The sequence below is a fragment of the Poecilia reticulata genome, chromosome 2 (genome assembly GCF_904066995.2).
Source record: "Poecilia reticulata chromosome 2, P_reticulata-male-v2, whole genome shotgun sequence".
Taxonomy (NCBI): domain Eukaryota; kingdom Metazoa; phylum Chordata; class Actinopteri; order Cyprinodontiformes; family Poeciliidae; genus Poecilia; species Poecilia reticulata.
Window position 1 is genome coordinate 28627836 of NC_088831.1, and position 102312 is coordinate 28730147.

The window sequence follows — 102312 nt, forward strand, 5'->3', positions numbered from 1 at the left end:
TATGACTGAAAATAACCGGTTTTACTTTATTTTATTTGGGAGCATCAGAATTAAAAGGCCTCAATACAAGAGGGGATACGATACACATCTGGATTCATAAGCTATGATCCGATGCATTTAAGATTCCTCCTCATTAACCAGCAATTCATTTATATAAGATTTATGTCCTCATCATATGAATTTCGAAATTAACTTAGCTGAAAAATATATTGTTTATATTGATTTGTTTATTAACAAAATTAATAAAGCAATTCCAATTTCAATAATTTACAAATTAATTTCTCTTTTTTTGTTCCAAAAAAATATGTCATATAATCTGTGGGAAATGTTTCGAGTGTTTTTTGTGTGAATACATATAGTGACGTTGTTGTCAGTTGCTATGGCAACGAGTCTGCGTGTAGCATAGCCCACACAGAGAGCGAGGAAAAACGAAAAAATAGGAGTGGTTTTGAGGTATTCTTCAGTGGTTTTTCTGCGACTTTTTTCCCCTTTGCTGTGGCGCACTGCACTAAGAATTGCCTACATCTATAGGTTTCAATGGCAGCGCGGCTGTGGATGGTATGTAAAATAAGTATTTTTGCCCACCAGCGTTGTGCGCATGTTTCAGAAAGTAAACTTTCAGAAAGTTTACTTTCTGGAAGTAAACTATAGCGTACAAGGGGCCTACACCATCTGTTATGGCTTAATAGACAATTGCCCGCTGAAAAGGATGAAATGCTAACCTTACCATGCGTGGAGCTGAAGGAAGAAGAACCGCGTGAATCTGCCTCTGAAGACGTTGAACCGATACGGTGGCGTCTCCATGGATTCTGTGTCACAGTTTAAAGAAAGGCATAAGGTTAGTCGGGCTCTCAGTGTATTTGACAGCAGCATGCTACATTTTGAAAGTCGCATTTGCTTTATCAAGCTGTCCGTTTCTCTTGTAAAATTCACAGTGTTGCCAATCCTTAGATTTAATTTACAGTGTGGTGGTGAATGTGTAAGTTCCACTTGCTCCGCCATCTTTGACAGATGTACGCCTACCGCACAGCTTTTTCTTCTTCCAGTCAACCGGAAGTGTTGTTTGTAGTAAAAGTAAAAGTTTCAAGAGGCATGAATACATTTGGAAAGTACTGAACAACAGTATCAGGTCAGTAATAAGCTAAGGCTGGAATGTTTTTTTTTTCTTTTTTACTCTAAGGCTATCTATAAATTCAACCTTTAAAACTAGCAAACAGATAACTAAGACTTCAGACAATTCCATCCATCCATTTTCTTTCACCCTTGTCCCTCAGTGGGGTTGGGAGGGTTGCTTGTGCCCATCTCCAGCTAACGTTCCGGGCGAGAGGCAGGGTACACCCTGGACAGGTCGCCAGTCTGTCGCAGGGCAACACAGAGACACACAGGACACACAACCATGCACACACACACTCACACCTAGGGGCAATTTAGACAGACCAATTAACCTAACAGTCATGTTTTTGGATTGTGGGAGGAAACCGGAGTACCCGGAGAAAACCCACGCATGCACAGGGAGAACATGCAAACTCCATGCAGAAAGACCCCAGGCCGGGAATCGAACCCAGAACCTTCTTGCTGCAAGGCAACAGCTCTACCAACTGCGCCACTGTGCAGCTGACTTCAGGCAATTATTTTATAAAAACAAAAACATTGTTTAACTATTGGCTTACCACAAGATTTGCCTTCTCTTAAAATAGGACTCATCAGCAAATGTTCAAATTCACAATCTATAATTTTGTCAACGCCGCTCCTTTAATTTGCATACTTTTATTCCCCAAAAATCATATGGCATTTTTTTCAATCAAAAATTAATAGCAAACTATATTTTTGTTCAGCTTTTTTGGGCTGGTAAGTCTGGAGTAATTAGGAAAAAGTCCAAGAATCCAAAAGCTTGTAATTGTCACTGAAATTGTGCTACAAAAAAATACAACAAATTTCAAAAGCCGAGCTTTCACATTGATCCAGCTGGACTATATTTCATATACGCACATGCTTTTACTACTGTGAATGTGGCACACATGAAGTGAGGCTCATTTTGCAGCAAAAGTTTCTAAATTCTGAACTTTTCTCTCACTCCCTCAGGACTTCATATCTCCACTCCTCCTGGTCCATATTCTTCAAATGATTTGAGCGTAGGTCTCAGGGAGAGGGAATTACTTTGGCTCCTTTTAAACCAGGCAGTGGCTGTTTGCAAAAGGGTTTTAATTGATTTTGAAGTAGTAACTGTTGGGAATGCCTGTCACCGTTAAAACACACCAGACACACAGAAACCAAAACATCCTATTACCACATCAAAGGGGCAAGCACCCTGCTGCCATCTATGTAAACCGAGGAGCCACTTTTGATAACACACAGCATTTAATATAATGTTAATTTATTACCTCCCGTTCAGTTAATGACATTAAGTATGCGACAACTATTATCCTTTTAGGGGGATGTATTGTTGCTTCGTCGTCATACAGAGATGCTTCCGCTGCAGGACGTGAGACACAGATTGAACCAAATCTCTGCCAACAGAATGTACGATTGAATTCTGTTCTTTTTTTTTTCTTTTTTTTTTATCACGGGAGGTGTTTGTCTGAGTGATAAGTCTCTTGCTGTAAAGGCTCAGTCAGGAATTCTTTGCAGTTCTGATATCAGTCTCCAGCACAGCATGGAGCTCAGCTCTGGCAGGAAGCTGCTTACCAACAGAAATACCAATTACTGCACACTGCATCATGACGTCTAATGGGCCTGCTGTGGCAGAGAGAGATGCACGGGATGAAAGGCTTATTGCGATTTCTCTCACTGTGAAACCTGTATCAGAGCTTCTTCTGCAGCTTGTTTAGACGGTGTGGTTTTACAGGATCTAATGGTGATACAGCCTTTTAAAATGGTTATTTTATATCATGATCTTTTTTCAGCTGAAACACTGCCCTGTAAGCCAACATCTGCCGTTAAGTGATCGTAAACAAGGAATTAAATGAACATCCTGAATTGCTGGTGAGCTTTCTCCCAGACTAAAAAATCTGGGAGCAGAGGTAGGTAGCCAAAGATTTTACTCAATTCAGAGTAGCACTACTTCAATATATTCTTTTATTGAAGTGGGCTAAAAAAAAGTAGTCATCTGAAAATCATAGACAACATATAACATTATGTGCAGATTCTGGTGCTGTTAACAATAAAATATGTAAAAATAAACCATCTCTTAATTCAAAGAACTGTCAAATCCTCAGTATTTTAAAACCTTTGAAGCAAATCTTTAAAGGAGGTAATGCATGCATGTTAGAATAATAAACAATACTTCCAGAGTATGACCATCTTTGGTTAAAGCAAGCATATTCATCATTTAGTGAAGTGAGTAAATGTAACTGAATAAATGCAACCAGTTATTAGCCCTCTGCCTGACTGACAGTTGCAGGTGGTCTTGAAGACTTCCTGGACATTAACCATTTAATGTTGGAAGATCCTTTTCTGATGTTGTCATGTTTATGCTTCGAAAGGACCCTGCAAAACAATGATGAGTTGCTTTGCTGGAAAACTCAAACCAGGAGCTTAAATACTGACGGAAGGGTCGGAAATGACAAAGGAACCAGATTAACTAATCAGAGGCAACGAGGAACAGCTGTGACAGGAGGAAAACCGGAAAACTGGGGGAAAGGGACTAATTAACTAAAAAAAAAAGAACTAAGACTCAAAGAAACTATTATAAATTCAAATTTATTAGGAACAGAAGGCAAGAATAAACAAAGAAATGAAACAAACGGATGGATGAATATGGAAACACATTTCTAACAGAGAGAAATTGGATGAGTTTGGAAAGATTTGTGCAACATAATTAAACAAGGAAATAATCAAAACGCAAATGAAAATTCTAAAACACCCCTGGATCGTGTCACATGTAGACTGATAATCAAAAGTTAAAAGCTCGATGAATAAAACTAATCAGTTGGGAATTTATGAAACTGCTATAATCTTTGCAGCTTCTGAAAAAAATAGACTCAAAAATCTGTTCAAATGTATTTTTCTTTTTTTGTGATGTTTTCTTTAATAACCAATTACCACCGATGTGACAGGGAAAGAGGACCTGGATTCACAATCAGCCGCTGCAGTTTGGAAAGCATGCAGAGTTGCCCGTAGCAGAGACTGTGTGACATTTTAAAGATGCAGGGACATCCTGAGCAGCAGCCATTTGCAGGTAGGAGAGATGAAGCAGAGATGGAAGAATGTGTGGCATGACAGCAGAAGTGAATGTCAAATAATAAGGTTTTCTTCCTCATTTTTTGCCTATTTTGAAGTAGTGTTCTGTTTTTGCCTTTATATTTTAAAGTTTTCTCCTCCAAAAATCAAATCAAGAAAAACTTTAATTAAAATCTTATTATATCCACAGCAAAAAGAGAAAACATAAGACTAAAGAGACACATTTTTTCCACACTAAAACCAAAAACATCAGTGCTTTTGTCTCCTTTTTGTTCTGTATTTTGTTGTATATTTGGGTATTCATCTACCACTGTTGACTTTGTCAGCTTTGGCTGTTTTTAAAAATGATCTTTGGATAAATATTGACTTGACTTCAATAAATTTAATTAGGATTTGATGCGATAGATAATTAATTGCATGGTTTTATTTTGTTTGTAATATAAATACTTATCTGAAATGTGCAATCAAGCATTGTGTATTCGACTAGCCAATATCTGTACCATCTTTTCTTAAAGCTAAAGATGGATTCTTTGGGGCACATTTCTTCGAGCTTTGTACACCCAGTGACTAATATTTCCTGCCTATTATTTTTGTCAGAGCATGTCAAACTCATTCAGATTGTACTGAGAAGGGGACTTATGTGGATATGTTTCAATCTAAGCCATTACATTTCAGCTCTAACCCTGTTTAGGGCAGCTGGAAAGGAAAACCAGTGTCCCACTTTCAAGTGGTTTGCAGATTTTCTTCCAGGATTGTCCAGTGTCTAGCTCCGCCTGTCTCCCCATCAACTTTGATCAGCTTCTCTGTCCCTGCTGAAGAGTAACATTCCCATAATATTATGCTGCTACTACCATGTTTCACCGTTGGGATAGTGTGTAGCATTAGTTTTCCGTCAAACATAACGTTTTGCGTTGCCGCCAAAATGTCAAATTCTGTCTCATCTGTTCAGAGAACCTTCCTCCACATGCTGTCTGTGTCCCCTACATTTCTTGTGATAAACTGCAAAGAAGTCTTCCCATTTCATCAGATATTATACCACTACTTAATTTATTTTGTGGCTGTAACATGAGAAAACGTGATAAAACTTAATTGTTTTGACTAATTTCGCAAAGGCTTGCTTGCTGCAGTACTTTTAAATAGTACTCTCAGCGTCTGCTTCTCTAATTCTTTTAGATGTAGATGAGACACAAGACAGACTTGCAGTCCCTGAAAGTGGAGCGGAAAAAAGGAAATGAACAGGATCAACAGAGAGGAAGCAGGAAAGGAGCAAAGGCATCTGTTGTTGAGTCATGCTCTCAATCATAAGTCTGTGGCTGGACCAAGCTCCTGAGATGTTGAAAGATGGGTGAAAATGTCAAACGTCTGCACCCTTGGTGATAACCCAGTTAGCTTTAATTTCAATTAGCTGCAAAAAAAAAAAAAAATCCCACATGCATTTACAACTCAGAGTGCAGTGTGACTGGAGGCTTGAAACGATTCAAATTTTCAGCGTACCAGCAATTTTCTGCCCAGCTGAAATCTGAGTGGATTTTCCTTTGAATGGAAATTATGACAAATAGAGCAAAAATTGATTTATTGTGTTTGTTACGGCAAATAATTACAGTTTATAGTCTTCCAGTGTAGCCTGCATTCAATTTATTGAACAAAGAAACGCTAAACACTAAATAGCCTAATTTTAGATCCAAATGAAAGAATGCAAATTGTGCTTGTAGCTAAAACAGCTGTCTCTTCAATGCCTAGATCTGTTGTGAATGCAATCAACCAGAAACAGAGTGATGAATAGAAGAGAAAAAAATGCAGTATTGCCCAGATTATTGTTAGCTTCATTATAACTCCTACTTTGCTCTGCTGTAGACCTAAAAAAAGAAACAAAATAATACACCTCCTTGCGGACTTGGACCAGACGCCGGGTCTGCCCTGAAGGCCCTTTCGGTGTCACCCTGCCAAACCTTTGCAAAGTGACAGCACTGCCTGCCACGGCATCCCACAAACCAGCTGCTCACAAAGAGCAGGAAGGTTGCCTGAGTGAGAATGAAAGAGACAGAAACGCTGACATTTCAACATGTGCTGTTTTCACCTGCCTTGATCGGTATCGTGAATGTCAGTCTTATCTGAAGAATTTACATTCTGAAAATGTGTTTTCTCACAAACTTACTTTTAACATTCCCATGGAGTCGGTTACCATGGCAACCTTGGAGGTCGTAGTCAGATTCTCCAGTTAACTGACATAAGCCTGACTGTAAACTAGCTGACTAGTGGGACAATACTAGGGCAGGAGGCTCAATCTATTGCACCCACTTGTAATTTTTTATTTATTTTTTATTACAGCTATCCCAAAACCTTCCAATAATGAAGGTTATAGTTCCTTTCCTTATTGTTGACAGTTGTCATATCACTGATAGCTTGTAGGAAAGTGAAGAAATACTCATAGTCAGATGGACCAAACATTTTAAATGGTAAAATGATCTGCACTTGTATAGCACTTTATCAAGCCCAGAGCACCCCAAAGTGCTTCACACTACATTCAGTCATTCACCCATTCACACCCTGATTATGATCAGTTACTGGATAGTTGGCCACAGCCTCTATGGGGCAGTCTGATCTGGTCCTCTGACCATCACCAGCAGGCGACACAAGTGAAGTGTCTTGCCCAAGGACACACTGACAGAAGCGGACGGAGTGGGGGTCAAACAGGCAACCCAACAATTGCTGGGAAAACTCCAACCATTGTCACCATCATTGTTATAATTGTTTAGTTCATTTTAGGTATTTAAAATAATGCAAATTGAATGTTTATGTCCTTGGAAAACAGTGCTATGCTAGTAGACGTTGACCAGCTAGACTTTCAGTATAACAAAAAAAAAAAAAAATCTTTGTAAGAAATTGTTAAATTGCTAAAAATCACCGAAATTTCTTAATCTACTCTGAGAGCTTCTGACTTTTCAATATTACACTCTTCTACACCAGGAAAGTTAAGTGTTAATGATAATAACTTCACAGAACTTCACTCTGAAAAAGTGATGTTGCTATAGTGATCACAGCTGGTGTCACTATTAAGAATTTCACATTACTACGAAATGTAGTAATGTGTAAAGTAAAAGCCGATAATATAAAAGTCAAAAAGGTTAAAGCCAATCAAAGTGCAGATACTAAAGTAACAATGCACATTTATGAACAAAACAGTCATTTTGGATGTTACAATTTGTTTGTATTTGTTAACTTTCCACATCCAATTTCTGGATTCTGAGGGGCAATTTAGGCAATTGTTTTAGACTTAGATTTTAGAAATCCCAGCAGAGATGCACAGCAGAAAATAGTTGTATCTACTGCTGATCACTTAACCCCGGTTGGCTCAATAAAAAAGTGCTTAAATGCAAGAAACCAAAGTTTGAGCTGCAAAAACAGGGTCTTGCCAGACCTTCAAGCATATGAAAAGTTTTCTGTGAAGTTGTCTTCCAAATTGAGTATGTGTACACTTTAATTGTGTCAACTGTTCTAAATCTAATTGTTTTGGGTTTGTGTCAAAGCAGACTTTGACAGCACTAAGCTGTTATTTTTTAAAAATTTTTCTGAGAATCAGTATATATATATATATATATATATATATATATATATATATATATATATATATATATATATTAGCATAGTACTTGCTGTTTATTTGCTCCTGCAAAGCTTGCATGAATAAAACACATTGAGATGCATTGTTACCATTGTCTTGGCTAATCAGATGTTAACCCCTAAGCACTATCTGCTTAAAAAATATTTTGGCCCCGAAGCAAGTTTTGTTGATGTCTTTTCGATCTTCTCATTAAATCACCTTGAAGTAAAAACAGATCTTATGAAGTGTTTAAGGCACGCTACCTCTTACTGCCGTATGAATGGACAAAAATATAATGTGTTAAATCTGAATGCATATTTGCATATTTGTGAGCGGTTGCCCAAGTATACAAATATTATTGTGGTTAAATTGCCAGCTCCTCAGTGGAACTGTGGAGTATTTGTCAGCTAATTAGCAACATGAGTTAGTGCTTCAGCAGTTGGGATGGCGCCTCACACACAGAGTGAGGCTGATGGGCGCAGCGGAGCGTCGGTGCTGCTGGTGGCTTGGGAGGGAAGAAGAGAGATGCATAATCTAAACCAGTGCTAATGAAGACATCAGCTATCTTATTCGGAGGCTCGCTGCCTGTCAAAACGGGCTTTATGGCGTGAATAAATTGCTCAGACAACAGAGAAACTGAGAGACTCAGCCGGAACAGTGAGGAATAATAATAATTAAAAAAAAACTTTAGAACATTTGAGACTGTAAATACACAATTATCCCACTCCTATTTGGGGTAATGAAGACTGTATGGCATCGCACAGCTATTCAAATGTCCAGATCAGAACTAAAGAAAACTGCAAACACAAACACAGATTGGTTCTGTTTGTTTGATGGATCTGTGTGATTTCAGCTTTGAGTTGATTTGTGTCATCTTAGTCTTTCCCTGCATAATTTGGCTGTGATGTCAAATACAGTAATCCACAGTAGCTGGGAAAAAAATGTGGGAAAAGCAGGCTAGAGTTTGTATTCCTTTTTATTTTTCAGTCTTCTTTCATTGGAATTTCTTTTTTTACTAGGGCAAAATGACAGATGGAGGACCAAAAAAAGAACCTGGGACAGCAAAGGCTGAGATATTGGTCTACAACATCTATTAAAATAATTAAATGCTGCCATGCAAGAGACAAAAACCCATTACAACCTCAAAAAAGTAGGGCACAATCGTGAAGACTTTTTTTTTTTTTTGTCAAAAATCTGAAGAGCGTGGTGTGGATTTGTGTTCAGCACATTTGTGAATTTTCTGTAAACCCTCATTTTGCTACAAGTTTTCTGAAGTGCATCTCTACCAAATTTTTGGCCGTTTGTCTTAGCAAGATATTTCTTGCTCAGCCAGGCAGCAATTTTGAAGTTTTGCAATTTTGAAGTTTTACCACAGATAGTTGAATGGATTTAGCCTAGGACTCTGTGGACTGAAGGGGTACCAGTACTTTTGGAAAATCAGCGTAAGGTTGATTTTTCTTTTACATTTTCCTTTCTTTCTGAGTCCTGCCTCTCTGTTATCACATGTAATCAAAACTAAATTATCTGTAACATTACTCTTTTTTTTTTTAAACATGATGATCCCTTCAGGAACTGGCCAACTAGCCACTTGCACTTGCACCGCAGATGGATTTCCCCTGGTTGCCAACATTTGTTGTCCTGCTGCTGATAACACAAGAGAAAGAATGAATTGTTCGGAAGCTGCTGACATTTTCCTCTGCTCTTGTCCCTTTCGCTAAGAGACCTCCCGTTTGTGGCAGCTCTGCCAGATTCAAAACAAGATAACATCAAACTGTGCACAAACAGTGTTGGATCGGCTTAACTAGCAGTTTTCCCATTTCCCCACACAGGAGAGTTCACATGAGCGGCTTCAGTCAGAAGTCACGGTTCTTTTTTTTTTTTTAAAGTTCTGCTGCAGCTGAAATCTCACACATTCTTTCAGAGCCCGCCGAAGTTCTTCATATATTGTCAAAACAACAAACTTTCCCGCATCTTGTTCAGATTTTATGGAATAGAAGTCCTCTGAAATGTGTGACTGTAATGTAAGACGAGCTAAAAAAGAACCAGGGACTCTTCATAATTTTGGAAGTCTCCATAGTGGTGCTGTATTTAGGTATGGGAAGTAACTCCCACCATGAGTCAGCTGGTATTCACACTTTTCACATGTTGCCGTCAATGTCGTGCCTTCGCTTCTGGTATGTTATTATTCCTGCATGATGCTATTGTGAATTAAAACTGTTAACGATCAGAACAAGCAACACAGGAAGGAGTCGATTTCATGCTAAGAGCTTCAGCGGTTCTATAAAAGAAGCACAGGCAGGTTGTTATCATTTTATCAACTCTGGAGACTTGCTTTAAATCCCCAAATGACTAATCTGTTTCGTGTTTGTCAGCTGGATGGAAATATCTTTCCTGTCTTGTTAAGCTGTGTGGCCTCTGGAGACTAGGCAAGATGGAAGGAGAAATATGCTCAATCAAGACTCAGTTTAGCATCGTTGCTTTTTTTTTTTCTTTTTTCATCCACCCACCGACACAACAAAGACAAAAACAACAAAATGAAAAATCAGAAAAAAAAGGATAACAGCAAAAAAAAAAAAAAATGCAGTGGCACGAATCTGCATGCAGCATGATACTGAGATTTGAACATTTGTTTTCTGTCTGGGAAAACGTGGCAAAAAAATGCCAAATTAATGAAAAATTTGAGTGGCAGCAAGTGCATGTACACAGGTAAATAGAAAAGATGTGTTCACAATTGGGTCATTGTGACAGGAGGAGCACAGACAAAGCAGATTAATTCAGTTTTCAGGCGTGTAGTTGCGTCTGTGAAGACCAAAACTTTTTTTTTACTACTTTATTGAGAGCTCCCATGACAGCGAGGAGAACAGGCTATTACTTCATATTGCGCCATTTAAGGCTGTTTTTATTTTGGACTCTCAAGCTCATTCTTGCCACACAGCAGCATCAGCAGCAGCAGCAGTCCTGGGGGATAACAATCAGGCCTCGACAAGGAAAAGCAGATGGCTCTGAACAGTTTATGGAGGAGTCTGTGAATTCATGAACTTGTGTGTTGTGGTGGAGTTCGACAAATGAAGTAACACTCTGGAGTGTTTGCTTGAACAAACCCGTCAGTCATGCTTAGTCCTCACTCCCAAATGCCATTGTTTGAAATGGCATTTTCTCTTAAAACAGGAAGATGCGGGATTACAAGGCTTTTGTTATAACTTTTGTGTATGATCTCATGTGTCCAAATGTATGCAATTGTAAAAAGTAAAGCATAAAACAACAAAAAGCTTGCTATAAAAAGGACTTATCCAGATTTTCATGAAAGGTTTCTGAGTGTACAGCATGGTGGTGGCCTCATGCTCATGGTGAATATGATGCGTTTTTACTTCTTAGTAAGTTCAAAATACCTGAGTTTGAAGGTACTTTTACCTGTTTTTACCCATGAATATTTGCGCTGAGATACTTGGTTTGCTTCCCGATGTCACTTAGGTCTTCCCAAATCTCCTTGTGTGGAGTTTTTTGTTCTTTCTTGTGTTCTAGTCTGTATTTGATTTAGGATCTTATTAGTTTTAATTCTTTTTTTTTTCTTTGATTAGCAGATTCATTTGTTCTGGTTTAGTCTGCTCTGTTTTCAATAGTCACCTTCCTTCAGATTTCCAGATGTGTTTCTTCTCCAGCTTCACCACATTGCCCTGATTAATCACATCTGCACTGGGTATTTTCTGTTTCCTCACCTTCCCACCAGATTCTTCATTGTCGGTTTCCTCCATGCCAGTTTTCTAATAGCTTTGCTTTATCCGGTCAGTTATTCTTCAGGCCTCTCAGACCAAGTCTAGTAGTTTAGAAACAACTGCAACTAGAGTCCCTTTAGTAATAAGGTAATGTCTGAAGGCAGTTGCACAGGAATTTACTGAGGAGTATCAGAGTGAATAGGCTGAAAACAACTGCACACCACACGTTTTTAGATAATTATATGTTAGTTTTTAAATTAAAAAAACAAATCCTATTTTTTTTTTTTTTTTTTTACTTACTTACAAATAATTATTCACTATTCTTTTAGTGCCAGCATGTGATAACAGTGTTTGTTAAAACAGAAGGAACTGAAAACATTTCATGGTTGGAGAATTTTAAATAAGATGCAAAAAGTCAAGCTGGGAAACACTGGCTGCTTTTCTGTGGTTACAGAGCATCAGTGCTTTTGTTTTGGGAGAACAAGAGCGCCATCTAGTGTTCAAAAAAATGATGGAAGTGAAAAAAGTAAAAAACTGCAGCTTCTCATTCACACTAAGAACGTTAGGGGGTACTTCTAGGCTTTGTCATTTCTTTTAGAGCAAAAGTAGCATCAAAGAGAAAGATAAACCTATGAGGAAGCAGGGAGTGGATCTGAGTTTTAAAAAGAAAAACTGGGTGAAGGTGAGGTAAGAGGAAGCAGCACCTTTGAGAGGCAGACCTTCAGAGTTTAACAGACATGTTATGCAATTCACACAGATGGCAGATTGGGGTTTTCTCCTCTCTGAGTGTTATATCACTATGTCTGCCTTGCATATGTTATGCTGTATTTCAGAAGACTGTTTAGGGCAAACCTTGGTCGCTCATGTTGGCAGTGGTGGTGTTTGTCTAAGATGTGACTTGGACTGGTCATTGTTAAACTAAGCTTGACCACATATATATCCATAACCAAAATGTATTTTGAAAAGTTAAGGTTTTTTTAAACTTGTCTTATCGCCTTTGAATCGCATTACAACCACAAACGTTAATAGAAGTTTTTAGGATTTGCCTTTGGCAGAGGCTGAGGTTCGCCTTCCAGCAGGACAAGAACTACAGGTTTTAATCTGAAGTTTTGCATAATGCGACATTGACTAATACATTTGCATTATCAACACTGATATTTTAATTAAACCTATATGCCAATGCCAAGTTATCTTTCTATAATTCAACATCAGAGGTAAATAATTAAGCTATTACAACTTTAAATATGTGATCTGCAAAGGTATCTTACTAGCGGTTCAATCAGGTCTTTGACAGATGAAACATTTCACCCCATATGGGTCATGAGAGGTCAAGGGAAAACTTATGTCACTAATTTTAATTCTATGTACATCATATATTTTACTAGTATCAGCTTATCTAGGACTTCATGGAGGATGGAGATGTTCTTAGAATCGTTGCCTCAATGCAGGATAAGTTGTCTAATTATTGCTGAGACATTTTAACTGAATCACCACATGATGGCGCTTTGGGAAAAGGTAGTTGATCACTGAAAAGAAAGTAAAATAGCTAATACCATGTTCCTATCAGATAGTTCATCTAAACCAGACGGACAACTTCCAAAAACAAAACCTGCCTAACATGTAAATTAGTTTTGCTTCTTCTGTAGTAGAACCTGTGTGTACGGGCTGACGTTATTGTTTTCTTTGTTGAAGGCTTCATTTGCATCAGTGATGGTAAAGCGTTGGGCGGCTAAACTGTCATTTAAGTTAGACCTTTGCTGCATTTGAATTGAGATTTAACATTAGATTAACATTATTTTTGCTCTCACCACAGAGAGTTGAGAAATTTATTTTTTGTATGTTTTGCATTTGGGCAATCTTTAAAAATTGTATTTCTTCCTACTGCGTTCCTGAGATTTACATGGACATTCAGATAAATAAAAAAAACAAAAATAAGAACATATAGAAATCAAATAAAGGATTTTCTTTTTCTTTTTTTAATGTTGATCTAAACTATATCTGTGGCCTCCTTTCTGAAGAGCATAAAATCAAAGGGTGTGTTCAGGATTTATTTTTCTCAGGATGACATTGACAGGCTTGAAAGCAAAGCCAGTTTATCAGTCCCAGCTTGAAAAACTATTTTATCACAGCTTTAACTGATGTTCAATCAGCACCCATGGGGCAGAGCACCAAGCCGCTTATTTGAAATCATATCCGGAAAGAGATCAGCAGAGATAATAACTAACCCAGTTACTTACCAGAAACATTCATGGGTTTAGTAAAGATGGCTATTACTGATGCAGTACTTTGTAAAATAACTCATTTTATTATATTTTTTTCCATTTTACAACTAGAAACGTCAATGTGTTTTATTTAGACTTATTGTGATAAAGTGTACAATTATTAAGGGGAAGAAAAATGGTTAAATTTTTTTGTGTTTGTTTTTTTTTAAATATGGAAAGTGTGACATAGCTTTGTATTCAGTCACAATCTTTTTTTGGGGGCTTTCAAAGTTTTTTCTTCCGGAACAGCTCTGAATTTAGTTCACACCCTGCTCTGGCAGGCCATAACCAGAGATTGTGGGCCACCAGAAATGGCATTTATCTGATTGTATGCAGTCACAATTCCAGTCATTATGTGCACAGATCTGTATCTACATTCTGTTAATGTCGAAAAAACACAGTTTCACAATTGTGGTATTTCCATTTCCTAATAAATGAAATTGATATCACACGTAAATAAGCTCGTTCATACAATAAATCATAAAAAGTCATGGCAGAGACAGATGCAAAAAGATACATAAAATATAGTCATAATTGAGTCATGGTGGTAGAGCTCATCATCCATCAGCCATTAAAGGAGACACTGACGTCTTAGTTTTTGTTTGGCTACATGTGTGATGTTTTGGGGGACGTTGTAGTCTGCTATTTTACATAAGAGCTATGGATTTAACAGAACTTTTTATGAACTGTGCAATGCTGTGAGAGCTGATGGAGACAGCTGCACATTGTCTGAAAAACAAGCCATCATCCTCTTACTACTTCTTAGTATTGTTTTTGCCTGTAGTAACATCCGGCTATTGATCAAGTGACTCATGTCCATTGCAGTTTTGAAAATTACATCCATTTTGATACGGTCAAAAAACCACCACATCTTAGCGTAAAAACATTTGATCAAAAAACGTGTGTGTGTGTGTGCATGTGTGTGTGTGTGTATGAATGCAAGCAACTAAAAGAGAGAGGAAAACACAATCATTTATCCCTGATGACCAAAGCAGTTTCCCACTTGAACTGTGGATCTCTGCATCTCCTCCAGAGTTACACTATGTAACAGATCTACTGAAGCAGTGTTTTGTTATCTCTAAGGAGATAAAAAAAAAACAACTAAGAAAAACCGCAGAACAAGCTCTTTGTGGAGTTTCTCACATGTTTCATCTTAAAATAGAAAATCTAAATTAGAACTACTGGTATAATTCTCTCTACTTGATATGCAATAGTTATGTGGTGTCCTGCTCCTTAGCAAAAGTAAATGTTTTACTTCCTCACACAAATGATAGAGCTGTTGTCATGAGAAATATGGCAGGGAACTTAATTATTGACTTTAATTTGCTTGCCCCACCTTATTCAGCTCTCCTAGTATGTTGGCAATTATACACAACAAATGGCTACATGTGCAGAAATCCATATCCCAGATCACATGGATTTGTTTTACAGTTACTAAAAAAGGAATTTGACTTGCCACAAATAAGCAAAATTGTGGTGTTACTGGAATTTAATTTACATCTAAATCTAGATCTTTTTAAGTTGCTGCAAATGTAGTTCTTGACCAATGTCTTCCATCTACAGTGGACATTCCTTTATGAGGAAAATAAAACTTAAAACAATGTGGTTGCATGCTTCTGGACATCCTTAAACTCATAGTTTGTTGGAATTGCAATGACTTTTGATTTTATTTAAACTGTCGTCATATCTAGGTAAGTGTGTAGCAGAATGCCACATCTTAACTTGGCAATAGTTTCCAAGCAAAAATTAAACAGATATATCAAGTGTATCTACTGCAGATTTGTAGTTGGACTTAGTTTCTGTGTGAAGCCTGATTTCTTTTTGTTGATTTTAATGCTAGCATTTGAATCTTGTTCTGCAAAAAAGATGATGGCCCTCTTCCTGTTTTAATTAACCACTCAATGTTCTGCCTACATTGAGTGGTGGTTGAAACTGTTCTCCGCCTTGACTATAGCAGTAGTTTCGGTAGAACAAAATCGGCCCCAAAGCACTATGATGCAACCATTATGTATTTTTGCACCAAAAATATCTTTTGAAATAAAATCCAAAAAGGTTACCCTCTATTCCATCAGGTCATAATTTCACCACATGCTTTCCAGGAGACCAAAAAAGTTTTTTTTTTTTTGCACAATTTTGTCATACCAGCTTGATTTTATCACAAGAAACAGATTCCATTTTGTCACCCTAACTACTTTTAAATGTATGAGTATAGACAACTGTCATCACATTTACAGTACAGTTCAGTTTAGGCTTGTAAACTTCCCTGATGAGCATTTTTTTCACCAGTTTTTGATGATTTGATGATTACTGTCTTCACTGGTCTACTTTAGAATTTTTGTTTGTCTTTTTATACCTTTCTCCTGACAACTGATAACTTTTGTCAGGGAAACTCCTCAAATGTTTTGGAAATCTCTGAGGACCACAGCATTTTGCTGTGAGACACAACTGAGCAAAATGTTCAGAGAAATCTTACAAAAAAGAGCTCAACTTTGTTTGGAGTTCATCAGAGGCACTTTTTTTTTTAAATTTAACCAATATTTTACCAGGAATACCCTTGAGATAAAATCTTTTTTTTTTTCAAATAAAGTTTATTTGTATAGCAGATTTCAGCAACAAGGCAGTTCAAAGTTCATTACGTTATAAAAACATTAGACATTGACCAATTATGAAACAAGCAATAAATGCTACATGAAATGCCATCGTCAAAATTATCCAGGAAATATTAATCAAATATGTTGATCAATGTTCCACTTACTTAAAAAAGAGCCCTAAACCAGTGGGGTTTTAGCTTTGATTTAAAGGAACTCAGTGTTTCGTGTGTTTTGCAGTTTTCTGGAAGTTTGTTCCAGTTTTACGGAGCATAAAAACCAAATGTTACTTCTCCATGTTATGTTCTGGTTATGCTGATGGAGAGTAGGCTTCAACCAGAAGACCTGAGTGGTCTAAAGGATGATATGTTGGGGATTGAGAAAGTGGCTAATAACAAACAACACAGCAACCTTCAATTCTCGTTCAGAGCAGGGCGTATTTACACTCAAATCTGTCAATTCATGTGTATGTGCAGTTCTCAACGAGTCCAGTTTGCCCTTTGGTTGACACAGATCTCTTGGCTTGTGTTTTGCTGTAACCCTATGAGTTGTCCAGAACTGTCCAGGTGGAACTTCTCAAGATTTGGCTGTTTACAGCAATTACGCAATTTGTTATTTCCACATCTCTAAATATCTGAATTCTTTCCTGGCTTTCCAGATCAGAGTGGCTCAGTATATTTGACACAGTAAATTTGATTTTGATAAAACATGCTGTAGTGCAAAACAGCAAGACAACATAATTATTAACTATTAACATAATTTTATTCCTCTTCAGATTCAACAACTACAGATCTTTAATGTATTTTGGTGATAAGCCATTCGGTGATTTTATAATCTAGTAAAAGTATGTCAAAGTCTATTCTTGGAGCTACAGGGAGCCAGTGTAAGAACTTTAAACTTTGGTTTGCTCTGTCTTCCTGGTTTTAGTGAGAACATGAATAGATGCCCTCTTGATCAGATGAAGCTGTCCGAGTGACATTTTAGGCAGACTTGTGATAATGCTGTAGCAATAATCAATGCAACAATGTGAAAGTCATTAAAAAATTAAAATAAAAAATCAGATATAATCTCATTTGTTTGGATTTGTTAAAAAAAGAAAACTAGTATTGTAACATAAGCATGCTGGCTTAACATGCATGTAGCCTGCAAATGTTGGAAATGTTGGCTATTTTGACAGAAGCTGCTGTTTGTGGGGTTTTTGTGTTAAACCAACACGGATGTGAAAACTATGCTGTGTCAATTCCAGAAGTGCTTTTATTTGAAAAAATGTAAATATTAAATAAAGTCATTGCCACATGAAACAGGTTACACAAACACCCACTCTGTCTCTCAGCAATACAGTGAGCTGAATGACTTGCATAAGAAATGTTAACATCATCAGATTTCATCATCAGAGTTGCAAAATAAGAGAAGTGATGATGTACACACATGCAGGTTTTAACCCACACTGCCCTGCAAGCCTGCGTCTTCCTCAAAAAAAAAGAAAAGAAAAAGATGTACCGATTGTGAGAACGTCTGTCACAAACACCGCTTGCAGACTGTCTACCGTCATGTGCACAACCGCAGAAAACTTCCGCTTATTCCTTTTTTAAAATTTTTTGCAAGGGTTTCAAATCTTACCACATTTCATAACATGCTGCTGCTCTGGACATGCAAAGCTTCAGATGGTTTCCAATGAAAAAAGAACAAAAATCCATAGTTTTCACACTTTGTAACATAAAATAAGAATGTTTTTGAAGCTGCATAACCACAAACGAAATCTGCTGTCTACCTCAACTTCCAGTTTGAAACTGAAAAAAAATGAGTGTGTAGAGACTTTAGCTCCAATCTGAGAAATGCTTGTTTCATTTCAGAGTAGTAACACATTTTACTTATTCATAAAAGCTAAGATATCCCCACCAGCATAGAAAGTAAAACGTTTTTTTTTGTGCAACAATCATAACAAATTTAATTTAAAAAAAACGTTCAACGTAAAAACAAAAATTTACATTTAAAAAAAACTTTTTCATGTCTTTCTAAGACTTAATAAGAGATTTATTTTTCTGTACATCGCTCTAATTTCACTGATTCAGCTAAGCGTTTAGGTCCAGGGGGACCTGTTCCGTCCATAGAGGATGACCTGAGTTCTTTCCTGCTGGAGTCTTTCTCCTGCACAGCTTGCACGACAGAATTGTTATGATGCATAAACAGATTGAGACAGTTATTGCAAATATTGGTATCCAAGTACTGGCTTGCCATGTCAGATCAGTCGCGGCTTTGGCGTACCCTGGAAGAAAGTGGCAATAAAAGAACAAGTCTCAACATTAGTGATTTTGCAACACCCAGGAAGAACACTAGCTTAGCGGTGAAAAGAGCTTACCCTCTGCATCAACAGTCACGTTCAAATTTCCAGACTTTTCCACGGCATGCTTCTGCCACTCGTCAGCAGGAGCGTGAATCCACTCCTCTACCTCACAGAAATACATGCCGCTGTTTTCCACATTAGACTTTAAAACCGTAAGGTCAAATTGGCGAGGGGAGGGGTGATCATATCTTACAACGACATTCTTGTCGCTGGCTTTTAAGGTAGAATTTCTGTAAGCTGTAAATATGGTTTTAACTTCAGTGCCTTGCTGCCAAAACCATGTGACCTGGAACTGGGATTCCTTGCTGGATTGTTCGGTGATGTGACAGGGAATGGAGAAATCCTCTGCAATGCTTATGTTCATCTCTCCCTCATTTTTTTCAACGAACAATTTTTTTTCTGTGAGAAAAGGCAGAAAAGGATACTTTGAGCAAATGTTAGTTGAATGCATTAATAAGGCTAATCCTAACTTCCTGGAAAAAAAAAGTTAGGGGGATTAAATGGCCTTGCAACAAAGAACATGACAAGAGAAGAAAAACATACATAGGCGCAGTGAGAAGTAGATTGTGCAAAGTGTTATACACAACAGTCATAAAAGAAGTGGTCATCTCACAGATACAGAAATGGAGAAGTCAGGTTTTGCAACACGAGTATGAACAAAATTCATACTGGCGTGATCTACAGATGGCCCTCGTGGGGAACCACCTGTGAATGACCTGTCTTTTTTTTTATTAACCCTCCTCATGTTACATTTCTAGAGAACAAAAGCAATACTGTTTTATTTAGGCACATACATCAATCTACTCCATCTTCAAAATGTAAAGTATGTTGCAAAAACACTCTTGCAACATTAATGTACATACATCTTGGATCATTAGAACTACAAAATACATTTTATTATATTTTGTGTGACTGACAATCAAATAAGAGCATCAATGTGAAGATGGTAAAGAATACATGGGTTTAAAGTTATCATGGTCTTGTATCCAGCCCTATTTATATCAAAACCCCTCAATTAAATCCAGTTCTGCTATTTGCTTGTTTTCTTCAGTAGTGACATGGGAGATGGTTTGTTAATGGGAAGACGAACTGAGGTGAACACAGATTAGACATGGAAGGAATTTTGTTCAGCGGTTGTAAAGCACTTTGATTTGAATTTTCACCTTACAGCTGAATAAGGACCCTTAGTGTATAGTCAGAGATACAATGGAATGGTTTAGGTCAGAGGTCATGGATGCGTCAGAACAGCCCAGACCTATTTTCTATTTAGAATTTGTGGCCAAATATGTTCACATGTGCTCGTCATCTTATTTGATTGAGCTTCAGCTATTTTGCAGAGATGAATGAGATAATTCATCTCTGCAAATGAGAGAGGAATTGAGAGATGGGGATTAAATGGCCATGTTTGTTGACTTTGCAAAGATGTTGACCAGCTTTGCAAAGTCAACATCTTTGCAAAGCTGGTAAGAACATGTCTCAGAATACTTGCAGCTGCATATGCAGTTTATGGTAGTTTCACTTCTGTATGTTTATCACATGAAATACCAATAAAACACATTGAAGTTTGTGTTTGTAATATGATAAAATCTCTCTCTCTCTCTCTCTCTATATATATATATATATATATATATATATATATATATATATATATATATATATATATATATATATATATATATACTTAAACACTTAAGTGCTCACTTAAGTGTTTAAGTGTTCCCTTTATTTTTTTGAGCAGTGTATATATATATATATATATATATATATATATATATATATATATATATATATATATATATATATATATATATATATATGTAGTGTATTTTTAAATTTTAAATGCAGCCAATGGATATAAATAAGAAGAGAAGAATGTAAAATACATTAGAATCAGAAATTATTAAAGAAAATTAAAATTAAGAAAATAGAAACTTACCTGGTTCAGTGACATTAACGTTTGTGGTAGAATTTTTATCTGAGAGTGAAAACCATTCTCCCCAGGGATCTTGTAGGTACTCCGCCACCTTGCACATATAAATGCCTTTGTCTGAAATTCTGACTTGCTGAATAGTTAGTTCAAAAGTAGGCCCGTCAGTGTGCCTCATGCTGATCCGTTTCATGAGACTCTCTTCGATTTGTTTCCCAAATGTAATGATGCCATTATGGTCTGAGGTCAGAATGGTCTTCTTTACAGCATCTTGTTGGAGTTCCCAGGTGACAGCAAATAGAGAAAACTCAGATGTTCTTGAGGTAACTTTGCAATCAATTTGTATGTCAGTATTTATTCTTTGGACAATGATGTGATTGGAAGATATGGCAAGTTTGCTTGCTAGAAAGGTGAGAGACAAATAAGTAGAGGTACAAATGTGAAAAGCTAAAAACAGAGCTACAAAACAAGTCATCAAATTTCTGCATTACCTGGATTTTGCACCTGCACATTCACCAGATTGGATGGAGGAAGCTTTTTGTAAACGTTATGCAGGAAAACTGACACCATACATTGGTATTTCCCTGCTTCCCTGTGGCTGGCACGAAGGACTTTCAGATTGTGCATGATGGTGTTACCCTGGTTGTCCACCTGCACTTGGTAACGGTACTGGTCTCCAGACCAGCTGATGGAACCATTTGAGTATAGTACCACTATGGTATTTAGGTTGGAGTCTTCTGTCTCCTTGCTCCAAGTAAGAGTCATCGGCACACGTGGACTTGTTACTTTGCACATTAATTGTACGTCGTTTCCCACAGTCACCGTAGGCTCTCGATTTCTCAGTGCCATCTTTACCACTGAATCTAAGACAAAAATTGAAATGGTAAGAAAAAATATAACTCAAATTGATAAAGTAAAATATCTTTAAACTTGAAATGATTTATTTATTTATTTTAAATTTTTTTGTATCTAATATAGTTTGACCAGATGTTTCAATAGGATAATCACTAGAGGAGTTATGAATTGACTAAGTTGAGCAACCAGGGAACCTTGATAATTTCTTTTAAGGCAATCTTGCAACAGGTCATCCAGCATCTAAACGTGTCACGATGGGGTCAGGATACCCCCAGCATTACAGCTAACACACCATTCTTAGCTGTGGTGGTTAAGTATGGCACAGGTCCACATTCATATTTGCACACGAGAAAAGTTCAGTCTTGGGCTCATCTGACCAAAGTGTGTGGTATTTCTGGTACAGTTGGTAGACTATGTGACCACTAAATGTCTCTTTTTGTCCAACAGTTTGTCTGATTTGTCACAGACAGAAAGTATATTATTTATTAATCAGCTGTCTTAAAATAAAAATGTGTAGGTTTCAATATTTATCTTGAATAAACTATATAAAACAAACACACACTTCTTACCAATAGACTTCACACTGACGTTGACATTTTGCGTCTGGCTTTGGGTTCTGCCGTTGGGTTGCGTTTCAGAGACGGTGCACTCATAGGTACCCGAATCAAACTCTGCAACATCAGCCAGCTCGAAGACAAATTTGTTCGTCGTCGGACGCGTCACTCTCACCTCACGACTTGTAAAAGCCCCTGCTTTTTCTGTGACACCGTTCTCATTTAGACTGATGATGGTGGCAAACAAAGATGATGTGGAAAGTGTGGGCTTGCGTTTCCAGGTGACAGAGAGCTGACCTTTGACCCCATCAACTTCACAGATAAGCTTTAATTTCTCTCCTGGGGCAAGAGGTTGCTTCATGTTTTCCATTTTGACTGAGAGTCCACTTTCTGTAAGCAGATAAGGCAGCAGATGTGACTGGGTTTGACAGAAAATGATGACAGAAGGCAAATTGTTATCAACATTGTCATCAGCAACCTCTCATCACTGAAAACTAATGAAAACAAAATTATTTTGCAACTCCTTTGCAAAAGAATTTATTAGCTTTGAATACTTTCACTTTTTGTTATCTTAGAACAACAAATTTGGAGTATTTTTAATAAGTTAAACTATCAATCAATTCTACTTTGATAGACACAAGAAGAATAGAAGTGTTAATGAGAAGTAACATGTTTTCCAAAGTTTGATATATATATATATATATATATATATATATATATATATATATATATATATATATATATATATATATATATATATATATATACAATGTATTTTAAAATTCACCTGATTCGAATTCTGTAAAAATAATCTTCTATTAAGCACTTTTTGTTATCCAAGTATTAGTCAGTGTATCCAAACAATAATCAACTCGCCCTGCGCTGTGTTGATGTTAAGTCAAGCAGAAAAGGCTGAGCTTTTAACAAGTTGATGTTGAAAGTACGTTTTTAGCTGCAGACACATCTTTTGCTATGCTATGTTATTCCAATTTAGGCAGTAAAATGTTAATTTTTTAAATTTTAAAATAAGAATTAAATTATGTGTTTATTTTCACATTTTAATTTATTTCTAATATATAATGCATAAAAATGAAAAATCTGCAGAATGTGCAATTTTTTTATCTGATTAACTGATCAATTGTCAGAATAATTGATAGAATAACTAATCATTAGTTGCAGCACTACTTGCCACGTATTTTTTAGATTGTGGTCTGGATTTTGACAGTCATGTTTATGGTCATTATCCTGCAGGAAAATGAACCTCTGCCCCAGTCTCAAGTCTTTCCCCATCTTTTACAAAAGAAATGGTGTGTTAGGATGTCTACTACATACAGCATGGTACACATAGGCCAGAAAGTTCAACATTTGTTTTTTTTAGTTTTTTTTTTTACCAAAGCACGTTTTGTCACGTGACGTTTTTGTCACATTTCTGTTTTATATACTTCAATTATATTCATGTTAAATGGGTTGAAGATAAATGCAGGTCACCCTTTCAGATTTTAATTAGGGAAATGTTTCACACCATACTTCACATTCCAGCATCATCACAGTCGACTATTAAGTGGTATTATCAGTTAAAATTAATAACATTAGAGTACGTACTTGTGCAAAAAACAGCATGTGAAGGGGCATGAATCATTTTACAAAGCACTGTCTAGAAGTTAAGCATAATTTATTACAAAAAAATTAGTTCAGTTTGAGTTCATCTCAACCAACCTGGAGTAAAGATGTTGATGTCCATGGGTTGGGAGTCTTGAGCTGCTCCTTGATTAAAGTTTCCGTCTTCTCCTCTCTCTTCTGGCCATGCCCTGCAGCTGTAACTCCCTTTATCTGTAGTTTTCACTGGCTTTATCCTGAGTTGGTAGTTATTATTCCCAGTCCGCGTGGCTTTTAGCTCCCCATTTCTCTCTCTGTCGATATATTCTTGCCTCACAGTCAGAATGCCTGTAGGGCCGATTTTGGCCAGCTCAATTCCTTTCCAGAGCCACGCTACGGAGAAGAACCGTTTTGCGAGGTTCTGTGCATTTATGCCACAAGACAGCAACAGCTCCTGCCCCTCCTGGAGTGCATTCTGTGCTGAAAGACTCACTTCCACAACCGACATGCTTGTCACCACTACACAGGATAGAAGAATATAAAACGCCATGAACTTCTTATTGAGAAGCCACAAAAATAAGCTAACAAGTGCTGATTCATTTCAAAACATGCCACTTAGTTCAGGGCACTAATTAAAGTAGGTTAAATGGTTGCTTCATCTTACCTTTAGCTTTGACTGTGAGGGGAATTTTCTCTGCATCCTTCTGAGAAATCTTGTACCAGGAACGATCAGGATCTTGGATCCACTCCTGAGCTTGGCAGTAGATCTGACCCTGGTCTGACTGCTCAAGCTCAGCAATATTAAGCGTGTACATGGCCTCATCTAATTTGTCTAATCTAATGGCTGCATCTCTGTAGCGCTGCTCAAAACCCTCACCTGGAGCCAGTGTGAAATCTCTGTCCAAAGAAATGATCGGTTTAGCGTCTTGTGCCCCTTCTTTATGGAGGTACCAAGCGAAAGCCAGGTGGACGTGCTGGATGGTGTTGGTGGAGGCTTGGCATATCAAAGAGAGAGCTTCCCCTTCGTTAAAGCTCAGTGAGGTGGGGGGGTCACTGGATGTAACACTTAGGGAATTGTCAATCACTGTAGCAATGCAAAAAGATAGACATTGTACCATTTACATTTTATAGCCATGCTTACAGGTGTTGCAGCTAAAAGAATAACTGGTTACCTTTAACAACTGTCAATGCAGAGTAGACTCCATTGTATGTATATTCCGGATTGATTACGGTGCATTCATATTCCCCTTCATCCTCCTTCTGTAGGTATTGTATTTCAAATATGATTGAGTTTGAATCAACATGCTTGATAGAAATCTCGTCTTTTCTTATACGAGACGAAAAACGAGCATAGCTGAAGTCTGGGTCTTTGGAGCTCATGACATTGATTTCATGAATTCTTGCAGGACTTTTCATGCGGATCTCAAAATCTTTTTTAGAATTGGGGTTGGAAAATCCACTTGTGTTGCAGGAGATGGAGAGCAAAGACCCAACCACTCGATACAGGGGCCCAGCCTGTACCTCAGTGTTCACTTGGGCCTCTAAGGAACAAAGCAAAGACAAGACAGAGATAATGAAATTAGTAATGGATAATGACTGAGGATTTTTGAAACAATATGAAACACTAAAACTCTAGTGGCTACATTGGCTTGTAAAATATATTTGCTTGATGATATAATGAATGGACAGATGTGAGGCAAACATGTACAGAAGACTTCTGGACTTGGAAAGGCATGGCCCTAAAGTTATTTGCAATTGTGTCCCCTCCAATTACTTCTATTGGGATTTTAAATAATGTTGAACAGGAAGTAATATGATCCATGCTTTTTTTCAACAATATTTTTTAAGTGCTATTTTTATTCACCCCACTTGCTCTGACGTCATATAATTCTTTGTAAATACAGTCTAACTTCGTGCAATTTAATTTCAGTATAAATCCATGAGGTTTGAGAAAGCCTTGAAGGTTTGTTCGAGCAAACAGCATCATGAGGGTCAGGGAACAGGGCAGATTGGTCAAGAGGAAAGTTGTAAAGATGATTAAATGGTGGTTAGGTTATATAAAACAACATCCTTCAAAACTGGAAAGCATAAGACACAAAACATGGCCATCCACCAAAACTAACAGTAAGAATTAACCACAGAAGCAGCAAAGAGGCCTGTCTTAACTCTGGAGGAACTGCTGAGATCAATAATTCAGTTTAAATAATATGTTTACAGAAACTATTAATCATGCTCTTCACATATCTGGCTTTAATGGAACATTGCAAAAAAAAAAAAAAAAAAAAAACATTGTTGAAAGAAAACTGAAAAATAGTTAAACATGGTGGTAGAAACACCGGACTGTTTAACAGCTTTCTCACAGCAGAGACAGGGTAGCCGGTCGAAGTTAATGGGAAGAAGGACGGAGATGTTAGAGGCTCCAAAGCACTTGAGACTGGAGGTGAATGCCCTTATATGTATGTACACAGACTTCCCAGCAAGCATCATGAATAAGACATGATCATGTCTGTATTTCAACAGAAGTCTGAAGCAAGCTTGACTCATACAGACTTTTTTTCAGTTATTGAGGTGGCGAGTATGCACGACATCACCAAACAGGAAGTGCTTGGCTGCTGGAAGTCCAATCTACCAAAAAACAAAGTGACTGACTTCCCTCAGCTGAGGTTATCAGCCACAGCACGTAGTGGAGTACAGTGTCCCGCATATTGAGAGAAGCATCAAACCTATGACCTGGAGGCAGAAGGCTAAGCAGCATCAAATGTAGAACAAAGGGACTTAACTGAAACTTCCTCCCAAAGGCTGCAAAGCTTATGAACTCTCTGATTCACTGAATTATCCTTCTTTGGTATTTTATCTTTTTGCCTGTCCCGTGACCCCAGCTCCCAACATGTTATTTTATTTCTCGATACCTAATATTTTATATTAGTTTTATTGACTTTATTTATAGGTGTATTTTTTGCTACCATCTTGCTTTAAGAGTACATCGCTCGACTTCTGTCGACTAGGTAAAAACTGAACATGAACATGAACATTACAAGAAATATGAGTCTCCACATTTACAGAGAATGTAATGTTACAATACAGTATCAATCACAATACACTACTATCACGACTACTGCTAATTATAATAATAATTATTATGATTCCTATGGAAACAGAAAACATTAATTATATATCATTATTATTAACAATAATAATCATAGTCGTATGTATTGCTGTTCAAAGTTTTTAAATATAAAATTACAATTACAAAGACAGGGCTTAGTAAGATTCAATTTAAACAGTGGTGTTTTGTATTAAGAATATTATCAGATGTAATTCATTAGCTTCAATTTATTAAGAATAACGATCCAAAACGAGACTAAATATTAAGGGAACTCGCTCCCAGACGTCAAAAATGTTTTCAAGGTAATCTCAGAATCACGCGAAGTTTATTAGAAACTTAAAACTGAGTTGTAACTTTTACCTTTTATGTGGCTTATCTAAAATAAGAACTAGTCAATTCAGGTTGAATTCATTAATGATAAATAGTCCCAATAAGTCTCACGTTGCATATTGACTTTAACGTGGCTTTGCGAAAGACAATATAAGTTCAACAACAATAGTTGTCCTACTTACCGCATAGTAGAAATAAACCCAGTAAAATCAATAAAACGGGTCTCCACAGGGAGAACACCGAGAACTTCATTGTGAACGCATGCAAGACGTTGTTCCCAGCACACACTAGTTTGTGTGTCCCTTGTCTAGCTAATTTGACTGAGTTAGTCTTCCCCTTGACATTAGGCAAGAGGAAGAAGCATACATTTCCCGGTATGATGTCAAGAGAAAAAGGTACATGCGCAGCGAGCAGGTAGTAGAGTTAAATGGGTAAAGAGCGACTTGCTGTTGCAGTTCTGAGTAAGCACTTCCTTTGGTTGACGTCTGTGGTCGGAACAAAAGACAAGCCGCAAATGCTAAAGCTACAGATTAGAGGCGTTTATTTTATGCATAGTTGTGAAAAGTTGCTGTACAGTGGATAGTACTGCTGTGGGCAACACCCACAGAACAGACCGTACCTGTTAAGTTAGTAGTAGCCATGATAATAACATTAGCATATTTTAATGTCTTTTTAAAACGGCGCGGGGTTGATATACGTTGCTAAGTAACAAGTAGCATTAAAAATTACCTATTTCTAAGCAGCGTGAATTTGGTCCTAAAACTACTTCAAATGCGTCCTTAAAACATTAACGGGACAACATTGCCGCCTAGTGGTAAGTTGTCAGACCTACAGATTCGTCTCATGATCTAAACTTGTACCCGTGTCTAAAAGAGGTGGCACAGACAGCAGCGTTCTCCATCTTGCTGATTCTGTATTTGTTAGTTTTAATTTTTTTACTTTAAATTGTAAAGACATTAACTTTTATGTACAAATCATTAGCTACATTATAACATATATGAAGAAGTTTTTTTTTTTCTGAAGTTGTGTTAATATCTGCCCTAACAAACCAAACTGCTGAATTAATCGTCGTTAACATTGATTAAATAGTTCCCATGCATCGTGTTTTAGCTGGTTTATCAATATTTTTTATTATCAAGTATGCACAGGTCCTTATCAGCAAATTAAAATATCACCAAAAAAATTGCTTCTGAATTCAAAAGGTAAAGCCAAAAATATAGTCCCTTAGCGAAGTTAAAAATGATCTAAAAACTAAAACATTCTTATGTAGACTATGAATGTTTTGTAATGATCATTGTATGTAACAAGGAGGGTTAAGCTACAAAAGATAATGACAAAAGAAGCTGGCTCTTCACACAGTACTCAATCCAGAGCATATTAATAGGAGGTTGAGTGGAAGAAAATGCATGTCATTAGTAGCTGTAGCCTATAGGAGCACTGCGAAGAGTTGGAAGGGGTTTGCAAGGTGCTGACTCCAGCTGGAGTCAGTAGATCATGAGGAGCCACATTCAGATGAATCAAAACCTTGGTTACAAGTGCTGCCCTTTTCAGATGAATGTAACGTTTTCATTTAATAAAAAATAAAAAAGAACAAGGTCTTTCAATGCTGTAGCTTTGATGTTTTTTTGTTTTTTTTAGAAGAATCAAAGGATACATGACACCACAGTGACAATGTGCCTCTAGACGCTCCCTATCGTCTTTGACATCTAAAGCTGAAGCTGTTCGAGTCAGAGGTCATATAAACCTCCAGAAATTTGCCATAAAATGTTAGGTCTTGGCAATCCTACGTAGTTTTCAGATTGTTTAACATTTGTCACTCATTGCTTTTGATTTTATTTGACTCTTGTAAATTTAATCTCACCCCTTTGTAGTATCCATTCTCTTGGACTCGTTCCTTATTTTTATCAACCCCCATTGACTTCTCTGTTTTACTTCAATTTTAATCATCTTTTCTATTCCAAATTACTACGTTTTGATTATTTTTTCTATTTTGGTATAAGACTATGAAATTTGTTAGTTTATTATATTGATTACACATTACATTCTGACTATTTACAATTGCCAACGCCAAATTTTCATCAAAATATTCTTTCTGAATATTCAAGCCTAACTTCAATTATAATATGTAGAATCTTTACGTAGTGTACAAATTAATACACAGTTAATTTGTACAGCATTACCAATTTATTATAGATGCATATGTTTTTAAGTTTGTTCTCTAAAGCGTTGATTGATTTTATTAATTGTTACATTTTTTGAAACTGATAAATAAAAAAAAAATTCAATTACTGTCAACATTCCAAAAGTAGGATTGTTTATTACATTACTGCATCTTTGACTCATGAGCAAACCTGGTTTTTACCACTTGCAGTTCCTGAAACCTCCACCAGAGGGGAGAAGGTAATTGCTGAATTTGACACAGCAAATTCACTATTGCTTATTTAGGCCAGTTTGCGAATGAAGCACAGTGATACTATTATCGTTAAACCAGCAGAGGGAAACATAAGATAGTCTTAAACTTCCTGCTGTATGGTTGTGCTACCTTAAAGTTTGATGATAGTCAGTGAATCAAAACCATCCGATGACATGGTTCATGTTGTCACTGACAGTTGAAACCTTGCACTATTGCCCAGGCAGCGTGGATTCTGTGTCTCTCAACCTGGGACCTTGGTTTCCAAATAAAATACAAACCTTACTGGAATCTGAGGAGTAAGTAGGGGAGAGTAAGTATCTACAGACCACTGAGCCATCGTAAGATGCTTCTGAAATTGTCTCAAAGCCAAGTGTGACTTAAGAAAGAAATACAACAGTTGTACCTCAAGTCTTTCGTACATCTCTGTGTAATGGCTCTTGAAACGTTTACAATGCTGAATCTCTTAAATGGGCTGTGCTTTTCGATCTCCTCTACTATAGTAATCCATGTTGCTTGTGAACCTTTTTCTACTCACGTTTTCCTCCCACCCAACTTCCTGTGAATATACTTTGATAAATCACTCTGTGGACAGTTTCTTTAGCAATGACCTTTCGAGGCTTACCCTTCTTGTTAAGGGGGTTAGTGACATTGTGTTGAAAGCTGTCAAGACAGCGGTCGTCGCCATGTTTATTTTGGCTATGACAATGTTTTTGTCTTAATTATTCTTTTTTTTATTACTTGTTACTATTTAATATTCAAATTTTCAACTAAACTTTATTTTGGATTTTAATGGCGATAGCTCGTAATTCCTTCAATTAACTGATTTGCTTGAAGTATCCCTCATTGCACAATGAGTATTTTACATATGATACACAAGTTTCACTTTAACTTTTTTCAAAGATATTGTATTTTATTGAGATTCATTTGTGACAGACTATACCAGTGTGAATGTGTCCAAATGTCAAACTCTAACGTTTGTTGCTTTCCAGTTGTATAAAAAAGTATTTTCCATCTTTAAAAAAAATCTTCAAAGAAATTTCATCATCAGACAGTGATAAGCAGAGTAAATGTAAGACTGTGATTGTGATTGACTCAAATTGTGATTTTAGGTTATCTTTACTAGAAAATCATAAAGGAGAGTGTCTGACTACAGTTCCTGGTTCAACCAGGAAATCAACCTGCAAATGATAAAAAAACAAAAACAAAATGAAGGTTTTGTTGTGGCTCAGTCAAAGTAAGAATGAAATTCTAATTGTGATTTTCTGGCATGACACTAAACAGGATATTTAAGTGGAAATAAACTTCATAGGTGACCTAATTTGTGCAATTTTACAAAGAAGATTGGGCAAAACATCCTTCAAATAGATGTAAAAAATCTCAAATCTTTGATAGTTGGTGCCAAGCAGGATTTCCCGATGACACGGTTCATATTATCACTGACTGTTGAAACTTTGCATTAATGCCCATGCAGCATGGATTCTTGGTTGTCATATAAAACCAAGATCCCAGGGGAGCACATTTTTACGCATTGTAGTTCACACACTGATTGCAGCATAAGACTAGTTGTTCACTCTGCCGAAATGATTGGAATCAGAAAGATTAAGACATTTTCTCGGCCATGCCTCAAATTTGGTAAAAGTGGCAGTAAAAGTACAACTTATGTACATCTCTTATTTAAAGTATAAGCAGGTTTTCCCTGTAAATCCGCCAGAGTAGAGGAGAGTAAGTAACTACAGTTGAATAAAAGACATCTACTTCAAGCTGCTGATTGGCTTTGTTTACTATTATCTCTCTTTGTTGAGGTCTACAGCACGAGTCTAGAATTCTTTTTCTGCAGAAAGAGGAATATTAGGTAAGCTAGGGGAAATTTGATCAGCATATTCGAAGAGGAAGTGCTTAGAAACAAGTATTGCTACACACGCATGTTCCCCACAGAACAGGAATAGGAAGTATGAAGAGGACAGAAGAGAAAAAAAAACAACAAATCCTCATCTCAAAGCGTCACAACTGCTCTCACTGTGAACCACAAAGGTTTGCTTTCTTTTTTTTTCTTCTCTCTTAACGAGCCTTGAGGTGCTTCTAAAGCTGCCGACTGGTTTTCTTCAGTGGAAACTTTACCTCAGTGGAAATTGCTGGTGGAAAGAAAGATGAGTGACTCACTGGAAAGGACGACAGACTGTCCAGTGTCGCCACTCGCAAGCGGGTCCAGTCTGACTGACGAGAAAGAGAAACCAGGAGGTGCAAGCGAGCTATGCTGGCAAGATGGAGGCCTACCTGTGGAGCTGCAGAGAGGGATGGAAACCCTGAGGGTGAACAGAGAGCTGACTGATGTGACCCTCTGTGTTCAAGGGCAGGACTTCCTCTGCCACAGGACCATTCTGGCTGCTGCCAGTCAGTACTTCAGGTAAAAATAACCCAGTTATCAGTGAAGGTATTGTGGTGGGATGTCTAGCTTCACTGACCCAATGTGTGTTCGAACAGGGCCATGTTTTGCAGTGGCCTCAAGGAGAGTCATGAGGAGCGTGTGGAGATAAAAGGCTTAGACAGCGGGACCATGCGCTCTCTCTTGGAGTACACCTACACCAGCCGAGCCCTCCTCACGCACTCAAATGTCCAGAGGATACTTGAGGCAGCCAGCCAGTTTCAGGTACACCAGCTTGATATTTTATAAAGATTCTCAAATGTTTATCTCAAACAACTTTCACAAGGGGGCTTAATGATTGACTTTTTCCCAGTACAAAATGGTGCCGTCTACCGCCGAACAACCTGGCGTCAGTTTATACCAGACTGTGGGATATTTGTCGCTGCTTTGACATTCAATAATTTGAAGTAATTTCCTTGACTGCTTATTGTAAGTCAGTTTAGTTATGAACATTACCTACCAGCATGAGGTTGTAGGGTTAATTAGGGGTCATTCTCTGTTAACCAACCTGAACTGGAATGTAATGATATAGGATGTTATGATAATTCATCTTCATAATTCACAAAACTAAACACTGGAATAAAAAAAAAACATTCAGAAATTCTGTAAATACATTAAAGCTGTATTTACAGCTTTAATGTATTAAGAGCTTACATGTTTAGAGCTCTTAAGTGGCTGACTCTGGTTGGATCAAGGGTCTTTCTCTGTCATTATTTACGAGAGTCTTTTGATTCAAATGGAAATTATAGTAGGGACAATGCAGAGTTTGCAATTACGTTTTACTATTTAATTCTGTTATTTGTCAAGTTTGAGTATTTTTATTATAATTTATCCTCAAAATTCACAATAAATTTGAATTACAAAGAGAAAAAGTGCTTAAATTATTTAAAGCACTTTGAAATGCCTTCCTGCTGAAATGTGCTATACAAATAAAATTTGATTGATTGATTGAGAAACCCTGATACATCAAGGTTCAAGGAACTAGGTATTAAAAATGCAATAGGTTCAAAATGCAATAGTGATTAAGTGGGGCTATGAATTGGTGAAGGGACAAAATGAGTGGGACCCATGAATAACACAAAGGCTATTATCATAACCCATATGTCAGTATCAAGATTGCAAGCCAATTAGCGTATTCAAAAACATTTTATTTGACTTTTTGAACCTTTACAACAAAAGGTTATGCTTTGGCATTTAAATGGCTTAACGAACTTGGCTTTTGATGGCTTCATTATGTAAGCTTTCTAACACTCATGTTTTGCGTGGTTAAATAAATTATAGCCACAACATGCAAAGGAGGTAAAATACTGTTTATCTCTGTAAAGCTTCATATTAACAGCTAGCGGTGCTAATAACCACATAATTAATTTAACGGCATGTTAAAACAGACAGTGCCGAATAGTAGAAAACTAACAGCAAAAAAGTACACTCATTAAACTCATTTAAACAATAAATTGTCTTCTCACTGCACAAAACCCCTTTCTACACTTTTATAGGATACACACACTTAATGGGGTAAGATCTCAGTTACTCTAATAGGGAAGTGAAAGTTGGCTGTTGTTTACACTCAGGATCAGTTTTCCATTTAGATTTAAATTAACTGCACAGCTGTGCAGTTTGACACAGGAGGCAGGTGTTTGTGTTTTTGTGTTTCTATTTTTGCAGAAAGCAATTTGTGCATTAGAGTTTGAAAATAAACAACTCAAGAGTTTAGGCTGATTCCTGTTGCCGTTTTAGGGATTCCTGCAGCCCTCAATGTGGTTAAAGTTGGAATCCGGCACAATTTAGATGTGTTGAGAATTATTATAATTGTTAAGATAATTATGTATTTTTCTATACCACATTATGATTAAAAATCAGATCAAAAAATATTTTCAACATATTTGTCAGCCTAACAATTCAGATCAATATTTTTTATTTAAGAGCTAAATTTATTTTTCACTTTTGTTTTGATGTCTGTTCTCAAACAAAAATATACATTTATTAAAGAAAATGCCATTTACCACTAGCAGTGATAAAGATTTCCTATGCATTGGTCCATATTGAAAAATTAATACTAAACAGATATTTTCTTCACTCAGATGGCTAACCTAAAGTAATGTCAGTTCATGATATTATTAGAAATTCAGTAAAGTACCTATAAACCTTATGATGCATACAGACAGAACCATGTACAGGCACAACGGCCGACAAGCAGAAACAATGAAGACAGTCACACGGGTGGGCAAATGGATGGAAATAAAATCAAAAACTTTTTCCATAGTGAAGCTAATCAAACATAACAACAGTTATATGGTGGAAATAAGTGTGAGGACTAGAATATTTCCAAAAAACAATATACACCCATCATAAATACAAGAAAAATGCCTGAAATGCATAAAAAATATTAGCCACAAGTGCTTCTGTTTTTAGGGACTTCGTATATTAAAGATAAATAAATGAAACAGGAAACTTTCTTGTGACGTAAAGAAATATCTCAAGACATGAGTGACTTAGCTTCTATTTAAAGCATGAGTTTAAAGAAGTTATAGTGGAACAAGGAACCATCACGTCTTTTGCTAGCCTCATAATGGAAAGTGATTGTGTGTTTTATTTTCCACATGTTCTACAAAAGTAAATGAGTTGTCATTTACATAAAGCAGTCTGAACATGGACAATTAAGGATAACTGTCAGTTTGGAGCTGGGCTTTGTTTTTACTTCACAAAATGTTTAAGATGTGTAGAGAGGAAGTTTTATAGAACATTTTTAATATGACTAAAGCAGACATCTTTACAGTTATAAAGTTCAAGAGTTGCAGTGTGCAAACTTTTCACAGCCACTGTGTGTTTAACATTGGAACAATTTTGATAATTTATAGAAATTAATAACCCCCCACCCCCAGCCCCCCAAGATAAACTACATGAAAAGTATGTTCATTTTTGAATATCCAAAGACAGTCACCAAAGTATCCAAAAAAAGTATATTTTTGGAAAATCTCTGATAATTTATGGAAAATAATAAACTACTTTTTTTTTCCCATAATAATTGACATGTGTAACAAATTAGGAAACAGCCAACTGATCAGGTCAGGATGCAAATAATGTGTGGCGTTTGTAAACGGAGGCTAGGTAGCAGAACTGTAAGCTGATCTTAGGGCTGAGTATATCATGAACTTTTCCTGGTTATGCTCTTCCGTTGGATAACAGGGTTAGTCAATTACAGCAGCAAGTCTACAAGCAGCATGTACACTTCTGAGAAAGATACTGCTATGTTTTTTTACCATTAGCTACTGAAAATATTAGTCATTCTGACATCTGACTTCCTTTCGCCAAGATGACACAGAATTGAGCTAAAATGCAAAGCTATAAAAGTATTAGTGGGAACCACTGCCACACTGGCCTGTACAGCAGCTGGATACCTTGTAGACTGAATGCAGGCTCTCTAACAACCATTTTCCTGTCTGATGACTGTCAAAAAAGGTCACTAGAGCAGACTAAGCCTCTAAAGAAATTCATATTTTCACATTATGTTATACAGCATAAGAGAACTGCTTTAAAATGACATCAAAAAATGCATCTCCTCAGTTTTAAGACTGATTACTTTTATTGCAATGAGTGACACAAATCAGATACAAATCTGTGTCAGCTAGGAATGATTGTAATAAACAAAAGTGCCCTTTGTTTTTCAGTTCCTCCGTGTGGTAGATGCATGTGCAAGCTTTCTGAGCAACTCTATTCATCTGGAGACCTGCGTAGGGATCCTAAATCTGGCTGACAGCCACGCTCTGCCCACCCTGAGGACCAGGGCTCAGGACTTCATCACCTCTCAGTTTTCTCAGGTGGTGCAGCAACAGGATTTCTTAGAGCTGCCTGCAGACTCTCTGGAGGCCATCCTGCAGAGGGATGACCTCAGTGTGAAGTGTGAGGAGTGTGTCTTTGAAGCTCTGATGCGCTGGGTGAGAGCCCAGCAAGATGAACGCTATCCATTACTGGCCAGCTTGCTTTCACATGTGCGGTTGCCATTGTTGGAGCCGGCGTACTTTGTGGAAAAAGTGGAGTCAGATGAGCTGATTCGTCGCTGCGCTGAGGCTTTCTATTTGCTGCAAGAGGCTCGCATGTATCATCTTTCTGGTAGAGAGGTTTGTATCTATTAAAAAGACAAATTATCTCACTTTTCGGAATTAAAAACAGCTTTGAGAGCTACACAAATACTTACCTTTATCACTGACGTATTTGTAGGTGGTCACAGAGCGAACCAAACCACGAGTGCAACACTTTCTGTCAGAAGTTTTTCTGATCATTGGAGGATGCACTAAGGATGAACGCTTTATTCCCACTGTCACCTGCTTGGATCCTCTAAGACGCAGCCGACTGGAGGTGGCCCGGTTGCCAATGACAGAAATGGAAGATGAGACCCAAATCAGGAAGTGGGTGGAGTTTTCTTGCATCACTTTCCACAATGAAGTTTACATATCAGGTAAGAAATCAATCACAATCTTATGCATAAAGACTGAAATATGATGCCACCATCAACTTTTAATTCATATCTTCCATCATAATTGTTGCTTCCAAAATATACTCTCTTTACTGGAACTCAAATGTGATGGCTGAACTGATAAATTTTGAGTTTACTAGAGAACAAAACAAACAGGAAGGCGTGGTGTCATCTGCAGTAACAGTTACTGTGGTTTTAGGCGTTTCCCAACCCAGGAACTGACATTTAAGCTTTGGGTAAAATGGTGCGTCAACTGCCAAGGTTGATGCACGCTGCAACGGTTAAAACAAGGTCATGGGCCTGTTGGCACTAAACCTAGATATGACCACAATGCTGCAATGCAGGCATCCAGACTAATCTTTAGTCTACATGTTAGGATAAATTAGTGCTTAGAAGGATATAAAGTCTTAGCGAGAGGTGACATTTTCATCATATGATTTGCTTGCTGCAGGTGGTAAAGAGACCCAACACGATGTTTGGAAATATAACGGTGCCCTGGACAAGTGGATCCAAATTGAGTCAATGTCGAACGGACGTTGGAGACACAAGATGGCAGTTCATGGCGGAAAAGTGTACGTTCTGGGTGGATTTGATGGGATTCAGAGGCTTGCTAGTGTGGAAGCCTATGATCCTTTTCACAATCGCTGGACACAGGTAAATACATATTTAGTTCAAAATTGGCTTTGATGTCTCTTGAACATGGGTCATCTTAAAGAGTTCCTCAGGTACATCAGAAACACAGTGGAATCCCTAGAGCACATCCCCAGCCATTTTTCAAAGTTTTAACCTTATTACATTATCCCAATAAGTGGCAATGCCACTAGAAAAATTAACGAAATGCAACAAGCACTTACCCAGCATTGGTATGCAGCGCAAAGGACAAGTGCATACATCTCTGAAATGTGCATGTTGGCTGGCCGCTCATACACTGAGGAATGTTTTGTGCAGTTAAAAGATGCAAGATGTATTGCTGTCAAAAATGAAATTTAAGACATGCAAACAGATATGTACTGTGCTCTGTAAAGCTATCTACTACCTTCCTCTTCCTGCTGATAAACTGATGAAAACAGTGATGGAGTCTACCACAACAAAGCTCAAAATGATGTTGGAGGTACATAAATCTGAGGTTTGGGAGGTTTCAAATATCCAATATGCTTAGAGAAATGTTACAAAATATGGGGTAACATCTTAGATATCATACTTGTGGTCACTGTCATTGTGATAAAACAGGGAAGAGAAAAGCAAAATTAAACCTATGTTCTCACTACTAAGTGTGAGGCAGGATTATACTTGCCTTAGAATTCCCGAAATAAAACTCCCTTCCTTCACATTTTTTAAATGTAACAAATGCTAGAGCTTTTAAAGGATCCTGGTTTAATTACATTATTAGTGCTACAGTTGTAAATGTATCACTTAATTATATTATATTACTAATGTTATATTAAATATGTGTAACTGTTTTTGTAATAAATGTGTTTGTATGATGTGGACCCCAGGAAGTCGCTATTGTCATGGCAATGGCTAATGGGGATCCTAATAAACAAACACACACACACACACACACACACACGCACGCACACACACACGCACACACACACACACACACATATATATATATATATATATATATATATATATATATATATATATATATATATATATATATATATATATATATATATATATATTTATTTTATTTTTTTATTAATTTGCTGCAATCTGGCAATGTTTGAATGACCATGGAAGTCCTGAATATTTGGTGGTCTTGGTCAGGTGTAATATCACCTAATGTTACACTGCGTGCAATAAAAAATGTTACTTAAAAAGAGATTTCTGTGAATCACTATCATATTATCTTCCTTTACTGATATTATCTTGCTTAATGGACTTTTTTATGTATTTACTACAGGTGACACCTCTTGCAGTGGGTGTCAGCTCCTTTGCTGCAGCAAGCTTTGACAGGTGGATTTATGTGATTGGTGGTGGTCCTAATGGAAAACTAGCCACAGATAAAGTTCAGTGCTGGGAACCAGGAACAGACAGCTGGGAACTGCGGGCACCCATCCCCATAGAAACCAAATGCACCAATGCTGTTACATTCAAGAAATGCATCTACGTTGTTGGTAAGTTTGAAGTATTTAAAAATAAATAGTTGGATGTTACTTGAGATGCAAACAAAGATATTATCCGAGGTGTGAAAACTTAGATGAACAGCTTAATGTGGCACAAAGATAATATTCCTATTTTTTTTGTAAAATGTTTGGTCATTATGTATTTGAAACCAGTACAATGTAAAAATGCTTAAACAGGGAATGCAATGTCAAATTCTTCATGTGCAAGGCAAAGTCCCTAAAACAGTAATGTTGCTGCTGAGAACATGAAGATGTGTGAAATTTGCCACTGCATTCAGAACTGTTATTTAGCACTTCAGCATGCAGATTCTGAAGTGCAGTGGCTGTTTTTAGCTCATTTCTGTGAAAGCTGTATCAACATGGCTTGATGTTGGAAATTGCTTGCCATCTTTCCCAAATTGGCATAATATTGACAGTGTAAAAGCCAGTTTAGACTTATTTCAATGCAAACATTTGGCTTAAATTGCAGCAAAGTCACAGACATATTAACAAAGGCTACATTCCTCTCAGAGGAAGTTCTGCTTTTGCATTTGCACTACAGGACAATCAGCATGCACAGGTGCAAAAGTGGAACACAGCCTTCACAGCCTCAGGAAAGGCAAACCATTATCTCACCAGTTCTATGCTAAACCACATTCTCTGCAAAATTTGCAAGAGTCCAGGCACCGAGATATCTTACTTTCAAATGAGAAAAGTAACCCAACCAAATATTTGCGTAATTAACAATGTTCAAACATTCTGCAAAAAACTTGTCCTTCAAAACAGCTCAAAATTTCAAATAACAGAGGAGTTATCCATATCTTTATTGTGTTGGTGGCATCTAAAGATAAGAACACAAAATAAGTTCAAATCTGATTGAACATTTAAGATTTTTATTGTACTATTTTTATTACAGTTTTGTTTCATTTGACTGTAGTACTTCTGCTCAACTTTTGCATTGTGCATAAAAGCAAGAAAATAATATTTAAACACTACATACTGGCCATTTTCTGCAGCTTTATTCATTTTATTCAGCGGGTATATTGCAGAGCAGAGCATGAAATAGGTATCATTGCTGATTAGGCTTTGTAAAATTATGCTACACTGACTGGAGTCACAAACTTTGACATATTGTTGAGACACTTTTAGATCAGTGAATCAGTGGAAAGTAACATATTATTTTCAAGTGTAAGTAAAATAAAACATGCTTTTCTAATTAAAAAATAATAATTATGTGGAAAGTGCAGTGAGCATATTCTCACTTTCACTCGTTCGTCGTAAATAAAATTTAATAGTTTATAAAATATCACAAACTTTGAGAGCATATCATGCGGCAGTGTTGAATACATCCGGTGAAAATGACAAGAGAGCAGAAAAGGTCATTTTATTTATATAGCACATTTTCAGCTACAAGGCAATACAAAGTGCTTTACAGAAATCAAAAGGAAATACAAACTAAATAACAAACCAAAGGAAAGAGCAGAACAAAAAGAAAAAGACTCTAATGTTGATCTAAAGTATGTAAACTAGGTGCTCCTGTTGCTAACTATCCTCTGGACTAATTCCATTTCTGAGTTGGAAGAACAGGAGTCTAAAAAGTAGTCTCGATCCAAAAGTGTCTCTGCATCTAGATAGTGAGTTTCTGAAAAAATAAGCCAAAGAGTGACGAATTTTTTTCTGGGTTAAAAGTGAGTAGTCACAGTTTCTAAATAACTGATAATCTACAGATGAGTAGCTAAATTCTAAGTTTGTTCTAAGACCTTTTCTGGGTTAAAAGTGAGTCGTCACAGTTTCTAACAAGTAGTAGTATAAAAAGTAACTAAGTAGTGATTGTTCCTGTATTTCTGGATTCTAAGTTCATTGTAATTCTAATTCTAATTCCGCTTCTGTAGCAGTATGAGTCTCTGCATAAAAGTTATCTAGGAAGCATAATGTTGATCTAAATCGTGCGTACTCCACAATTTCTGATATTACTAATAAATTAAAATAATCTTTTTCTGGGTTAAATAGTCAGTACTCCACAGTTTCTAACAAAATAAAATAAAAAAGAGGAAAGGACACATTAGGGCAAATGGCAATATTCAGACAAAATAAAAGGCAAAACAAAGACATGAGTGAAGGCGGTGACATCACAGGGCCATGAAACCACGTTGCTCAGTCCCATAGAGGTGTTGTTATCGAGGAACGTCCTTGGAAGAGCTCAGCTCCACAGCTGCATGGATAACAGGAGAGGGTGAGGTGGGAAGAAGCGTTATGTTTACATATCTTCAAGGAGATTAGAGATATGCAGCCCTTCTAAGGCAACATGGGGAAAGCCAATTCAGATACAGAATGTCTTAGGTCGGGTTGATTGTACATTTCAATCTTCCCTAAAGTCTCTCCGATACATCTCAGTTCCCAATCATCCAAATTCGTTTGGTCGTTCCACTGAACCAAAACTAGCAACTTCTCCAAGATCGATTCCATCTTTTTAGTGAGTTTTAGAGTCCTCAGCTGGGCTGTGAATCTCAGCAAGACTCAAATCCAACTTGCGTCTCTGTCCACACCAACAGTCTGAGTGTTTGCTAGTTCGGCCAAGTCGATAAGCCACGAATCCATAAGCTCCAAACAGCAGAAATCCTGTAATTATGAATAAATCCAGGTTGAATCCCGCCGGGTGTGTCCCCGCAGGACAAGAGGGTTCTCCTGTGCCCAGTCTTCTTGTTGAGAAAATTTGATCAATTGCATTAAGAGATCGGTTGACCAGATCCATAATTTGTAGATTTGGAGGATGCACCTCACCTAACTTTCCATATATGCCCATGGTAAATATGGAGGATCTGCAGGGATGCATAACTCAGATGGGAGAATCTGACTTTTTTTATGTATTTACTACAGGTGACACCTCTTGCCTCTCGTGGGTGTCAGCTCCTTTGCTGCAGCAAGCTTTGACAGGTGGATTTATGTGATTGGTGGTGGTCCTAATGGAAAACTAGCCACATATAGTTTTCCATTAGGAAAACTATCATGCTGATAGTCATGCACTCATGACTGATAGTCATGCACTCCATGACTAATTTTAAAAATTTGACTTTTTTTTAATTAGGAAAGATAGTTTAATAGGTGATAGAAAGACAAAACAATTCCCCTCTACATTTTGCCACTGGCCATTTAGAGCAGCCAACAAACATGTGAAAGTAGCTGGTCAGATGAGGCTAAGCTTTCCATGAGCTGCTATGTGTGACCAAGTGTGAGAACAGCTACAAAACTGTTAAATCATGGGGTTACTGTTAGGTTAAGTATAACCTTAACTTGACTGGAGGCCAGCTGCGACAGCTGGCTGGAGGCTGAACTGACATGAAACAAACACAAGAAACACAGAAGCAGTGGTCCAGGAGAGTATGTGTGTCAGCACACACACATACTCCTGTGTGCTTACAAATAAGCTAAGATAAAAAAAAAAAGTAGATACATAATATTCATTAAGATTTGAGTCACCAATTTTAGTAGCTTGTATGCTTTATGACATAACCTTTAGCTCACCTTCAGTTCTTTATTGCTCTTCCAGGTGGTGCCATGCACGCCATGTACTGCTACTCCCCTCTGTCCGACTCCTGGTCCCTGGTGGCTCGTCTGGGGGAGAGGGCAAGTTGTGCCATCGCAGCCTGCAACAACAAACTTTTTATCACAGGGGGGAGGGATAACAAGAACCAAGTGATTTCCACTGTGATGTGCTGGGATGTGGATCGAGGGGTGTTGACAGAGGAGTGCGTCCTTCCGCTGGGCGTATCCCACCATGGCAGTGTGACGCTCATGAAGTCTTACACGCACATTCACAGAGTCACACCTTCGTCAGAGTGCCAATGACACAAGCTTTCATGAACCAGACTTTAGTTTTGCCACAGCAAGTAACATATCAAAACGATGCAGGGAAAGTGTTATCTTTTTCATTCACTTGCCACTTTACCATGAGATATCACTGTGTTTGTATTAATGTAAGCAGCGAAAGTTTAAAAAATAAATATATATTCTCTTGAGCTCTACTCTGGTTAAAAATAGCTGTAATCTTTCCTTGACTTTGTGTTCTCTGGGGCATAAAATATGTATATTAATGTCACTTCAGCAGTAAAGATTTGTCTTAACACAGTGAATATGATTGAATAGAAATTTATTTCAGCAATTAAATTCAAAAGACAATTTTACTTTAATTTTGGTCTTTGAATCATTGAGCAACAATCATCGTCCTTTTTTCAGTGTGTTTTTCTCTTCCCTCACCTTTTACTGTTGACTCTGCCCCTTAATTTACTACAAACTTTCCTTCCATTTAACTTCTTTCCATTAATTTGCTTAGATACATGACTCTGTGAGCAGTCAGCTTCTTTTGCTCTGACCTCATGTTGCTTAGTGTCCGTTTGTATCCTGTTAATGACTGTCTGCTGGACAGACTATTGTGTAAATCATGTGTTAGGTTCCTGTAATATATAAACAGCTATTTTGTTTTTTACCTATTTCTACTAAACAAAGTTTGTCTAGAGTTATGAATAACACTTAATACTTTGAAAAAATATTCCATTTGAAGTGTGAAACTAAAATGACTGAATTGTATTTTGTTTATCATGAAACTGAAAATTAATATTGCTTTTTATTATTATTATTTTACTTTAGAGATTAAAAGCAAAGATTAAAGTCTTGCAACACAAAATTAAATAGTCTGTGTAATCAGGTGATTACACTTATGTTTTGTGAAATATGAAAATTTGGAACTAAATAGCCCACTTAAGAGTAAAACATTTCAGTATTTCTGTTGTTGAAATTATGTGCACATATTATTAGATAAACACAGATAAACAAATTGTTAGTCTGTTTGATTAGCATTGAGCGCATCACTTTACTGTGGCCATAACGTAACATTTATGTATTAGAAACTTATTTTATGGTTTAATGCTATATCTGAAATATCTGAGAAAATGAATTTTGACTTTTGATTACTGTAAACCAAAATAAGTAAAACTGATTGCAATACATGAAATTGGTCCACATTTGGTTAAAATTACTGCAATGTCTTCTCTCCATTATATTTTCATTTACTCAGATGCACATTTATGTTCCAAAAAAAAACAACTGTTGCTTAAAGTAAAACATTACTGATTTTGGACTACACGACATAAATTGATGTACAGGCAAACACCGAATTATCAGTAGATACTGCGTGATAAAAATAAACAAATAAAAAAAAAACGAATTTTTTGCCAGTAAACCAATCAAAGTAGTCCTACGAAAGGAATGTTCGAAGCTTTTCCTGACTGCAAGTCTTATCTTTTCTTATAAACATTCTGCTTTCCAACAAGGACACGTCAAGCTGGAAAAGACACATTTAATTCATTCCGGTTTCTTACGGAAAACTTCAAAGTAAACGTTTTTTTGTTTGTTTGTTCGTGTTTTTTTTATATCTATGTGTCATGTTTTCTCATTTTTAATCATCTAAGGTATTTATATTTCATATAATATAAATGCTTATTTAAGGAACAATTATCTATTTTCCCAAAGCTACTAGTGAAATATTTTAATAGTTGGAAGTAATGTTTACTCATTTCCGGTGCGAAGTACACCAGAAATTCAGGTGTGACACAGGTGAAGCAACCGAAACCCGCACATTGACGGGTTGTTTCGTGTCGTTCCTTGTATTTAATCTTAACTTTGACTTTAAGATTATTTTCAATCCTGTCCACACTGGTTTTAGGTAAAATGCTCGACGTTTTTTCTATTTGTACCTAACCGGCTTCGGTAACCTTTGCTGTCCTTACCTGTTTAGCGAAGTGAAAGTAAATTGTGCCATCGAGTTAAACAACCACCTGCAATTTGGTAGTGTTCCAGAAATGAGTCTTTGGTGTCTCATCGTCTGCTTCTCTCTTACTTGCTGTCTGGGTAAGTTTAACTATAAATTAAAAATACTTTTCAAACTACTTTGAACATTTCTGTAAACATTGTACATAATGACAAAACAACACCGCACTGCTTCCTTAACATTACAATGACAACATTCTGACTGGGATTTGCTCCTTCACCTAATTTGTACACATTCTGACTGCACGTCTAACTTGCTTTAACGTTTACAACTTACAACACTTCATCACCTTTTATTAAGGTATTCAAATAGTCGTAGCTATATGTTTTTTAATGTCTAATAACTTTCTTAAACGTTTTTATCATCTTTTGTTCTTTGTGTAGCAGTCTCTGGGTGAAGATTGCTCTGTTCATACAGAGCTTTGCAATTCCAACCAAAGATTATTATGTTTTGTTCAGATATTTGTTTTTACCATGGAACTTCCCAGACGGGTCAGCTATAGAGTTGTGGAAAAGTGTAGTAAAGGTTTCTGTTGTCAAACAACATTCTAAGGTTCAAACCTCCCACTGAACACTGTCCAACTCATCTGAAAATGAAGGCTGTACCATCACCTTGTGTAGGTCTCTTAATCCTAACAAAAATAATTTCAGAGAAATAAAAACTAAAAACCAATTTTTTTCTGTTTTCAACCTCTTCTGTTAATAATTTGTGTAGTTAGGGCAGCTAGCATTGCTGATATTGACAGCATTGTCTGTATATTCTAACTAAATATTGCTATGTTTACGTGCTATATGGAGTGTTTTACCTGTGACAGGGTTAACAGTTTTAATGATAGAGAATCTTATCCGACCTCTCATAACCAAAATATATTTTAAAAACATCTTCAGAGGTGGGCAATCCAGAAGAATAATATAGCATGTTTTTGTTTGTTAATAAACAAAATTAATAAATTGAAGTTTTCACAATTATGTGAAAAACATATCGTTTAAGAAAAACGGGGCATTTAGGCCCCATAAGCATTAAATCTTGCTGACTTTTTGGATATTGTTGACAATAGGAGGCAGGACATGTTTTGAGTTAGAAATCACTGGTTGAAGAGCTTACACTGCAAAATACGCAATATCTTACCCAGAAGTTCTGCTCTGGTTTCTGAGTACACTTGAAACAAAGGAAAACCATCTTACAAGTAGTTTTTCAACAAGATCTAGAATCTTGTTTTAAGTAAATAATTCATTGATTTTTAAAAAGTACTAGATTCACTGGCAGTTTATTTAATTTCTAGGTCAAAAATCAACTAGATCAAACATTTTGGTAATATCTTGTGTTTTTCCACTGTGTGGGCCATATTTTTTTTGAAAGGATAACAATCTAGGAACTTCATTTTTTTTTCTTCCCAATGATTGAATAAACAAATCCTCAGGGGTGGGCTTGAAATTCTACTTTACTACATTGTTTTGTGTGGTGTACTAATCTTTTTACATTTTAACATGTCTACTCTCACTTAAATTCTCTTTGTAGTTTCTGGGCAAGATACAACATATAAACTGGTTGGCGATACAACATATAAACTGGTTGGCGAGAAAGTCGACTTCCCAGGCTTCAGCAACGAAGAAGCCCCTACTGACATTCTGTGGAAGCGTATAGAAAGACACAATGTACACAAAGTGGTGCATTTTGATGGCAGCGAAGAAAAATCCTTTGGGTCATTTGAAGACCGGGTCACTCTTGACTGGTATTCTGCAGATCTGTCCATCAGCAACCTGAGATATGAAGACAGCGGATTTTATGACCTGGAAATATTAACTAACAACCAACATAAGACCAGAAGACATGAACTGATAGTCATTGGTAAGTTTTTTGGTTTGTTTGTTTTTTTTCTCCCTAAAAAAACCCATTTCTGACAGCAGTTTTAGATTGACATTGAGCACTCTGTTCTTTTAAGTAGCTAGTTAATGAGAAGCCATAAAGAAGGCTTTTAGTGTTTATTTTATGCATAGTTTGCGTTATTGTTATGAATAGGTTCCTGCAGAGTTGAATCGCAGCATGGGTAACACATAGCTCCAGGAATAAACAAAAAGAGAAGTTTAAAGACATTTGGATGTGAAGAGCCTTTTCTCTCAGTCAGTGTTTTTAAACATTTTAGCAATATTCTGCTTATGACTCATGTAGGTGGTGGTCAGAAGTGGTGCTGGTGCATGACAGCCTCATGCCTGCCAGCCTTCCCCAGGGCAGTTGTGGCTACAATATAGTAGCTTTCTGCGATCTGTGTGTGTGTCTGTGTGTGTGTGTGTGTGTGTGTATCTGTGCGTGCGCGTGTGTGTGTGTGTGTGACTGAGTTCAGTGTGAAGCGCTTTAGGGTCTTCCTGACTTCATAAAGCGCTACACACATACCCGCCATAAGTGTGGGATCTCAGTTAATGCTACCTTATTTGCTTTTATTCACAATTAATTAAATAATTACTCTACATAGCACAAATGGTTATAATCTACCAGCCAAATATAATCTAGAAAACAAGCAAAAAGGACTTAAACTGCATTAAATTGAGTAGCTGTGCTATAAACAATGCATATTCCCAAGCCTGGTCAGTCAAGCAAGTGCAGAAGAGCCTTTAACTTGTTGTCTGTCTGATGGACGTGGGAGGTTTGTCCAGTTCCTGTAAAATATAATCCAGATTGTATCAAAGTCTCTGGGCAAATTATCCTACTTTGCACACTGTTACCTCATAATACTTCATTACTAGTTTCAACACAATATTAGTATTAATGAACCATAAGGCACATTTTACTAAACAACTTATTTTTTCTGTAAGTCAGATACCTTATTTGGTTTCGACAGACACTGGTATCCAACTCTCTGATATTGTTGTTTCAGTTTCTCTCTTAAACTTCAAGTTGTGTTACAGTAGATTTTATTGGCTGCCTTGGTTTCATATTTGATTCCTTGGGTTCATTTTAAAAAAAGTTAGATTTCTCTAGTAGTTCACTAATGATTGTTTGGATGCAGTAGTCTGCAACATGTTAATTATATATTAGCTCACTTAGATGGACCTTTGCTCTCTTTTCTATCCCAAAACTGATATAGATCTTTGCGACTGAGATAATAAAACTCAGGGAGATTATTTCACTGTATTAGATGGCTGATGTAACAGGGCAATACACTGTTGAAATCAATTGGTTTTAACATAGATGCTAAAATTAATTCAATTTTTATTAAATAATTCAAACATACCAGTAGTTCCTTTGTAGCAAACTCTTAGTATTTAATATTTTGTCAAATATTCTTGTTTATGTTGATGAATCAGTTAGTATGGATGAAACAATTCATGTATCTTTCTGATGTTGCAGTCACTTGTTTGCTCTTATGCTTTATTTTAGACAAAGTCACCAAGCCTACCATATCCTGTGAAATAAACAATCCAGGCACCTCTGAGTCAGCAGGGAATGCATCTCTGCTCTGCTCTTTACCATCCCATCAATCCTCACTGGAGTTTCAGTGGAGCACAAATGGACAGATTAATCTTGGACACGTGTTGAAGATTTCCCTTGGAGGGGAACTTGATGATCGTCAGTACAGCTGTACTGTAAAGAACCCACTCACTCAAGAATCAGCAGTGTTCACTGCTAAGGACTGCTACCCTGGTAAGATGTTTTACATTTTTATTCTTTTGTAAACAAACATACCTCAGAGGCTATTATTCATATTTCAATGGTCATGTGTTTGATACAGAGATAACTGGTGAACAAAAGCAGATTAAAGCTGTATGATCAATGCTTATGATCAATTTTATTGTAATTTTGGACCAGATTATCCATTTTATTTACTGCAGTTTAGTTATTTTTGTTAACATGTAAAGTTTTTTTGTTTTTTCATTACAGTGCCAAAGGCTCAAGCCGGACTGATTGCTGGTGTTGTTGCTCTTGCTGTTGTTCTACTGCTGATTCTACTGGTGTTGCTCTTCTTTTACCTTAAAAGAGGTACTGTTACAAATAAATTGGTCATGAGTAATAAAGTGGAATAAAATTAAATAATTGAAATCGTGAACAAAATAAGCCATAGAGATTCCCAAGACGTTGACTCAAAACACACAGCCAATGAAACTCAATTGGTTCTGAGGAAAAAATTAAAACAGACCTGCTGGGATGGCTCTGTTAATAAACCCATATGAATCCTATTGAAAAACTATGGAAAGAATAGATTATCAGAGTGCATAATATAAGTCTCCCCGAACTTTAAAATTTTTAGGTCATTCGTTGGATTTAAAAGTCAAAATCCAACCTGCACTAAACATGCAACTAATTTCTCCATGCAGCTGTCATCACCCACCAAGCTACTTTTATTAAGTATTCCATACATTTTAATCAATGATTTAAAGGTACTGTTACAAATAACAGTACCTTATTTTACAATATTTTTATAATACTGTAAAATATTGTAGCATTTTACAATATTACACATGAATTGCTCCTTTTAGATTTCTTCATATTTGTAAATTTCTCAGATTGTTACTAGTATCTATTGTAGATTTCTTGTGAGTAACCTCATTAGAAATATATGTACAGAGAAAAATGTTAATTCTTTCTTCAGTTATTTTTTTTCAATGATTTGAATCAGTAAATTGATAGACAGTTCTCTGAAACTTAATCATGATGCCGTTTTCTTGGTTCTAGTACGCCCAAATCATGAGAAGTCTGATATGGAAAGTCACTCGAAGCCTGGATATCCAAAAGGTATGTCAGTACTTTGTCTGGACCATGAATACAAAAGCCAAACAGAAACATTGTAAGTTTTCGTAATAATGTATTGGTGTAAATGACAGAAATATTTTTTTGCTTGTTGTCACCTAGAAGACTGATATAACAATCATTGAATTGATAATACAATTTACACATTTTACATTTTGAAGCAGCGTTTTCTTAAGCAGCTCATAGTGATTTTTAAATGATGGTCTGCTATGAAACAAAGAAGCAGGTTTACAGTAACAGATGTGATTTTTCTTTATATTAGCTATTTCTTAGTATCATCTTTAAGTAAATTATTTGTTAACAGTGACAGGTCTTAATGTCATTGTAATAATGTATTGATTTCCAGCTACATTTATTATGTCTTTTCAAATTTGTTCAGTAGCAGCATCTGGAAGTGACGAAACCCGGGTTCTTCTGGACAGAGCACCTACATTTCCCTCTAAACATTCTCTTGGACACCTAAACCAAAGAAATAACACCCTGTTGAATCCTCTCCATAAGGGTAAACTCTACCCAATGATTTACTTGATTAAAGAAAATGAAGCATAACTGTTTAATGTAAATTAAAGCGAATAATTTACATGAAAGAACTTGCAGTGGAAGAATAATTTTTTTTCTTCTGTATAAACAATGGCAAAAATGCATAACATGAAAAGGCATCTTAAGTTACAAAGTAAAGTTTAATATGCTGTATCAGAAGTCAGACTTTCTTTTTTACTCTGTTTTGTCTCAGAGCAAAATAGGATCTCAAGAAAAAGTGACCTCAGAAACCATTGTATGTTCTTATAATAAAATACATATTTTCTTTGTGCAGTGATTTTGCTGATAGTAATTTACTTTTTACAGATGAGGCTCATATGAACGAGCTGAGGGAAAGCATTCGCCAACGTTCATCCTCAGGTAATCCGTTTTGCTAAGTTTATAATTAAAATGTTTATTTACATTAGAAGATCTTAATTTCTTTTTTTTTTTTTTTACTAATTTAGCTATTAAAGAAAGCAAATTTTAGATTTTCAATCTAATTTTGCTAACTTTATGAACAGTTATTTCTGGTCTACAAATTATTTGATTATATTTAGTTTTCAAGGTTCTATTTTCAGATTACAAGATTATGTCTTTAATTTTCAACAATTTACAAATTCATTGGGAACTGAAAATGTAAAAAAAAAAAAAAAAAGGGCGTTCCTAAATTTGTATGGAGAAAACTTTTTTATCTTCAAATGTTACTGAATGTATAGTTGTATTTTGTTTCTTATCTCCTACTTATATCCATATGGTTTGCCGGTTAAAGAACGGCGCAAGATGTTTGAGAAGGAGAATGGGAAAGCTAATGAAGCTGAGCCCAGAGACATTGTGGAGGAAGAAGTCTTGGAGAACAACCCTTCAGATTCTGATTCTATGAATCCTGAACTTTCAGCTTCGTCATCTGATAGTGAGTACACATGGATTAAAAATTGCATGTTTCCCCACTGCTACCACCTGCCATGAACATGTTCAAAAGCATTTTTAGACACAAAAAACATTTCACACCGAGCTGATATTTGCTACTTTCTCATTTCACCATAAGAAGTATTGTATTATCGTAGAAGTATTTTCTAAAATGTGTTTTTAAAGTGATTCACACGAAAAGAACAAAAGAGCTGTTACCCCCTCACCAACACCTCCCACCTCTGTCCCAAATGAAGTTGGCATGGACACCCAGGTTGCTGAAAAACAATTAAAGTCTAGCCAAATTTACAGTGGTGTGAAAAAAGCATTTGCTCCTTTCCTAATTTCCTATCTCTTGTATGTTTGTCACATTTCATTGTTCGAAAAATCTCAAGTAATTTCTTGGATGGTTACTCTTTACTTCCACTGGATTAAAAATCTATTGAACCGGTGCTATGCTTACTGAAATACGTTTTTTGGATAGTCTCATCCTGCATGAATGATTGCTTTCTTGATCTTTTTTTTACAAAAAATAAATAAATAAATAAATCGTACCACAGCTGCAGGCACCGTGCCCCTAAGACATTGTGTCAGCCCTTCAGGATCTTTCACCCTTTGGGCCTCCTGGTAAATGACGGCAGACGTGGGCGAGGGCCCCTTTACACAGATTTGCCTTGGGCCCCAAAATGGCTCCCTTCCAAAGTCTGCCATTGGAGGGGAGCAGTCACTTTTTCACACAGGGCCATGAAGGCTTGTTTTTTTCTTCCTTCTGTAAGCACCTTCATTTAAAAACTTCATTTTGTGTTTACTTGTATTTTTCTTGACTAATATTTAAATTGGTTTGATGTTCTGTAACGCCTAAGTGTGACAAACATGCAAAAATATAGGTAATCAGGGAGTGGAAAACAATTCTTCACACTGCTGCTGTAGAGCTATTTTTCCCAAACCAAGCAGTCTCTGGTTTTGCTTTCATATGTGTGACAGCATGTCACGCCCATTTGCGCTAGTGAGTCTCTGACGGGAACATTCTGTCGAGTAAAAAAAAAAAAAAAAAAAAAAAAAAAGCACCTGAAACTTCATGTTTGACCACAACGTTTGATTACAACAATGGAGTTTTGTTTTATCCAAGCGGTTGTACATGTTTTCTTGTATCTAAAGCAAACTATTCTCCTTGTGGCATAGTCACTTTATGCAGTTAGACTAAATGCTCATGTTAAGACAAATCCCAACTTGCCTCTGCAAGTAACAGTAATGTTTACAGCTCACTTTTCCACTCAGTTTTTTTATGTATTGAATATCACACTTGCGTTTACATGCAAACTTGAGTTTGAGAACATCTGAAAAGTAAGAACTGGGGCTTATGTATTTTCCTTTTTGATCCCTTGATGTGGCCAAGGAACAAATATTATGACAATTATGTGGAAATACTGAAGCAGCTTCTAAAGGTATCAGTAACTTGCTTGTCTGGATTTTCAATTGGGCAAAGAAATTAGTTGTACAATGGCTGAAGGAAAGAAGAAGCTTGTGAAAGGAAATGTTTGGCCTTTTTTGGGGGGTTCAGCCCTTTCTAATGCTCTTGAATAACAGTCATTACAACTAATTCTCTTAAAATACTAATTAATTTAATCTCGGTACAAATACCATCATTCCTAGAAGACCTCAGGGGTTTATTAGTGAAAAAGCAGCACAATACTAAAGAACACACCAGACAGGTTAGGGGTAGGATTTTTGGAGAAATATAAAGCAGGGCTAGCAGGACTTTCACCGAGTAATTGGGGTATATAGTCAAAACTATGAGGCGCATAAGGACATCCTCTCCTTATGCACAGATTCTGCAAAGAGAACGAGTATTGTCTTAATCTAGGTGTTAAACCGCTAGATTAATCTACGGGTTATGTCATGTGACTCTTATTCAGTTTTTAATAGAAACTGAATAGCTTCAGTTTCTATAAACTATGCAGCACATTGCAGGATTAAGAGTTCACTCATCAATCTCCTGTAGTAAGTCCTTCATGCATGTTTAGAAGTCCACCAAAGTCATTTTTGCAAATGGCCACAAATGATAAAGAAGTGCATCAAACATTTAAAAGAAGGTGTCTGGTTAGATGAGACCAAAATTAAACTCAATGGCCTAAGTGTAAACATTATTTGTGGGGGAAAACTAACACCCTTGCATCACCCTGAAGACTCACAGTGAAACATGGTGCTGGAGGTATCATTTGGAGGATGCATTTCTTCTGCAGGACAGATATGCTTACCAGAGCTCATGATGGATGGAGATAAATGTGGGACAATTTTGGCAAAAAAAACTTGTAAAAGACTTTTCTAATAAAAGCAAGACATTACAATGTCTGGTAATAAATCAAACCTTGTTCTGAATTTCTCTCCAGTACAAAAAGCGACTGAAAATACAAACCCAGAAGTGATCAAGATGCAAGGTTTAGACGACCCTGCTGATTCTGGGAATCCAAATGAGGAGTCAAATGATCAGAGTGAGTACAAATAAGCTAATTAACCATATTTTAACACAACACTATCAAACTCCTTTTTATAACAGCAATTTGTTGTATTTTTAAAAATATATTGAACATACAAAATAACTCAAATAGTATTTCTTATCCTAAAACTAATTGTTGATTAGTGCACACCATTGATTATGTACATTTTACAAGAAGAGAACATCAGAAGTTAGGCATATTTCAAAGACATGACAGGATTTGATGTCCCACAACATTTCCTTGAAGATCCTTTATTTCATCAAGCTTAGAAGCTTGTAGGTTATTTTTCAAAAAGCAGACATAGCAAGATATGAAACAGTGTCACCTGCTTAATAATGAGCTGATGTTTTTTTATTTTAGCAACCAGTTTACATCCTCTAATCTTACAATTTTGACCATTTTGTCTTTTTCTAGAGTTAATAGTTTGTGGAAGAGTGGCAAGAATAAACCTTTGCTTGCCTTGAAAGAATTAGTTTTTCTTTATAGCATTTCTGTCTCTTTTATAGGTTTAAGTGAAAAACCTGAAGGCAGTGGATTTTCATCTCCTCCTGCGGTGTCACCCAATCCTGATCATCCTTGTTCAGATGATGAAAGAGCAGGGGATGAAGAGAAACTTCCAGACATTTTGGAGAATAATTTTGTAGATGCAGATGAAACTACGGATGCTTTACCTGGTGTGCTGAATGACAATATTGGCTACAATATTGCTACATACATTACACTATGCCTTTCTCTGCTATTTGTATAGTTAAAATTCCTAACTCTATTAACCACTAATCACTTTCTGCATTTTCCTTTTTCTTCATCGGGTTCAGAGAACAGTGAGGATGAGGATAACAAAGCTTCACATCCTCCTGCAGTGCCTCCGAAATCAAACATTGTTCAGAATTTCTTTGCACTAAAAAAAGTGCTTGAAAATACAAATCTGGAAGTTAACAAGAATCAAGTTTTAGATGACCCTGCTGATTCTGGAAATCCAAATGATCAGAGTGAGTACAAATAAGCTAAATAACCATATTTTAATACAACACTATAAAACTCCTTTTTATAATAGCAATTTGTTGTATTTAAAAAAAAAAATTGAACATACAAAATAACTCAAATAGAATTTCTTATCCTAAAACTAAGATATGGCGAATTATATTCTATTTATATTTTGCCATTTTGTTTGTCATTTTGGTTGTTTTGTTCCTGAATTTTTCCAAACCTCAGAGAAAACATTAGATCTGGTTTTGGCTACATTATGTTACTGAAAATGTCTGTCTCATAGCTCTGTTTGCTCATCAACACTCCTTTTAATTTATTATTATATCGGCTTTCTAACAATTGTGACTAAAACACTTTCTGTTTTAAAGGTTGTGTAAGATATAATGCAACAATTAATAACATGCCTCAAATTTTGCAGTAGTGCCTGATAGTAACATCCCTTCATCTCCCACTGCACTATGCAGGTGATTTTAACTCACTTGAGAGCTGCAATATATATTTTAAAACAAAAATGAAACGTAAGCAGTCCCTTTCTGTCTGTTTTATCCAATGATTGCTTGACCACTTGGGGACACTCATGGAGCATTGAAAAAAATCCCTGATGGTTTGTTTAGCTTTTATTATGGAAAGATAAGAGGGTGACATAAGGGAAAAGCGATGTTCATAACTATAATCCAGCAGGACACTTTGAATTTTATACCTTTGATCTACTGTATACATATACATTTTACAAGAGGAGTGCATCAAAGTTGAGGCATGTAAAACTTGATGTTCCACAATATTTTCTTGGAAATCCTTTACTTCCTCAAAGGAGTTGTAGGATATTTTTCAAACAGCAAGATATGAAACAAGGTGTCACGTGTTTAATGATGAGCTGATTTTTATTTACTTAAATGTTTGGTAACAATGTCACGTTAACTACGTTACTTCCTCAGTCACAATTATTTCTGGTCTACAAATTATTTGATTATATTTAGTTTTCAAGGTTCTATTTTCAGATTACAAGATTATGTCTTTAATTTTCAATAATTTACAAATTCAATGGGAAGTGAAAATGTAAAAAAAAAACCCAGTGAGTTCCTAAATTTGTATGGAGAAAACCTTCTTATCTTCAGATGTTATTAAATGTATAGTTGCATTTTGTTTATTATCTCCTACTTATATTTTCAAGACAGAATTTTTTTAGACTAACTGAATGGTTTGAATTCATCTCACTACACATGTGTATTCAGTTTCAGTGTGCTTTATTTTTTATTATTTTGTGGTTTAAATTCAGAGAATCCATATGGTTTGCCGGTTAAAGAACGGCGCTCGTTCTTTGAGAAGGAGGATGGAAAAGCTAATGAAGCTGAGCCCAGAGACATTGTGGAGGAAGAAGTCTTGGAGAACAACCCTTCAGATTCTGATTCTATGAATCCTGAACTAACAGCTATGTCATCAGAAAATAGTGAGTACACATGGATTAAAAATTGCATGTTTCCCCACTGCTACCACCTGCCATGAACATGTTCAAAAGCATTTTTAGACACAAAAAACATTTCACACAGAGCTGATATTTGCTACTTTCTCATTTCACCATAAGAAGTATTGTATTATCGTAGAAGTATTTTCTAAAATGTGTTTTTAAAGTGACTCACACCATTTGTTTGAACAAAAGAGCTGTTACCCCCTCACCAACACCTCCCACCTCTGTCCCAAATAAAGTTTGCATGGACACCCAGGTTGCTGAAAAACAATTAAAGTCTAGACAAATTTACAGTGGTGTGAAAAAAGCATTTGCTCCTTTCCTAATTTCCTATCTCTTGTATGCCTGTCACATTTCATTGTTTGAAAAATCTCAAGTAATTTCTTGGATGGTTACTCTTTACTTCCACTGGATTAAAAATCTATTGAACCGGTGCTATGCTTACTGAAATACGTTTTTTGGATAGTCTCATCCAAAACAAAAATGAAACTTAAGCAGTCCCTTACTGTCTGATTGTTTTAACTTCCAGACATTTTGCATAAAGAGGGTAATCCTGTAGATGCTGAGGGAACTAAGGATGTTTTACATGGTGTGCTGAATGGCAATAATGGCTACAAAAAAGCAACTGAAAATGCAATCCCGGAAGATAAGAGACCAGTTTCAAATGATCCTTCAGATTCTGGGAATCCAGATGAAGTGCCAGAAAATCAGTGTGACATATGTAATTTTGAACACAATACCACAGGTTTTTTTTTGGGGGGGGGGGTGTTTTTTATGAAATGAAATGTTTTATTGTATTTTTTAAAAAAAACATATGATTGAACATACAAAGCAATTGTATGTTCAATTTTTTGTTAAAACTGATATATAGTCTATTCTGTTTATTCTGTCATTGTCATTTTGGTTGTTTCACACCGAATGTTTCCAGACTTCAAAGCAAATATTACATTTTATATTCCTATTTGCTCTCCTAAGCTATTTGTTTTATTTGTTAATATAGCAGTTTTACAACAATTGTTAGTAACACTTTTGTCCTCTTATTTTATACATCCTTATGTTTAATGGTATCGAAATACATGATGAAACAGGAGAATAACACACCCTCTGTTGGCTCAGATATTGAAAGAACAATGTAATATTAACATCCCTTAATTGACAGAACACTGGTCAGATGACTTGCTCACCTCAGACGTTCAATGGTTAAACTTGAGCCATTACTTGCCATCTTATTGTTGTCTAATAATTATTCGACCACTTGGGGGCACTAAAGATTCATCGAAAAAAATCCCAGATGGTTCGTTTAGCTTTTATTATGATAAATAAAACAAGAGGGTGACATAAGGGAAAAGCGATGTTCATAACTATAATCCAGCAAGACACTTTGAATTTTATACCTTTGATCTACTGTATACATGTGCATTTTACAAGAGGAGTGCATTAAAAGTGAGGCATGCAAAACTTGGATGTTCCACAATATTTTCTTGGAAATACTTTACTTCCTCAAAGGAGTTGTAGGATATTTTTCATAAAGCAAGATATGAAATAAGGTGTCACGTGTTGAATGATTAGCTGATTTTTATTTACTTATATTTTTAGTAACCACGTTACTTCCTCTGTCACAATTTTGCCCAGTTAATGTTTTGGTTTTTTTTAGGTTACTTTGCACATATTTTCTTTTTATATTGTTGCTTTGAAGGTTTTTCTCACCTGTTTTTGCATTTCAAAGAACAGCTACAAAACTGTCATTGTATTTCAAGTGGAAAACATAAAGATTATCATAAAGTATAACCCCAAAGCAACATTATTATTTTTATGATGGTCCTCATCTCCAAAGCTTCCAGATTAAATGATGTCTTCTATATTCAGAATATGGGACCCAACACAATAGGTTCAGCATCGGCGGTTTCGTTATTGTTTATTCATGATGTTCTAGTATTTTCTGATTCAGAAAAGAAAAACACTTATTGTGAATGACTTTTTCCATCTATAGGAATGACTAACATTCATCAGTTTTGACAGGTTAAATTGTATTTACACAAGCATGTCACAACCTGGAAGAAGGACTCAATTTGATTACCTTTAATGCACTCCATTGCTTTGTTTGGGAGTGATTTTTTTGGGGGGAGTTACTTACAATGAACTTTTCAATATATTTGCAAATTCTTAGCAGATGGATTCTAGCACAACTGTTGCTGTCTGTTTCAGATTCGGGGTCAAAGAAAGAGGAGATTGAGTTTGAAAAATCAACCCCTGAAAATGATGTTCAGCCACCGCCTGTTGCCAGGGAGAGTTCTCCTTTGAGCGAAAACTCTCCAGAGAGTTCACCAGAGGCTGAACGTAAACAAGACATCAACTCAGATGAGTGCGCAAAGGCAAGTAATGGAGAATCTTCATCATCCTCAGAAGAATCAGAAAACGAGGAGCAAGCTCCACCCGCTTCCACTGCCAAAGAGACTGATTCAGAAACGACAGTGGATGAGCAAAAGCCTCTCTGAAACAGAATCTGAAATGGAGACCCTGCAAAAGTGACCAACACCACCCAAACTAAGACGGCACATATCCGTCTCCCCTTCCTCACAGAACAAACTCAAGACCAAGAAATAGACACTAAGCAGCAATGCAAAGACTTTTGGGAGTAGCCTGATCTAGAAAATACAGTCTCGGAGGAAGAAGAAAAGAGCAAGATCAGACGTAGCGCTATAATCTGCTGAAGGCGAAGATTAACCTACACAGACAAAAATATAAAATAAGAGCTTCAGTGAGAATAAAGATGGGCTGTTGAAACTGTTGAAGCTCCACATTATCTGCTGCCTCTCAGGCAACATGACAAATGGACACAATTCCAAGAGAAACCAACGAATAAAGAAGACAGATGGAAAGGAGTAAAGACCAAGATAAAAAGTAACAAGGAGTTTTGTTCTGAGATAGTCAAGTTGAAATATTATGTGATAAGCTGAAGAAAGATGGGTGCTCTATCTTTTTCTAAACATGGACTCGCATTGACAAGTATCAACCACAAGCTACGCAGTATGTTTTGAGGAATTTTTAGTCATGGATCAAGACAAAGTGCACAATTTCTTAATCAGAAGGAAAACAATACAAAGTCTTTTTTTTTTTTTTTCGAGAATGAAAAATTTAATGTGCAGCGTGCATACAACTTCATCCCCCTGATGATATAGTTTTATAGAATCATCTTTTGCTTTGTGCAGCTGTACACTAAAATGTTTCTCATTCTGGTTTTCAAAAGCACAAGCTAATTCAGTTTCAATGGAGAGTATTTATGAAGATACATATTTAAGTCTTCTTAATAACATTTAGGTTGATTCCACTATAACGTCCTGTTGGCAGATGAACCTGCCCCATTGTCCAGCCCTTCACGTCCTCTACCAGGTTTATTTTCATTTATTTTCCCAATAACTTGAGCAGCATCTTGTCTTGTAAAAAGTTTCCACAAAAGCCTATTCAGGGGGTAGTGTTTTTTGCTTTAAAAATTCAAATTGCAGCATGCAAGTTAACAATAGCTAATGTAAAGTTATTGATTGTACACATGATAATATAAAATTTATGGTTGTAAATGCTATACTTCCTGTAGTTCTACACACACTTCAGGAAATGTATATATTTTTGTACATTTAAAATCTTTTCACTGATGATTACACTTTGTACTGTCTTTACATCTGAATCTTGAATTACAAGGTTTACGCTTGTATCTAGTTTAATTTGTTTTTCAGACATTCAGAAAACTATAAACTTGATAATACCTTATAAAGTGTTGTATTTATAATACAATGCAACAATTAGGCATAACATCTAAAGTCTAGTATGGACATCTGGATACGTCTGCTGATTTGCTGCACTTCAACTTTGTTGATTTGCTGACCAAATATCTCACCTGTAGGCGAGGATGTTGTTCATGTCACTTATCCATGGTCATAATCTTATAATTGTATAATAATCTGATTGATGGATGTCAATTTATATATTTTTATAGCAACAAAACTGAATTTGCACCACCTAGTTTTATCAATTTTCGTATTGTTCATAATACATTATATAATAATTCTAACAAAGGACTTCTGAGGTGTTGTTTTTTTGTTTGTTGTTTTTTTTACCTCTGAATTAGATTATGGAAGTGTTTATTAACTTTACAGGTACTTCTGTTCCTTCAGTTGTCTGTGACTGTATTAGAAAGGTACTTTTGTTGTTAGGGTAAAGTTTAATAAACTAGAGGTAAATCTAATTCTAACTTGTAAAAACACACAACCTTAAATAAGTCTGTGGTATAGTAATAGCAATTTCAGTTATTACTGTTAAATAGAATATGATACATTTTCATATAAATCACTTTTTACTGATAAATACTTGCATTTAGCATTAGTTAATTCTGATCTGCGTAATCATTTTTGTGCTTTGCACCTGCCACAGCAAACCATTTCCATATTTTGCCTTTATGATCACTAGAACTTGATGCTTATGTGAATGCAAAGTGATGTTGTTTCTGCTTCTATTTGCTTCATGTCTCAAGGGCAACTCAAGATTTACTGGAAGGCGGCCATATTTTAACCTTTATAAAGGTGAATCTCAACAAACTCAAATATAATTAAAATGTTAAATGATTTAATTATTCAATTTTACAGGTAGAATTAGTTTATTGTATACATCTATTCCACAGTTTTGATTAATTAGGACGATTATGGCTTTAAAATCCAGATTTAGTTAGACAAGTTACAATTCAAAGCCAATAAAATATAAACATTTTTCAAACATGGCTGAAAGCTATCCATTCACTGTTCAGTTCATTTGCATTATTCCTGCACGGACTGCCATTAATACATCCATGTGTAATGTGAGGTGACTTTTCAGACATGAACTTTTGAAATAATTTTCAAACTGATATTCTGATTTATTATGATGCACATGTACACTTGGATATTCTGTCAAACAAGAATACAGTGGATTTTAAAAATGGGCAACACATATTATGTAAAATAAAATGGCATAAGAAATCACCAAAATAAGAAAAACATTGAAACAATGTGCTTGATGGCTTAAAATTGCAACTCAATAATCTACTGTGCACAAGCATCACCAGGATATTGAAATGTAGTAATATTTGCACGTCAGTAGGGGGCAGTGTTTAACAGTCACTACCTCTTGAAATTGGCTTTTTTTTTCACCCCCGTCAATTTGAACATTAGAAATTAATTCTCTTTTAATTACTCCATCAATGGTTGCAAGAATATAAAAGCATTTTAATTGAAAAACATTTAGAATGCACTGTTGAAATCTCCCATTTGATAAATTTATTATTTCCAAATGGAACCTTCAGATACGAGATACTGCCTTGAGTTAAAGGCTGTGTGTTGATGGACTGTTGTATAACTGCATTATGAAGGCAATGTGTGGAATCCAGGACATCATTTTGAGATTTTCAGACAAATTTCTCCTGTATGCCTTAATTAAAGACTGTGTGTCTTCAAGTCAGACAATTTTATTACATCTTCATAATTAATTATTGTGAATGATCTGCACAATTAAACAAGGGTTCAGGCTGTATAGAAGGGCGCTACCACACGGAAAAACATAACAGGTCAGTTAACCGGACCGCTGTGTGATATCAGTGCATGACAAGCTGGTGTAGATTTTGGGAGGGCAGTAGTTGGGCCGTGTGAGAGAGTCGTGCATGATTAGTTTAGCCTCTGAGTCACTGAGAAGTCTGTGATCTGCTACCACCTGCCCTGTGGGTTCAAGGCACACGAACAGAATGAACAATATCGTATTTCTTTGGCCACAACAAATACCAAGGCTTTATTGGAGTATGGAGTTATTTGTGGGGCTCTGTCTCCTCGGATCCCAGTCTAGGAGCAATGCTGCAGTTCTATTGATCAAAAAACCTTTTTAGTTAGTTTTTAAGTGCAAACAATGATCTGTGATACACAAACCATTACCCAGGAGTGAGCTATTTAAGATCAGGTCAAGATTGCACTTCTTTAGATTGTTTATGCCCTTTCGTCCTTGTTGCAATAGAGAGAGAGAGAAAAAAAAGAGTGCTAAAAGAAGAATGGGCTCCCCTCCAGAAGTGCCTTTTATACGGGGGCTTATTAGCATGCTGGGTTGTTTAAATTGCCTCCTGGAGGGCTGACGTGAAATCGAACAATATCCCCTGGCTTTAGAGACTACAGCCCCATGGCTTCTCATTTATTTTTATGCAGAGTTAGGACAGAGCTTTGGCATGGCTCTGCTGAGGAAGCCGAGCCCAGGGAGGCCAGGTCCGGGTAGGTCAGGACAAATCAATTAATATCCGCTCAGTAAACGTTCTTGGCTATTCCCGGGCCATTCTTCGCTGTGACAATGCAAGCTGGGCACCAGCGTAATGATGTGGTTGTGCTGTTAAATGTTGTTAAGACGTTTTAATGGAAATAATAACCCTTTATTTCCCATCTCTATTAAAAGGCTTGATTTGGATTTGGATTTCACTTCTAAGGACGAGTACGCCACGTTGTTTATTATTAATATTATTACAGTTTATTAAAGGTCTCCCTTTTGGGTGATGATTTTTATGACTGTGTTTTTCCCCTTCCCCTGACTCTATGCATTTATTTTTCTGCAAACATTTGGTCATGATGTAAAATGCAAGCATGCCCAAGGCAGACGGATTATTACAGCCATAGGAGTAGCCAACACAGTGGAAACAATCGCTAATAAGTGCTCCAAATGGGACAGATAAAATGAGTGTAGGCTCGAGAAGTGAGTTATTTGTATGATCTCAGTTGTCAAGAATAATTATAGTCGCCATGAATTTGGGTCAGGACATTAAGTGAATTCCACACAAAGTGAGGACTGCAGTGGACAGCGATTCAAACGCTTCATGTGTGAGTGTTTGTCACACAGTTGCACATAAGCCGCCACTTTGGACATTAATGTGTCACATCGTACAATCCACTTACTGGCCAAACGGTGTGGGCACATGATGGTGACGGTAGCATCGCGCAACAATGGAGGATTGATGTTGTAGGCGTTGATTTAATGTTTGGAGAAAATTGTCAATCATCGTTTGTCCATTAAAAGTGACATCGTGCATCTTTGTGCCTGAAAGCACAATTCCCGATGATACTTCAACATTCGTTGTTTTTTCTGTAGTTTTTGGCCGTGGGAGTGTAATTTACAGCGTTTGTGTTGATTTGAAACAGTGGCACAGCAACTTTACAGTTAAGACTACAACACCCTGTCTTCAGAAAGACATACAGGGAATATTATATAACTTATATCCAGGTGAAATGAAGACGGTGCCACTGACTGTGCCTATTTATATCACTCAGAAAAAGGAGGAGTGACATGTGGGGAATTCTACTTCACAAGGCTCGATGTGCGCCATGTTTTAGCTCTTAAACACACTTGAATCAAATACATGATTACCAGGGTTTAAATGTAGGTTAATTTGGAGGAGGAACACTCCTGAAACATGCAGTACATCAGCCCTCAAGGAAGACGCTGATGGGAGCTCAGGATGCTGTAGATCATAACGGCGCTAAAGACACCTAAGACAAAAGAAAGCAAGATATCAGATGCTGTAGGAAACTCGGAAGCTGTTTTAGTCTAGGAGACTTCTTTCCTTATGTACGATGTCAGATGATTTTAATTATTTTTCTATATGAGTTCAGTTTGTATTTCTCCTTTTTGTTTGCAGTTGACGACATCTATATGTCTTAAAGCATGAAGGTCAAAAGCGAGTTGAACATTTTTCGTTGCTCCACATCGTAGAAATTCCTCAAACATGTGGCCATGTTAGTTTAGCAACAATATTGGATGGTTTTTGCACAGCATATCATAATCATTTCTTTGTAAAAATACATATTTTGTATCTAGAGTGGAAAGTGAACATGCTTTTATCTGTACAAGTTTAAAGTAAGTCATGAAGGAAAACAAGTGAAAACAAAACTTATCAAGACTGTTATAATTCAGGCGTGGAAGGGTTAAGCTGCTCAGATTCCCTGTTGTCATCCAGTGTTATCGTGGTGAGATGCCGTCGTTTTAGGATCTCGTCTGCTGTGCAGTAAGTGACTAAGATGGCGCTTATGAAACACACCACTGTTGCCAGGCTCGTATTGGGTGACCACAAAGTAAACAGGTTGTTGGACCTCCAGGCTAAGTGAAGGTGCGCACGGTGGCAGCCATGTTTGCGTGACTCTCGTAGTGCATTCCTTCACATTGTGACAGCCTAAAGCTAATTAGAGGGAGTCTGCGTGTGGCCTGGCAAGAACTGGGACACATATCTTTCTGTCATCTGTCTTCACAATTGTTTCCTGCTGAAACATCAATGCTGTAGTCAATGAGTAAATATTATTTTCTTTATGGTCAGAAGGAACCTTTGAAATATTTACTTGTTTGCCTTAGTGGTTTGTCTTGAGTATTTGGTTTGGAGACACCTTTCATCTCTGTGGTGAGGGCCAAGAAGCAGACCTGATGACATTTTTTCTCTGAACAGAGTGTTCACACAGTTGAGCATTAAAAGGTCTGGTGTTAAAAATGGGCAAGGCTCCTGGTGAAGAAAACATTAGTTCAACATTATGGTTATTTATAGTGATCAAGAGTAACATTATGACCACTTCTCTAATAGTGTGCAGGCTTTCAAAACAGCTCTGATTCATTGAGGCATCGACTTCATGGCTGTGGTATCCGGCACCAAGATGTTAACAGCAGGTTGAGATCCCAACAATTTGGAGGCCAAATCAACAACTTGGAGTATGGTAATCCTCAAACCAGTGCTTAGCTATTTTTCAGCCACCAGGGAAAGCTTGTAAATGACCTGCAGCATTGCTGAGGTTAGTGAAACGTACCAAATTAACATGGAGGGTCAGCTTTAACACCCTGACTGGTCTGCAGCTATATATGGGGCTCCATATGCAACAAATTGCAATGCGCTGTGATGGCATCTTTCTATCTAAACCAGCATTAGCAGTCTGTTGCATAATAGTGACTTTAAATACTGTATGCTGAAAATACATGTTATATATTTTTATCTCAAAATTGCAAAGTTGGATTCTTAAAATTGACTCCAAAGTCAATTTTAGGACTTTTTGAGTGATAAAATCGACTTTGTGACAGGTGGCACTGAAAGTTTTATTATAGCAAAGCATGGAAGAAACCTAAGTGCGTACATCCATGGAACCCAGGAATTCATAATGTATGACAATATCAGACTATATTGCTAGAATTAAGGTTTTATGATAAACCTCCTGGGCTTATCAACACACGATTTTTGTTTGTCATTTTTTTAATGACATTTTGTGTCATAGTGTAGCTACTTTGTTCTGTTATTGCATTTTTTTGTTTTGACTAAAAGAAGTTTGTAAGTTTTGCAGTTATTATTTTGGCGTATTTCTTATCTGTAATATACTCTTTTTCACAACTAAATATCACTTTCGTTCAATCATCCACAGTCATGTCTGATTTTCTCTAGCGGTGATATGAAGCACTGGAACGTTGTAGTGATGGTTTAAGTTGACTTATTCTATATTTAAACCCAATCTCTACAAATTTCTTGAACCTTGTTCACAAATTTTGACTTTTCTTTCTTCTCACTCTATGAGTTAAAATAAATACTTCTTGGGAGAATATTTTCATTAGCCAGGTAGGTTTAGGTGCCTATATCTCTGTCATACTGCTCCTTGTCTGTTAGGTCTTTTTTTTTGTCACCCATATACGTATGGCTTCACATGAATAATTGTCTGATTACAGGATCACCTTTTTATGTATTTAATTATGTGGAATATATAATGTGATTTTTGAAAATTTTGTTTTTACATAATTGAGGATAGTAACTCTGTAGAGATGCTGTATATGCTGACAGACACAGGAGGCACTGACAGAATTTATGTGAATATTTCTAAAACGTTGTGACTAGGATCTGATAGTAACATTATTATAGTTATTCCCATGCTACCGTATGTTTGTGCTCTGTCTGCACTGATGAAGACAGATCAGACACAAGTAGTCAAATCAATTTTCTGAGAATATTAATTAATATTAATCTGTCTACTTTGAACATTCAGCCCATAATTAGGACTTCATGTTTTTTAATGTGCCTAATTTATTCACTTACAAGGGAATTTCACATTTTCTCTTCATTATTAAATCCTTTTACAGTCTCTTCTATTTTTTTAATTAATGCCAGACTGTACCATTCTTAAATGAAAAGAAATTCAGCAAAATAAATCAAATGTAACATCTTTTTAAAAAATTGTGGTTTCAAATGTTCATACTTCTAGGAATTGCTATCCAAAATCTTTTCCTGTACAGCCAGGAACAGGTCAATAAATTGTGATTTTTATTTATTTATTTTATTTTTTTTTTATGCTGTCAAATTTTGAATGAAGATTTGCAATAGTGATCTGAAATATTTTCCATAAAATGTTTATTTATTAATGTAAACATGGAAAACCATAGAGCATCCTTTTTATTTTAAGCATTTTTAGTTTAATATATTGATCAAATTCTTTCCAAGAATAAACACATAATTTAACATGGAAAAAAAATTTAAAAACCTCACTTTGCACAATAATTTACACACAGTACCCGTGTAATGAGCGCAACTCATCATTATCTGGTCACATACTCTTTTGTCTGGAAACCAGAACCATATGAGTCCATTTGTCAAAGATGAGCCCCACCCAAGATGTTGAACATTCTGACTTCTTGAAGAAAACACATTTTTAAACGGCTCTGTAACTGAGAAGGAATGATAAAGCTCCAGCAGTTAGAAATGCACGCTTTCAGCACCACTGACAGTTTCCACAAGCCAGCGGAGGGAATAACTTTGTTTTTGTTTTCAGTTGTCATGTGTTTCTGTAAAAAGCTATTCTCAGCAGTCGAGTTGCGCAGCCTCGAGCCTTTTTTGTCGGCTCTTTATTCAAACAAGCTGCCTGTCAACGTGCCACGCTGACGTATCTGCGCTTGTGCACTTGCGCAACCTGACACAATTCTCCCGAGGGCCCCAAAATGGAAAACACTCGCAGCACATCGCTCGCTTTGTGTTGTCTGATGGGAAGATTAAAGCCAAACAAAATTCACCGTCTTCGAGTGAGAGCGGGTCGATGGTGGGACCACCGGAGGGGAACAGCTCTCTCAGCAATGTCATCAGATGACATTATCATTGATCTCCCACTCTGGTCCTCTGTCTGTCTTCTTGGGTCTGCCCTGAGCTGTCAGTAACATTTCCCGTGGCTCCCTGCTGCCTATCGTCTGAGAAGCGAGATAAGAAATCCTAATGACTTCACCAGAAAAACAGACTGCTTCCTAGCAGTGATGCACCTCTGCCTCTTCTGAAACAAAGATGAAACAATATATTGACCTCTGGTAATGATGGACAAATCTTATGTTTTATGATGTCCCTGAAACATAGGTTTGGAGACTTAAAAATGAGTGATTTTTCTATATATATATATATATATATATATATATTATTTTTTTATTTTATTTTTTTTTTTTTGCTTTTAGTACATTTCTCCACGTAGGAATGATAGCATCGTATAGTCCCCGTCTCCATCATGAAGCCAGTTCAGGTGTATCCATCACAAACAACCAAATACTTCAAGATAGATAAGAGTCACAAGTATTTTTTTTATCTGTTAACTTGACAGGTGTCATTCAGGTGATTAGTTTCTCTGAACATGACATTTGGAGCCAAAAATATGTATAATTTGCTTTCAACAGACCAGTGGTTTAGTTTCACCTGGTTTGACAACATCTAAGTCACTTTTTGGCGAAATCGGAAGCAGACTGAAGCATTGTACTTAATACATACTTTTCAAACCTTAATAGTTGTCTCTTGAGAGTTTCCTACATGTGGGTCAGATGTTTGCCTCAATTCATGATGTGTAGATTTGTGCAGAAGTTTCTTAACTACGATCTGTAGCAAAAAAAATGCACCAGAGTTCAACTCAAGTGTCACAGCAAAGGATGTGAAAACAGTACATGTTATATTTACACATTAGATTTGAAATAGATTTTACAAGATATCAATATCACTTTGTTGTGACATGCAGTTTTTGGTTGACTTTAAAAAAAAAAAAAAGAAAACTTCTAGAATCACTGTTTAACAAAATGTAGACAAACTGAAGGGGTGAGAATGTTTTCCGCTGGCAGCTTCTTTTAAACTTTCCCCCTAAACTATGATGTAGCTGAGAAGAAATAGTTTGGATTTTGTAAAATGGGGACATGCAAAGAGGTCACGAGTAATGAGTTAAGCTTTCTAAACAATCTCGGTTGAGAGAAATAGGACATATTTGGGCTAATGCCTCACTATGGAGACTATTTTAAAGCACGTTTCACTCTGTGATTATTTACACTGACAAACATGTTCTGTCTGTGGTTCATTATTATTTGTTCCATTTAAAACAGATGCAATATGGAATACGTCAAGCAAATTAGGACAGAGTAAAAACCAGTCAACTCTTATGATTTTATTGTAGTTCAAACAATTTAAAATAAAACAATACAGTTGTGTTTTTAGAGTTGTAGCAATGCTTTCAACTGATGAGATAGGAAGTTCAGAAAAATGAGATTTTGTGACTTTTAGGCCAACTTTAATAAACCCCCTCAGTTTTTCATAAAGATCTTATAAAGCAAATACAATTAAATACAAAAAAAACATTGAAAAAAGTATATATTATATTAATGTCTTTCAAATCTGAATATTTTTTGCAGCCTCAATTATTTAGAGGAAATTTGAGAAAGATTATATGAAAATAGTTCTTCTCAAAACTGTTCAAGGTCAAGTTTAATATTTTTTCATGCTGCTCTAGAAGCAACATGAAAAAATAACAGGAATTGAGTAAAATCTCAATTCCTGTTATATAGCCTTTCTCTGAAGCTGTGAATTGGCACAGTCCTTCAAAAATATTATAAAATGTATTAAATCCTAAACATTGTTTGAAAGAACCTGCGAGTTTTGAACATGAAATGTGCACTTTAGATTGCTCACTATGAATAAGAAATCTTAAAACAGATGCTACCTTTGGATTAAAAAGGAAGACAATTTGCATCAACTGTCTCTCGAATAATTTAAAAGTGGTGGAGGTCTTTCTCAGTGTCAGGCATCAAATAGCGGCTGGTTAGTTACTTTCCAAGGAATATTAAATTGCAAAACTTTGAATCACGAGATCTTGTAAAATCCATATTTTTTTCTTTTTTACTTCTCACTTTTCCTATTTCTGTTCTCCAAAATGCTAAAAATGTTCAGTTTCACCTTGAAATGAAGCATTTTGCAAAAGGGCACAGACCATTGTGTTCTTTAGAGTAAATAACCATAGACTTCTTCGTAAACAGATAATTTAAAAGTGGTGCCTGTGTAAACGGTAATAAAAAAGTGTTAGGGGTAGTTCAAGTAGAAGTCAGAAATCTGCTCTGGATCCACTCCCAGGATCCCATAAACTCTGGTCTCTGCTCCAGACTTTTTTCTTTTTTTCTTTTTTTCTATCAGTTCAAAACTGAGACCATTCAGAGCAGAGTAGGTTCTGCTCCATGTTAAGCAAATCTTTAGAAATACGTAGAATTCTTTCAGATGTCTAGTTTCTGGATTCTAAGAGCCTGTTCGTCTCGCTTCTGTGCTAAAACTTAGAAAGAGACCGTGGCTCTGTTGATCTCCAAGTATTGATCATTCTGATGTTGGTGAATTCTTATCAGTGCAAATAAACGATCTGTGTTACACAGTAGGAGGTAAAATAAAATGACTGTACAGTAGACTCCGGTCTATTTGCAGATCAGTATTCACAGATTCACCTATCAGCAAATTTTCCTGTGAAGCGTAACCCCATATTATTTACAAATAATTTGCCTATTTGCAGATTTTGCTATGGAGCATGCTTAATAATAAAAACACAGTATTGGCTCTCTTTTGCAAAGCAGTCAATCCAGGAGAATCATTCATTTTCCTTGGCGCTGGTTGGCTGTACCACCAAAGGGGAAGATAAGGATCACCTTGGATGTTGGATTCAAGACAATTTCCACTATGTATAATTTTATATTAAGGGTATTTTCAACTTCATCCTTTAAAATACTCAATTATGAACATTTTATTAAGGAGTTTTTAGTATCCAGCTGTTTGTGGGCTTTTGTGGTTTGTGACCTAGTGAATATTGGCAGTCCACTATTTTACTGAGTCATTTAGGCAAAGGAAGAGTTGCATTTGTACAAATTCTGTTGCAGTGATGCATATGTGTGCTATATTCACTCACTATTATCAAGACGCACCAGGCTGGCTGTTTAAATGCTTAATCAAAGTGTTAAATTTAACCTAACCAAATCCAAATGCACTCCAAATAAAAGCTGTGCCTATAAAGCTTTGCAGAGGTTTTTATTCCCCTTGAACTTTTCTTTATTCTGTCATTTTACAAGAAAAAAAATCGTTAGTGTATTTTATTTGGATTTTATGTGATGGAAACGACAGAAAGTAGCACATGACTGTGAGGTGGAAACACTACCCCCTGGGTGTAACACAGGAGTAGCAGTATTAATCTGTTAGTATGCTCTGTAAGCAGGAACAAGGAGGCTTGCCAAACTTGTTGGAAAGATGGAGGGAGATAAATACAAGGAGATCCAGAAAAAAAAAGAAAACTAAAGGCAGCAAAATATCTGGGACTTGATGTTTTACCTTGCACAGGTTTCAGTAGAGTAAACATTCAAGAACAATTGGAAGATCTGCTACAGCAGCAACCTTCAAATTCAGGGCTCCATTTCTGGTGTCCTGCAACATTTGGCGTGTCTCTCCTTCAACACACCTGAGTCAAATAACAAAGACATTATCACGACTCTGGAGAACTCTACTGTGTTACTGAGGAGGCGATTCAGCTATTTGATTCAGATGTGTTGGACCAGGGACACATCCAACAGTTAACAAGGTACTCAAGGCACTTGAAGCGAAGCAAATCCTTAATTCATTTAACCTTTCTTGCCTGCAGAAGACTTCTTTATGCTCTCTATAATGCTGCTTGGATCTATGGGTAAAAAAAAAAGAACCCTCTTAATTTATAGGTTCACTCTGTGAGACGGAATGTTTCTGTATGTGAAAGCAAGCGTTGCAGCCAAACGTTCTAATTGTTTATTTGTGTCTGTTTAGCTCGATGGCAGCATGTCACTTTGGCTTCTCTGATCGGCCAGTGAAGGAATGATTCCTACTGGCGGCACTGCAGATTGTGCTGGAGATTAATCAGTACATGCGTGTCGCATTGTGCAATGTCATTCATGCGTGGATGCCTGAGAGAGGACTACATGTATGTCCCTGCACGCATGTAAATGCTTGCTCCTGTGCTCGTGTGCACATTACCAGTGCGAGTAGAAAGGGGGATCTGGCATGTCTTTCTGCACCCACGGTGGGCCCCTCTCAGCCAGATGGATGGTCTCAGCCAGTGTCAGCGAGGTGACAGCTGGCTGGCCTGGTCTTTCCTGGCTACAGGTCTGGATCCTGTCCTCTGACGGCTCCTGACAGCTTCTGATGGGTCTCCCCCTCACCTCCTTACTCAAAAGGTTGCATCATGGAAAATCCCAGTTTACAAGACAAATCAATGACGTCTCGCGGCGCGCTTTTAATGAAATGTAAATGATATGAGCCACTCCCCGGTGGGATGACGCCTGAACTCTTTATGGCTCAAAAGGAAGTAGCCGACCGACACCGGGTTGAATAATTGGGCAGTAAAACGTTCTTCGCAGAGCGAAGGAGCAATACCTGCAGGAAGATACCGTGTCATGGTTCAGAGTGAGATGCAATGAGGGTGTTCTGTGTCATGTCGAAAACCTCATTAGGCAAGTTGGACCCACTGTCACAGAATCTCTGATGAAGATCATAAATTAGAATTATCCAGGCGACTCCTTTCACTTCTCATATCAACCCAGTTCTACCTCTTGGTTCCGTCGCTCTCTCTGGCCTCGGCTTTTGCAGTCAACTTGTTAGAGAGCCCGACTGTCTGCGCCGCAGTAAGCCGGGGGACTCCGCGTGGGGACTTTGTCACTCCACGCGAGTCATTATTTTTTGGTCTCCGTGCAGCAGGCTGCAGGTTTCAGCAGGACAGAGATGGAGGGGTGTGGGGGGGTATGATAAACCAAACTCGTGCTAATGAGACAGCTCCACAGGGATGAGAAGAACACACACGGAGCAGCTCAGGAGACGTCTGCTGGCCTCCCGAAGGTAATTCTCTTAAATGAAAAGCAGACCGCGTACTAGTCATTGTTGCACCGAGGGGGTTAGGATGAATAGTGATGGGGTTGTGTTTCAACACACCTCCCTGTGCTCTTGTTACAGGGCTGAGATGAGCAGAGGCAGAGGTACAGTGCTCATGCCCTCCCTGCTGATGTCCTTTATTTTATTTTTTTTTTACCCAATTATCCTTGACTAAAATGACTTGTGTTATACTGGCCATGTCACGCAGCTCTGGAAAGGGTACTTTATCCTATCGAGGCTCTTTCATTTTTCAAATTAGGCGCTGCCTTTTGTTCCAACCAAGGACGCCAACAGAACTGAAATTCTCCACATCTGGGAGGCATTAGGGACACATTGAAGAGGCTCATTTGGGGCTCTTGTTAGCTCACCTGGTGCTTTAAGTAGGACCATTAATCCCATGCTACTTAAAGCATGATCCACACTTCACGACTTCACATGTGTACGTTCGATGAGAAAGATGCTGCTTCCCTGCTCCAGTTATCACTATCAAAGTGTCAGAAAAATGTGATGTGGACCTAATACGCTTTCCAGATGTTCTCCCGCTACATTTCGTTTAATCCAATACTTCTGCAGGCCACTGTCCAGCCATAAATCACTGGCTGCATGCGACAGGAGGAGAACAAGGGGATGTGGCCTCGATGCAAGGGCTACATGCTTGATTCATGAGCTCACAGCAAATATCTTCAGAGCACAAGTGAAACAATTAGCTGTTACCTTAACTCCCGAGGCTACACAGTCTCTTAAAGGGCTTTAGGCTCCTAGTTATAAGCTCCAAAGGCCCAAGTCAGAGCCACGAGGACAGCAGGGCTTTATAAGACTGGTTTGGTTTTATATGGTATGTTTGGATGACAGTCTACCACAAGTCGCTGCACAGTGTTGTTAACAGTTCATGGCTTTATTTGGTCTGACGGGTGTCCGAGAGCGATCACGTTGAACAGATGTCCGATAAAATGCGGTGTTCTCATCCATCTAATGTTGATGTGCTGTGAGACAAAGGCTGCTATTAATCTCAGGAAAGCACTGGGAGATATTATCCTTTAGCAATCCAAGCCAGAGTGAGATCCCAGTAAGAACTGTGTCTGCATTGCCTTACACTTCTACAAACCCAACTACATAATATTTTATTAAGACTTTGTGTGATAGACCAATCAAAGTAGCATGTGACGCTGAAGTTGATGGTGTTCTGTCACCTTGTCCTAAATACCTCTCCTTAAAAAAACCCTGCATGACCAAGTAATTTCACAAGTTATTAATAAGTAAAGTCCATCTTTTTGTCCTATGTGTCATGCTGTTGTGTGTTGGAAAATTTAAATTTTCACATAACCCTAAACACATCATCACCTTGATGAAACATAGTGGTGGTAGAGGCATGCTCTGAAGATGATTTTGAAACCTTTTAGGAGCCACAGAATATATAAGACTGTGGCAGCAGGATAAAGACCTTGAAAGGAAAGATAGAGCTACAATAGACTGGTTTAGATCAAACCTTGTTCATGTATGACCAGTCATGGTCTAAACCTAAATCCAAGCTTTTATACAAGACTTTAAAACTGATGCTCCCCGATGAAATCCTTCCATGCTGACTTGTGTTGAATCTTTTTTGAACATAGAGCTGTTCTGTTCTTCGTCAAGAAAGCATCTCCAAAGCACGAAACCACCGTCATGTTTAGTCATGATGTTGTGTTAAAGCTGGAGTAGATAACGCTTCAATTTGTTTTGCCTCTTCCCTGTGGTCCTACTGGAAGAGGCAGTAGGACCACAGAAATGCACTTCTCCCATTCAAAACCAACTAATCAGATGGCATGTCTTAACGCTGTCAATCATGCCTGTGTACTTGCTGCTTTATGTAATGGCAAAGAAACAACTTACCTCTGTTTATCCGCCATATTAGGTGGTCAGGTCACGCTAACTAGCCTGTGCATTTACAACAGGCTCCACTGTGGGAAGGGAGCTGTAGCAAAGCAGAGACTAAGGGGGAGGGGTGTGAGCAGCATGTACACAATGCTGATTGACAGTGGTAAGACCCTTCTCCAGCTTCTGTTTGTTTCTGAACAAGTATATATATATATATGTATGTATATATATATATATATATATATTTTTTTTTTTTTTTAATTAAAGTTGCCTATCCACTCCAAAAAGTTTAAAACATATTAAAACTTTATTAATTGTAATAAAGTTTTTATGAATCAATGGCATTGATTCATAAAAACACAAGCATTTGTTCGCATGCAACCTAATAACCTGACATAGTTTGCTGATCCTCTTCAGCCATGCTGTGAGAACTCTAACCTGGGTTTACTTTGTGTTCCAATTTTACGGAACCTCAACTCAGATCCAGAACAAATCAGACAAAGTCGAGGTGGATATATTTGACTAAGTTTCCTCTCCAGCTGCGCTTCAGTTACAGAGGCCATAGGGAAATCATGTCATTCTAAATCTCTCTCCTTCCTGAAAGAATGTCACCTACATCCTACCTTTTTTTTTTTCCAGTTCTTATAAACGGCCACTGGCAGGCCTGAGGTCTTTTAATGCGCAATCCATCTGTTCCCCGCCTTGTGCACAAGAAATGAGCCGATCCATAATCTGTAGCTTCTCTGGGAAAGGTGTTCTGACTTGGTTTTGAGAATGACAGAGCTGATGTTGAGGTTTTATTTTTCTGGAACGGCTCTGTCTGGTTTTGAAATCTCACTAATGGAGTGGGCGGGGTAAAAAGGGGGCATAAAAGCAGTTTGTTTTCCAGTGATCCATTACTTTCACGTTATGAGATGTTTCCTAACTAGCTCCCCGCCCTTTACATGTAATGATGTGTGAATTGGAAGTTTAACTGTGTGAGTATTTTCACACCCGGCTCTTAACCCTCTTGTACAGCAAAGGAGCTCTGAATCATATTTTTCTGCCATTCGGGTCAATACATATGACTTGGGAGGTGGTTGTTGAGCTTCAGCCTACGCTTAGCAGGTCAGAATATTAATAACAACTAATCTCAGGGTTTCAACTATTATAGAGCTGCTCGTTCAAAGCTTAGAAATCTTAATGAAGTTTGAAAACCAGTCAAGCAACACTGGATCGCCTTAGCGACAATAAGAGTCTTGACACCGTTGTCTTCAGAGAGCCCTCTCCTCTCTGCCAATAACAAACCCCAGAGCGGCTGCACGTATCGTCATGAGGTCGTCCTGGTATTTATTCTATACAGATGACTCGCATATGTTCACCACCGCCATGCCCTCGAGGTTAAAGCTCTCATCTGCTCCAGCGGAGGGATGGAGAGAGTTGGCAAGAGTGATAGACATCCTTTCAGCTGCAGCCACTAAACGCTGTCTCTTGTTTCCCATCTCACACCTCGTGGCAAGGTCCAAACACCCGCAGCAAATGACTTCCAGAGACCCTCATGTGAGAGGTTTCTGCTCTTTCTCGTCCTGTTTGACTTTGCACCTCAGATTAAAGCAAAAAATCAGAGGTAACTCGAGGGAACGTGTTCGCACAACAAATGGTCACAGTCGGCACCGATGTGAAGCGAATGTGGTGATGAATAGCCTATTTTCCATATCAAAGGAGGGGCCTTGGTCATGGGGATCACTGTACTTCACAGGCATGTGGTGAAGGGTCTGGCTGATAAATGAGGAAACTAATTAGAGGAAGTAGTCCTGCGGTTCTACAAGGCAGCCGGACATCGAGGTTCGGCTCTCGTGTCACCAGGTTTGCAACACGGAGCTATGTGGATGCATGGCTGCGTTGACCCTGCACTGACAGACGGCAAGGGATTCTCAGCTCTCACTACGTGTGAGAAGAAGCCCATAACGGCCACTCACAGTCACCTGTGCGCCCAGTAAATGTCAACACAGGATCTAGTGGGGAAATGGCATGCAAACAAAGGTGAAACCAAACAAAAATAGGTCGTAACCTGAATTCTATCACCAGCTTCCTGCCTCACATTCAGTTCAGTCTGCTTTGGCTACCACTGAAGGTTCATTTGCAACAGCCTCTAAAGGTTATCTGCAAGATATAGAGCAAAAAACATCCCGACTCCCCTGACCAGTTTCACATTTTATTATGTTACAAAAAAAAGACTTCAATGTATTTTTATTAAGATTACATGTTTTAGACAAACATTATTGGGAAGAAGAAGGAAATTATGCACATTGTTGAACTTTTTTAACTAATAAATATTTTAAAAAGTAGTGGGTCAATATCTTGTAGAGCCACAGCTTTGCAGGAGTGTCTCTGCCAGCTTTCCACATCTAGACACTGACATTTTTGGTAATTTTCCTTTACAAAAACACCTCTAGCTCTGTCTGATTAGATGTAAACTATTTGTGAAGAGCAGTTTTTAAGTTAGAACTTTGACTAGGACATTCTAATATTGATACGGTTTGATTCAAACTATTCCATTGTAAATGTGGTAGTATATTTAAGGGTCAATGTCCAATTCTTAGGAATGCCCTGTAACCACGATTCATTTTGAGTAATTATGTGTAAATGGGTATGAACAGTGTTGCTTTCCACCAGACATGGCATGATGAGCATATGATCTCTGCTTTGGCCTCTTGGCTGCTCGCCTCGCCAAATCTGTTTGTGCACTAATATTCTCTGATTTCTACTTTCTGTCCTCTGAAGGCGTTCGGTTGCACTAGAATACCTTTAAGGGTCTCAGAATGAAGGAGATCGGGTGCTAAGTCAAGCCACAGTTATAATATTTTCTTTATTTGAATATGCTGAAAGCTTTAATTTCACATTGTTCACTGCTTTGTGTTGGTCTAACAGATAAATCCAAATTTTTTGTGAGAAAAATGGGGGAAAGGTTTAAGGGGTATGAAAGTTTTTCCAAAGCAACATATACAATAAGTCATATTCATAACTTTGGTTTGGTATCACTTTAGAAACAGCAATGACACATCTTAACAATACACAGGTTCAAAAAACAGGGACCCAGAATACCTTTTTATTTCACTTCCGAGTTATATTCCAGGAACAATTTTACAACATTTTAGGTCACTGGCACGGTTTGTTAGAGAGCTGTTCATATTTAATCGAATATACCAATAGCAAAAGCCATTTAGAGGGGAAGAATGGAGCACATTTGTGTCTTAAAGTCTGGACAGTTCTGCTGGGAATAGTATACCCGCGTTCCCTTTACTGACATTTTCTTTTCCTTCTTTACAAGCTCGCAGAGACACATAAAGCTGGGTTCATCTAGAAGAAGGTTGATGCAAAGCTCTGGAATTCCTCCTGATTCTCGGAGAAGAAAACATATTGAGAACTAATCAACATAACATGTACAATGACTTAAAAGTTTTACGAACACACGTGCTTACAGGGAGATTAATCTAAATAAATTGATTCTGCAAATATATGCTAAGTCGTGCTGTGCTTTTCTGGTATTATTACATCATAAGGTTCCTCTTGTTTTTTTTTTTTGGTTTTATTTGCATTTCATCCAGCTTATTTCCTCATTGTATCATCATTCATAAACATAGTGCTTTTTTGTAATAAATAAAACAAATACTTTGATGGTTTGCTTTTGCTTAGAAATACAGATCTATTACAAATGGGCTCCTGATGAATAAACACATCCCTGCGAGATCCTCAGAGACTCCGAGAGCTCAGACAGAAACAAAGCCGCAGCAGTCACAGAAGAAAGAAGCAAATCATCCACACGTCATGTGCTCTCACCGTATCCATCAAGTTGAAAAGGCCGTGGAACAAAAGGTGAATGAAATATACGCATTTGGTCCGTGGATTTGACATGGAATTACTTGAACCCATGCCGAAGCATAAATCCATCCTTTCCTAATCCTGTGGTAACATGTAAACAGTCTCCTCGGATGACACACCTCACACACACTGGAGTGTTTTTTTTTGTTTCAGCTTTCTCCTTTGTCTTGGAGTGTGCTACGCTTTGAAAGCCTGCTTTTGTTTAATTCTGATGCAGAGTCGATGGACTGTGTGTATTTAATTTTTTTTTTTAGCTTATTCTGCACAGTTCTTTGTGTTTACTCTTTCTCCACTGAAGCCGAGGGTGACGGTACAGGATATTTTCTGGACCTTTACTGGCTTCTTTGTGCGTTGCCAGTAGAACGTTACACTCAATTGGCTTCTTTAATTAGATCGTGGCGGACTACTGCTACTAAAGATAAGGCAAGGCAAGAGAATTTTATTTGCGTAGCACATTTCAGCAGCTAGGCAATTCAAAGTGAATTGCATGATAAGGAAAATAAAACAAAAAAAGCAAAAGAAATGTTACGTTGCAGTGACATGTAAGAGAACGCAAGAAAAAAACGATGACAGGTTGAAAAACAGACTACAGTTTATGATTTTCCAGTAGTTATTAATCAGAGGCAGTGCTAAACAAATGAGTTTTCAGCCTTGATTTTTAGTAGTTTTGCAGTTTTCTGTTAGGTTTTATTTTTTCCAGATTAGAGGAGTGTAATAAACTGAATGCTGCTTCTCCATACTCTTGGGATGAAGAGTAAACCAAAAGACCTCAGTGGCCTGGAGGGTTGATAGCAACAACAGATCTTGAATATATTTTGTTGCTAAGCCATCCGGTGATTTATAAACTAACAAAAGTATTTTAAAGCCTATCCTCTGAGCTACAGGGAGCCAGTGTTGCTCTGAGAGCTGGGCTGATGTGCTCCATTTCTGGTTTTAGTGAGAATGCGAACAGCAGCCTTCTGGAGCAGCTGCAGCTGTCTGACAAAACCTTTGAAAAGCGTTGGAATAAAAATGTGTAACTTTTAACCACTTCTATAGCTTTGCTGAGTGAAGTGTAGAGTACAGAGTACTTTTGTGGCTGCACACTGCTGAAGAGCTGGCTGAAATAAATTGTAGATTTTGATAGAGTTACCTCCAGAACAATGTGTATTTATTTTTTCATTTTGTCTGTCTGTGTCCATCTGTCTGTCTTCGTTTTCAATGAATGGGAAGATGTGCTCTGGTGAGCCATGGATTTGGGGTTGCAATTCACAAACATGCGAAAATTCATCACACATTTGTTTCATATTTAAGCAATTTCTAAACAGAGTAGCAATAAAAATCACCAACAGCAATGAAAACAGAAAAACTATGTAGCAATTAGTCAGGGTGATTTATTGCCGGTGATTGCAAAGTCTTTGCAAAGACGTCTAATTCCTCCTTTGATCTTGAACAGTGAACAGTGTTCGGTGGTGAGTCGAGAGGTGCTTGCATGCGTCTTGATGTCAAAACGCGTTGGCACATTTTGCACCTCCGTTCATTTAAGTCAGAAAGAGCTCTTCTTTTTTCCACTGAATGCTGCTGTAAACACAAAAGAGCTGAACTCAATTCACTTCTCAGTTTCTGTGGACTTTAACTCCGCATCAAAGGAGAAGATTTATTTATTTTTCTTCACTGGCAATCTTGTATAGGTGTGCACTGAGGTAAATCATTCCCACTGACATTATTATTTCTTCTATAGAAGTAAATAAAAGGCAGAGACCCATTGACTTCACGAAGGTCTGAAGATGAACCACTGCAATTCATTGCTTTTTTCCCCCTGATATGTCTTGATATTTTCCTCTCATTGACTCACACTGATTTTATAAAACATGTCCATCAATTAGGAAAGCTTTTGCAGAGCCAGAGACTCAGATTAGATGCATCATGTGCATCTTTTTTTCTTTTTGTATATTGTACAACCACGACAGTAGGGAGGGACCCCTTTACCCTCATGAATATATCCAGAAGGAAGTTATTATTTCTCAAGAGGTGAAGATGGACAACTTGCCAGTTTATAGCTCTTTATGAGTGTTTTGCCACGACAGCCTGTTCCATTCCAAGTCACCAAGAGAGCCGGGCATGCATATCACCTGGAGCCCAGCAAATTGCCCTGAAAAGACATGGCACTGTGGCTTTTGAGTGTTTGTCTGCATTTCAAGAAAATGCCCCGTATCAAGTGTCCCCAAATTAGTAACAGTATTGCAGGTCGTAAAACATGGCATCACCCGTAATCTGCAGTGACATGCATCGTGCCCATGCTCTCTCATGTTGCAACATCAGGAATGCATTTTCGACTAATACGGGGCTTCTCGGCCATGTTCGTGCATTTTTGAGGAGACCAATTTGTAAACCCAGATTGTGAAATTCTGAGATGTAATAAATCAGGACGTTCGGCAGGGATGTAATGAGTGGTTGAAGTGTGGGCTTTGGAGAGAGATTTAAAAAATATGTGCTTACTCATAACAAGGATTTTTTTTTCTTTTTTTCCTTTTTTTTTTCCTTTTCTTGGAAAGGACCTCTGAGCAAATGCCGAGGAGAAAGTCAGCAATTAAAAAAAAAAAAGCACAGATGAACTTTGATGAGTTAGTTATCTGGGGATCTACAGGCCTCCTTGATCCTTTTACGTTTCCGTCTTCATTTAAAATATAATTGACCTAATGCTTCCTACTGTCAAGAAAGCAGATTTTCACATCATGATTCAAAAATGCCTGCTTGATGTTATTGCAAAGTTTCTATAAAATGGATTGAAAAACATACTTTTGCACACAAGGAAGGGCTTATTCACACTTTTTTGTTTATGGTGGATTTTGTCTCTGTTTTGGGCACAAAATATATCTGCAGCTATGTGACTTGATTATGTTTGTTGTCATAGGCTGCTTGTCAAGTTTTATGGCTGTGGTAAGGTTTTAAAACTACCTTTATACATTTATTTCTTTTTACACTAATCATCAAAGTGCAAGTTTTTGTTGTTTTTTTCCCCCTGAACTTAACAGTGCTACTGCCCTCCTCCACCTGGAAACTTATTACTGACAAAATGTACCAGTTTTCCAGAGGTAAAAAAAACCCACGACAGTGGACTTTATTCCTTCTATTAAAAAACAATGTTTTTAAACTTACATTGCTCGTGGACTTTTTGCATAGTGTTGTATCCAGAAATACACCAGATCCTACCCACACAACATAAATTGGTAAAACCTTAAAAAAAAAAACAATCTGAGACAAGCTCATGTTCAACAGTGAATAACGTGTTAAGCTCAAAATGTGGACTTTTTTGTTACAATAATGTAGAATAGCACATTGTTTGACTGTTTAAATTTCTCTTTCTCACTAGTTGTGGAAGAAAAAAAAAGTAGAATCCATTGTTTTTATTAGTTGGCTTATGCAACGTTTTTTTGAACTCAGTGTCTCATTGGCTCATTGGGTCTTCGTGACGTCTCCTTTCCAGGAACCTGCTGGCTCTGTTGAAAAGCTGAAGTCTGAGATTCACTCACAAGTGAAGCCACAGAAACTAACTTATTTAATTCAGCCACAACATTTTTAATTGCATTATACTCTTTGCTACATTTATCTAATTTCTTCAGATTTTCATTTCTCTTCTTCAGCATTGCCTCAGTAGCTTTGTTTAACCAGGTTACTACATTCCAAAGATGGGAGACTGGGATGTTCTGAAAGTCAGTACAGATTTGATCATTGCATACAATACTTTTAATCATCTAATATGGAAGATATCCTATCAAACCAAAAAATCGTTACATACTGAAAGAAATTAGCAAAAGTTCCCAGATAAAACAGGACAAAAGAAACCTGAAATATCTTCTTTTGGCTACCGTCGTTTATTCATTTTTGCCAGAGAAAACCCTATATGCTTGATTTCTGATTGTTTTACAATTTTTCTACTTAGAATGTAATTATTGTTTTCTGAATTATTTATTTATTTTTAAATATATTTTTTCTCAACTATATACATCGTGTTTCACTTTTTCACACAATAAAATCGATCCATCAAAATCAATCCGATAAAAAAACTATATGCATGAAATTTTTTCCACTTTACTTTAGTCAAAATGATGCGTATTTCTTACATTGCTCACTTTATAAAAGGAAGAAACAAGCAGAACCATGTAGGGCCCTCAGGTTTCACCTTAAACACCCATAGTTTGGGTACTGCATGCAACTACTGGTGAAAATGGCCATTTCACCAGTAGTCTGAGTTTTGTTCTCTTTTTATTAAACCGTTCTCTGATTATTAAAAATTTCCCAGAGGCATTTGATACTTCTAAGGCAATAGGTGACCTGATCAGTGTAAAAGGGGTGAATGGAGTTTGGTTTCAAGTAAAGCCCGGATAGAAGCAGCACTTTTTTTTTTTTTTACAATGTGTTATTGTGGGGTTCTTGGACTGTGGAGTGTACAGAGACGGGATAAATTAATTTTACCAAATGTAAAATAAAAATATCTCCTTTGTTTTGCTTTTCTTTCAGTGTACATTAGACGTTAGAACATATAAGAACTAAATGTTGTCTGGAAATTGAGTGCTTGATAGTAGTCTATTTATCATTTTTGAAGAAAAACACTGGATTGGACCAAAAGTGTGCAAGAAACACATCAAAAATTTCATTTTGTCGTTAAATTGGCCATGAAGTATACTCTCTGTGTTTTTATTATTTTATATTATCTGCTGTGTCTTTATTAATGTTCCTTGAAGTCAATGAGACTGATTAATTAAATCATCTGCGCAGACCAACTCGGAGTACCTATCAGTTTAATTACACTGGAGAGCGGACGCTGCTGCCAGAACTATATGAGCAGAATCAGTCACACAAGACTGGGCTTGGGAAATGTTTATTTTTCCCAAATACTAAACGGGACCCTGGGGATGTTATGCTTCGTACACCACTTTGTCTCCCACTTCAAAGCCGCTGCTGAAAATCAACTGACATGTTTCTCTGAGCTAACTTGCCATCTAAGCAACTGCTTGAAAGTGAGAGGGCTGTATTTTATATAAACAGGTTGTCAGGGCATCACTTGAGTTTAATTATAAAAGAAATAGTTCTTCGAGAGACAGAAATCAGAAAAAAAAAAAAAGTGCCGTAATTGCGTCTGTGTGGATCTTTTTGTTCCCCCCTGGTCAAACGCTAGCTCCGTCTTCACAAGCCTTATTGATACAAAGACAAACTGCGCATAATTGAATTACGTTCGCTGACAGATATACGAGTTGTTTATTTAACAGACTTCTGTTTGACGCTCGGCTATTTAGAACCAAGTTTTTTGCCATTCTGCTGCTTTCCTACTATTTCACAAACAAACGCTCACATTCGTTTAATTAAAACCTCCATCAAAAATGTGCTTGTAGGAAAGTAAGTTGATATTCGGAGTGAAAAACACTCCTACAGGCAATCCAATCCCATTTGTTTTCCCAGAGATGAGTCATTTTGGTCACTCTAAACTAAGATTGTGTTTGCAGGCTCAAAAGTAGCACAGATTTGCTTCCAGGAGCCTTTTCTCTCTTGTTTCTGAGTTTTCCAAGGCTGCCACTGGAGTTTTACGCAGCAGTAAGCTGACAATCAAACAAGACCTGGGGTCAAATGAGCAATTAAAATTGCTCATGGCAGCCAGGATTTTCACACCTGACAATGTGCAGGGGTTTTTACAACACTAATGAGGCATCCTTCGTGCTCTGGTCAGGAGGTGTTTGCCTGGAACTGCTTTCATGGTTTATTGGCAGCTTTCACCACCTTTAATGACTCACATCTTCAGGATGGTTGTTTTTAAGTCCAAGGATGAAGTCTGGAATTTTAACACTTTTTTTTATGTCAACTTCAAAACCTTTGGAATGAAAAGACATCTGCTGATGGTTCACTTTTGACTTGATGGACAATATTACTTGATCTTATTTTTTGTTTATTTGTTTGTATTCACTTCCCTTTCACGTATTCCTTGATCTGCCGTAGTTAAAATGTTGTGATCAGTGGTTTTTAAAAATGTTCCTTGTAATATTGGTGTAATGATACATTTGGCTATTGAGCCAGTGCTTGACATTGGTTTCACAAGAATAAAACAAGATGAGATTTTAACTGTTTCTTCATAAAAGTGAAAAAATCTACCTTTCCAGAAATAAGAGTATTTCATAAATCACAAAATGTGTTGAAGATGCTCTCAACAGCACAGAATGTTTTCTAGTCTAGATTCACTTAATCTATATGTTGCATTTTAGTTTTTTTCCTTGTCTAAATTTGAGGTTTCTAATACTAGCAAAATAATTAAAACTTGCCCGTTTTATGTTTCCATAAACAGCAGGAAGGTTTTACAGACCTCATAAACAACTATTGTTCAGGATCATCATAAGTTCAGATTTTACCAATTTAAGACTCTTTTCCAAATTTGAAAAAGCAAAAAGCTCAAACAGCCCATCATCTTAGAGCAGCAATAAGGTGCTACAAAGCAGATGCTAACTTAGGTGTTGCTAGCAGTAAAGAGCTAGCTGTCCATGGATTTCCCAGTACTTTAAAAAGTGTTTGCATCTTGCCAAGCATTTCCATTTAGCTCCAGTAGTATGAGCCAGGCATTCAATGTAAAAATACTCTAAAAGTTATTGTAGCAGACAATTCATCCTCAATGTCAGTTTTCACTCATCTGTCCAATATATATCTGGAGACATGTTTTATTTTACTTTGAGGAACAAATTAAAACAATCAGGCGCCTTCTGGATTACTGACAGGTTTCAAGGAGACATAGTTGCCCTTTGTGTTTATGATTGTTCAGGCACATCTTTCAGACTTTGTTATATATGTAAGAATACAACAACCCCCTGGGGAAAGGATTATGATATAGTTTCACATTGTAATCGCTGGGAAATAACAAGATGTTTATGGCCGGAACGCTGGGCTTCAATCCCGACAGCAACCTCTTGTTTTCTATCAACTCAAAAGCGAAAGTACCTTCACAATTTGTTACATGTAAACCTTTCCATTAAGTTTGTAGTCAATCTATGTTGATTAGAAATTGTAATTGGTGTAACAGAATCATCATGTTTGGTTTTACGGCTTTTAATTCCACAACCGTAGCCTTGTTTTCACACTCGGTCACTGACTGAGCAGGACTTTAGTCAGCGCTGCTGGAGTGGAAAGAGTTTGCACTTAATGTCTGCTGACGTTATATCCCTTCTTTAGACTACAGAGGAAAAGCTCATAAAAAGAAAAAAATAAAATAAACAAGAGTAAATGATGGCTGTAGAACAAATTTCTTGGGTCATTTTTCTGCCAAATGCCCAAAAATGCTTCCGCACGAACAATTTAAGTGTGAGGCTTCTTCAGTGCTAACACAGCTAATAGGTGCTGTCAAATGACTCAACATGCAGCAGAGGCAATAGTGACTATTGTATGCCAAGAAACTCTAAATGGCAGCATCAGTTAATTTGACTAATAAACAAGGTACATTTAATGAAATGGATGCCACTCTAAAGTACTCATTCGTCACTGAGAAGAGTTTTGCTTTCTCATCAAATTTCCTAACGAAAAAAATAACCGCTTGTTGGTTTCAAAGTGAGTCTTCACAGATGTCCACACACTAACTAAATCTGGCAGCAAGTTTGCTAAGATGGCCACAATGTTCAACAACTCTCAGTCCAACAGAGCAACTAAATAGCTTTTTCCTTCATTACTTCAAAATAAGAGTGAAGTAAACACAAGATGTCAAGCATAGGCACACGTCTCAAAGTCACGGGTTCATATTAACACTTTACACTGGACAGCAACTGGACTGCATTTTGTACAGTGACAAACATGATCTTTAAACATCGCAAAACCTTGAAACACAAAACTTTTCACACCCCTAGTTGTTCCTTCTTTTCGTGTCATGAAGCGTACCAGTCATTTCGCCCCTTCAACAATTTGTACTTTCGCAGTCCTGGTTATTTTGTGCCAGACTTCTGTGGGAAGCAAAGGCAATTTGGCATTTGACGTTTTGTGCCAATAACACAGCAATCATCAATCCAATCCTTGGGACTTCTTATACCTGCTTGTTCAACGGCTAATTTAAAGTATTTTTCTGCAATATGCTCATGATTCACTGTAGGAAACTGTAATTATGTGACTTCAACAATAGCCATCAGTGGTAATTTAGACTGTAGTTCACATTTTCCAAGAGTCAATTGGCAAAAAAGGGAAACAGAAAAGCAATTAATGGAAAAGAGATGGAATATATCCAGCCGCTTTGGGCAGCTCCTCTGGGGAATCCCAAGGCGTTCCCAGATCAGCCGAGAAACATTGGTCCTCCAGCGAGTCCCGGGTCTTCCTCTGGTCTCCTCCCAGATGTAATGTGGAATATTTTAAAGTAATGTAGATCATTTGTGTGAGATTTTTAGCATTTCTCTTTTTCTTTTTTTTCAGAAATTCTGCAAAAATAGTTTTCCACATAAAGAAATAAAGAGATCATGTGATTAATTACATGCAATTAAAGCAATTTGATTACGCATGGGTTCAAATTGCCAAAGGATCGAACTGGAGGCAGCATAAAATGCTGATTCAGGATGAAATTGGTTAAAACATACTTGACATTTCTCTTGCGCTTTATTAGTTGGGGAATCGTTTCGGGTCCGATACTAAATCATGCATAATGTTGCCTTCTTGCATCTGCTTTTGGAATATTTTTGGCACAAAACAAACAGAATCCATGGCAACATCTCATGGGGGACATGCATGCATCCTCGAAGTAACACTTGTGTTGCAAACAGCATTTTTGGCACTTTCCGCCTGTGCAGGAAACAGAAACGCGAAACTCGTTGAGATACAATGTCAGTCACGCCGCTGGTGACTTTCATGCATTGTTTATTACATATTTTGAGGCTTGTCGCAGCAGATCAAATCGTCTGGAGCAAAGTGCAGGAATGCAGACAGGGATGGTAGCTCTGAAGGCGTACTTACTGTAATGAGAAGCAGACAGGCGAAACTCTGAGGCGCATTGTTGTGCGCAGGTTGGCTCTGGATTCCTGTCTCATCCCTGCAGGCTACAGACCCATGAATATTTAAATGGTAACGGGACTTCCTCAAAACATCAATCAAAAGCCCATTTATTCAATTACTGGCCTTTAGATCTGAGATGTTCAACCAACAGCAGCTTCTGATGAGATGGGGCTGCCCGTGGCACTGCCTGGGAATAATATCCCAACCATGTGGACAGTCGGTCAATTAAAACCAGCTCCTCCGTGGGCTGGCAAGGCTTCAAGAGAGGAAAGTCACTGGATGTTTATCCGGTGATGCTACACTTGGATGAAACTTTAAGCTTATTGAAATGGGATCGGGATTCGGCAAAGTAATCTTACTAAAAGAAATATCGCCCCCTCCCCTCTTGTGAAACAGTTGCACTCAGTGTGTGAAAACGTTTCTCGCAAAGGCTCATATTTAAAGCTCTTTCTCTTCCTCAAACGTTTTTGTCCACGATCGATTCCAGAGGCTGGCAAGATGTCTATTATTTTTTTTATTATTTGGAAATTGCAGTAGAACGAATAGGAGAGGTAGACATTTGTTTGCATTTATTTGATTTTTTTTTTTTTTGAAAAAGAGAGAAATAAACGATGAGAAGAGAAAACAAGTATATTGGACACCTGTTCAAAGGAGTTCTGTCGGGATTCTGCCACAACAAGACAAATGACTCAGCCTGGCAGAGGATCAGTTGATTGAAGGCGTGTCATTTGCAGTCGTCCTGATGTCTCTGCCGGTGAGCAATTGCACAACGTTCGTGCAATCTTCTTCTAACTGCAGCGAGGAGCGGCTCGGCTTGCAAGAGCGGCTGTGCTTGACACAAATCTATCTCGTGTTAATAAGAGCCAGACGCGTCAGCCAGAGTGCTGTTGTTGGCAGGCAGCGCCGGCCTGCACATCACACGGAGAGGCCGAGGGACCGCCGGGGGTCGGGGGGTTAAAGAACACAACAAGTTGTTCCTCGATAAGAGCTGTTTGCTTTTGTATCATCTTAATTCATTTTTACTTCCTGCTCTTGATTTGGTTATACTAATGGAGTTAATGAAGGATCAGAGGGTTGTGTCCAGCGAATGTTGATTCAGTTATGCCAACATGAAAGCCTGTAAAAAGGGTTAAGCCAGAGCAAATGGGACGGCCGAGAAGAGAAATATTGCATTAAATACAGTGCACTGATTAAAGGAGCAGTTGGTGTTTTGGGAGGTATGTGTAAGTGGGGCTCTTTTAGAGCAGAACCCACTGTAGACAAAACATTTGATATCATCAACATATCTGACTGATGACTGATCACTGAGATTATGAATACAAACACAATTAGATGATGCCAATCAAAAGCAAACAGGTGCGATCTTAACATCCTATTTCAAAAACTGTGATGATGCAGGTGTTCTCTAAAGCTGCTCCGATGCTCCCTTTGCAGAGTTATTATGTAAAGTATGAGGTCTCGTCATCTTTAATAAAGCTACATAAAGGCCACTCTTACTGAGACCTTCTTCTGCAGAAACGTAAAAAGTCTTTACAAAACGTCAAATTGTGCTTTGTGTACACCTCTGACGTGAAAGTAAAGAACGAGGCCTCGTGAATCATCTCGATTTGCTAATAAGTGAAATAAATGAAGTAGAAAAAACCCCCACAAGCTTCAGGACATTTATGAGGAGCAACAGAGATTCACACCGTAAGTGGGACAATCTGTTCATAGGTCAGATGGCAATATCGAGAAAAATTCAAGGGGCATTCACTATTTCTCAAGACCTGGTGATAAACCTTAGGGTAAAGTGGTAATATTGGACTAGGAGGAAACTATGTAACCTTTATACAAAACAGCAACCACTGTGTGATGGAATAAGCCACAAAGCTGAAGCTTTACTACAGAAGATCACTGGGAAGAGCATAAGCTGAATGAAAACACAAAAAGCTAAAATGAGAGTGGAATTTCCAGAAACGGACTTTGAGTTAAGACCATCGATTCCATAAGATTTCTGATGTTCGGTGGGAATGTCTGTGCTCTCTGTTATTTTAACTGTTCTAGATTAATTGTTTTCCCAACCAGAGACTAAGACTTTGGGGGCTGCAAGGGGAATGGCAGCTTGGTTTGTATGATTAAAACAGAGAGGCTCTCTCCTGAGATTACTTCCATGTTTGAGAACAACTGTGATTTCACGGCACATAGAGGACAATGCAGGGAAGCCACATGGATTACATGCACCGGTTCAGACTGGAAACAACAAGTAAATTATATCCTTTGTCATTTAAAAAAAGAAAATTTTAAAACATAAGATTAACCCAGACGTTGGCAAATATCCTGTTTGGAAAACATAAAAATGTCAGTTAAAGGTTGAATATTTGCAAAGTATGCCAATGTTCAGATTAATATAGTATTTTTTAAGCATGACTCTGCAAGTAACAAGGATAAGATAATTATAAAATAACACGTCAATCAAAATAAAACCAAAGATACAACTTATCAGGAGATGAAAAGACACATTGGTTACATGTAAGTCATAACAGCAATAATTTAATTAATGTGGTTGTTTATAGAATGTTCTACAACTTTTCACATTCAGATGATCAGTTTTTGCAACCAGGAGTTGATGTAGTTTGATGCCCTTTATACAAAAATTGACCACTCTTTTATTGTACTGTGATATTAACACTTAAATACGTTTGAAACAGAAAAGCAACATTTCCTGCCGCTATGACAGCACAGTATATTGATTGTTCCAGTTACATGAATGATGTTATTGATGTTAATTATCAAAAATATATTAATTTATTAGTTTTCAAGTGTTTAATGCCCATAGTGTTGGTGGGGGGGTATTTCTGCTTCGGTCTGTGCTACAGAAAGCTGGGAGAAAGCTCTGGTCCTTGAAAAAATGTTGCACACTAGGAGAGTGTGATGGAAATTTTTCTGCTTTTGAAACATTTTACAACCTTTACCGAGAACTGACCCGGAGGGAGAATGTGTTTGGTCAGACTGTTTGCAACATAGTTGGAGGGTACAACACGTTGGACAGCTTCCATCATCTCTTCTTCACATACTGAAATCATAACAAAATCCCTTACTCGATCAGTTAAGAAATGCAGATAATTAAAGTCAAGGTGATTTATAACTCAAGTATGTCTTTCTGTTATTTAAAAATAGAGGTAAAGAGGGCTCATGTCCAGGTCTTATTTTTGGCAAGGCATCCAAAGTTGTCGGAGTGACTCCAATCCTCATATCTCCGTAGATAAAACACAGAGTGACAGTGGTATTAATCTTCTTATCTGACTGTCAGCAAGAAAATTAACATGAAAGAGCTAAAAAAAAAAAAAATCATAGCTGGGGTTTTGTTTTTCCCTGTGCACTTCTTTGTAACAGCTGTGCCAAACAAACATGGCTCACACATTTCTTTTTCTCACCAATCTGAGTTGAGTAGCAGACATTTTCTCATATAGTTCACCATATAAAATCTATGGTCTAGTATTCAGCTTGTGTTACATAACGGCCTCACAGCGTGATCACACAGAGTGTAAACGGTGTATTTAATTTTTTTTTGACAAAGAAAAAAAAGGGAGAAAAGCGAGTTCATTTCACGTAAGATTAATTGAAATCCATTGCAGATACACTTTAAAAAGACGACGGTAAAACACTGTCAGAGCCCAAGGAATCTGCAAAGCATTAAGAGCCTCGCTCAGAGGAGCGGATGAAAGGCGCTGCCCTCATATTAAAAGGAACTGCTGGGGAGGTGAAGGATTCTCCTCGAGAGAAATCAGAAACACTCTTTTCCCACTGGCGCACTGACAGTAACTCACAAGGCTGTCAATCCATTTTAATCAAATTACCGTGAAGTTTCAAACGGTCTATTTTAAAGGCAGAATGACATAAGTCTGAGAGATTGCAAGGCTCACATGATGGGGGTCTGTTTTCAATCAGATCTGCACGATATTTCATTGTCTTTGGAGTTTTGCTTGAAAGGACTGCGAACACGAGGACGCACGGTGCCAGAAACCAAGTGAGTTCAGCGAGATCATTGGCACGTTGCGTAACGGAGCGACGTGAGGAGGGAGGGAGAGATGGGAGGGGGAGGAGGGGGGAGGGGACGAAGAGTAAACAGGGCACAAATCAGATGAAGCGGTACATTTTTAAAATATGAAATGATCTTTAGTTCGCATGACTGTTGGAGGACCTTTCGGGACAAGAACTCAATGTTCATATGTCAAGTGCGGGTGAGACATCAACGCTGTTTCCATGGCGTTGTTTCTTCTTTTTTTTTTTTCTTACAGGTTTTCCAGGCAAAAAAACATTTGCTTTTGTGACTGTAATAATTACGCATGAAGCAATTAGAAACCACAAAGTGTGCTGCTTATTTTGGCATCAGGTTTATTATAAGGAGTTCCATATTTTTTTTTCTTCTTTTTTTTTTTACACTCAGATTTCCAGTAAATAAAACTCACTTTGAATTAAAGTCAGACGTTTCATTAGATGTCGGAATTTGGAAAATCCAGGGGCAAGAAGGAAGGATGGATGGATGGATTGGTGGGTGGGTGGGGTGGACGGCAGAGTGCAGTGAATGCAATGATTGTAACAAACAGGGGGGAACGGGAATACACTGTTGAAATGCAGGTATTTTAAGGGTGTTTGGATTGAACTGAAGATGGAAAGTAGTGAATGGTCCAGAGTTCTGCCACATAAAAAATCTAAATTGTCCAGAAAAGCATCAGATAGATGATAATGCAACCTGTCCCAAAGGTGGATAGTAGTAACAACCACTTACCATCAAAGCGTGGAAAAAGGATGATTGTTCCTAGTTAAGCTGTGCCGTAAAAGCCTTTTTAACATGTATACCATATGCTTTTCTGCCTCTCGCGAGTGTCGTAAACATGTTACAGGCTTGCACGGGCACAGCGCAGCCTGTCTCGACACTGAATCACGGGATTCCCTCGACTCACCTAAATCTTTGCTCCACTCAACACCTCAACGCGAGCGGAAGTGTTTATGTTGCAAACAGGGTTGGAAAAGCGTCGCTGCAACGGTACGTTTAGACAAGGGATTTACGGTCAGGATGTCGCAGCTCTTCTTTGTGTTCCTAAGTCACTTGGTGCAGGTTGGACACGGAGCCTCCCGAGCATCTCTGCTTTCTTGCACATTTCAGTCTGGTAATTATTTAGTAAATTGGCCACTTCAAACGGCTTCAACTGTAGATTTATCATGCTGCTCTGTTCATTGTGTGGTTCCAAGTATGCTGAGAGACCAGAAAGCCCGCAATACCGCCATAAATCAAAACAGTGGAAGTATTGAATGTTGTTCACGCTGATCATGTTTAATTATTAAGACAAGAGTTTGTAAAGGTCTCATAAGTTACATGTAACATCCTTGTGTGCGCCGGAATGATCCTTCCCATCTGTGCAGTCTGACATTTGAGGGAGGTCATTCGTAAGATTGTTTATGTCTAGACGTTTAGCGTGGATTAAGGTCATTCAGACTTCAAAATAAAAGAAAACTGCATGTTTATTGTTACTCCAGATCCGTCCTCATTGCATTTTAAAGTGCTTTCAGACTTCCCAAAAATGTGTACTGAAAATATGTTTAAATCCATAGTTTTAAAGGGAAAAATGTAGTGAACCTAGCTTAGTATTGTAAAAAAAAATATATATTAAATATGCATGCTTCATGCATAAAATTAATAATTAGGCAGCAGGAAAAACAATCTTATAAGGTGCATCTTTTGGGTTTGTGATTGGGCCAGTTTTGTTTTCTTTAACAACCTACTTGACTTTTATCAGAATGTGAGCACTCAGATGTATGCAGACAATGCCATGATTTTCATATATCAGCTAAAAACTCACCCGTGGTGTAATTATGTATTCCACTTTAAATTAAATCTGCAAAGCTTTAAGGCACATTAGAGAATGACAGAAAATGCTGCAAGGCCATTTTCATATTCGTTGATATATAGAACATTGTATCAAGTCCCTGAGCTGCCTGCTCACAGTTTTGAGAAGAAAGCGTATGCTATGACTGTCTTGATATCCTTGACAAACACAGCTTTTTAATCTCTCACAACCTTATTGCCTTGAAAAGATGACTTACAGTGTAAAATGTTCTGACTTTAGGTAGCTATATCAAAGGGATAATTGGTTGCAGTTCCCTGTAAAGGTGATAGTAATTTCCTTCACAGATAGTTATTTATGAAGGATCCAAGCACAGACATTTTCTTGTAGGTAACAGAGTTTTTTTTTTTTAAAGAAATTGACTAGGAGAAAGCAAAAAGATAGCTGTAAGGAAAATATGAAGATGGGTAAAATTTGGATAGTACAATTGAATGTCAGTCTTATAAACATAGATGATGCCAATTGCATGACCTTTTCAGACAAAAACACCTTTGATAAGGACATTTTTTCCAATGCAGCCCACTGATATGTATTTTTGCCACGCATAATTGGGAATACTCATTGTTATGTGCATATTTATGAAGCACTGTAGTAGTTAGAAATGAAAAAAAAAAACAGCTGTCTCCTCCAAGGCAATGCTTATATCTGTGTGCAGTGAACATGATATGTTTTTTAAATGTTTATCCATTTTTCACCTCAGCGCGTAAGCTAAGAGCCAAACCTAAAAATTCATCACAACATTATGCTGTTGCTACTGGCATAGAAACAGTCATAACTTAAGGGGAAAATTACATCAGATAAGAAGTTTATATCACATTAATCACAACAAGCATTTCCACTAAGATATCTCATGTAATATCTGTTTTAATTGCTCACTTTAGATAAAATGCTAGATTTCGCCAAGGAAATTATATTTAAACTCTGAATTACAGCAGAAACATTTTCCAGATATAGATTTTTGAAACGGCACATTTTCTATGTCGTTGTTGTCACAGAAATCTCTGAAATTGTTTACATATAAATTCGCAAACTCAGTACGGTGTGATGAGTTTGTGTAACGTGTCTTGTGCGACGTAACATTTTAACATCGGGCCAGGATAAAGACGACTTATGTTTAAGTGCGCAATAACGACTTTGTGTGTTTTGAAACTAATCTGATATTCGCAGCAGGAGTCACTGGGTTCCCAGCGCATCTGTCAAAAGATGCAATGACCAGATCTGGAGCGAGAAGCCGTTGACTTTCATCAGGTAGGTACTCGATTTGACATCATGTTTTCTTAATGAGATCCAGCTGCCCGCAGCATCAATGTTCAGCTTCATACCAGCATGAAAAAACATGAAAGTTGGAGCCCTAAATAAGTCCAGATTCACTGTACAACACGGGCTGAACCAACATTCCCCTCAGTGTTACAATCAATGGTGCCTGTGATCATCAGGAGTGGAAATGAGCTCTTAGCCTTTGAGCACACACTTGCGCACACACGCACACACACACACACGCACACCCACACACACACACACACACACACACACGCATATGCACATACAGGATGAAATTCTGCAGATTCATTATATAAACACTGTGGTTTTTGAGCCATATGCTAGCTTTTTTTTCCCCCCTAGATCTGCATTTCTACACAAAATGAAATAAGAATGTGTTTCTCCTGGTGTTAATTTACTTTGGGAGAAGCATTTGCCTTTTGTGGCCACTGATTGCTGATATAAGCTGTTCTTTACAGCCTAATCAATTTCATGCTCCCTCCACAGCACATTTCTAATTTATGATTTATATGAGAGTTTGAAACGGTTCCCGGTGCTTTTTATGCGGAGCAATAATAAACTTTGATGCCATCCTACCATGAAGCACACAAACGTTTATCATCTGAGCTATCGAGCATATTTAGATTCTGAAGAGTTCATTCATGTAAAGTCAAAACACGGGAGACAGATGGTTGTTGTTTTTCCAAAAGAGAGTTTTTATGTCTCGACCAATCAAGAAGGAGACAGAGCATGGCGCTCTGATATGAACAACCAGGTGTTTGTTTAATGGAGAACTCCGAGGAGCGAAGTCTGTGGATTAGTGGTCTTTCAGAGAACTTCTCACTTCTTACTCTTTTCTGTCATTTAGTCGTTTTAAGAGAAAGCAGAGGCGATGAAGCATAAAATTACACCTGTCATAATATCCTCTTACTGAAATAAAACACTTTCAGGTTGCATATTATTTACACGTTACGGGAAAAGCCAAGAGTCGGGGGACGTGTCTGAAAGTGTGCGACTCCGTGGCTGCCTGAAGGAAGCTCCGTTCCCCCCACGACGATCCCTTTTTCAACATCCTCTGTGTGGATCCAGGCTGAACTCGACCCCCTGACCCCTCCCTTGTCCCCGTGCCCGGGTCTTGCCCTCATGCTGCCGTCCATCCTCCTGGGTACAGCTGACCTGTGAACTCTGCCTTGCCTCTGAGAAGCGGCTACCGACCCCTGGAACAAAGACTTCACAGGAAATAAAAAGGAACACAAGACGGAAAGTTTCCCTTCGCTTCTGGTCGGCCCTGGGGGGGTGTTGTTAGTGGATTTCATTGTGAAAAGATGACAGCAGACTATGATGCCAATTTAAGTGTCAGTTGTTGTAGTTTGACTTCTTATCATTAAACATATAATTAAGAGTTGAGCTTCTCTTAAAGTGGCCAGTGGCTGAAAGGATTCTTGCACCAAACTTCCTTACCTCATTAATTAGGAGGAGGGTCACTCAGGTCAGTGTGTGTTTATTCCCAGGAAGGAGCATAAAGGGGATTAGCAGTAATCAGAGGGGATTAAAAACAGCTATTACCCAGATGGATGGTACATTCCTGCCTGATCTTTTCACTTTTGCTGAGAGGGATGTTTGGTTTAAAAAGAGGTGCCGAGATAAGGGATTCCTCTGGCGACAGTTTCTTTATAAACACAAAACACGCCGGGTTTGTTTCTTGCCTCTGGTGCAGTCTGTGCGTTCACTTCTGCAGCTGGAAGTGTCGTACAAAAGAGAATCTCGAGCCTGGAGGTGTCATAAATTGGTGATGAGGAGCGGTGCCCAAGATATGTGTCGTGATGCGGATGATCGGGAATGGAGAACAGAAGAATCTGGTAAGGAGGCAGAGAAATGGGCCGACTTTTAACTACCGGGAAAGGTGGATGAGCGGTAGAGAAATCAGGTGTGATTAATTAGATGGTTTCAATTGAAGCGATAAAAGAACACGACGGAAGACGAGTAATAAACGCACAAATGAGGGAGGGAATAAAACAACAAGCATAAAGTTAATGACCTGAAGCTACGGACCAACACTAAATTCAGATGCCTGAATTTAGCATCTAAAGCGACATAAAAATCAGAACAGAAGAAAGAGCCAAGAAACTCGGCTCAAAAAATGAAATATGCAGAATATGAGACGGTATTATCAGCATAAAGATGGAATTTACAGTTGCATAATGAAAGTTTTATTGTTGCTATAAGTTGGAAACTGAACTGGTCTAAGAACAGAACCCTGGGTAACACACCGTGACTTAATGCTTTATATGTTAATACACACATACTTGACAGACTACGGCTTTCATGAAGTTTCAGCCATTTCTATCCAAACCTAAACTCAAATCTGCCTAAATCTGCTGGTTTTCTAAAGCAGAAGTCAAATAATTTAAACCAGGCTGGCAGCATCACTGTTGCTAGTTTTTACACGCTGTCTGGAAACTGAGGTTTTACAAAGTTAAGATTTTGTTTTCAAATCCAAACCGAAAAAATAAATGGATTTCATCACGTTGTTTTATTTGTCCCAGCGTTTTGTTTTTGGTCCTGCCGGGATTTTTAATTTGATACACTGATCTGTTTTGTCAAATATTGCTCGGTTCTTAACTTTTTTTTTTTTTGCTTTTACATGTCTCTGTACAATAGTCAAATATATCTCCACTACAACAAAATTGCTACGGATTCTTATTGGAGAGTTATTGGATGGAGCTCTATTTAATTGCACATCAGTGCTTCATAAACTGGAAGGTTTGTTTATTTGAAAAACAGCGTCGCCGCTCAGCACCAGTCACTGTGTGCACCAAAGTCACAAAAGTCAAACTCCCCATGGAGAGAAATGAACTTGTTTGCCACGATAAAAGGAAGAAAAAAAACAAGTGCATTATTATTTTTATATATATATATATATTTTTTTTGTTTTTGTATCTTTGGAGACGACAGCAGTTTTATGGCGCCGTCCCGGTAATGATGCTTTTTTAATCACATCGCTGACACAGTCGTCGAGCTTTTACACTTTGTCGGCCTTTTAAAGAGCAGGAAAAGAATGCTGCGCTTGTCAACAGCATTGTAGCTCTTGTGCTTGTATAATGTGTGGTATGCATGTTCTCGGGTCTGTCTGCGCGCTCTGGTCTTTATTAGACTTCCACTGAACATCTCTGAGGACTGACACAGAGATCCTTTCATGTGTCCTCGGCCCGGTCCCGCACACCAGAGCCTAACCAAAAACATGCCACTGCCCGGGGCAAGGTCAGATTTCTCGCCATACCACAGCATTAAAGCAGCGGTGCTCCTCCTAATAGAGGGAGGGAGGGGCTGGAGGGGAGAGACACTCTGGTTATTTTTCATCGATCTCGCAAACGATATATTTCATCTCATCATACTGGAGGAGCAGCACCGAAGGAGGCCATGTGGTAATGATTTTTGGAGCGAATGCCCTCTGCCGCTCAGTGATCTCACTGACCCGCAGCGTGCACGAGGGTGAAATTTGGACTTTTCAAATCATCCAGGTTACGACTAGTGTCATGTCAAAAGAGGAGAGTAAAGCACATCTTTTTTTTCCCCCTCATTGTTTCAAAAGTCAGTTCATTATCAGAAACAGAATTCCAGCCACGTCTTAAAGAAGTAACGTTTTGGCCGATGTGTGAAATACTGTGAACCACGAACATTAAATTAGTCTTGGTTAATAAACATTAAAGAAAAAAAAATCCTATCGTTAAGCTTCTCTGGAAAATATTATGATTATATATATTTTTTGTTTGCTGTGAATTTGCCTACTTAATATTTAGATTGATGAGATCGGATATGATGATTCGAATTGTCTTTTTGCAAAGACTTTCTGCAGATAAATGATATACTGCAGCTTCTTTGACAGATTTAGATGTACTGATGTATGATTAAAGGCCCTTTTACTTATCAAAGCTTTTATCAGATTCCTTTTTTTTATTTAACTGATAAAAGTGCATTATTAACATTGCGAGTTGGTTGATGCATCTATATACTGCAAAGGCAGTCTTGTTTTAATGCATTGAATAAAAAGAAAAAAAAATCAAAAACACTAAGCATACATCAAAGATGTGGCAGGTGTTGAGTTGACCCATGATGCATGTTTCTTTAAAATGGCAAAATGTTCTTAAAATGCTCCTAGGATAATCTCTGTTTTCAATTTGCTTCCATCCATCTTTATTTGTCTTGTTTTTCAAAAAAAAAAAATCTTGATATGAGCTTTTATAGATCAGGGGACATGTTGACCTTTGTTTACGCCCCATTCAGATGATTTGCTGTCACAATTAACCAAACTCTAATGGGAGCAGGGAGGCGGGTAAATATATACAGACTCAGATAATACAAAGGGCTAAGTGGACAGTGTTTTCAGGAATATGTATTTGAATTTGAAAGCAATATCCCCTCTCTGACTTGGACAATAGGGATGTAATGTCATGCAAAACATATAAGCCCTAACAGGCCTTGTATCATCAGAGACAAAGCTTTTGTACTGACAACAGTCCACATTATTTAGTTGTTGCGTTTTCTCTGCCTTTCTTTCCTGCCCACTGGGACTTGGACGTCTTGCAACATGCCTCAAAAAGCTGGAGGTCCTCTTTGTTTTGAGGTTTTCACACTTGAGGGCCATGCTATTCTCTGTGTGTACAGAGAAAGACACTGGGGACAGCCTGAAAAAGGAAAAGGGCCGGGCCGGCTGACACAAATAGAAAGGAGCCTTTGCTAAACATTTGCCCGGCTTCATGAAAAGGGAGAGGGATTAGCGTGCACAGACCGAGCAACTAATCTCTTCCAACATAATGGGACTGTACACAAACAACATTCGTGAGAATTGAGCGACTGAAGCGCAGGCTGACTGGAGAGGCCGAATGTGTGAACACGAGGGGCTCAGAGCAATTTGTCAGCATCGGTGAGATTGGAAAGCTGAACATCTGGGCGGTGTCATCCTTTTGAAAACATGCACCCAAAAAGGAAAGCATATGTTTGCCAGCACCGCAGTCGATTCGTAAGGAAGCGCGTGACGAGGTGCCGAGTGTTGACGTTTTTTCGGTGTTAATGTTCTTCGCACATGCAGATTTGTTGAGTTTCAGGAACGTAGCGCAGCTAAAGTCCTGCAAGCAGTCGATTTTAGACTGTGAGATTCTCATCATAACAGAGTAAAGTGTTTTGATTCTTCTAAAACACTTTAGGTGGTATGTTTAACAACTGGAGACAAATAACCCGCTGTCGTAAATAAAAGGGGTGAAACTTCAGCAGTGGAGAACTCATGCTCCTCACTGTGGCTTCTGGAAGCAAAATTATTGTAATGAAGGCATCGTTTACAGTAAAAAATCTGAAATATTCATACCCACGCCCAAGCTTTGATTACAAGCGAATTGTCATGTGATTAATGTTTCCACTGAAATCATGTTTTTATTTGCAATCACAGCAATCAAGCGGTTCATATAATTGCAAACAGTCATAACATGTATTAATAACTAATTATCTGTGAAGTAAGATTTGGCGTCCTTGCTGTTACTCTTATCTTGAGCTCTCTCCACAGGATTCAGGTCTGGACTCACTGTCTCCAAAATGTTGATATCACTCTCTATTAATCATTCTTTAGCAGCTTTGGCTGTATGTTTTAGATCATTGTCTTGTTTTTTTCTGCAAACTGCCTGATGTATTTCTCCAGAATCCAAGTTCCCCCCCCTTGGCCTCTTGACTTGGCCCTTTTGCTTTGCATTGCATTCTGCCAGGAAGGGCATGGTGCCTTTGTTGGGTATCAAGAACTAGTCATTGTTTATCTCTTCAGCTGTGTCTTAATCCCCAGAAGAACTCAGGATCACCACATTTTCTTCTCTTTTTTTGTTTGGATAAAAGCAGAAAGGGTTGGCCTTGCAAAAATGATGGTTTAAACTTTCTAATATTTGGAAATGTGACAACGGCCTAACAATGTCGACGTATTTCACTGGGATTTGATGCGATAGGCTGACAAAAGATTTCAGATAATTGTGAAGTGGAAGGAAAAATGTACGAAGAAGTTACTCGCAGTGGGCTTCTGAGCACCGGACAGTACACAGTACCGGCACTTTTAAATTTTACTTGTAGGCTTAACGAAACAATTTCAGGTGTTAATGTGAGACTTCCGTTGATACGTGTTCCCTCTACATCTCTGCACCGCCCAGGCAGCTAAAAATGCGTGAACTCACCTTGATGCTTAGAAGAAATATATTCCACAGAAGGAAACTATGACAGCAGCAAGCTTATTATTCACGTTTTTATTTCATGATGTTGACATTACGTTGTTGTGGGTATGCAGGGTAAATCAAATTTGTCTTTCACCGATGACAACGTTAAGGGCTGGATTTGTTATTTTTCATGTTCACAATTAAACACTCGTCCTCTCGACAGATTCGTCCACCTGAGCTGTGGATCTTGATAATGAGCCTGATTCAGAGAAGCGTCTCTCTGCGGTTTTACAGTGGTGACAAAATCAGTTCGTTTTCAGACGATGGATTAAAAAGTATAGTGATATTTTTCCAAGCCTGAAAATTGGCTTTAAATCAGTATTTCTCAACCTTTTTTGGGCCAGCGCCCCCTTAGCCCATATCCAGGTCCCTCACCGGCCCCCACCAAAGAATGTATAGGCTACTTTGCACTGACTATTATTTTATTATTAATATTACTATCACTATTGTGGATGTTTGATTTTTATGCTTGTTTCTGTATTTATCATCAAAAAATAATTTCCCAGAGAACAAAATAACCATGTGAATAGAAATTATTTTCACAGGCATCTACAAAAAAATGCAATGAACATTCAAGTTAAAATTGGTAGGCCTAACAGCAGACAATCAGAGTGAAAAAATATTCTGTCATTTTCTAGTTGTTAAATATTACACAAAATGACCAGATAAAAGATGTACAACATGCCAGTTTAAACTTTGAACTATATGCAAAACGACTGAGCTCTGCAACATTAAAACATGGGTAGAACTGTAACTACATTAATCATAACTCTTCTTCTCTTCAGTGTTTCTGTCGGTTTCTGGTGGTGCAGTTCTGTGCTGCCTTCAGGAGAATGGGACATCAGAGCATCATCCATAAAATTTCACCCACATGGCATTTATTGTGCAAACCAGAGCTTTCAGTGGAAAAACAAAAGTTCCAGGTCCTTTTAATGCCATACAAATAGGAGACAGAAACATGGATTATATATTTATATAGACCTGTCTATTGATTATAGATTAATCGTTTTACTGGACAGAAATTACAAAGAACAAATCTGGTACTTAATCAAGTTCTAATGAGTCAAATTGAAAGTGTCATGGAGTCATCAGCCTCATGACATTAACACTGACATGAAAAATAATATTGAAGAAATATATAAAATATAATTAAAAACATAAATAAGTGATCAGTTCTTTACTGTTATGGTCTGTAAGATATATTTATTCTCAGTACTAGATGTGGTCTCAACAAACCCATGACATTTCAACAATATTATTTTACCTTTTATCTGGAAATAGTGTCTGTTTATTCTTGCCATACAGTCTGTATTAATTATTGCTCGAAAGGTCTTGCCATACAAGTTTATTCCTCTGTATTTACTTTAGTTTCTTAGTTTATTCTTGCATTTTGTTCTTCATTCATTTCCATTTAGTTTTCTTTGATTAGTATTATCCTCTCTTGGTTTATTGTTATGTCCACTTTAGTTTCTTTCCCGTTGCTAGATTTATTTTATCATTTATTGACCCTCACCATCAGTAATCTTTACTCATCACCTGCTGCGCCGCCTAATCGTCATTTGTTTCACATCATGTGTTTATTTTTTCACTGTTCAGCGTCGGATTCTCTGTTTTTATGCCATAGTTCACATCTAGTTCGTCGCTCCGTTTTATGTCCCACTTCTCCTGTTTCAGTTTTGCGCAATGTGCACGTTTTGTTTTTTTGTTGTTTTTTTTAACTCCCTATGGTGCGCAGCGTTTGGGAAACGTATCGATGAGGAAAAGGCAGACTGACATAAACCTTTTAAAACAACGGAAACAAATGCGGTATTCTGATTATTGAAATTTAAAAGTGCTGTGGTACCGTTGTTCTATCACCCCCGTTTCATACACTTACAGCACCGGAAGTTAACGCTATAAAATGAACGCCCTCTATCGTGATATCACCCGTGGAGGGATTTCTTTATTTAAATGGGTTCCTTTTTCAGAGGGATACACAGTGAGGATATCGTGATTTTAGTAATTACTTGTTTATAAGAGCGATTTTCTGTTGTCCTTACATGGAAGCGTGCGTCCTTCAAACGGAAATAAATAACTTTTTAATATAAGTTGCTGCTTTGACATAATCACAGAACTGCCCAAACATATGTACAAAATACCAGACAAAGTGAATCACAGCAACGTCATCAGTCGGTGTAACGCTGAACTGATGCGGTGAAGCTACCAGTAGCAGGAGAGGAGCTGCGCCAAGAAGCTACAAACACTGAATAGAAGAAGAAGAGCTGCCATCGATACCGTTGCAGCCATGATTTAATGTTACACAATACAGTTTTACCAAGTTGCTCAAAGTCTAAACTTGTATTGTTTGCATATAAGGTGTAAAGTTTACCTTCGACCAAACGCCCCCCGAAGGCATCCCAGCGTCCCCCTTTTGTAAAAATTTCCGCCAGCGCCACCTGCTGTCCTCTGAACGCCCCCCCGGGGGGCGGTACCGCCCACGTTGAGAACCGCTACTTTATAACCTAACTTGGGTTTAAACCTTTGAACAGCTTTCTGCCTGACCTGTCTGCTGAGTTCCTTTGTCTTTGTGATGCCGTTTTTTCATTGTTGCATTCTT

At 37.5% G+C, this 102312-nt stretch overlaps 3 protein-coding genes across 18 annotated transcripts; 2 read left to right on the top strand and 1 right to left on the bottom strand.

Annotated features, from left to right (window-relative positions):
- Positions 1-372: 372 nt before the first annotated feature.
- klhl6 (kelch-like family member 6) lies at positions 373-42496 on the top strand. 11 transcript variants are annotated; one of them, XM_017303697.2, is made up of 14 exons: positions 373-838; positions 936-1129; positions 2432-2520; positions 2904-3020; positions 4056-4177; positions 31270-31319; positions 31403-31498; positions 31574-31871; positions 31949-32114; positions 35558-36007; positions 36108-36345; positions 36815-37017; positions 38273-38486; positions 42022-42496. In XM_017303697.2, the coding sequence occupies exons 8-14, from the start codon at positions 31615-31617 to the stop codon at positions 42318-42320; spliced, it is 1827 nt and encodes a 608-aa protein (XP_017159186.1). In that variant the 5' UTR covers positions 373-838; positions 936-1129; positions 2432-2520; positions 2904-3020; positions 4056-4177; positions 31270-31319; positions 31403-31498; positions 31574-31614; the 3' UTR covers positions 42321-42496. The 11 variants fall into 11 exon arrangements, with proteins under 11 accessions (XP_017159186.1, XP_017159184.1, XP_008399052.1 ...); XM_017303695.2 differs by lacking the exon at positions 2432-2520 and having other exon boundaries at positions 373-558; positions 690-838; XM_008400830.3 differs by lacking the exon at positions 2432-2520 and having other exon boundaries at positions 31408-31498.
- On the bottom strand, positions 17579-27462 carry LOC103459328 (immunoglobulin superfamily member 3-like). Its single transcript, XM_008400808.3, has 9 exons — positions 27237-27462; positions 24791-25159; positions 24283-24702; positions 23739-24137; positions 22038-22412; positions 21105-21476; positions 20623-21015; positions 18702-19085; positions 17579-18608 (listed from the first exon to the last, which is right to left on the bottom strand). Exons 1-9 carry the CDS (start codon positions 27304-27306, stop codon positions 18415-18417), a joined length of 2976 nt encoding a protein of 991 aa, XP_008399030.1. The 5' UTR covers positions 27307-27462; the 3' UTR covers positions 17579-18414.
- A 138-nt stretch (positions 42497-42634) lies between the features above and the next one.
- On the top strand, positions 42635-60183 carry LOC103459313 (uncharacterized). 6 transcript variants are annotated; one of them, XM_008400785.3, is made up of 14 exons: positions 42635-44193; positions 44266-44378; positions 45817-46146; positions 47674-47937; positions 48175-48273; positions 48967-49026; positions 49421-49543; positions 49888-49941; positions 50333-50473; positions 52860-52961; positions 53474-53641; positions 53783-53956; positions 55231-55401; positions 57625-60183. In XM_008400785.3, the coding sequence occupies exons 1-14, from the start codon at positions 44033-44035 to the stop codon at positions 57912-57914; spliced, it is 2250 nt and encodes a 749-aa protein (XP_008399007.2). In that variant the 5' UTR covers positions 42635-44032; the 3' UTR covers positions 57915-60183. The 6 variants fall into 6 exon arrangements, with proteins under 6 accessions (XP_008399007.2, XP_008399012.2, XP_081458773.1 ...); XM_008400790.3 differs by having other exon boundaries at positions 49424-49543; XM_081602647.1 differs by having other exon boundaries at positions 42635-44378.
- Positions 60184-102312: the final 42129 nt, after the last annotated feature.

What these genes read in the sequence shown, in the direction of transcription:
- klhl6 (XM_017303697.2), top strand. Translation starts at nt 31,615, where the DNA reads ATGAGTGACTCACTGGAAAGGACGACAGACTGTCCAGTGTCGCCACTC. An exon ending in AGGCAGCCAGCCAGTTTCAG is followed by an intron (nt 32,115 to 35,557) that starts GTACACCAGCTT and finishes TTTGTTTTTCAG; the next exon opens with TTCCTCCGTGTGGTAGATGC. An exon ending in GAAATGCATCTACGTTGTTG is followed by an intron (nt 38,487 to 42,021) that starts GTAAGTTTGAAG and finishes TTGCTCTTCCAG; the next exon opens with GTGGTGCCATGCACGCCATG.
- LOC103459313 (XM_008400785.3), top strand. Translation starts at nt 44,033, where the DNA reads ATGTTTACTCATTTCCGGTGCGAAGTACACCAGAAATTCAGGTGTGAC. An exon ending in CTCTCTTACTTGCTGTCTGG is followed by an intron (nt 44,379 to 45,816) that starts GTAAGTTTAACT and finishes TTCTCTTTGTAG; the next exon opens with TTTCTGGGCAAGATACAACA. An exon ending in TGCTAAGGACTGCTACCCTG is followed by an intron (nt 47,938 to 48,174) that starts GTAAGATGTTTT and finishes TTTTCATTACAG; the next exon opens with TGCCAAAGGCTCAAGCCGGA.
- LOC103459328 (XM_008400808.3), bottom strand. Translation starts at nt 27,306, where the DNA reads ATGAAGTTCTCGGTGTTCTCCCTGTGGAGACCCGTTTTATTGATTTTA. An exon ending in GGGTTTATTTCTACTATGCG is followed by an intron (nt 25,160 to 27,236) that starts GTAAGTAGGACA and finishes TTTGTTCCTTAG; the next exon opens with AGGCCCAAGTGAACACTGAG. An exon ending in CCTCACAGTCAAAGCTAAAG is followed by an intron (nt 24,138 to 24,282) that starts GTAAGATGAAGC and finishes TATCCTGTGTAG; the next exon opens with TGGTGACAAGCATGTCGGTT.